This window comes from Littorina saxatilis, linkage group LG2 (genome assembly GCF_037325665.1).
Source record: "Littorina saxatilis isolate snail1 linkage group LG2, US_GU_Lsax_2.0, whole genome shotgun sequence".
NCBI classification, from domain to species: Eukaryota; Metazoa; Mollusca; class Gastropoda; order Littorinimorpha; family Littorinidae; genus Littorina; species Littorina saxatilis.
The window spans coordinates 10743114-10869320 of record NC_090246.1 but is presented as its reverse complement, the minus strand read 5'-3'; the positions used below and the strand labels follow the sequence as shown (position 1 = coordinate 10869320).

Sequence of the window (126207 nt, the reverse complement as noted above, 5' to 3'; positions counted from 1 at the left end):
ACAGATTTTGAAGTCCTTTTGTCCGCTGCTGTCAGCGCAGTCCTCGTGTGCCCACTGTGTGCACCTCTGGCACTGTATCATGTTCTCAGGGAAGTTGGTGCCACACATGAAGCAGTACCAAGTGCTTTCCCCAGGGATAGAACGCATCGTCGAGAATGTTCTCCTTTTTTCCCTCTGATCAGAAGATATTCCCCTCTTGTTTCTCTGAGCAGAAGATTTTATAGCTTCATTCTTTCCTCTTTTCTGTTGACCTGCACGCCTTTTTGCAAGTGAAATCTCCAGCTTTTTCTTGTAAGGAGAAGATTGTTTTGTTTTCGTGATGATCTCTTCGACGAGCTTGTGGTTGTGCGTTGCAGGACATCAGCAGCATGTAAGCTTACATTTGCTGCTGACACCAAGCAATCATAATGACCAGAATCTCCATGTACAGTGTTCAAAACAACGATGGGGGTGACGTTGGCAAATTTATTTCAGCTTCAAGAATGCTAATGATTAGTTCTTGTTCTATCTCTGGTGTTAACGTAGAAGGTCTTCATGTGAACTTTACTTCTTCTTTTGCAAATTTGTTTGTTTCCTTCTAAATGACTTTTAAGAGTTGTGACAGTAACACCATATGCTCTTGATGCGCAACGCAAACCCATATCTCCGTTTTTCACTGCCGACAAAGCGCAGCCACTTTCTTCTGGTAACCACCGCCGTTCGGGTCTCATAATACTGTAAAACAAATCGATCAATCATTCAATAAAACTTATAGAAAGGAAAAACACAACAAAACTGAAAAGAGAATTGAATACGTGAATAAAACAGCAGTGTTCTGTTTATTGTTTGATGAGGGTAAGATGGAACAGAATGCGGCAAAGCTGGAACACTGTTCCATGTTTGCCTCTCTTATGTACATGTGTTCCATCATTGCCGCATGGCACCTGCATGGATGTCGCGTTTTTCTGATGGATACACGTGACGTTTCAAATCTTTTTTTCCGTTCAAGTTATTGCAAATCTATGAAGGTTTATTACAGCAATCAACATTTTACGTGAACGTCTGTAGATAAAGAGTAATACGAATTGTAGACGGTAGAAATAAGAAGGAAAACAAGTTTAAAAAACGTACCATTTTTTTTGTTTTGCCGCGGTAGTCATTTCTTTTGCTGGAATAATATCAAGGAATGTCACTGGACATTTCTGCAAAACAATTGTTCATGAATTGTTCCCCGTTGATCGCATATTGAGGTGTTCCAAGTTGGCCGACTGTTCCGGGATTGGCGACTTTCCCTTACATAAGGGTTTTCCCTTTGTGTGTGCTGCTTCGGGATATTATTGCATCCCCCGTCCCTCACTCCAACCATGAGCAGTTAGCTAAATACTACTCAGTTCAGTTTGCAGGGGCGGAGCAGTTAAGCGCTAGCCAGAGAGGGGGGGGGGGGGGGGAGGGTTACAACCTGGGGTCGAGGGGTAGACCCTTTGTATCCTTGGCCCCCCAGAAGCTGAAGAGTTTTAGCTATGTTATGAACAATTTATGGCTTATCCTTGATTTTAAACATGATCAACTGGTGTCAGCAGCCACTCATTATTACACCCCCGGTATAGGGGTGTTTTCTTATAAAGTTAGTAGTTGTATTTTTTTTTTTTACAGAAAGGGGGGGGGGGGGGTCCGGAACCCCCGTAACCCCCCCCCCCCCCCCCCCCTAATCCGCCCATGGTTTGTACCGCCAGACTGAATGCACCTTTTTAAAACACTGCGGTTCACGGTTTAGACGTTATTACCCTTTTCAAGCAGCAAGGAACGGTAAAAGGTTTTGCCCTCCGGCTCTTTCTTCAGTCCCCCGCAGCTGATTATAACTCATCCTTTCAAAATCACTGATCCGTGACAGTCGTCAGCAGGTCAGTGAAAACCCTTTTCTCTCGCCGCTGTTCCCACGCTCTGGTATGCTGTCTGTAATAACATTTGGGACAGTCACTTCTTCTCGGCTGTGCTACAAACAGAGGATACCTACTGGTATCTTCACTGACTGCACTGAGACTGGAAACAAGCACTGTCAAGTCCCTGAGACTGATATGGGGTCCGTCGAGACGATATATATATATATATATATATATATATACTAGATGATTACCCGCTTCGCCGGGAAGAAGTAGAGCCGAATACCCGGCCGTCGCCGGGGACCCGGCTTTGCCGGGTGTACGCCGGCATCGCCGGCGCACGAAGGAAGGGAGATCTAAAAATAGTAACGTGCAGTGACCTTCTAAATATATTAACGTACAAACGGGAATATCGATTGACGCCGGCGCACGAAGGAAGGGAGATCTAAAAATAGTAACGTGCAGTGAAAAACGAAAATCGGTTCAGCGCTGCGCGCTGAGAGCACGTGTTGAAATATCTCATCGACCAGATTTTGTGCAGGGTGTATCTGAATATGGACACCAAATTTGAAGCAGATCCATCGAGAACTTTGGCCGTGCATGGCGATCAATCACACACACACACACACACACACACACACAAACACAGACACAAGTCGTATATATATATATATATTATATTATAACGGAAAGTATACGACCTACACCAGCTGTAAACGACGTGAGAAACCAAACGCCAGACACAGTAAAAGAAAGATGTGGTAGGTCTATCTGGCACATGTAGGCCTAAACTCAAAACATGTTTTTTGTTAAAGTTATATCTTTGTTTCAAAGCCCTCTGGGCCCAAAACAATAAAATACTTGACTTGACTCTTCACTGACGCGCACCCAGACATGATATGACTGGCACACAAACAAAAACAAGTCGCGTAAGGCGAAAATACAATATTTAGTCAAGTAGCTGTCGAACTCACAGAACACGTGGAATTGACAAGAAGAGCGGGGTATTCGTTGCGCTGAGAAGGATAGTGCTCACGCTTTTCTGTACCTCTCTTTGTTTTAACTTTCTGAGCGTGTTTTTAATCGAAACATATCATATCTATATATTTTTGGAATCAGGAACCGACAAGGAATAAGATGAAAGTGTTTTTAAATTGATTTCGAAAAAAAAATTTTGATAATAATTTTTATATATTTAATTTTCAGAGCTTGTTTTTAATCCGAATATAACATATTTATATGTTTTTGGAATCAGCAAATGATGGAGAATAAGATAAACGTAAATTTGGATCGTTTTATACATTTTTATTTTTTTTTACAATTTTCAGATTTTTAATGACCAAAGTCATTAATTAATTTTTAAGCCACCAAGCTGAAATGCAATACCGAACCCCGGGCTTCGTTGAAGAGTACTTGACCAAAATTTCAACCAATTTGGTTGAAAAATGAGGGCGTGACAGTGCCGCCTCAACTTTCACGAAAAGCCGGATATGACGTCATCAAAGACATTTATCAAAAAAATGAAAAAAACGTTCGGGGATTTCATACCCAGGAACTCTCATGTCAAATTTCATAAAGATCGGTCCAGTAGTTTAGTCTGAATCGCTCTACACACACACACACACACACACGCACGCACGCACGCACACACACTACGCACATACACCACGACCCTCGTTTCGATTCCCCCTCGATGTTAAAATATTTAGTCAAAACTTGACTAAATATAACAACAAAAGGGTAGGCTAACAACTTGAAACTCGACTGATTTCTAAAATCAATAATTTGAAATCAACTCGGTGAAACTGTGACTGACTCAGTGACTAAATCCGTCAGAAAAACACATTCATCAATGACAAATCAGAAATATGATACAACATGCATAAATTAAAGCGAGTTTGTGTCAAAACCGAAATAAGCACCCTGTAAACAAACTCAACACAAGTCAGTCGCACCTGTGCACCAAGACACATTACGACCGCAGACTGGGACACAGAGACTCCGGCTGACTCAGTGGCCGAGTGGTAACGCACTTGCGCTCGGAACTGCGGCGAGAGGTCACAGTGTGAGTTCGACCCTGGGTCAGGGCGTTAGCAATTTTCTCCCCCCTTTCCTAACCTAGGTGGTGGGTTCAAGTGCTAGTCTTTCGGACTGTGAGACGAAAAACCGAGGTCCCTTCGTGTACACTACATTGGGGTGTGCACGTTAAAGATCCCACGATTGACACTTGAAAAGGGTCTTTCCTGGCAAAACTGTATATAGGCATAGATAAAAATGTCCACCAAAATACCCGTGTGACTTGGAATAATAGGCCGTGAAAAGTAGGATATGCGCCGAAATGCCGGGCTGCAATCTGCTGGCCGATGTGAATGCGTGATGTATTGTGTAAAAAAAATTCCATCTCACACGGCATAAATAAATCCCTGCGCCTTGAATATGTGCGCGATATACATTGCATAAAAAAAAAATAAAAAAAATCCCTGCGCTTAGAACTGTACCCACGGAATACGCGCGATATAACTGAGCCTCATATTGATTGATTGAGTGATGGGTAACAGAAACAAAATTCGGTATTAGAATGGCTTAGCCCAACAGTGACCCCCGAGTGGCCGTGTCACAATCGTAACACCTACTCGAGTGCTGCAATGACCATTATGTGGGGGTAGTCCCCCGAAAACACGTCATTGCACCGGCATGCCTCGGTCTTACCCTCCTAACCACTCCCCCTGTCTACCTGCCTTCACTGGAGAGAGTCGAGAGAGTCACCAATCATGGGCCATTCCCCGTGTCACATGACATCGCTTTCGAACACAAAGCGTGTGTTGCGAGTACCTGTGTGACGGAAATCTATACTGTTGTGAGATTACTGCTTTCTTCTTTACCTGTGTGATAATACGAAGAGACCACGGAAGTGTGTAGATTAAGTTCCAACTATTAGTTCTGGTGTCCGTGTTGACGACGTGCTCGAAACGTTGTCATCTTTGAGTGGGACGAGCAGACACGCGAATCTATGATGGCGGCCCTGTAAACATCCGATAGGATCCCCGATTGATCTGTTTCTGATGTGTGAATATCAGTTTCACAAGTGTTTTATATCAATGGATTTCAGGTTTTGATCAGTTTGTGAGTAACAGTAAGTTCTGTTACAAATGACTGTGGGTTAATGTGCCAGACTTGTTCGAACCGGAGGATAACGTCTGCTCGCAGTGATGCCTGTCTGTGACGAGTGACACAGTGACGCCTGTACAGTGAGGTACGGTGTGGCCTTGTCCCTGCACTGGCATCGAACAGGTGTGATAAACAAACATGCACTTCTGCTGACGGCTCCTTCGACAAAACATTTACCGATGAGAGTAAACAACTAACAACAGCTTCAGTAGGACCAAGCGACGGGAAAGAAAAGATGTGCAGAAAGAAAAGATCGACCGCAGCATGCATGACATGGAGTTTACTGGTCATTGCACTGGCTCACCTGTCCTTGATTGGAGCCCAGGGTGAGAGATTTTGTCAGTTGTAATTATAGAATACAGCAGTTTTAAGCTGAAAATGTATGGTCACACAATAACAGCTCTTCCTTGTTGCCTAAAGCTTATAAATATTGAACAAATAATGTATACATTATGATACAAATGTGTTTCCAAAAAAGACACTTGCAATGTATAGAAAGGTGCACTGATGTTGTGTGTGTGTGCGTGTACGTACATGTTTACATAATTACATGTAAAACTTGAATAACACTGTTGAAAACGTCTGTTACTTTATCCCTGAAGGCATACAGGTATGTTCTTGCTGAAATATATGCCAAACTATGGTTACAATTGGAGGTTTCTCTCTCTCTTTCTCTCCCTAGGCTGTCAGTTTGACTCTCTCTCTTTCTGAATGTCTCATCTCTGACTGTCTCTCTCTCCCCCCTATTTAAGTGTCACTGTCAGAATGTATAATTTATAAACCTTTTAATTAGTAGTTAAAATTGTAATTTAATGTAATCACTAAAACAGTAATTCACTAATTGATATTAAATTGTTAAGTTAAAGTTCGAGACACTTTGAAACAATGTTGAGACTGAGAGTGGGAGTACTTTAGTTTAACTTAGTCAAGTTAGTACTGTGTTCTTTTACAAATTACATTATGAATCTGAGGATACATGTTGATGGTTTCAAACATTTCTCTTCTCAATTTCTGACCTTGATTTATTTTTTATTTTTTTGGCCTCACAGTCACACTCAATAGTGACTTTTTAGTGTTTTATAGAACAGAATTTGACATAGCACTATTTCAATTTTTGTTGTAATTTTAATTTTTTTCACTGTTGTTTATATTTGAATTTGATAAGTGATTTATAAAACTGAATTTGACGTTAATTTCTATATATATATAATACTATTTTTATTTTAAATCTTTTTTTGTCAAATTTGTTTATTTGAGTTTTCATTGACATTTCAGAGTACCCACCAGAAATCCTCAGCCAACCGGCAGCAGGCCAGACTCAAGTCGAAGGCCTGAGCAAAACGTTACAGTGCAGAGCAGTGGCAAACCCCAGTCCCAAGTACAACTGGTTGCACAACGGAGCCTTGGTGTCAATAAACCAGACCAATGGTTTCCACAGAATGCAGCAACTTAAGCAGGCCGACAGTGGCCAGTACCGATGTCTGGCGTCCAACGATCTTGGTGCTGAGCTCAGTGAAGCCGCTGACGTTAAAATTGCTGGTGGGTTTAATTCTTTAAAATTCAAGTTTTAGTACTTTTACATGTATACAATACATGTATGGCTTTCTGTTATTTATGTTATTTTCTTGCATGAAAATTGGAGAGGCAAGGAATAAATCATTGCTGTGGTTCTTGCGGTAAACACAAATTCAGTAATCTATCACTGTATCAGAGTTCAAGGGCGGTGAGTGGGGACATGACTGCAACTGCAAGTGCAAAGGCACTCTTTGATTCTGTCAGAGAAAGTCCCAAAACTGTTTGTTGAACAGTAAGAGTGCCAATGTTTTTTTGCTACAAATGGATTTCACTGGAGGAACCTGCCAAATTTGTTACTCTTGAGGGGACTCAAAAGTGCTGTAAGTACTAACTGAGGGGGCTCATATTGTCGAATTCTCAAAACACATTTGAAAATGCATGAGGGTACATTTTTCATGTGTAACTGTACACATGTTGGTGGTTAACACTGACAGACAATAATTTTGAAAAAAAGAAGACGAGCCCGGCAGTGCAGTGAAATTGGCAGCATTGCCTTGAGTTGGGTTCTTGACATAAACAATGCACCCATGTGCCATTTTGTGGCAAGTGCCTGCATTAAAGGTCACGCCGTTTGCTTATAGAGTACTCACTGCAAAGTGACACTGTCAGCCTATAGAAAAGGGCCACTATTCAGTGCAAATGGCATGGCATGAACAGGGAAGGTTTTTAGATACTATCCCCTCAGCCATAGAAAATATTCAACCAGGCTATTGAGACTGGTAGTGGTATGGGTGGGTGTGGGGGATTGAGGGTATTGCTGGGCTGCCGTTTAAGAGGTAGTGGATTTGTGGCATAATGCTAAATGGTCAATACTGACAATAGTCTGACAGTTAGTGTGACAGCTGGCAATGGAGCGGAACTTATATTTAGGGATCTATGCACTTATTCATTTTAATTGCAATCGTAATAGAATTACTATTGTAGCCAAATACTTTGAACCTTGCCTCTTCGCCTTTATGAAAACATCTTAAAAAATTTACCTTGTGGTCGTAGTGCACTACTGAGCATTTTTATTGTTGCGTCGGCATCTCCATTATGCATTTCATGCTTACACCATACTGTTTATAAATGGCAAATGCATTGCATACATACAGATGCTGTCCTCTTATGATTGTATAGATCTGAAAAACCTTTGCATCACATCCTAGTATTCATTTCATTTTTTGTGTAACCTTCACCGGATCCTGTTTTGGGGTTGGACAACACTGTCTGGATAATTCTACTTGTAGATCTATATGATTATTCAAGAAGGTCCTAATTTAAGGATTACATGAAGTCTCAATCAAAATCTCAGAATAGATTTTAATGTACTGACACTTTTGAGGCCCTGTGTTGTACAGTCGAGGGTTAAATTTAAGATGAAACGTCCTCACATGCCTTTGGACTGTTCGTATTATCTCCAGAGCGAGTCATTTATAAGCTGTTAATACACTAAAAGTAAAAATTGACTTTCTTTTTCTTTCAGCGCTACGCCCTTTCACACAGACGGGACCGCAGATTAAAAATGTAGACCAGGGCCAGTTTGTGATACTTCCTCTACCGGACATCGACAGACTGGCTCTTGAACTCTCGTGGGAGGAAAACAATGTTACCCTCGGTCTGGAGGATATCTACCATATTATCACCCTCAGCAAGGCACTGGTCCTTCTGTCCATCGACAACAACCAGAACAACAAGGAGTATCGTGTCAGGGCAGACTACTTCCCCACCTCATTTTTCAGTATTAGCTCCCCTTACGTTCTTCGAGTGAGAGGTATGTGTTTCACATAATTTCTGGCTGCTTTTTGTGTGTGTTTTGGTGTTGTGTAGTGTGGACAAGAGTCTCCGCTGATGCGTGGTGCAGGTATAGTTCATGAAATGTAATTTATATTGTACAGTCAGTGTGCGTATGTATACATATTTACGATCAGCAGTTAGCGTAACTGCATAGATGTCCTATATATTTGTTTTAGCATTTTTGTGTCAATTTTGTTGTTAAAGTTTTCTTTCCTGTTTTGAGCTTAGTGTATTTTCTTACATTTTGTTCCAAAATGTTGTGTAAATCATGAATGTTTGCCTGCCTTCTTCCCATGTGCACCATACTGTCATACAATAAAATGTACCTGAATCGATTCCCGGGGGGGCCCGGTAGCTCAGTTGGTAGAGCACTGGACTTGTGATCGGAAGGTCGCAGGTTCGAATTCGGGCCGGGACGGACACGGGTCAACTTTATGTGCAGACCCAGAGACGGAAGCCATGTCCCATCCCCGTGTCACCACAATGGCACGTAAAAGACCTTGGTCATTCTGCCATCAGTGCAGGTGGCTGAATACACCTAAACACACAGACACCTGGGTAGCGCGACTCCGTTGCTGCTAGCTTTCCACTGGGAGGAAGTGACCCGAATTTCCCAGCGATGGGACAATAAAGTAATGAAAATGAAATGAAAAATATTACATGCAGCGTTATTCTCAGACCTCGGTCTTCGGTCACTGACATACTTTTTTTATCCTTGACACATTAGTCAGACCCCTCTTCGGTTGTCTGTCTAGTTTTGACAATAAGGAAGTTTTCTGACCGAACAACGTTTTGGGGCCAGTAATTTGGAATTGGACCAATATTGGCTTCATTTTTTAAATCCTTGTCCAACTGACCTAGTATTGTTCCCTTTAAGTCTTGAATCAAGACTGTACAGCATGACTACAGTACCTGTGTACATGTGGTGAAAATGTTAACTTCAAATTTCTACTGTCTGTGTCATTGTCAAACGCCAACCTTAGTACCCTACTGTCTGTGTCATTGTCAAACGCCAACCTTAATAATAATACCCTACTGTCTGTGTCATTGTCAACAACTTAGAAATGATACCCTCCATAAACAGGTGTAGTAGAATTGAATTCTACTACACCTGTTTATGGAGGGTATCATTTCTAAGTTGTATTAACTTGTTAAAAGGTTTTTGGTTGACAATGACACAGACAGTAGGGTATTATTATTAAGGTTGGCAGTTGACAATGACACAGACAGTAGGGTATTAAGGTTGGCGTTTGACAATGACACAGACAGTAGGGTATTAAGGTTGGCAGTTGACAATGACACAGACAGTAGGGTATTAAGGTTGGTGGTTGTTGCCTCTGGTGGTCCCGAGATAAGGAAATCAGCAACTACCGACTTTAAGTTTTACTGATTACCAAAAGAAACACTCAAACAGTCAATAGTGTGTCAGGGATCGCGTTTACCGGTAATTTCCGGTATTTTACCGGTTAAGATTCGCCAATACCGGGAAAAAAAGTGGATGTCGGTCAGACGTACCGATTGTTATTTGGTTTGACCGGTAAAAAAAAAAGTAGTAATTACAAAAATCGTTTGTCAGTACGAGAGAGAGAGAGAGAGAGAGAGAGAGAGAGAGAGAGAGAGAGAGAGAGAGAGAGAGAGAGAGAGAGAGAGAGAGAGAGAGAGAGAGAGAGAGAGAGAGAGAGAGAGAGAGAGAGAGAGAGAGAGAGAGAGAGAGAGAGAGAGAGAGAGAGAGAGAGAGAGAGAGAGAGAGAGAGAGAGAGAGAGAGAGAGAGAGAGAGAGAGAGAGAGAGAGAGAGAGAGAGAGAGAGAGAGAGAGAGAGAGAGAGAGAGAGAGAGAGAGAGAGAGAGAGAGAGAGAGAGAGAGAGAGAGAGAGAGAGAGAGAGAGAGAGAGAGAGAGAGAGAGAGAGAGAGAGAGAGAGAGAGAGAGAGAGAGAGAGAGAGAGAGAGAGAGAGAGAGAGAGAGAGAGAGAGAGAGAGAGAGAGAGAGAGAGAGAGAGAGAGAGAGAGAGAGAGAGAGAGAGAGAGAGAGTGTGTGTCTCTAAACGTCCGCATATCACTGATATTGATTTAATGTATTGTAAGTCATTGTTTGTCTTTTACTGGTTGCCTTGGCAAGCTTACCGATATTCGTGAGACCCTTGTAGCCAGCTCATGACGTCATACCGGTTTGAAAAATACCTAGCGCGATCACTGGTGTGTACGTACTAACTGAAAGCTAAGCTTTTTGTCAGGGAACACAGTCAAATGATCATTGTTAGCTAGCTGCAAGTTGTTAATGGATGTCTATGAATTGAGTGATCGTGAGATTTGCAAGAACAGTGTACATGCAAATGCTTTTTGTGTGACTCAAAGTGTAAAACTGCTCATGTCAATTAATTTCATGCTGTATCAAATTGCTATTGATTTCATGCTAAATTATATAATGTCTGTTGTGCCTTGCTAGTATAAATTTGCAGCAGTGACAGTTTAATTGCTGAAGTAGGCTTGCAAAGCTCTGAATAAGCACAAAAATGCTTGCCAATGCCAACGATAGCATAACAAGGACTGAGAACAAAGTACAGCTCTGTCCCATACAGCATACTTCACTTGCAATGTTTAACTTTAAGTTCAGAAAGGCGCATTTTTGTCTTTTTTATGATGGAGTCATAATTACACACACATTCATTAAAGTCAGTCAGAAGAACTACATTAGTCATTTACTGATTCAGTAAGTTGTCTTACCCCTTAAAAATCAGTAAATCAACCGTTCAATCACCCCCAGTAAGAAAAAAGCAAGATTGCTCATATGTTTTGTGTATCAATTATGAATTAATGACAGTTCTACTTCTACTGAAAACATTGAAACTGAAAGAATGAATAAGTCACAGTGACAGTGATTGGTTAGGCAGTTCTAACATTTAATACAACAACCTATATTAAGATATATCATAATTCACGGTTTTATAAACTATTTTGTATACTCTAGAGCTGTGATCAAGAAGTTCATATTATTAAGGCCTGATCCAGCAAGGACAGATTGAATACTTCTCAGTTCTTAACATGTATTTTGACATGTTTGCAATGTGTTGCACAGTCATACAAGCCCTCAAACTCGTAGTAATGCTCACCTTAGGGGTTAACCTGTGAACATAAAATTTTTGCTGAGATATAAAATGAGGATTATGAGTCAACAGTGCTTAGGCCCAACAAAAAAAGTTGTATGTTTCTGGTCACCCAGATAGTTTTTTCCCGCCGACCCTAGACTTTTTATTATTGCATATTATTGTAAAAAAAAAGAAAGAAGAAAACAAGTCGCGTAAGGCGAAATTACTACATTTAGTCAAGCTGTGGAACTCACAGAATGAAACTGAACGCACTGCATTTTTTCACAATGACCGTAATCCGCCGCTCGTGCAAAAGACAGTGAAATTAACGAGCCTGTTTAGCGCGGGGGTGGTTGCGGTGTGCTGCATAGCACGCTTTTCTGTACCTCTCTTCATTTTAACTTTCTGAGCGTGTTTGTAATCCAAACATATATATCTATATCAGTATATGTTTTTGGAATCGGGAACCGACGAGGAATACGATGAAATTGTTTTTAAATCAATTTCGGAAATTTTATTTTAATCATAATTTTTATATTTTTAATTTTCAGAGCTTGTTTTAGTCTGAATATAACATATGTATATGTTTTTGGAATCAGAAAATGATAAAGAATAAGATGAACGTAATTTTGGATCGTTTTATAAAAAAATAATTTTGATTACAATTTTCAGATTTTTAATGACCAAAGTCATTAATTAATTTTTAAGCCTCCAAGCTGAAATGCAATACCAAAGTCCGGCCTTCGTCGAAGATTGCTTGGCCAAAATTTGAATCAATTTGATTGAAAAATGAGGGTGACACCCTACGTGACAGTGCTGCCTCAACTTTTACAAAAAGCCGGATATGACGTCATCAAAGACATTTATGGACAAAATGAAAAAACATCTGGGGATATCATACCCAGGAACTCTCATGTCAAATTTCATAAAGATCGGTCCAGTAGTTTACTCTGAATCGCTCTACACACACACACACACACACACACACACACACACACACACACACACACACACACACACACACACACACACACACACACACACTCACACACACACATACATACATACATACACACCATGACCCTCGTCTCGATTCCCCCTCTGTGTTAAAACATTGAGTCAAAACTTGACTAAATGTAAAACAAGTCGCGTAAGGCGAAAATACAATATTTAGTCAAGTAGCTGTCGAACTCACAGAATGAAACTGAACGCAATGCCATTTTTGACTCACATGCGAAGCAAAAGTGAGTCTATGTACTCACCCGAGTCGTCCGTCCGTCCGTCCGTCCGTCCGGAAAACTTTAACGTTGGATATTTCTTGGACACTATTCAGTCTATCAGTACCAAATTTGGCAAGATGGTGTATGATGACAAGGCCCCAAAAAACATACATAGCATCTTGACCTTGCTTCAAGGTCAAGGTCGCAGGGGCCATAAATGTTGCCTAAAAAACAGCTATTTTTCCCATTTTCTCTGAAGTTTTTGAGATTGAATACCTCACCTATATATGATATATAGGGCAAAGTAAGCCCCATCTTTTGATACCAGTTTGGTTTACCTTGCTTCAAGGTCAAGGTCACAGGAGCTCTTCAAAGTTGGATTGTATACATATTTTGAAGTGACCTTGACCCTGAACTATGGAAGATAACTGTTTCAAACTTAAAAATTATGTGGGGCACATGTTATGCTTTCATCATGAGACACATTTGGTCACATATGATCAAGGTCAAGGTCACTTTGACCCTTATGAAATGTGACCAAAATAAGGTAGTGAACCACTAAAAGTGACCATATCTCATGGTAGAAAGAGCCAATAAGCACCATTGTACTTCCTGTGTCTTGAATTAACAGCTTTGTGTTGCATGACCTTGGATGACCTTGACCTTGGGTCAAGGTCACATGTATTTTGGTAGGAAAAATGTGTAAAGCATGTGAGTCGTATGGGCTTTGCCCTTCTTGTTCAGCAAGACCGTATACTCGTAGCATCGTCAGTCCACCGCTCATGGCAAAGGCAGTGAAATTGACAAGAAGAGCGGGGTAGTAGTTGCGCTAAGAAGGATAGCACGCTTTTCTGTACCTCTCTTTGTTTTAACTTTCTGAGCGTGTTTTTAATCCAAACATATCATATCTATATGTTTTTGGAATCAGGAACCGACAAGGAATAAGATGAAAGTGTTCTTAAATTGATTTGGACAATTTAATTTTGATAATAATTTTTATATATTTAATTTTCAGAGCTTGTTTTTAATCCGAATATAACATATTTATATGTTTTTGGAATCAGCAAATGATGGAGAATAAGATAAACGTAAATTTGGATCGTTCTATAAATTTTTATTTTTTTTTACAATTTTCTGATTTTTAATGACCAAAGTCATTAATTAAGTTTTAAGCCACCAAGCTGAAATGCAATACCGAAGTCCGGGCTTCGTCGAAGATTACTTGACCAAAATTTCAACCAATTTGGTTGAAAAATGAGGGCGTGACAGTGCCGCCTCAACTTTCACGAAAAGCCGGATATGACGTCATCAAAGACATTTATCAAAAAAATGAAAAAAACGTTCGGGGATTTCATACCCAGGAACTCTCATGTAAAATTTCATAAAGATCGGTCCAGTAGTTTAGTCTGAATCGCTCTACACACACACACAGACACACAGACACACGCACATACACCACGACCCTCGTTTCGATTCCCCCTCGATGTTAAAATATTTAGTCAAAACTTGACTAAATATAAAAAAGAGTCAAAACGAAAGTGACAGACGACACAAGGGGGATAACCCCGCATCCCTTTTGTCTCATTCGTTTTGTAATGTGTTGTCTTTCTCTTTGTATAGTAAGTCCAGTCTCTTTGCATCACTGTATAGTTATTTTCTACCCTGACCAAAACAAAAAAAAACAAAAAAAATAATCCTACCTACCTACCCTATTTTTTGTAGCCATGTTACCAGAAACATACAAGTTTTTTTGGGGGGGCCTTAGTCAACCTACATTGTTTGTGCAAGTTTCACATGAATGAATCCTTCAAGCTACTTGTGTTTATTCATCACCTCCTGTGGTACGTGTATCCTTTAGCCACTGGGAGGTTAATACTGGAGGAAATGATACATCCATCATACATTCCACTCCAGACTAACACATTGAAATGATAATTTTCACCTTTGGTTAAAAAATAATTGGAACCGTTGGTGTGGGCTTAATTGTTACTTCATAATCATCACGTTCATTTTGTTGCTATTTTCAGAAGAAAATTCCACAGGTATGAGAGCATACATCATTCTGCATCAGACCCATCATAACCGTGCTAATGAATAATTATGCCATGCTCATTATACTGTAACAGTCAGTAGCAATTTAGTGTGTCTTTTTAACTGATTTCTTAGTGTCTGTTCTCACCCCCTTGTGTGCAACTGCAAGATAGACTTGTGTGTATGATAAGCTTGGAATGATTGATTGCTTGCGCTTGCTAAAAACCTTTTGCTTTTTAACATACTGATTATAATCAGTGATTCTGTTTACGCCGTGTATCTTGTGTAAGGTGGAAGGTATTAGAGACTATTACTGATGTGAAAGTCAGTCACTTGGTTGTGTCACTTGAGCCCATGAGTTGAAGAACTGGACAAAAATCATTTGTAGAACATTAATTGTGGCTAGTTTCTTGTATTTGTAATGTTAACCTACAGCCTGACATATATTCATCAAATGCTGAATTGAAATACCCAGCTACAAAAGAGTATTCTCAATCATATGTCATGCATTATATATGATATATGATAATGATGGGCAATGTGTATTGGGTAATATTTTATGAATGCATTTGCTCTTGCAGACATGCACATGTATACTATACTGTAAGGTGTATGATATATTATTTAATAAGTTCCTTTTTGGTAATACATATCATTCAATGCCACATATAATATCGCTCTATGATCCCTTAATGTTTTATTACAATTATGAATTAGCTAAAGTTGTGTTGTCCTTTAAATCAGTCCTACAGACGTTAATCAGTCAGAAAGTCTTTAAAATTTTTATGAGTTCTGCAGATGTCACATATTGTTCCTAGAAAATAAAAGGGGATAATACTTAATAGCTTGCATTTGGTGTTAAACTCATCTGATAGTGAAAACTATCATTGATTTGCTGTCTGGAACAAGTCTTAGTCTTGATAACTGCTAGTAATTGTTCTACATTCTCGTTAAAAAAAACCATCTTTATCTTTGAGCACTGTATAGAATCAGAATGCATACTGTTCAGTTCTCTTAAATTTTATTGCACCATGTTTACTTGTGTAGAATGTAATGGAATTACTAGAGTGTGCTTGATCATAACAATTAAAAGCACACTAGACGAAATCTGATGTCTCAGTAGTGACTCAGTACCAACTGTGATTTAGCTTCAAACACAGTTATTGCAGCTAACATTCAGAGTATATTTTGGATGCTTGATGAACGCATATTTTTTGCTGCTCAGTATTGTGCTGTAAATCGTGAAATAAGATTAAAAGATTTGCCGTAGAAAGTGCATTTTTGATTTGATAATTGCACGGAAAAGGTATACCGGGTAGCTTTTAATATGGATTCAGTTATCTTGCTGCACGTTGAACTAGCACTCTTTGTTCAGAAAATATTATAACAATTAACATACAGAATATATAGCCAGCATCCTGGAATTGTTGGCCTGAATCAATAAATAAATAATGAGGAAAATATGCAAAACAAAAAATGATGTTTATTTCTACCAGTATGCAGTCTAACATCATTTACATGTATATATATGAATTAATCTTGAACAGAGTAACTTCAGTAAGTTATTTTGGTATGAATTCAGACTATGACTATGAGTACGATCTTATTTCTTTAATGTAGAATATGTTATCATCAGTTTCCACGAAGAAATAATATATTTCTTTTGTCTTCCTGTTTTGAAGATCTATTTCTTTCTGCCTTATGTTTATTATGGAGTCAAAGATAGATCTATATGAAGAATTCAGTATCTTATTTTATAACAACTTTTTTTTACACTAGCAAGACATTCTTGAACCTGAACGCTGCAATTTTTTGTGTGACTGACAATTTCATAGTTTGATGAATTAAGCACATGGTGCTTTCTAGAGAAACTTGTTTACAATGTATGACACCTCCATGGTTTATACTAGAGAAAAGAGGTAGATATATATCATAATCATATAGATATGAAGAAAAGATGCCCCCCGCCAAAAGAAAGAAAAAATCCACCGCCACCAAACAACAAGGGAATTAACTTTAATTTGTGTTTGTTGCAGACAACAATAACCCTAACATTGTTGCTCCTGTGATGGTCGTGCCACCAGTCGACACCTTCACAAAGATAGGAGAGGACGCTACATTGGAGTGTGTTGTTAGCGCCAGGTGAGTTTTGAACAAAAAAGTTTTTTGATGCAATGTTGTTCTCAGGCCTCAATCTTTGGTCACTGACGCATATTTATTTTGATGTGAGGCATTGTTCTCTTCCCTTCTCTTCGTCTTCGTTCATGGGCTGAAACTCCCACCTTCACCCATGTTTTTTATAAGTGTATGACCGTTTTTACCCCGCCATTTAGGCAGCATACGCCAATTTCGGGGGAAGCATGCTGAGTGTTTTTGTGCCGGGATTCGAACTCACGGCCTTCTGATTAGGAGTCTGATGTCTTACCACTACGCCACTGAGCCCGTCTGCATTGTTCTGACCCCTGGTGGTCGACTATCCGATAGTTTTTACATATGTAGAAGCTAGGTCGTCTGCCTGAGGAACTTTGGACCTGTGCATATTTTCAATCCAGGTCCAACTGTTACACGGTCCTAATGTCCTCTGAGTACAGGAACAAGACTGGGACAGTCCTGTGAAGAGTTGACATATTTCTTTTTATGAGAAAATATCATTTAGGATTGGGATTTCAAATGGAATATTATAATTGAGTTCATTTAGATTTATTTTAAACTTACACTACATTACACTGATTCAGAAGCACGTCAGGATGTTGCTTGGAAGTTGGATTTATTTTTGTTTGCACATTTTCCACAATGGCCATAACAGACTGTGTCTGCAATTTTCCAAAAGTTTAGATCGTCCTTGCCATCACATTTTCTCTCATCGTGAATAAGTTTGGCATGTTGAAATGACAGTGCTGTTTTTGGCAATTTGAAATAAGTTTTGCTGGTTGAGGATGCCAAACAACATCCCTACATGTAATCATGGGCCTAAAACCAACGTTTGTTCAGAAACGTCTTTCCGAGATCAAAGCGTTGTTATATAGCAGTCTTACAGTGCTTCCTCACCCCACCTGCCTTACCTACGTTGCTTAATTTTTCACTTTTCAATTACGTGTAAAAAAAAGAAGAAGAAAAAGATCTTGTTTGTTGGTCTTCTACATGTTTCTAGTTCATAAACTTTCAGAAACATTTTTCTTGGATTATCATTGGTGGCGTTATTGGAGGCATTCGGTAGCTTTTTTCCCCTTTCACTAAACTTTCTTTTCCCCTTTCCATTTTTTTCCCTAAAACTGTGTAACAGTCTCTTTGTTTTGCTACATGTTCATGTTCATGTGCTTAACGGTTTGCCTTTTGTCTTTGTGTGGGCTGTACAAACACCTAGCCAGTATGTCATAACAAAGGGAGCGTGCACGCATGCTGTGCTTCTAGGGAAGGGCATACAACCTTCATATGGGAGCAGTAAAGAAAGCTATCAAGTCAGCTCATTGGGGAGGGGGGGGGGGGAGAAGATGAAGAGGGAAGGAGAAGAGGCATTGATGGGTGTTGAAAGGGAGGGAGGGAAGGGGCTATGGGGAAGCAGTTAGAGAAGTGGCATGGATGACTTGGGGCATGGGGGGGGGGGGGGGGGCAGCATATAGGAAGGGATTGGAGAAGACTCAGATGATCCTACTGGAAGTGGAACAGGCACACAACACTGGGGTGGGGGTGGGGGTGGGGGTTGGGATGAAATTGAAAACTCAGTGGTGGTCTCCTAAACATCACCAGATGTCTACCACCTAGGACTAGGAGACCCCAATCAGGGTGTGTGATCCTTCTGAAGTAGTCCCCTTCAAATTCGAGGGTGTGGAGCCACCAGGCTAGCTGTTTTAGACACTCAGTTCCAGGAGACCCTTAATCCCTCAGGTCAAGTCTGGTCTGGTAGCTCAGTTGGTACTAAAAACTAGACTATGATCCTCTGTTCAAATCCAGGCCAGGACGGCCATAGGTCTAGTTTTTGAGATGACCCGGAGGTCATATAATGATATCTATGTCCCACCCCATGCCACAAAGTAACATGTAAAAGACCCATGTCATTGTGCCAGAAGTGCAGGTGACTGATAACAGTGATTACACCTAAACTGATGCACACACCCGAGTAGCACACATTTTGTTGCTGCTAGTATAGACCTTTTCGGTATCTGAGCAGCTCTCGCGAGACACGCTCTTTGTTATGCTTTGATCATCGCGAGAACTCCGAACCTTCGCTTGTGCAGCTCGCACGAGATCGCTGTACCGCATGCTTTGCTATGCTCTGAAGCTTGCGAGAGATTACGAGAGCTTAGAATACCGATAGGGTCTATTCCAATAGGAGGAAGAGACTCAAATTTCCAAGTAATGGAAAAATCGTAACCAAATGTAGCAGAGCGCTAAAAATAAGATCTAAGAAAAAAAGAGACGTAAGCGCTCCAAATATAGACGACATAACTGTGCCACAAGAGTAAGTGACTCAGTGAGAGTTATGCAGACCCAATCTCCTAGCACCTGAGATATATATGGGAGCACAGTCAGCAATGGGATTATAAAATACTTGTGTTGTGTTGGATTTAAATATAAAAATTGCAGTCAAATAAAAATGAAATTCCCGGTAGTAAACCAGTGCCCTGTGCCTGTGGGGATGGGCGTGAGAGTGAGAGCAAACTGTCTCACTGGCCTCCTAACTGCAGCAGGCCAGCAAGTGGAGAGGGGGCAAGGAGGATGATTGCCGTTGACTGTCACACTCATAGGGCTGCGTCAGCCCTCTTTGCTTTGTGGCTCCTGTCAATGTTTGTCCCAGCAGTGGAGCCAAGGGATACTGCACCGCCTTAGGGGGCTGATGTTCACTTTTGTACAGGGGTTGCTCGGCTTCAAAGACACTGGCAGAGTTTTGACAGCTTCAAAGACACTGGCAGAGTTTTCCGTTCAACTCCCCTTGCTTTATTTTTTTCTCTGAAAATCGTCTTTTTTGAAGACACAGCTGAACTTGTCATAAAAATGCTAGCAGTAAGGCGGTACATGCGTTGCATGGTCTGTTTCAGATTCAGAGAGAAAGAGAGCGAGAGTGAGTGAGTGAATGTAATGCATGTATGTGTGAGAGATAGGAGGAATTAAGAGATCTGTTAGCAGGGTTCATGCAGGGTATCGGTCATTAGTCATTGACACATTAACATTTTAAATGACATCATTCTGACCTGCAGGATGTTGAATTGTAATAATTGTGTCTTATCCAATACAAAAGCCAGAAGACATCTGTGATGATGCACCTAATGGTAAACATGGGAGGGATGGTATCATAGTTAAGTATTCTTGGTAGGTTTTGAGTTGATGCTGAAAGTAAAAAAGATGCGCACATTTTTAGCTTATTTCCTAGACTCTCAAAATTAAAATGCCTTATTGCTTGTGAAGACCTTGGTTGTCAGTGTCAGTAAAGTTCCATTCATTATAAGTTAGATAGCTAGGTAGCTTTATTTGCAACTCAAGCTGCTTCACCTTTCATTAGCAAACACATGAGGTTAAACAGCAAAGAAAATGAAGTCACCGGTGTTCTTGCAAGTTTTGTGTTGGGTTAAGCTAGAGAAGGTGTTGGTAATTTTACAGTGCAGTAATGTTTGTTCTTCACTGTGCAAGGTTTTCATTTTCATTTACCAGCAAATGAGGTTAAACAGAAACGGAGTACATGTACTTTCTTACTTGGTGTTTGGTCTTCGCTATGCAGATCGTTGTTACCTGTAGAGCAATTTTGTCTTCACTTTGCAAGTCATTACAGCACAGATCTGTGTGTTCTTGGGTGTGCAATGTAATTTTCACGTCCACTCTGACTGCAGGTGGGAAGGCCAGGGTTTGGTTCTGTGCATGTACAAGCCTCGGTTGATGACTTTGCCAGGGCTGGCCACTTTAATCTGGGGAGGGTTGGGTTGGCTCTCAGGACCCAAACACCTTCACTCTTGTGCAAGTGTCGTGTTGACTCTTCCGCAAGCTTCTGTCTTAACAACTTTCACCAACTTACATGTTGCACGCAAGAAAAAAAGCACACCTTCGCTCTTGTGCAACAGCAAGTGTTGTGTTGACTCTACCGCAAGCTTCTGTCTTAAAAGCTTTCACCATCCTATATGGCAGAGCTGACGGAAGAAAAAAACGACTTCACTTAAAACACCTTCACTCTTGTGCAAGTGTCGTGTTGACTGCGACAAGCTTCTATCTTAAAAGCTCTCACCAACCCTTTATGGCAGAGCTGACGCAAGAAAAAAGTCGTTTGTGCAAGTGTGGTCTACCGCCAGCTCACGACTGTCTAAACAGCTTTCACTAACTTATATGGTGCCGATAACACACCCACACAAAAACACCTTCATTCTTATTCTTGTGTTGTGTTGTGTTACTTTAGTATTACCAAACCCCCCGCGGGTGAGGGGGAGTCCCATATTGGTTGGGACGAGAAAGAATTTACCCGATGCTCCCCAGCATGTCATAAGAGGCGACTAACGGATTCTGTTTCTCCTTTTAAGTGTTTCTTGTATAGAATATAGTCAATGTTTGTAAAGATTTTAGTCAAGCAGTATGTAAGAAATGTTAAGTCCTTTGTACTGGAAACTTGCATTCTCCCAGTAAGGTCATATATTGTACTACGTTGCAAACCCCTGGAGCAATTTTTTGATTAGTGCTTTTGTGAACAAGAAACAATTGACAAGTGGCTCTATCCCATCTCCCCTCTTTCCCCGTCGCGATATAACCTTCGTTTTAGCCAAGCAGTATGTAAGAAATGTTAAGTCCTTTGTACTGGAAACTTGCATTCTCCCAGTAAGGTCATATATTGTACTACGTTGCAAGCCCCTGGAGCAATTTTTTGATTAGTGCTTTTGTGAACAAGAAACAATTAACAAGTGGCTCTATCCCATCTCCCCCCCTTTCCCCGTCGCGATATAACCTTCGTGGTTGAAAACGACGTTAAACACCAAATAAAGAAAGAAAGAAAGAAAGATATAACCTTTGTGGTTGAAAACGACGTTAAACACCAAATACTGTAAAGAAAGAAGAAAGAAAGTATTACCAAGCAACAACCTCCCTCCTTAGATGTGCTGTTTGGTTGTTTATTCAGTGATTTGTATGCTTTTTGTGTTTTCTTGATTTTACGATTTTGCATTGGAAACAATGGAAAGTGCTTGGAGCTTTGCGTGTGACTCGGGCTGTACAGACATGGGACTGTTCCGAATTTTATCGGAATTCCGATATTTTCCTTTGCTCACAGACCATTCTTGAGATCGATGCAAATTCGTTGAGAAAAAAAAGGGGAGAGGGGGGGGGGGGGTGGTATGAACCTTTCAGCTGAAGCTGTCTGCGTTTGAAGTCAGTGCATTCGCACCCCAGCACTCGCGTGAACCCATAGCAGTATCATGGGTCGCGTTTGATTGGCTGTCGATCTCGACCGACGATTATCGCCTAGGCCTAATTATTCACCGATGGCGGTTTGCGGGTTGTTTTAATTGGCTGCCGATCTCCAAACGCCGAAGGTGAAAAAGGTAGCATCATGGCGTCTGGATTCCGTATTGTTTTGTCGGCTGTGGAAGCTCTTACGATCGACGACCAAAGTGTGAAAAACAAGTGGAAAGCCAACTGGCTGTCAGAAGAAGTGACTGTCATTATCAACAAGAAAGAAAGGCGCCAGCTCATTGGCGACAGTATCGCCAAGATATCCATTCCCGGTCAGGCCGTGTGCACGTGGTGCGACATTGGCCACTGCGTGGTGAAATACGGACTTGGTGGAAAAAATGTGTTGGTTCTGAAAGTTTTCAAGTAAGTTTTGTGTGTGTGTGATTGTTATAAATTACACTTTTGTTTAAAATGCTAAAACATATTGTAATTCAATCAAGTTTGCGTTTTAATGAAACAGATCCTGTGATTGGTCAGAATGCCCCAACTCATTAAAAATTACAGGTCATTAATTGTCGATAACCACTGCTAAAAAATCCATTAACAACCTGCTGGCGAGGCGCATTGATACAGCCTCAACTAGTCTCGGTTAGCTTTGAGGGTCATTTTACAAGTAGGTAATATGAAGTACCAACGAAAAGAGATCGTCGTCAGATTGAATTACAATAACATTAACATGCTTCCATTTGAAACTTCTCGGCCTTCATCGTGGATTGACGCCCTCCCAAAGTCTAATTGAAGCCCTCCGTCGCTTCACTCCGTCGGGCTTCAATTAGCTTTTGTCGGGCGTCAATCCCCGATGAAGACCTCGAAGTTTCAAATGGAAGCATGTTAATGTGTAATTATTCTTGTTGTTTTTATGGCTTTTTAAAAAGGCATGATCTAATTTTTTGCTTTCAGGAGAGGCCCCAAAATGGCCTTTATAATTCTAACATTCATTATCCGTCAACCCCATACCGGGGCGTTGCCCCTGAACCCCACCAGGAGCCTATACGGCCCCTGGACCCCGGCTTAGTTTCCTACTTTTGGAACATTTGCTGGTCTCATGTCGGGCTGTAGAAAAGCTATTATTATTATATTTATTATAAAATATTTCTTCTTCTATTTCTCCTCGACAGACCGATGTCTAATCTTGTCATCAAGTGGTACAAGGAGAATGGCGACGGCACAAAGACCGCCATTTCAAACGACGCCAAGTACCTGATGTCAGGACACAGACGGCACCTGTACATACGGCAGGTGTCGGAATTGGACTCAGGCACCTACACGTGTGAGGGAGAGCTCAACCCTCCAGGTGTGTCGGGCTCCATCCCCACCGTCTCCCAGTCAGCAAATCTCACAGTGCAAGGCAAGTTAAAGAATGACCACCTTTCTTCTTTTGAAGGAATTGTTTCTTTATAACAATAACAATAACAATAACAGCACTTTATTGTCCATTAAAATATTACATAAAAATGGAAATTTTTCTTCGGCACACCCTGTCTGCCTGTAAACGATTATAACAACAATTGTATAGGACGACACACATAAAACATAAAACATAAAAGGGATACAATCAAATATGATATTGCACTATGTAAATTTACCCTCTCATATCACAGGAGTTGGGTTTCACAGCCGAGTAATCACATTACAAATATTTCCCACACACCTTCACATGTACACATTGTTTGTTTTTTCCCAGCCGACCAGCCTCTACGTGATGCGAGAAGAATTTAAAATGGTGACTGCAGAAGGCAGGAATGACTTTTTAAACTGGTTTTTGCGTGCCAAAGGGACCTTATAACGTTTACCTGAAGGGAGAATTTCGAAACAGGGGTTGAGAGGATGGATCGGATCACGGACAATTTTGAGAGCTTTCCGCTTAATGGCAGCTTCGTAGAGACTGGTCAGCTGTCGTTGGGGTTGCCCAACAAGCTTGCTAGCCGTCGCAACAATGCGGTGGAGTTTAGCTTTGTTTTTAACATTTGTGGTACCATACCATGTCACAATGTTAAAAGTCAGTATGCTTTCAATCAAACTGCGATACACAAGTTCCATAACACTTTGATTGACATTAAAATATTTAAGCTTCCTGAGAAGAAAAAGTCGCTGCTGAGCTTTCTTATAAACAGCATGAACATGATCACTAAAAGTCAGCTTATTGTCAATTGAAACCCCAAGATATTTGAAGGTTTCCACAAGTTCAACTTCCTTGTCGCTTATTCTCACTTTTTGGGGACCACAATTATCACTCTTTCCTCCAAAAATCATTTCTTTTGTTTTGCCTACATTCAACTGCAAGAAACTGGACTTGAACCATTCATTCAGAAGATCAACTTGGGTAAAATACTTTGACAAAGTTTCGTCGTCCTTCAGACGCCCAACGAGGGCCATGTCGTCTGCATATTTAATGAGGGCTAGAACTGGATCATTTAAAAGCATGTTGTTTGTGTAAATGGAAAAAAGGACAGGAGAGAGAACACAACCTTGTGGGGCCCCGGTGTTTAAAACAACTTCGTCTGAAAGCACAGAATGACCAAACAAACGGTTGCTGAGGCTGACACGTTGTGGCCGATCGCATAGGAACTCCCTGATCCAGAAAATCAAATTATTGTTCACATCTAACTGGACTAACCTCTGGATAAGTATATGGGGCTGAATCGTATTAAAGGCTGATGAAAAATCCATAAAAAGAACTCTAACCGTGTTCCCTGCTGTATCTAAATGGCTGACAATCATGTTGATAAGCGTGAGTGTAGCATCTTCGACGCCTCTCTTTGCCCTATACAGACCTGTTTACCCTTACGATTTTGGCGTAATTTATTACGATTTTCTGAAAAAAATACGCCATTCCGCTATCCGTGTCAAGACTACGATTTTCATAAATAAAAAAAATGTAAAAAAAACAAACTTTTTTTTTCATTTTTTTTTCAATTCACATGTTATGTTTGGCATTGTTTTTTTCAATGGCAAAATGGGGTGAAAAAGCACAGGACTGACCAGAGATCATGTCTGTCTGATGAGACGCTGGAGAGCCTTATTCTAGTGGTGAAGTCTCGCCCTCACTCATTCGGCAAGCGCAAGTACAGTAGAGAAGCGCTTGACACACTGAAAAAGGCCTACTATGAGCAAAAGAAAAGAATCAGTGATGCATGTGCTTTTGATGTGATCTTCTTTGAAATTATGATGACTAGAAAAACTGACTGATGTGTTTTGTTTGTGAATGATGGATATATAATGTGCATGATTGCGTTTCGCAGACACAGTTGTCATGTGCGTTGTAATTGGCGACGAATGTGGATGATTACTATTTTTGTGCCAGGATTACTATTTTTGGGGCTGAGCATTACTCCAAAACACTTATGGGGGTAAACAGGTCTGCCTATATAGCTTTTTTATGACACTGACAGGGGTGTTGAAGTTGAAAAATACCAGGCTTGTAACTTTTCAATTTCACTAGCCCATGGAAATTTCCACTAGCCCAAAACTTTTACAATATTTTCCCCCCTGAGAAAGATAGTCTGTCTGTTAACACACTTTTAAGGCACATTAGGACGAACTGTCAGTCAAACTAATCCAATATGTAGTCAGATACATTTTGCAATAATGTTGAAGTGACCAACTGCGTAGTTGAAAACTAGAATTTACCACTTCAGAAGTTGACAAACTTTCTGCTCCACCAACTAAGAGTGATTCGCGATTGTTGATTTCCCAGTCAAATTTGTACTTGCCACGGACAAGCGAGTGAGTGTCATAATTTCCGTATCCTTGTTAGGAAATTGAACACATTTTTATTGATTTTGAAGCTGTACGCAACTCGCCTCATGTGTAAATCAGTTGCTCATTCTTCTTTGTATTCCTGACAAAGATAAAGTAAACACATTTTTGGCTGATTTTTGTTTTTTAATTGGTTGATTTGTTTTCTGGACTTGTCTAACAGTGCCACCAGCGATACCAAGTAACCTGCAAGGCAAGGTGCTAGAGCGTGATTTCAGCGAGTCAGCAACCCTTTTATGTCAAGCTGAAGGGGTGCCTGAACCCACACTTGAATGGTTCTTTAATGGAAGGGCCGTTTCTACACTCAGTACAGGAAGGTAAGATATCAGCCCGATACTGGTACACCGATACAATAGAGTGTCCCTTAAGTTAAAGTCACACGGGCGATTCAATCGTTAAGATTCAATCGCGCGATTCCATCTTGAGCCGATCACATTGTAAGCCATTGACCCGTCACACGATGAACGATTGATGAACGATTGACGAACGACAACTCCACGCGAGCGGGGCGGAAGTGACGTGTCACAGTGAACACGGCAAACGCGCTGTGCGAGAGCAGATGCTAATGTTCTAACATCGCTCTACCTTTCTGAAAAATACCTTTCAGCATTACGCCTTTGCAAAAAATTAAGTTCCCAGACAGTTGCAATTAATGGTTCCCGACCGCTGTACACGCCTAAAACGTCTCCTTTATATCTGAGTAAGCAACTGTTCTTCCAAAAAGTTTTGAATAGACGAAGAGACGCTGTCCGCCACTGTCCGCCATTTTTCAAGTCACGGCGTGAAGGCCACAACAACTCGTTCTGATTGGCTCTGCGCTGCGATTGCCCTACGACTGGCTCGCAGGAATAGAACAAGTTCTAAAGCTCAAACCTACGAGGGAATCTCATGAGACTGAGTCATAGCTTTGTCTTAGCTATGTTGGTGTTCCAATGTACCGAGTTAGAAAATGTACCTGTCTAATGGTCATTTCAGAATCCAAGACTCTATTAGGAATACAATAAGAAAATTCCAATGAATGAAACTGCTGCTGAGAGAACCTTTGCTGTTCTGTATTACGCCTGTATCAATGATCTTCAACTGTTCTATATATCTCTTTACTCGGTCTCTCTCTACCTCTCCCCCCCACCCCATCTCTCTCTTTTTCTCTCTCTCTTTTCTCTCTTTTCTCTCTCTTGTTTTCTTATACCATTACCCTCATTGATGAAAAATACAAAATCTTATCCTATCTCTTTCCCACTCAGACACACAGAGTACAGTAACGGCAGCCTGGAGATCACTGGCCTTGACCTTCCTGACGCAGGGAAGTACCAGTGTTTTGCCACCAATGACGCTGGAGAGAAGTACATCGCCGTTACCCTGAACGTCAATAGTAAGTATAGTGTCGCTTTAGCCGACCTTCATTTGCATTGAAATTTCATGCAAATGCTGTTTTATAAAGCTTGACAGAGTTGTCAGAATAAAACTAGAAATGTTAGTTTTTGGTAAGGCCAAGAAGAAAGAAACAAAGGCAAAACAACTCGGGGTTGAAGCAGCCTGCATGCAACAGGTCAAAAAAGAAAGGGAAACAAAAAAGTTGGTTTTTGGAAGCTTTAATTATAGAGAAAGCAAAACATTCATTTCTATGTCAATCTGGTCTTTGAAGAGGACAAAGAAGCAGATAATAATGCCAAAACCCTGGGCGGGGATGTAGCTCAGTCGGTAGCGCGCTGGATTTGTATCCAGTTGGCCGCTGTCAGCGTGAGTTCGTCCCCACGTTCGACGAGAGATTTATTTCTCAGAGTCAACTTTGTGTGCAGACTCTCCTCGGTGTCCGAACACCCCCGTGTGTACACGCAAGCACAAGACCAAGTGCGCATGAAAAAGATCCTGAAATCCATGTCAGAGTTCGGTGGGTTATAGAAACACGAAAATACCCAGCATGCTTCCTCCGAAAACGGCGTATGGCTGCCTAAATGGCGGGGTAAAAAACGGTCATACACGTAAAATTCCACTCGTGCAAAAAACACGAGTGTACGTGGGAGTTTCAGCCCACGAACGCAGAAGAAGAATGCCAAAACCCCACCCAAGATAAGTTTCCCTCTTTGCATCATTCAGGGGTGGGACTTTTCTGTGGATACAACTTTCCAAGTCTAATTTTCCGCGTCTAAGAATATTGAACGATTTATTCCCAAACTGCGTCAACTTCTCAATTTGTATGTAATGTATTTGGTGCAATCTTCACCTTTGCTCCTTCCAGTATCCGAACGAACATTGTCAAACGAATTGAATGCTTCAGACTGGATGAGATTGGATCACAAACATCTTGAATTTTGTTTGTCTGCTTTGAAATTCGGTTGATCAGGGTTCTTCTGGTGAATGTTTTGTTTTTCCAAGTAAACGCTCCATAAACTTACCATTCTCATTTTTCTATGTTTCAGGTGCTCCACCCCAGATCGTAGAGGCTCCAGAGAACCTGACGATCGTGGAACAGTCAGACGCTCGATTCTTGTGTAAGGTCACTGGGGCCCCAACCCCTACTATCACCTGGATGAAAGGTATGTGAAGTTTGCTCCCACCCCTACCATTACTTGGATGAAAGGTATGCGTAGTTTGCTCCCGAGAATTTTTGTTTCCAAATAAAATTGTGGTGATGAGGCAAGCAGAAAAGAGTAAATAACTGCGTTTATTTATTTGTTCATATTCCTCCTTGTACATATTTTTTGGTTTACCAACATGCAAAAACCCCACCCCCCTTCCTTCTTTTTGTATACCGCTATTTCAGACTCTCTCCCTTTTAAGACCTTGTTTTCTACTAATTACCTCTGTACATTGAAGACTTTTTCTTTTGAAGACAGGTCTGTGTTTCTCTGATATGCTGGAGAAGTAAAAGGGAGGGGGGAGGGGGTGTCAATGTAGCTCAAATAATAAAGCTTTTAATAAGATAGAATAGTGGAACCCTGCTTTTCAGACCCGGCCCCCGGCGTGAGCGGACACCTGACATGTACGGACACATTTGCTCGGCACGGAGTGTTTTCCTTCTATATTTGCCCCTCAACACACCGAATTTTGCCGAATTTTGACACATTTCCAAAAAATATCATTAAATATCTGATGCACTTACATTAAATTGGTTTGCTTTTGTGAAATATTTGATTCTTAAATGTTTCTAATTAACATAACATGTACGAGGGTAAATTTAACACATAATCCAAATATTTTCAAAGAAATTGGTATATTATTGGATTTCGGAAAAAGTTTTGCTCTTTGAGACACCAACACACTTTTGGGTGGGGTTGGAAACACACTTCCAGGTAGAAAACGGTTCATGGGAAACAACTCATCCTTTCTGGCCTATTTAGCAAACTGGCAGTGGAAACGATTGCCTCCCTTTACCGTCTCTGGTGTCTGTGAATTTTTTTTAATACATTTTTCTTCCTACCGCCAGTATACTGGTGCTATGTCGTGAAAAAGTTCGGTCGCCTGCAAAACGTGGACGCGGACACTAATTTTCAATCCTGTTGTTTGTGTGTCTCTGTGTGAGTGTATGGGGGAGGGGGTGGTGTGGTCACCCCTCCCGTGACCGGACACCTGCAATGTACGGACAGTTTTGCAATGGCCCAAGGGTGTCCGTTCATGAGAGGGACTGCTGTACCAGGAATGACAGTTTCGAAAATGTTCGAATCTCCTGTCTGTGTGTACTGATGGCATCATTGCAGTGTGTGTGTACTTTCAGTGGTGGACGGGGTGGAACAGGAGGTAGTGTTTGGCGGCCGATTGCAGAAGGTAAGACCCTACCTCCTCATCGCGTCGGTGGAGAAAGCAGATTCTGGCATCTACAAGTGTCACGCACAGAACCTCAAGGGAGAGCAGTCAGCACAGGCGCATCTCACAGTTATAAGTAAGTTGTCTATCACTTGTCTTTTCCCTTGTAAAGCAATATGTTTATTTTGTTTGTTTGTTTGTTTTTCCTCCAAATGGAGATTTTCATATTATGAATAAAGCGAGAAGATAAAAGGCTGATACATGTATTGCATTGTGGTACAGCTTTATTTCTCTAAGATGTATAGTAATTACTGAATAGACTTTTGGATGTTAAAGTTACCAGTGTCCTACAAGATTTTCCTTTATTGCAGTTAGTAAAGATATATGCATTGAACCAATACTCAAGGCTCAAAAGGTTACTGTCCTCATGAAAACAAGGAAAATTGCCATTACCATTTTTCTTTGCATACTGTTTTAGCAATGTGTTCTCTTAGCACAAGATGGTAGACTGGTGCACAGCTTTGGTGTTCATTGTGTAATGCGCTCTTTCTCAACAGCCAAGACACAGATCATCCGACCGCCACAGAACCAGACAGTGATTCTCAGCACACAGGTGCGCTTTGAGTGCGGCGTAACGCAGGACGACAACACAGTACCGGTGTGGGAGTGGTTCTTCTACAAGGGTGGTAGCATGAATAATGAAAAACAGCTCAGGAGCACAGGTCGTTACCAGATCCTGGATGATGGAACGCTGATCGTTAACGGTGTTGCGGCTCAGGATATTGGCGTCTACAAGTGCCATGTGATCTCCACTGGCGGGAATGACAGTCGTATCGCTTCACTGAATGTTATAGGTGAGTTTTAGGTGTGATAGGGGAGGTTTGGATCCTAAAGCGTTAGGGGCCGATAGGGTTGAGAATGTGATGTATACAGGTGACATGTGATCTCCACTGGGGGTAAACAAGTCATATTGCTTCACTGAATGTTATAGGTTATTTTTGGGTGTGATAGATGAGTTTCGGGTCATATAGAGTTTGAGGCCTATAGCTGTAACCAGGATCGAAAAGGAAGGAAACAAAATCATCTTTTTGGAACATGATCACAAATGTCTGATCAATAAAAATGGTGATTGTTGTGCTTTTGGGTTGAGAACTTAGTGTATACAGGTGTCATATGATCTCCACTGGGGACAAACAACAGAATGATAGCTTCACTGAATGTGACAGAGGTGACTGCAAATAACAAAAAACATGTTGTAAGCAATGCAAGATTAAATGAGGTTTGCTGTCTTTACTTTGCCTGAGATGAATTTTGATCCAGTTTTACAAGTGATATATTTTTACTCATTAACCTGATCCCTTCTGTAGGGCTAAGTAACGCCCAACGAAGAAACTTTACACATCACAACTCCCCATTGTGAAAACTGGATTATATGTTCCTTATCTCTTTCACTTCTATTTTCCCCCACTCTGCAATGCGGTGGTAATTATCAGTATGTATTCCTTGGGACGTGGACTCCATCCACGTTTGAATTTGGGCAGGAAGTAATGGATTAGTAACCATTTTCTTTTTGCATTTTGTGCAGAGCTGCCAAGACCGCCAACCATCCATAATGTGACGCTGAATGAGAACGAAAACAACAGTGTGGTCATGGTATGGACCAAAGCGTTTGACGGCAACAGCCCTCTCATCAAGTACATCATTACCTTCAGGCAGGAGAACCCCAGTAAGTGGTCCCTTTTGGGCTCTAGAATAAGAAACAAAGTTAGTTAATCTAATGTTCAATTTTTGACGAAAGAAAACATTCACAAGTACATCTACAGACATGAGAATCCTACTAAGTGGTCGCTTTATGCTCTGGAATTTAAAAAACCCAAAGTGGTTAGTTAATGGAACGTACAATTTTTCACAAAAAGAAAACATTCACAAGTACATGGACTCAATGGAACGTTTGCAGTCAATCTGTTTTTGGGTTTATGTTCTAGAACTTTCGCACTCAAAAGCATGATATGATGATCAGTGAAACGTTTGGTATATAGCAATGTAAAACATGTAGGATAAATTAAAGAACTTCTGAATTTTCTTGAAGTTCTGGCCTGTTTGAAATTGTCTGGAGTCAGCTGTAGGCTGTTTGCATGAATTGTGTACATGGGAGGTGTAAATGTGTGTGTGTGTGTGTGTGTGTGTGTGAGTGTGTGTGTGTGTGTTACTGTGTGTGCGTGTGTTTCTGTGTGCGCGTGCTGTGTTGGACAGTGATTTGAAAATAAGCTTGGTGACTTTTTTAAACAGTAGTCCGTCAAAATAGTGAAGGAATGCAGTAGGGTTTCACAGCTAGTTTACAGCCAGTCAAAACAAATATTACATAATCTCCCCTTGACTTCATATAAACAATTGTTTCTCCTGCAGATGGCAATAATGATGGGGTGGGATGGGAGGTGTACCCAGATGAGGTCCAGCCTTCAGCGACGAGGCACGTCGTGTCCAACCTTCAGCCGTCACGCTATTATCGCTTCCGCATCTCAGCCGTCAACTCTGTGGGCGAAGGCAACGCCAGTCAGCCCATGCCCAAAAACCCCCTCAAGATGCCCACGCAGCGTGAGTGAACTTTCATTTGACTGATATTTTGAGAAGATGGACTTCAATTTCAGAGAAATGTTTTTGTAATTTTCAACGTTACTGACCCTCCCCCCGTGTACACTACATTGGGTGTGCACGTTAAAGATCCCACGATTGACAAAAGAGTCTTTCCTGGCAAAATTGCTTAGGCACAGTTAATAATTGTCTACCTATACCCGTGTGACTTGGAATAATAGGCCGTGAAAGGTAAATATGCGCCGAAATGGCTGCAATCTACTGGCCGTATAAAATTTCATCTCACACGGCATCACTGCAGAGCGCCTAGAACTGTACCCACGGAATATGCGCGATATAAGCGTCATTGATTGATTGATTGATTTTGAAAAGGTCAACTTTCACGTCAGAGAAACTTTTGAGTCATGTTGAACTTGATTGACATTTTAAGAAGGTGAACTTTCATTTCAGAGAAACTTTTGAGTTATTTTTTAACTTGATTGACATTTTGAGAAGATGAACTTTCATTTCAGAGAAACTTTTGAGTCATTTTCAACTTGATTGACATTTTGAGAAGCATTTGTGGTGTTGTCTCTGATATCACTTGTTCTAAAAGCTATCAGATGAGTGTGGTAGTAAGCTGCATAAATCTTTGTTTTGTTTTTTACTTGTGCTTATTCAATTTCAAGGCTTGGCACTTTTACATTCTATGTAGGTGTCCACGAAAAAGTAAAGAAAAATATTCAGATTGACTTGCAGATGAAATATATATGTTGACGCATATTTGTGTTATGGCTTGGATTCGCTCCTCTGTTAATACCTCACTGTGGACTGCTTGGTTTTGACTGTCCATTTTCTGGACACCATATTATTTGTATTTGTTTGTTGGCCAATTCTAAGACTGATATGTTGATGTAGTACAGTGGAACCCCCCTTTTAAGACTTCCAACAATCTGAGAAAATCAGGTCTTAAAAAGGAGGGAGTCTTAAAATGGGAGTAAATTTACAGAGGCTATGAATACAAAATCTGAGAAAACAGGGTTTTAAAAAGGAGGGAGTGTTAAATTGGGGGTTCTTACAAGGGGGGTTCTACTGTAGGCACGTTTCATGATATTGAGGATTGCAGTTTCCCCCTCACACACAATATTCCAAAATAATAAATAGTCAAACAGGGACCAAAAAACAGTTTGCACCAAGAGTTCAACTTTTTATCTATCCAAAACAGTAAAAAAAATTATATGAACATTCGTATTTCCAAGATGATTGGCGTTCCAAGACGCTATATCCTAAAAACCCCAAAACATGCTTTTACAACTTTAGTGCATAATAACTGCCCAAAGGTGCAGTTTAAAGCAACCATTGATAATAATTTTTAACATACTCCTTGAACACATTAAGAAAAATGGTTAACTTGCAAATAAAGGGACAGCATTGATCAGAACAATGGTAAGATAAAGGACGCTACTTATATTTTGTACATTTTTTATCTTTATCGTTTCCTGTAGACCTCAGAAGTTATAGCCAGCTTAAGAAATCATTCTAAAATCGAAAAACAAACATATATACATTTTGTACGCAGAGTAGATTGATATTTGACACAGTCACACAGACATACGTGGGCTATAGGGCAACCCTACCCCCTAAATTTGAAAACGGGGTCAATTTCTTAACTGCATGTATTCAGCAAAACAATCCATAAAAATAAAAAAAATCACAAATAATGAACTTATGACTTTAGAAAAGCATTCAAAAATGCATATATACAACGCTTTTTCTTTGTTCCCAATTCAAGGGGGTGTGCTATTCTCAGGTAACACTGTGAACGCTCAAATGAGACTTGATCACATGTCAAAAAAAGTAATCCCCCCTGTTGTTCATGGTTGGTTGGTGGGATTTTTTTTATCTGAGCCATTGGCAAGCATGAAATGTCATTAACATTAGGAAAGACATAGTATCTCTCATTGTCTTTTGCGCGCAAACACTTCACACAGATCTCCTCTCGATCTGGCCCATCGGGGAAATGGGTTGACTTGGGGATGATCACCGCCCTGTATCTCTCCACCTTTCCATCCATGCTGACAAAGTCAGCGGTCACAAAGTCCCCAACTTGAATGTCTCTTTGTGGGACAAAGAACCTGGTTTTCACGACTGGCACCACATGGTTGGCTGACCACGCGGCATCCAGTGGCGTGTTAACATGTTGTGGGTAGACGTCCATTGGACATAAATTGGGAAGGACGTCGCTGGATCATCTGGTTTGCATACTTTGTTCATGTACAACATTTAGTCAAGCTGTCGAACTAACAGAATGAAACTGAACTCACTGCATTTTTACAGCAACAGCGTATACTCGTAGCATCGTCAGTTCACCGCTCGATGCAAAGGCAGTGACATTGACAAGAAGAGCGGGGTAGTAGTTGCGCTGAGAAGGATCGATAGCACGCTTTTCTATCTCTATTCTTTTTAACTTTCTGAGCGTGTTTTTAATCCAAACATATCACATCTATATGTTTTTGGAATCAGGAACCCACAAGGAATAAGATGAAATTGTTTTTAAATCGATTTCGGAAATTTTGTTTTAATAATAATTTTTATATTTTTAATTTTCAGAGCTTGTTTTTAATCCGAATATAACATATTTATATGTTTTTGGAATCAGAAAATGATGAAGAATAAGATGAATGTAAATTTGTATCGTTTTAAAAACAAATTTTTTTTTTTTACAATTTTCAGGTTTTCAATGACCAAAGTTATCAATTAATTTTTAAGCCACCAAATTGAAATGCAATACCGAAGTCCGACCTTCGTCAGAAATTGCTTGGCCAAAATTTCAATCAATTTGATTGAAAAATGAGGGTGTGACACTGCCGCCTCAACTTTTACAAAAAGCCGGATATGACGTCATCAAAGGTATTTATCGAAAAAAATAAAAAAAAATATCCGGGGATATCATTCCCAGGAACTCTCATGTCAAATGTCATAAAGATCGGTCCAGTAGTTTGGTCTGAATCGCTCTACACACACACACATACACACGCACAGACAGACACACACACATACACCACGACCCTCGTCTCGATTCCCCCTCTACGTTAAAACATTATTTTAGTCAAAACTTGACTAAATGTAAAAATAAAAAATAAAAAATAAAAAAATGGGATAGCGGCGAAACGGGATTGCGCCAAAATGGGATGCGATAGTAAGATGACGCTTGGCTTGTGAAATGTCGCCAAAATGGGACGGCGGCAAAACGGGATTGCACGTAAATGGGATATTGCGCGAATTAAAAACGAAGGAGTAGACCCTAAGTTTCTCGTACGAGATGTTTACTGGGAGTAAATATTTGGGGAGTAAAAATTTAGTTCCTTGTGGAGTTCTTTTTTCGTACAAGATTTTTACTGGAAGTTTACTCCGGAGTCAATTTTTCGTGGAGTAAAAATTTCGTGTTACACCGGTTCATGACCGTTGTGGTAACGAGCGCACATTGCTGTCTCCATATTGTGTTCCTACGAATCGAAAGTATGATCGCCAAGCCCTTCTGTCATTGAAGGCAACGTTCGATATTTGCGTCTGTCAGCGTCGCCAACGTTCGACAGATTGTACTACTGTTACTCACAAACTTTCAATTTACACAATGAAATGCCAATAACATGCAAACACAACAATGGGAGACGAAGGGAAAACCTACTAGCGATTGAAATTATGCAAACGAACTCACAAATCCCTCACTTTCCGAATGCAAATGCTGCAAATCCGTATGCGCGCGTCGCTGTGCCGAACGTTGGGTTGCCGAACGTTGCTGACAGACGCAACAAAACTTGATCAAAAGGCACTAAAAACGATTAAATGTTTTACTTACTGGGTATCGCATTCCTCTTTTTCTTCCTGCAGACGATATGAAGCGGTTGAAACGTCGTTTCCGATGAAAGGCTCGGTTATTTCCGTTAAAAACGAAGTTTGCCGAACGTGTGATTCCGTCTACAGACACCGGTCGGATCACAACAAAAATGTTCATTCTTTGCGATTTTGTGATACTGTTGATGATACACCTGCTTTCCAGTGAAGAACATCAATAAAATGATGTTCACAAGCAAGAATAACAGACAAAAGCACGCGATGTGTAAAATTAGGCTTTGCTTTGCAAACAAAGCACGTGTTTTTTTTACTGACAGACACTTTCGGTGGCGATTGAAAATTTTTCCAGAAACGGTTTTATGCTCCCATTTGATATTTTTTCCCTATTTTATCTAGTCAGAGACTAACCTTGTGTATTAATTGAATTAATAACCCCATTATCATATGTTTTGTGTGATATTTCGTGTCTGCTTGAATCACACTTTGAGATGGGGTCATGTGACAGAAGGAAATGGTGTCTGTCAGGATTCACACGTTCGCTTCGAAAAACGCGCTCAAATAATTGCTCAAACACAAACATTTTAGCTTTTATTTATTTTTTTGTATTGCAAATACCATACTTACTCATGCCAAGCAGAAAAAATGATGAAAATCAACACAGTAAGCAAGTAATTTGAAGGCAAAGTTTACACACATCAAAGAGTCTGATTACCGTGAAACCTGCCTGTGTGTATGTTTTGTTTTGTGACGGTTCAACATTCATATAACTAGCTTTACTTGTTGTTTAATTTTCATACCTGCTTGATTTCTGCAGCTCCTAGCAGCCCTCCCAGGAACTTTTTCTGCACGCAAGGAGGCGAGGGCGAGATCGTCGCTACGTGGGACCCGCCAGAGGAGAGCACGTGGAACGGAGATCTGCAGGGCTACATTCTACGCTACAAGGTGGCCAACCTGCCTGACCTCACCCTGCGAGACATGCGTGTTCCCGGAGCCCAGAAACGCTCGCACACCATCCCGTATCTCGTCGCCTACAAGCAGTATGCGGTCAGCCTCGCGGCGTACAACGAGGAAGGAATCGGCGCAATCAGTAACCCGTTCTATGTTTGGACTCGTGAGGCCAAACCTACAAGTTCTCCGCAAAATGTGGTTGCCACGGCAACCAACTCCACTACAGTTTTTCTCCAGTGGGATCCTCCGAATGCTGGGGAGATCAACGGTCGTAACCTTGGGTACATGATCGAGGTTCTGAAGAACGGGACTCAAGTGCGCAGTTTCTTCGTCAGCTCCGACCCTAACAACATGGAAGGGCGGCAGACGAGGGAGATCTATGACCTTGCGAAGTTCACGGAGTACACCTTGACAATAGCGTGTCAGACGTCACCTGGCCCTGGGCCTTTCAGTCAACCGGTCACCGTGAAAACACAGGAAGATGGTGAGATAAATGTCCCTCTTCAGTTTAGTGAAATACCTGTGCAGTTAAATACCTGTTCAGTGAAAGCATGAATGTTTGTGCTACCTTTAGAAGACCTTTTCTCATGAATCAGATAAATACCTGTTCACTTAAATCGTGAATGTTTGTGCTATGTTTAGAAAACGTTTTCTCAAGAATAAGATCAAAAGGAAGACTATGGGCATGGGGCATTCAGTGTGCTGTGATTAAAATGTATGTGCAATGATTTATTTGAAAATATAATTGTATTTAATTGAATGAGTATGAAAAGTGGCTTTACTTAAAAATGTAAGGTATTTAATTAAATGAATATGAACAGTGGCTTTACTTAAAAATGTATGGATTTAATTAAATGAATATGAACAGTGGCTTTACTTAAAAATGTATGGATTTAATTAAATGAATATGAACAATGGCTTTACTTAAAAATGTATGGTATTTAATTAAATGAATATGAACAGTGGCTAGCAAATACACTCAGCTGCATGTGAGTCTCTCTTCTACATCGTCACACCTTTATGGCAGGAAGACAATAGTTAAACTTTCGGAACTCTAAATTTTTGCACGGGTAACCCTTACAGCCCCAACAACATTTATCAGTCCGGATGTCACTTGACTTATTTTTCAAATTAAAATAATGGCTCTTTAGCTTATTTTAACCAAAAAAGCCCAAGTCAATTGGTCTGCTGGTTCAAAAGATATGATTAAGCAGTCGATGATCTCAAGTAAGATTGAGTGGGGCTGTTAGTAGTACAGAAGTCTGCCAGAAATCTGATTGAGGCCGAGAGGGTTTCTGTATTCCTGTGCGTGGAGCTTGCCACAATTAACCTGGGTGTGCAAAGTGAAAAGCCTGATTCCCATTCTGTTTGTGTACGTGCAGTTCCTGGCCCTGTTGGAGACCTGAAGTTTGATAACGTTCAGGACCGATCTCTGCGTGTCACCTGGTCTGCACCAAGTGAAAGCAATGGGATCTTGACAGGTATGCAAATAACGCTTAACCCCTTCACTGCCCAGCTCGTACTAGGTACGTGGTCATTTTCGGTTTGTCATACGCCCATATACGTACTAGGTACGTGGCATTTACATCAGCGACATTTCAGAAAACTAAATGGGAGGTAATCACTGTCCAACTACTTGTAGGAGTTCTAAACACAGTTCTTTCCCATCGACCGTTCCGATAAGTTAGTACCACCTGGCGAAAATTTTTTTAGAAGTGTTGAACCGATCTATGGGATTCAAAATGGTGGCCGAAAGTCGGACCTCAACTCGTAGACCTGTTTTCAAGCGATACAGTGTTCTGGAAGCTCTACAAGAAGTGATTTATGGATTACCACACAGAAGAATACTTTTATGGGCTGTAATGTGAGTACCTGATGTTTGACACCAGTTTTAGCAGTGTTTGTGTGGTTTTACGTGCTGCAATGTGTGTGTGTAAGTCCGGAAACTGTAATTTTTTGACAAAAATGGTCATTATGTCAATTTTTACTACAACAATCTCAAACAAAGTCCAATGATCATGTTATCACATAATAGCCAAGGGTATAAGCAAGACACATGCCAAAGATCTAAGAGATATCTCAATAAATGATCGAGCAGTGAACAGATTAGTGAACCTACCGAAGAAAGCGACATTTTGCCCTGGCTCATAGCAATACCAAAATGCTGTTATACTGTGGCAGTGAAGGGGTTAATAATCTAAGTTTCGTTACCTTTTTGTCTGTCATGAAAATGGACAGTCAAAACACAAGAAAGGTCAGTTTATGGAATGTTTCATTATAGACAAAATAGAACATTCACCAGAACTTTGGTCTAATGATGTTCAAAGAGGACAAACAAGATACATAACAGTCAAATTATTATTTCCTTTTTCACTCAGTTTATTAGTTATTTGTTTTGCCATAAGCAAGAAATTACATTTTTTAATTTTTTTTTTAAACATTCTGTGAGGAGTTTTTTTGTTTTGTTTTGTTTGGTCTCATGCTTATCCTGATCTGCATGTCATAGGAAGAAGTGGGCGTTCTTCCAGTCAGGTCTAAGGTTAATGATTTTTTTGTTTTGTTTGTTTCAACACGATGGAAGAATACCTTGTACGTTTTGACTGTAATCACAACCCCCCCCCCCCCCCCCCCATTTTTTTCTTACTTGTTCACAACTTATACTAAGTGAAATGTTACTGAACAGGCTATGTGCTGAAATTTGAGAAGAAGAACCTACCAGCTACGAGCCAAACTTTGCCTTTGCCGGATACAGTGACGTCGTACACCATACGCGACCTGGTGCCAATCACCAATTACACCATTTATGTCTCCGCCAAGACCACAGTGGGAGCTGGGCAGGTGGTGTCTGCTGACATACAGTCAGGTGTCCCTCCAGGTAAGGAGTTTTCAAATCAATATTGATCAGTGAAGATGATTTTTTGATTATGGAAGTGTATTCTGCCCACAATGAAATTCTTGGTACCTGCTTCCTTGTGTCACTGAACAATATGTCAGCCTAACTCCTTTTCCCGTTAGAGCGCCCAATATTTCCTGCTGTGGTGCCTGCTTGCAGATTCCTGAAGCATCCGCTGCGGACAATGCTATCTATGACACATTTTTGTTCTATTTGTACAGGCTTCCTGCGATGTTGGAGCATTTATGATTTCGGAAAACTCGCAGCAGTTATTTTGATACGATTTTTTTAAATTTGAAATTGCAGATGGAGTTACTTTCCATGGCACAGGAGGAAATGGGCTAAACTGCAAACAGAACAAAGTTTGTTTGTATTTGTGACATAATAAATGAAAAACAAAGATGAAAAGAGAATGCAAACACAGCTTTGTTGCTTATGACAGCAAGAGGAAGGCCATTCAAACAGCAGATGGTGATTTCAGTGGTGTTGACCATTTCCTGAATCTGTGCCTGGTTTATTTCCAGCTTTGCTTTACAGTAACTGACGAAGAAGATATTTTGCTTTTTCTTCCCAGAGTTGCCGCACCCTCCTTACAACCTCGGCTACTCCAACATCGGAGCTCGCACGGTGCTACTTCAGTTCTTCCCGGGTTTCGATGGCAAGACCTCCATCACTCAGTGGATCGTTCATGCTAGGGAGGTCAATAACGAAGAAAATGACGACTACCAGCAGATCTACACCATCTCAGACCCCAACGCTCGTGAAATATGGGTTCAGAATCTAAAGCCGTTTACCAAGTACCAGCTGAAGATCATAGCGGAGAACGTGGTGGGTCAGAGTGCACCCAGTGAGCCGACACGGCCGTTTGAAACGCTACAGGCGCCCCCTGGTGTCCCCCCTGGTAACGTCACGGTGCGGCCGCTCAATGCTACAGCTTTCAGGATCAGCTGGACTGTGAGTTCATAATCTCCGAGTCTTTTTTTCTTTTAATTTTTATTTTTTTTAAATGTAAGTCTTTATCACTGACTTTTATGTGGTGGCTTTGGTACCAGTTGTTATCGGTGTGGGTTTGAGGCTGAGGTACAGAGAGCTATATTTCTTTACTCCCTGCGTCAACAATCAGTGAAGACACTAAGCAGACGGAATAGTACCACCTTGTATGAAAATTCATGCAAAAAGACCTGTGCACATGTTATTGTTAAAGATGTGCTCATTCTCGAAGACAGCGTTATCCTGCCCCCGTAGTAGAGTAAAATTGTTGTGGCATGCCAAATTCTCACCAAAACAAAAACCTGAGAGTAAAACGCTCAGGAACACAGAAGAAGAAGATAACTGCTGTTCATATGATGTCTTGCATTCTTTCGATGAATAGTCTCTCTCTCTCTCTCCCTCTCTCTCTCTCTCATCTCTTTCTCTCCATCTCTCTCTCATCTCTCTTTCTCCATCTCTTTCTCCATCTCTCTCTCTCTCTGTCTCTCTCTGTCTCTCTCTCTCTGTCTCTCTCTCTGTCTCTCTGTCTCTCTGTCTCTCTCGCTCGCTCTCTCTCTCTTTCTCTCTCCATCTCTCATGTTCTGCTTCCTCAGTTTTCAACATGCTGCCTTATAACACTGCACAAAATCTGTCCACAGCCTATACCGCGTCACGAGTGGAACGGCGTTCCAAGAGGGTATCGCATTGACTACCGCATGTGGAGCACAGAGGCGGAAGACAAGGACGTGGTCGCCGTGCATGAAGCCACATGGACTACGCTGCAGCTGGAGAATGGAATGAACATAGACTCTTACATCCTGGTGAACCTACAGGAATGGATGGACTATCAGATCCGCATGATCTCCTACAACGATATCGGCGAATCTTCTTACTCATCTGTCACTACTGCCAAAACCAGAGAGTCCAGTGAGTGTTTATAGGCTCTGCCCTGAAGAATTGAATTAAAAAATCAGTTCTTCTTCTTCTTCTGCGTTCGATGTTAAAAAAAAAATCAGTAAAATATCATAACATACAAAGTAGAGCAAAACTGAGAAAAAGGTCTCCATGGGAGGCAATCACCTTGCTGTAAATTCAAAGGGCAATATACAGCTGTTGTTTCTCTTGTCAGAGTCTTAATTTTGTTGTCAGCAGATTAAAAGCACACAGGTTACGTGAAAAAGAAGCATGAACAATAAAAACGAAGTGAAAACTAAAGAAATATTTAACCGATTTTTGCAAAAGTGTACATGTTAGATTGCAGCTGTTCCTGTCAATGATCAAGATTATACATACTCTGCGGCTTACTTTCCATTGCACAACATTCATTGAATAAGTGATATTTTCAGCGCATTAATGTGTAGATGCTGACTTCTGTAAGAAGAAAAGACAAAAACCAAGCTTCAAAATCTTCAAGTTAAGATTATGCGTTCTAAGAATTGTAAAATCTTAGCACATTCATGTGCAGATTCTGACTTCAGCGAGAACAACAAAAACCAAGCTCCAAGATCATGCTTTCTAAAACTTGTGATAACTGTACTTGGATCATGCTTTTTAATTCTTCTAATGATTGCAAATATGACCCAAGTGCGTGTATGTCCACAGCACCGAGTGCCAGCCCCAGTTCCCTGCAGGGCAACTCTGTGGGGTCCACTCGGATCTTGGTCACGTGGGGCCCAGTACCCAGGCTGGAACAGAACGGACAGATTCTCGGATACAAGGTGGGTGTTTAGTATACAGTGGGAACCCCCCTCCTCTCCCCCCCCCCCTCTCCCCTCCTCCCACCCCCTCCTGTCAAGACCTAAACTAAATTGAGAAAATCAGGTTGCGAAAGAGAGGGAGTCTTGAAATGAATGGTGGTAGATTTGCAGACATGATTAAATGACCCCTCCGCCTGTTAGGACCTCCACACATTTGAGAAGAAAAAGGTTGTTAAAGACAGGGGGAGTCTTGAAAATGAGGAAGATTTACAGAAGTTATAGATGGACAAATTAGAGTCTTGAAAATGAGGAAGATTTACAGAAGTTATAGATGGACAAATTAGAGTCTTGAAAATGAGGAAGATTTACAGAAGTTATAGATGGTCAAATTAGAGTCTTGAAAATGAGGAAGATTTACAGAAGTTATAGATGGACAAATTAGAGTCTTGAAAATGAGGTAGATTTATAGAAGTTATAGATGGAAAAATTAGAGTCTTGAAAATGAGGTAGATTTACAGAAGTTATAGATGGACAAATTAGAGTCTTGAAAATGAGGTAGAGTTACAGAAGTTATAGATGGACAAATTAGAGTCTTGAAAATGAGGAAGATTTACAGAAGTTATAGATGGACAAATTAGAGTCTTGAAAATTAGGTATATTTATAGAAGTTATAGATGGACAAATTAGAGTCTTGAAAATGAGGTAGATTTATAGAAGTTATAGATGGACAAATTAGAGTCTTGAAAATGAGGAAGATTTACAGAAGTTATAGATGGACAAATTAGAGTCTTGAAAATGAGGTAGATTTACAGAAGTTATAGATGGACAAATTAGAGTCTTGAAAATGAGGTAGATTTATAGAAGTTATAGATGGACAAATTAGAGTCTTAAAAATGAGGAAGATTTACAGAAGTTATAGATGGACAAATTAGAGTCTTGAAAATGAGGTAGATTTATAGAAGTTATAGATGGACAAATTAGAGTCTTGAAAATGAGGTAGATTTATAGAAGTTATAGATGGAAAAATTAGAGTCTTGAAAATGAGGTAGATTTATAGAAGTTATAGATGGACAAATTAGAGTCTTGAAAATGAGGTAGATTTACAGAAGTTATAGATGGACAAATTAGAGTCTTGAAAATGAGGTAGATTTATAGAAGTTATAGATGGACAAATTAGAGTCTTGAAAATGAGGTAGATTTATAGAAGTTATAGATGGACAAATTAGAGTCTTGAAAATGAGGTAGATTTACAGAAGTTATAGATGGACAAATTAGAGTCTTGAAAATGAGGTAGATTTATAGAAGTTATAGATGGACAAATTAGAGTCTTGAAAATGAGGTAGATTTACAGAAGTTATAGATGGTCAAATTAGAGTCTTGAAAATGAGGAAGATTTACAGAAGTTATAGATGGACAAATTAGAGTCTTGAAAATGAGGAAGATTTACAGAAGTTATAGATGGACAAATTAGAGTCTTGAAAATGAGGAAGATTTACAGAAGTTATAGATGGACAAATTAGAGTCTTGAAAATGAGGTAGATTTATAGAAGTTATAGATGGACAAATTAGAGTCTTGAAAATGAGGTAGATTTATAGAAGTTATAGATGGACAAATTAGAGTCTTGAAAATCAGGTAGATTTACAGAAGTTATAGATGGACAAATTAGAGTCTTGAAAATCAGGTAGATTTACAGAAGTTATAGATGGACAAATTAGAGTCTTGAAAATGAGGTAGATTTACAGAAGTTATACATGGACAAATTAGAGTCTTGAAACAGGGGTTAATTGTATTTTTGAAGGGGAAAATGCTTTGAAAGCAGGTTGGTGATGAAGGAATGTTGTACTCTATTGTTTGTTTGTGGGAGTTTAAAGCAGTGGCTTGAGCTGGTAGGTGGGGGAAGATGATTCATTAATCGTGCACACTGATAGGATGTGTGTGTGGTGTATGTGTGTGCGTGTGTGTCTGTGTGTGTATGTATGTGTGTGTGGTGTATGTGTGTGCGTGTGTGTCTGTGTGTGTCTGTGTGTGTATGTATGTGATGTGAGTGTACATGTATGTTCAGCCTTACCATTTCTTTTCCATGAACTCCCAGTGTTGTTAATATCTTTCAGGTGCTGTACAAACCATCAGAAAGCATTAATACACAGATGTTTGAAAACGTGGAAGGGGTGAACACCCTGAATGTCACATTAGAAGGACTGCGCAAATTCGTGTCGTACAAGATGGAGATTCTGGCCTACACACGCATGGGGGATGGGCGACTTAGTGGGCACATCATCAGAAAAACGGATGAAGATGGTGAGAGTCATGTCTGTTTTTTCTGTTGTTTTTGTTTGGGTTCTTCCTGCATTTGGGGGTGTGTGTGTGGGAGTTATGCATGTGTTGTGTGTGTGGGGGGGAGGGGGGAGAGAGGGTATGTGTATGTATCTGATTGTCTGACCGTGTTTGTGTATCGCACTGGTTTATTTCTTGTGAAGTAGAGTCAAATACGATTTTTGACTCACATGCGAAGCAAAAGTGAGTCTATGTACTCACCCGTCCGTCCGTCCGTCCCCCCCGTCTGTCCGGCCGTCCGGCCGGAAAACTTTAACGTTGGATATTTCTTGGACACTATTCAGTCTATCAGTACCACATTTGGCAAGATGGTGTATGATGACAAGGCCCCAAAAAACATACATAGCATCTTGACCTTGCTTCAAGGTCAAGGTCGCAGGGGCCATAAATGTTGTCTAAAAAACAGCTATTTTTCACATTTTTCCCATTTTCTCTGAAGTTTTTGAGATTCAATACCTCACCTATATATGATATATAGGGCAAAGTAAGCCCCATCTTTTGATACCAGTTTGGTTTACCTTGCTTTAAGGTCAAGGTCACAGGAGCTCTTCAAAGTTGGATTGTATACATATTTTGAAGTGACCTTGACCCTGAACTATGGAAGATAACTGTTTCAAACTTAAAAATTATGTGGGGCACATGTTATGCTTTCATCATGAGACACATTTGGTCACATATGATCAAGGTCAAGGTCACTTTGACCCTTATGAAATGTGACCAAAATAAGGTAGTGAACCACTAAAAGTGACCATATCTCATGGTAGAAAGAGCCAATAAGCACCATTGTACTTCCTATGTCTTGAATTAACAGCTTTGTGTTGCATGACCTTGGATGACCTTGACCTTGGGTCAAGGTCACATGTATTTTGGTAGGAAAAATGTGTAAAGCAGTTCTTAGTGTATGATGTCATTGCTAGGTTTAGTTATTTGACCTTGACCCTGAAGGTCAAGGTCATGTAAAGGTCAAGGTCAAGCATGTGAGTCGTATGGGCTTTGCCCTTCTTTTTGTGTGCGTTTTTTTGTCATTAATTTTTTTTCCTTTTTTTGACAGTGCCTGGTCCACCAATCATCATCTACTTTCCCAACGTAACGTACACCTCAGCCATCATCGTGTGGAGCTCCCCTAGCGATCCTAACGGAATCATCACCGGTTACAAGGTGTCCTATCGCAAACATGATGAGACCAACTCAGAACTGGAGAGCGAGCTAGGTCCCAGAATTTTTGAGTACAGCGTTGACGCCCTGCAGAGAGAGACGCGGTATGTCTTCTCCGTGACGGCCAGGACTCGCCTGGGATGGGGCGAAACCGCCAGCTTGCCTGTCTTGACCATGCTCAACAGAGGTAATTTTTATTGTGTGAAAGGAGGATTACTGAAACCTGAACCAGAAATCAGGGCCTGGTAGATCAGTTGGTAGAGCACTGGACTTGTGATCAGCGGGTTAGGGTTTCGAATCCGGGCCAGGACGGACACGGGTCAATTTTATGTGCAGACTCAGACGGTATCCATGGTTCACGTAAAAGACCTCGGTCATTCTGCCATAAGTGCAGGTGGCTGATTACATCTAAACACGCACACACCTGGGTAGCGCAACTCTGTTGCTACTAGTTTTCCACTGGGATGAAGCGACCCAAAATTTCCTAGCGATAGGACAATAAAGTAATGAAAATGAAAAAAACAAAAAAAACAAATGAAAACACCTGTGGAAGGTGCAGTCATGGATTTCAATCACAATCTTGAAAAAAAAAATTCTGAGAAGGCAAAACTAAAGACCTGCAGATTATATCTGGACCACAAGTTTAAGATATACTGTTGGAAGCAAGATTTCACGCATAAGTTTTGTGGAATTGATGCCTGTTTTTCTGATTGAATAAATGATTGATTTATCTTTGCATTGGCTTTGAAAAAAACAATATGAGTGCTTTCCAATACAGTGGTCCCTTTACCTCCTCGACCCTCCTCCCCCACGGCCACATTTTAAGACCAAAAATCAGGTCTTAAAAAGGGAAAGTTTCACTCTTTAATTGATGTTAAGGGCAGGGATGTAGCTCAGTCGATAGCGCGCTGGATTTGTATCCAGTTGGCCGCTGTCAGTGTGAGTTCGTCCCCACGTTCGGCGAGAGATTTATTTCTCAGAGTCAACTTTGTGTGCAGACTCTCCTCGGTGTCCGAACACCCCTGTGTGTACACGCAAGCACAAGACCAAGTGCGCACGAAAAAGATCCTGTAATCCATGTCAGAGTTCAGTGGGTTTTATAGAAACACGAAAATACCCAGCATGCTTCCTCCGAAAACGGCGTATGGCTGCCTAAATGGCGGGGTAAAAAACTGTCATACACGTAAAATTCCACTCGTGCAAAAAACACGAGTGTACGTTGGAGTTTCAGCCCACGAACGCAGAAGAAGAAGAAGAATTGATAGTTTACATGCTTCATTGACAGAACATCTGATCCAGGAGAGTCTTTACAGTGGCAAGATCTTGAATTGGGGAGGTCTTGAATGCCTTATGAAGCATGTTTTAAAGACAATCTTCCTTGTACTGTCAGGTCGACCGGACCAGCCTAGGAAGCCGACAGTGAACAGCCTGCAGATCCACGCGCGGAACATCAGCATCACCTGGCAGCCAGGGGCAGACAACTACAGCCCCGTGCGCAACTTCACCATCCAGTACAAAAGGAGGGACCATGAGTGGGCCACATTTCCCAAGACCATACCCCCCTTGGCCAACTCCTACATTGTCACTGGGTCAGTGTGTGCATGTGTGGGAGTGTGTGTGTGTGTGTGTGTGTGTGTGTGTGTGTGTGTGTGTGTGTGTGTGTGTGAGGGGGGTAGTGTGTGTGTGAGGGGGGAAGTGTGTGTGAGGGGGGGTGGGGGGGGGAGTGTGTGTGTGGGAGAGTGATAGTGTGTGTGTTCGTGTTCGTGTGTGTGTGTGTGTGTGTGTGTGTGTGTGTGTGTGTGTGTGTGTGTGTGTGTGTGTGTGTCTGTGTTCGAGGACAGATTGTAGGAAAAGGCCTAGCCTTAAATCTATCCTCATTAAATAAAGTTCAGTTCAGCTCAGTTCATATTTTGCTAAGCTCATTGGCTGCAAGTGGTGAGAGTCATGAGCATTGTCCATTTTCAATCCTCTTGACTATCATTCTCACCAGACTGAGAACAGCAACGCTTTCTAATGTAAGCAAAGTTCATCATCTGTGCCATTCATGTTTGTTTGTCTGATCACTTTAAAGACCTGCAAACGTAAGGTTTTGCTTTGTCATAATTAAACGTTCCAATACCTTACTTTTCTTGTTTTTTCATTCTGAATTCTAGAATGTTAGGAGTCTATCTGTTTGTAGATTAATGGCATTCTTGATTTTGGAACGGTAGCAGTGTGTGTTTAGGGTGTTTGATTTGTTGGATTTACTCAAACTGAATGACACTTTAATCATCCACGCAGACTACGGCCCAACACTTTCTACCAATTTCGTGTTGCTGCTACCAACGACATCGGAATGAGCGATTACAGTCAGGAGTCTGCTTCGGCCATCACTGAGTCAGACAGTGAGTCACTTCCTTCATCTTGCTATATTGGTGCTGTTTTTTTTTTTTTTTTTTTTTTTTTTTTTGGGGGGGGGTCTATTTTTTGTATGAAATAGAAAAATCTGTCTTCTGTGTGTGTGTGTGTGTGTGTGTGTGTGTGTGTTTATGCATTGTGATAGAGAGAGGGGGGGGGGGGAGGGGGGGGGGTCTGTGAGTCTAAGGAGCATTGCTGTGTGTCATATCCCAGCATTTCAGAAGCTGTAACAATAATTGTTTTGCTTGAATTTTGTTTTTCTTCTATTCTCTTCTTTCCTTCCTTTTCATCTACTTGTTTGACATGTGCAGAACCAGACGGTGCGCCTCAAAACCTCAGAGTGGTTGCTCTTTCGAGGACTTCTATTCGAGCGTCATGGCAGGTAAGTTGTGTTTAGAGCCTGATACATATATAGCGAGTCTGTATGCGTACACAAGTGAAAGAGTAAGAACTAAACTCAATACGATTTTAGAATGATACAATTTCTTTTTCTTTTTTTTTAATATTTTTGTTGTAAATTTTTTAAGAAAAGCAACTAAGGGGCAGTTCTTCATTTTTGTGTTTAAAATTCTGGTCAAATTACTATTAAGTCACTGAGTTTTCTCGGTATGATTTTTTTCTGAACATTTGTTTTCTTCTGTCTGTGTGGTACAAGACTCTAACAATCTTTGAAGTTCTTTGTACATGTTTGTTTCTTTCCTGTTTTCCTGCTGCAAGCCCCCTCATTTTAGCTCGTGGAACAGTGAGAACATTGAAGGCTACCGTCTGCGCTTTGTAGTGGAGGGTCACGATAACTGGCGTTATGTAGCGGCCGACAGTGTGTATTCCAAAAATATCAATGACGGCCTGACGCCAAGGCAGACCTACGTCTTTAACGCGCAGGCCTATAATTTATTCGGAGGAGGGCCCTGGAGTCCGCCTGCCTTCGTCCATCTAGAAATGGGTACACTGGTTTGATTGAAGATACACATGCCTTCTGGTGTAGATCATTAGTAAATCAGCACAGATCTGTTGAGGATTTTACCTAGGGTAAGAGCACCCCTCCACTTGGTCACATACCCAAAAGCTACAGCTTGGCTGTTTTCTGTGCAAAATGAGATTTTTTTCAGATTTTTCTTATACTGAATGAATGTTAACCTGACACCCAGATGTCAATCTTCAAAATCCTTCAGCAAGATATTCTAGCTTTGCACAGGTATCAGCCTGGCTGTTGATATTTGGTATGTGTCCAAATGGAAGGATCCTTTTTTTCCTGTGTAAGAGCCCGGACAGATCTGTGATGGCAGTGCATGATTGTTTACCCCAGAAGGACGTTAACAAAATTGTATTGATCCTGGTCGGAGTTTGTGGTGAACATTTTGTGAAGGTGGACTGTGGCTTTGTGTGTGAGGTCTGCACATGCTGTCAGCTTTGTTGTATGCAGTCAAGAGTTGTTGTCAGTGTAGCTAAATTACTCAACGCTTGTATTTTCTTTTTCAACTGATGACAACATGAACAAGAATAAAAGCTTTCTTTCCAAGGACTTTAAAGAAGCAGTCGTGTTTAGCACCTTGGTAGGTTCTCTTTTTTTTAACTAAGAAGCCGATAAAGAAAATGAAACTGAAAGCTGTTTTTAAAGTATTGTAAAGAAGCAGCAGTTTGTGTATTTAACACTATCCTCGGCTGGTGAATATTTTGTTTAGCAATAGAAGTGGTCTCCCAAACCATTTTAGACAACAAATTATCAGTTCACAAGCACACAGCTTGGCAACAGTAGAAACTGGTAACAATATATTAGCAGCAAATCAAACCAAATAATGCAAGGCAATGCTTGAAAGAATTAAAAAGTCAAAAGAAACCTGAACCAAAAGCTGAGGAATTTCAAATCTGAATACGCTTGAGATTTCAGTTCGTAAAATATTGGAAACTATCGAGCATTTCTAAACTCACATTTTTAGATCATTTTTGCGTACAGTATTTTGGTGTCAAGTTGTGTGCCTTGCTTCAGAACATCTCAGTGTTACCACTTCTTTGATTCTGGTTTCACGCTGTTAGTCTGCAGGAATCAGTTGCAGCGTTTTTTTTTAAATCTGCATGTTTTTGTATGATTGTCACCCTGGTGATTGTGGCTGTATTCAGATGTTTTGTCCATGCTGAATTTTGTGAAGTTGGTTAATTGTGAACTAGCTTCTTCCCATTTTCTGTTGTGAATCATTATTTTGTCCTGACACAGTCCTGCTGCTTGTTGTGGCTTTCGGTGTGGTCTTGTCACATCTGTTCAGCTGATTGAGTTGTGGCCAATAATGAAACCTTTCTTATAAAAAGACGATTAACAGTTGTCACACCTGCTGCATTTCATCATCCTAAGACACGGTCACGTCAGATGGCATCCCTGGCGAATGGTTCCACACAGTGCACAAGTTATTCAGTGTGGAGAGATGAGTCCGAATACAAATTTAGACGAAAATGTCTCAATGAAACTTACAGTACAACACAGCTGGTTTGTTTGTTTGTTTGTTTGTTTGCTTAACGCCCAGCCGACTACGAAGAGCCATATCAGGGCGGTGCTGCTTTGACATATAACATGCGCCACACACAAGACAGAAGTCGCAGCACAGGCTTCATGTCTCACCCAGTCACATTATTCTGACACCAGACCAACCAGTCCTAGCACTAACCCCATAATGCCAGACGCCAGGCGGAGCAGCCACTAGATTGCCAATTTTAAAGTCTTAGGTATGACCCGGCCGGGGTTCGAACCCACGACCTCCCGATCACGGGGCGGACGCCTTACCACTAGGCCAACCGTGCCGGTACAACACAGCTGGTATCAATCAACAAAACTCGTGCTACCCCCCACAGATATGCACCGTAGATCCCAATAATTCTCAGTGCAGACCTGTGCACATCTACGGTTTCTCCGTAATTTCTCCGATTTTTATATGCAGAATACGGTGCTACGAATTTTTAATTAAAATTCCGAAATTCCGATGTTTTACTCACACACAAAAAATTGTACCTTTTTCTGTTTTAAGATGTTTTGACCAATTAGTTGGCCGTTGCGTTGAAAAGATGTTTTCCGATTTACCGGAAGCGCGCGTGTTCTCAGCATTGAGTCTTTGTTCTTAGACTTAGTTCGTCCAGCGTCCAAATGACGAGACCAAAGACATTTTCAGAACAAATGTTACAACAGTGTTGATGTTTCACCTTGGCTTGTTAATAAATAGTAATTCCCATTCTACTGCGTCATAGTGTTTCAGTTTGTGTGCTTTGTGAGCAAAATTATGTCTTGAACTGTTGTTACAGCTTACTACTGAAACATTTTAAAAACTACTGAAATTTGGTTTGATTACTACTGATGAGCGGTGTGAGTGTGCACAGGTCTGTCAGTGAAACAAACAGTACGAAACAGCTTATAACTAGTCACAAAACATACCAGAAAATCCTGCTACCCCCTCAGATGTGTAGACACAAACATTTCTCAATGAAACATAGAGTAAAACACAGCTTGTAGCTAACCACAAATCTCTGCTGCCCCCACAGATATTTAGACAATAAAATCTGAGAGAAACCAACAATAAAACACAGCGTGTAACAAGCTCTGCTACTCCTCACAGACGCCGGCGGAGGACACGTGGAACGGCCAGTTGCTAAGTTACGTGGTGCAGTTCCGGCAGGTGCAGCAGCAAGACTTTCAGGAGGAGCCGGTGGAGTTCGACACCAACTCTGTGCTCCTGCCAAACCTGGTTATCTCGCAGACCTACGAGGTTCAAGTCCTGGCCATGAACATCAAGGGAAGGGGGCCTCCCAGCACCCCTGCCACCATCTATGTAGGAGAGGCAGGTGAGAATCGGCGTGGGTTGCTGAAAAAATCAGGTCACGATGTAGGTTAGGAATAATGACTGGTTGAAAAAGCTTCTTCCTCACAGGTCACTCATGTAAGTGAGGAAGGTAAAACAATAATGATAGGTTGCTAATCTATAAATATATAAAGATATCAGTTTCCTGGGTCACTTGAACAATAGGAAAATAACATCCATCTTCTGTGCAGTTGAGTATCACGCATGTTTTACTAGCTTTTGGCTGTGAAGTGGAAATTGTTGCAAAATTGATGTTTTTATATACATGTATCATATACATCTATCCTGCAGAAAGACATCAATGTAAGATGTAATCATTTGGTGTTATTTGTGGTGGTGTTAAGATTGCTGAATTGTTTCACCCACTTGCTTCAAATTCACCCACTTAATTTTGTCTGAATGTGATGTGGTGTTTGTACCATTTGTTCAAATCGTATTTGTTGTATACAGTTCCTGTTGCAAATGTATTAACGTTTAAGCCATACTTTCTTTGTATTTAAGATAAGTAATTCAGAGAGTGTTTAGATTTCTTAACTGCATGTAGCAGAGTATTTCTAAAAATGAACAGAAAAGAAATAGCAGGGTCAGGACTATGAATTGAAATTGAAATTATTTACATTTCGAGTTTGCAGATTTATCTTTAAAAAATTCTACAAGTTTAAATGATTTTCAGCATGTCACAGTTTTGATAAATCCAGTTGTTGTTGTTTTTATTGGACTTTCTGCTGCATAGCTACCTTCAGTTTGATAAAAATATCAAAAACAAATTGCTGTATGTGACAAGTGCAAAGATTAATTTTCTTTGGTATGAGATTTCATGTAAACAGCTTTGCAGCTTTATGCACATAGTGATATGCATTGAATTAACTATTCACACTCTTACCTGGCCATAGTAGTCTGTACACGACAGGCTTGGTCCCAAGTTGAGGAGCAGAGGGAGGGGGGGGGGGGAGGTGTGGGGGGAGGGCATAAAAGAGAGAACAAGAACAATTCTTTATTTGACGAGGGTAATAGAGTAAGCAGTGATCTGCTTTTTTACATCCGGCCCTCACCCTAAAGAGGGACTTAGTCTAAAATGACTAAAAAATAAACAAGTAAAGGAAACAACAAGGAGAGAGAGAGATACACGGAGAGGGTGTGTTTGTGAGAGTGCGTGCATGCGTGTGTGTGCGGGCATGTGCATTTGTCTGCTCCCGCACATGCTCAAATGTACATGTGCGTGTACTATTACCCATTCTTGAATCACTTATATATCACACCATCGAATCAATATAACTACAAACCCTGTTGTTGCCAGCACCCACTGCCAGTCCCAGCAACGTACAGGCCGCCAACAAGAGCTCCTCCTCCATTGAAGTGACGTGGGTAGCTCCACCCCCGGAAACACAGAACGGTGGACTCTCTGGGTACAAGGTATATATGCTGTTTTCCTTATTATCTGCCTTGACTTACCCAAATGCAGTATACCTATTTTATACTGCAGGAGGTATAGATTTGGTATGTTTGAGGTACATTTGAGGTACGTACTGAAAATGTTCCAAATCCTCCTCCCTTTCAAATCCTGTGACCGGCGGAGGCGACCACGGTGCAAGGGAAGCTCTATGGCAGTCTGGACGACCTACAGCGCAACATTTGCGCGGAGATTCGGCGTTTCCATCTGAGTGATCGACAAGAAGAAATCCTGTGACCTACCTGTTCTCTTTTCTATACTACACATTTTTGTCAAAATGGGGAATATATATATATATGTCATTGCCTATCTGCCATGTTTGCCCCATATATGTAAAAGATAGATGTCGCGTATACAAATTTTAACATGCAAATTGAGATCTAGAATCTTTCCTGTTAGCTGAGCTAAGAGTTTGGCGTGCATGCTTAAAAAGATTTTTGCCAAGGGATAAAACAGTGTGAGAATAGTGCATCATTATGAAAGCAAAAGCGCTGTGACAAACGTATACACAAAATTAAGCATCATACATATATATGTAATACTGACGTGTGTGTGTGTATGTTCAGTTTTACCCCCCGCGGGTTAGGGGGAAGAATTTACCCGATGCTCCCCAGCATGTCGTAAGAGGCGACTAACGGATTCTGTTTCTCCTTTTACCCTTGTTAAGTGTTTCTTGTATAGAATATAGTCTATTTTTGTAAAGATTTTAGTCAAGCAGTATATGTAAGAAATGTTAAGTCCTTTGTACTGGAAACTTGCATTCTCTCAGTAAGGTAATATATTGTACTACGTTGCAAGCCCCTGGAGCAAATTTTTGATTAGTGCTTTTGTAAACAAGAAACAATTGACAAGTGGGTCTATCCCATCTCCCCCCTTTCCCCGTCGCGATATAACCTTGAATGGTTGAAAACGACGTTGAACACCAAATAAAGAAAAAGAAATGTTCAGTTTTACAAAAACACCAGCAACAATGAAACAAAACACCAGCAGAAATCATCATCACATAATTTGTAATCTATGCAAGAACATACAATAACGAATGACACATTTCTGTTTGTTCTGCATTCAGACAATAAACTTGTATTGAATACTGAGCTGTCCTTTGTCTGTGTGCAGGTTTTATTTTACAAAAACAACAGCGGCAACGAAGTGGAGGAGCAGCGGATATCAGCAGAGACGCACTTCCTGCTCGAGGGACTGGAGACCTTCACCTTCTATTTCATCTCCGTGCAAGCCTACAACCTGGCGGGCGAGGGACCCCGTAGCGGTCTCGTCATCGCAAGGACGTCTGAAGGGGGTCAGTTAGTTTTCAGCAGTTTTTAGTTCTTCATAAAAAGACAAAAAAAAACATACTGTACTTACATATTAACTAGGACAAAAAAGTTACCAAATTGTGACTTTGTTGTTTTTGTTAATAGGTGAGTACAGTATTTTTTTTCTTCTTTTTATTTCTCGCTTTAACGTGCAGTCACCGACCCCCACGGGTTAGGGGGAAGAATTCACCGACCCCCGCGGGTTAGGGGGAAGAATTTACCCGATGCGACTAACGGATTCTGTTTCTCCTTTTACCCTTGTTAAGTGTTTCTTGTATAGAATATAGTCAATGTTTGTAAAGGTTTTAGTCAAGCAGTATGTAAGAAATGTTAAGTCCTTTGTACTGGAAACTTGCATTCTCCCAGTAAGGTAATATATTGTACTACGTTGCAAGCCCCTGGAGCAATTTTTTGATTAGTGCTTTTGTGAACAAGAAACAATTAACAAGTGGCTCTATCCCATCTCTCCCCCTTTCCCCGTCGCGATATAACCTTTGTGGTTGAAAACGACGTCAAAAACCAAATAAAGAAAGAAAAGAAAGTGCAGTCACCATTGTTTTTCTGTTTTAGTTCTAGACAATGTGTTGTGTACACTAGTAAAGCATGCTTGTCACCAGCCCTGTAGGTTTGATCAGTTCGTTATTTGTATCATTAGTGTCTGTCTGTCTGTTTACTTAAAAGACCACCGCCACTGTTGGCCTAGTGGTAAGGCGTCCGCCCCGTGATCGGGAGGTCGTGGGTTCGAACCCCAGCCGGGTCATACCTGAGACTTTAAAATTGGCAATCTAGTGGCTGCTCCGCCTGGCGTCTGGCATTATGGGGTTAGTGCTAGGACTGGTTGGTCCGGTGTCAGAATAATGTGACTGGGTGAGACATGAAGCCTGTGCTGCGACTTCTGTCTTGTGTGTGGCGCACGTTATATGTCAAAGCAGCACCGCCCTGATATGGCCCTTCGTGGTCGGCTGGGCTTAAGCAAACAAACTAACAAACAAACAAACTTAAAATACCACTTGGTCAACGTACTAATACATTTAACGTTTTGTTTTGTCAATAATTAAAAGTCCCAATAATCTACAATTCTTGTTTTTTGATTAAGCTGAAAATAAACAGTTAACAACAATAGGTCAAGGCTCTTGTGAATGTGTTGTTTTGTGCTGAATTAAAAGTTTCAAAAATGTAATCTTCCGTTTCTGTGTATTTGATGGAAATGTTGAGAGCGTAAAATCTAATGAATCTAAATCTGATTTCCCACAGTGCCCACCGCTCCGGGCCCCCTGCAGTTCACCAATATCACGCTGCGACAAATCACCGTGACCTTCCTGCCGCCCGTACAGCCCAACGGCAAGATCCTGCTTTACGAGATGGAGTACTTCCCCATCAGGAATGGAAAGCAATGTGAGTAGTTGTTCTTTATGAACAATAAAAAAAAATCTCTACAGTAGTGTTGTTCCGAGGCATCGGTCTGTGGTCATTGGAATGGAAAGCAATGTTAGTGGTTGTTCTCTATGCACAATAAAACAAAATCTCTACACTTATCGTGTTGTTCCCAGGCCTCGGTCTGTGGTCATTGATGCAGACATTTTTAATCTGACGCCGTGATCTGACCCCCAGCTGGTCGCCTGCCCGATAGTTTTGACATGTAGGTCTTCTGGCCATCAGTTTTTCATCCATACAAAAATTATATATGTTTCAAAGTGTTTTATTATTTAATGTGTTCAGCTGTACGATGGGAAGATCTAAAAAAATCTTGTGGTCTGGGTGGCCGAGTGGTAAACGCACTTGCCTCGGAAGCGAGAGGTTGCGAGTTCGACCCTGGGTCAGGGCGTTAGCAATTTTCTCCCCCCTTTCCTAACCTAGGTGGTGGGTTCAAGTGCTAGTCTTTCGGATGAGACGAAAAACCGAGATCCCTTCGTGTACACTACATTGGGGTGTGCACGTTAAAGATCCCACGATTGACAAAATGGTCTTTCTGGCAAAATTGTATATATATAGGCATAGATAAAAATGTCCACCAAAATACCCGTGTGACTTGGAATAATGGGCCGTGAAAAGTAGGATATGCGCCGAAATGGCTGCGATCTGCTGGCCGATGTGAATGCGTGATGTGGGATTGTGTAAAAAAATTCCATCTCACACGGCATAAATAAATCCCTGCGCCTTGAATATGTGCGCGATATAAATTGCATTAAAAAAAAAATTAAAAAAAATAAAAAATCACTGCGCTTAGAACTGTACCCACGGAATACGCGCGATATAAGCCTCATATTGATTGAAGTGCATGTGGTTGATTACACCTTAAACAACGCACACACCTGGGTAGCGCTACTCTTGTTGCTAGCTTTCCACTGGGAGGAAGCGACCCGAATTTCCCAACATTGGGGCACTAGAGTAAATGAAATGAAAACCTCTCCTTTCCGTTCCAGTCGGCGTACTGCCCCCGAAGCGAGTGTTGCGTGAGAACGAGACGAGGGTGGTGGTGACCGGGCTGGAGGAGGAGGTGCGCTACAAGTTCCGCGTGTCCGCAAACACCTCCATAGGGCGCGGCGACGCCAGCGAGGATTTTGTCACCACTGGACCCCAGCCAGGTAAGAACAGCCGGGTTTCACTGGTACCAACTAGCATTTTCAGAGTGACAGGACCCTAGCGAGGTAAAAAAGCATATGTTTCATGTCACATCTAGCATCTCTATCATGACAGTACCCCATCTAGGTAAGAACAGCGGTTACGGGTAAAATCCATCCGACGCCTCCAGACTGACAGGACTCCAGATAGGTGTCACAAGTAAAAATCCAACATGTGTAGGAAGGGGGGGGGGGGAGGCCAGTGAGGATTTTGGTTTGGCAGGACCACAGCCAGGTAAGAACATAAGTTACAGGTGAAATTCAACACCTCCATAGGGCGGGGGGAGGGAGCAAGAGAGGATTTTGTCATCTCAGGACCACAGGACTAAGCAAGGGAAGAACAGGTGTTACAGGGAAGCCATTTCCAAGACAGAGGCAAATATCCTTTCAACATCAACATGGGGATGGAATTAGAACTAATCTGACTTGGGTTTTGTTGGAATCAAACAGATCCTTACGGTAATCTGTGTGGATGGGAAGGATAGAGTTGTGGCCAGATCAGGTAATGTAAGTTTCCACTGGCAAAAGGGTGGAAAGAGAATGCAGGGTGCATAGAAAGTTTGGGAGTGAAATATAGTCTCCCTTGCATTGTTTCCACCAGCATATTCACCATCTCTCAGTTCTTAGCCATTTTTATTCTGTGAAAAATGTGCAAAGTTTGACTGTGTGGTATTGCAGGCTCCCCAGCTGCCCCCAGTCGGCCGTCGGTCAACCAGCAGGACCGGTCACTGCTCCTCCAGTGGGTGGACGGCACCTCGGGGGACTCCCCCGTCTATGGATACTTCATCCAGAGCCAGAAGCAAGGTCAGTGTCGTGACTTTTGCAGTGGTACCTGCAATTTGAGGACACCTCCCAGTAAAGGGCATCTTCTGCTCTCCCTTTCTCTATCATGTTAACCAAAATATACCCGCCATGACAGGCCACCTGCAATGTAGCGATACTTTTTTCTGGTCCCAAGGGTGACATTTCATCGCAGTTGCCACTGTTCTTCCTATACAGATGAGATGCTTTCTCCTTCACCTACTGGTACTAAGTTTTGGTAAAGATTTGGTACTTTTGATTAATTGAAAGCCTTAATTAGTACTATCGCCATGTGTGAATCATTAGTTGTCTTTTTTCAGGGGTGAAAAAAAATCAATAAAAACCTTAACAATAGATGTTTAGTTGAAATAACTCTGTCGGGTTTGTGTGGGTAATGAAAGACTCAAAGAGTGATAAATACCCTTGCTTTTTCCTCTGACAAATAACTGTCGGGTTTGTGTGGGTAATGAAAGACTCAAAGAGTGATAAATACCCTTGCTTTTTCCTCTGACAAATAACTGTCGGGTTTGTGTGGGTAATGAAAGACTCAAAGAGTGATAAATACCCTTGCTTTTTCCTCTGACAAATAACTGTCGGGTTTGTGTGGGTAATGAAAGACTCAAAGAGTGATAAATACCCTTGCTTTTTCCTCTGACAAATAACTGTCGGGTTTGTGTGGGTAATGAAAGACTCAAAGAGTGAATAATACCCTTGCTTTTTCCTCTGACAAATAACTTCACACGTGCTCCTGTCCACATGTTACCAACACATCCCTTGCTTGTAATTGGCACCTCCAATGTTTGTCCAAGTAAAAAGCAAGGGCATTCACTCTTTCACAACCCATACAAACCCAACAAGAGTTATGTTATGAATTCGTCTATTGTACGTGTTTTTTCGATGAAATACTTGTTTGTAAAAGACCCAGTGCAATCATGGCCTTCACAGACAGTGTGTGAATGAAGAATGTGCAAGGTTTTGTTTAGGCAAAAAAAAAAAAAATAGTCTGTTTACGGTAACCCGACCGACCCTATTTTTTTTGCGCGACCCTAGACTTTTTCTTGGCATTTGGGGGGAAAAAAAAAGAAAAAAAAATTTTGGGTTTTTTTTGTGCAAAATAACGTAAAAATATGGTTTTTTGGGGGGGAAAAAAAGAAAAAGAAAAAAATACCGACCTACCGACCCTATTATTTGGGCCTATGTTACCGTAAACAGACCTATTTTTTTTTTTGGCTTTATCACTTGAATTTTGGTTATATAAGAATCATATTAGTCATAAGATTTATTTTAATGTTAACAATGTTGTAATGTTCTGTTTGTCTTCATGTTTATGCGCTGCCAATGTAATTGATCAGATTTGAGATTATAGAGTTAATTTGATTTTTGATTTGATTTTGATCACTGCGTGCAGATGAAGCGAGGTTTGTGACACTGCAGCAGGAGATCACCAGTCAGTCCAAAGCTCTGGTGACCCTCGACAACCTCAACCCTAACACCGAGTACCGCTTTCGCATCATCGCCATCAACAACCAAGGCATCAGTCAGCCAAGCGTATCGTCCGACAGATTTGTTACTCCAAGTTTGGGTCAGTTTTTTGTCTGCAGTTTTTTTTTCTAAGTCTGTGTGTCTGTGCCTTTCTCTCTCTCTGTCTCTGTCTATCTGTGTCTCTCTCTCTCTCTCTCTCTCTCTGTCTATCTGTGTCTCTCTCTCTCTCTTTCTCTCTCTCTCTCTTTCTCTCTCTCTCTCTCTGTTTTGCTAGATTCCCTCTATCGTCGCTAAACTCATCATAAAGGAAAATGCCTCAACAGTAATGAAGTTAAAAAAACTTTATTCCACTGGAGAAGCATCTTAAGTTAAAAAAAAAGCCATTTTCGTGCATAAACTGTACTACAGAAAAGTGCCAATTTACATTACATCATTATTTAAGAGAGCTACCGGCAGATATGGATCTGTCAACTTGAATGTTACTATATGCATGGTTGATTGATTGATTAATTGATTGATTTTACAGACACACAGTCAAGCTTGTAATTTCTCTTTTAAAGATGAATAAAGATTATTGTATTGTATTGTATTGTATTGTATTGATCCCACCAATTGCATGATCCCACCTTTATAAGACCAGTCTTGCATTTTCAGGCACATCAGTTTGGAACTCACTGCCATCAATCATCCTTCATTGTTCAAGCAGTTGAAGTCATTAAACTGTTTTTAGAAATGTGTTAAAACCCACTTCATATCTGGGTAATTTAATGCGCTTTGATTTTTCACAGTTGATATAACGACAAAGATATTGTGCATTTTATATTTTGTACCAAATATGTTTTGGTCATATTATGTTCCATTGTTACTTGCTTGAAGGCTCGCGCATTGGTGTTCATATTATGCATTTGATTTTGTAAATTACTACATTGATTATGTACGAGCTTAATGCATCATCTGCGTCATCATCATCATCATCATCATCATCTTATTTTTCTTCCTAGTTTGTATTTTTTTTTTATTGTGTGTTTATGCGCCTCAGGGACAGATTGTAAGAAAAGGCCTAACCTTAAATCTTAATACTTGTAAAATAAATTTCAGTTCAGTTCATTCCTCTCTGTCCCTCTCTCTCTCTCTCTCTTTGGATTTTCTGTTTGTCTGTTTGTCTGTTCCTCTCTCTCTCTCTCTCTCTCTCTCTCTCTCTCTCTCTCTCTCTCTCTCTCTCTCTCTCTCTCTCTCTCTCTCTCTCTCTCAGAGTCTGGTCTACTGTTAAATTCTGGTGGAAGAAGCAGACTAGTGGGGGGGGGGGGGGGGGGCATAGATGAATATTGAATATGCACAAGAGTTACCTTTTTGCAGTCGATGATGACTTTACACTAACGTATAACGTGATTGCCACCCGATCCATAGTAATAGTAATAATAGCACATTTATATAGCGTTGCCCTTACAGCATGAACTGGACAACGATGCAAAAGTATATACGGTAATAATATTGATCTACACACATTTTTTTTTTTTCGGCCGGGTTTCAACTAATATGTGACTGCTGAATCCCCTCTGTGTTATTTACCTTTTGAGAGAAATTCATGAATGTTTAATGTTGTTTTGCAGCTGTGGCACAGGTGGCCAAGCCATTCCACACAGAGTGGTGGTTCTTGGTGATCATCGCACTGACTGGAGTCATCGTCATCCTCGTCATCATCTCTCTTCTCTGTTTCTTCACACGCCTCAGGAATGCTGACAGTGAGTTATCACCCCTTGGTTAGCGTTTTGATAAAATGATCTTGGATTTGATGATAGAGTTTTTTAATAATGATTTTTGTTGAGGGAACTCAACATTTATCCTGTGCTGGAATTCTAATATACAGTGGAACCCCCTTTTTAAGACTTCCACAAATCTGAGAGAGAATCAGGTCTTAAAATGGGGATACATTTACAGAGGTTATGAACAGAAAGTCTGAAAAGGGAGGGAGTTAAATAGGGGGGGGGGGGGGGAGGGGGGGGGGGGGGGGGGGGGTTCCACAGTGTATCCGAATAAGTTCACTTTTTCTGTAAACATATAAAATGGCCCATTTTTGATGTTCAAATTATGGGAATTTTTTGGCTTCAGGGGTCCCCTTCCTGAACCCTCCCCTCAGTAAGCTGATACATTTCTACCCCAATTCCATCCCTCTGTATCATTTCTTGTCTGGAAGGCTGACAGTAAGTCCTTGCCATATTGCTTATGAGGTGTGTATCATTTCTTGTCTGGAAGGCTGACAGTAAGTCCTTGCCATATTGCTTATGAGGTGTGTATCATTTCTTGTCTGGAAGGCTGACAGTAAGTCCCTGCCATATTGCTTATGAGATGTGTATCATTTCTTGCCTGGAAGGCTGACAGTAAGTCCTTGCCATATTGCTTATGAGGTGTGTGTCATTTCTTGTCTGGAAGGCTGACAAATCTAAACATCGAAGTGACTGTGGTAAGTTGAACGAAGTTAAAAAACAAAGGATTACTGTACTCACCGATACAAAGACGACACAAGACGATAACGAATTTTCGCTTCTGGAAGCTTCATCAGGAAAAACAAGAACACAAAAGACAACAAAAAGCAGACGCGACACGTACGGAACGAACAAGGTTTGAAAGAAAATGGAGGGGAAACACGCAAAAAGGAGAAGGAACTCTAGGAACGGAAATGAATGAAAGGGGAGAGAAGTGGTTGGATGATGTCAAGGGCACAGGCATACAGACTAAAAGTAATACACATTCATATGGGGGGGGGGGGGGGGGGGGGGGGGAGGGGTGGGGGGGGGGGGGGGGGGGGGGGGGGAGAAAGGAGGGGAAAAAAGGGAGGGGGAACACACGCACGCACGCACACACACACTCACTCACACACACACGCCCACACACACACACACACAAAACCAAACACAGAAACACACACAGAAACAAAACCACACACACACACACACATGTGTTTCTGTGTGTGTTTATGTGTTTGGTTTTGTGTGTGTGTGTGTGTGTGTGTTTTCCCCCCCTTTTTGTTCCCCCTTTCTCCCCCCCCCCCCCCCCCCCCCCACCCCCCATTCTTCCAAGATGTTTAATAAACTTCACACTCAATGGTAGTAACAGTAAGTCTCTTTTTGAGTTCTTGCCATATTACTTATGAAGTTATGTGTTGACAACGTTGTCAATTGTGAGTGCAGTGTGATTCTGGAAGTATGTTATTTGTATGTAATTGTTACAGGTTGATATGGTTATTCACTGTGTTTTGCAGAAGAGATGAAGAGATCGCAGACCAACACCACCGTCATGTCGGAGCCCTCAGAGCCGGAGGATGGTGGCTTCCCCACCTACGAGATGAGACAATCACGTCGCAATATTCAGCCCAGGAACGGATCTATCAAAAATATTTATGCTAGGTACGGTGCATTGTAGAGCTTACCCGCCCTACTAATAGCTGAGACAGTCTTGTCGCAACATTCTGCCCAAGAACAGATCTATCAACAATATAAATGCTAGGAATTGTAAATTGCAGTGCTTACTTTTGACCATGGTTAAGGGCAGGTGGGCCAGTGCAAAATTGACCAAATCGTTCAAAACACTGTTTTGGGTATTTTAGCAGATTATGTTTCCATAACATACCTATCATCCATGTGTGTCGGTGTTTTTGTCAAAAGTGTCCTATTTATCTGTCAATAAAGACAAAATGTGAACATGTGTGGCATTGATTGTCTTCTGTAGTCGATATTCCCCCGCCAAAAAATGTCTCATTTCAAAGGCTAGTTACGGCTTTGTCCTCAGCAAAACAGTGCATTCACGACATACGAAACTGCGCAGCAGCTCTTGACCTATAACATGACATCAGTGTTTTGATGAATGTTCCATTCACTCAGCCACTTGTCCGTTGCAAAGGCAGCAATCGTAATCGAACGGAAATGTCCTTATTTGGAAGGTACTCGACATCCATTGGTTCGTTTCATAAACCGAAATCGGGAACCAGTTTACTTTGTGGGTGCGCATGCTCAGCTTACGAATTTTGCATACGGAAACTACCGAAGAGACTCTCGGCCATGACGGGAACACCCGAAGTTCACTCGGTTTTACAACATCCTGGTTACACATCAAACGATCGGTGACAACCGAAAGCGAATTTTTCCTTGAGAAACAACCTTTGATACGATAACAATGGCTCGAAATAAGAAAGAGGACAATGTGTTTATTAGCTCGGTTAGCAACAACAAGTAGTTCCGCTGGTACTAGGCCAAAGTTTGGATTCTGTCGGTGTTTCCGATACAGAGGAAAGCTTTGATCTCCACGCAGATCCACAAGTCGCCATTTCCGAACACGCCATGCAGCACACTTTTTACGTCTCGGCACTGGCTTGCTTTGCGCTGAATTTGAGTCAGTTTCTGTGCAGTATCTCCTCGACAAGCAAGTTGAGCATTTGCTACGCAAAAAAAACAAAAACAGGAGAAAGTATCCAACATCAGTCAGATTATCGGTAATGTTTCCTGGGCCTGCCATTTCCCGAACGAAACTGGATCAGCAACTGTTTGTATCAATCTGCACTTTCGTAAATTCCGTCACTGTCTTGACGAACTGTGTCATTTTCTTCACCGCGGTACACAGTTCATTGCGAAGAGCTTCCTCAGTAAATCGTTCAGATTCCACGTACGATTTGTTGTCAAAAAACAACTCAAACGAAAGTTTCAAACTCATCATCCTCCATCTTGCTTGTCGAAGCACCAAAGTACTGTATCGATGTAAAAACAAAAGCAGAAAACTTCGAGGAAACCAACAAATCGACGAGATAACGGAAGGAAATAAGTCTCGTTCTGGCTCAAGTAAGTTACCGTTAAAAATACCGTTATTCTCGCATGCAAATACAAACGAGAATCGGGTCATTGATACACGTTTAGCGCTGGGGCAGTATCCCCATGCTGGTTGACAGAGAGAAAGAAAGGATGGACGCATAAATTCTCTGCTGGCGTGCTAAAGGCTAAGTAGTTTGCAATTCAAATAAACTCAGCTGTTCATTCATAACACAGTTGTGTCCTTGTGTGTCTGTTTCAATAGTGTTTCTGTGGTGTTCAATCTTCAATGTCGTTTTTCTCAGTTCAGCCATTTTGCCTACGGTTGCGTCTTGGGTTACGCGATTTCTCTGGCTGTAATTTAGCTAGAGCAATATTTTCTTTTGTAGTTTGTGCAGAATATAACATTCTGGGGGATTACGAAGGGATTTTGCTGAAATTTTATTATAGTCATATCCAGATTATTTCAAAAAATAATTTTGCAAGCGTTACCCTAAAGTTTGACAGTTGTAACAAAGAAGTGTTCCTAACTCCAAATATAAATATAATAAACAAAATCTGCTTCGTAATCCCCTAGAGCATACCCAGAAGGATAAAATAAAAAAATAATTAGAAGTGTGACAATCACATCTGATGAAAATCCGTGTATCTCCTGTACTCCACTTTTGTCTGTATTTTGACTGTTTTTGTCGCGTAAAACAAAAACCAGCAACCGAAAATACAAAAAGTGACTATTCTTTGTCATCATTTGTTCATTTCTTTCATAAAATAACATTCAGACACAATAAAACATTCAAAATTGAAAAAAAGGTAGTGCACTGGCCCACCTCCCCTTAATATATTGCCAGATAATTTTCAGCATTTTTTAAACACCAGAGATCATTCTTTAGATGAGACGGTGAAGAACTAATTTGTAAACATTCTTCAAACAGAAGAAAGATTGTTGAAACAGAAGCCAAGTGGTTTGGAGAAAACAGGACAGTTTAATGTTGTACCTTTGTTTTTAACACCATGCTAATCAATGTTCTGTTATGCGTTATATTCGTCTGCCAAATCAGTTATTATATTGCTTTTAAGAGCAAGCTTATGAGCTTAGCTCTTTGTGCTACATTTATTTAATTGATTGTATGCAGTGTAATTGTTATTTATAATTATCTGTTGATGTTTGTCATCAGGGCCCCTCCTCGACCTAGCCCGGCCAGCGTAGCGTACTCTGATGACGAGGATGCCTTGTCCATGGCCAAGCCGCCCATACCTGACGACAGCTCCAGTTGTGTCACTGATAAACCTTCCGACCTTGATGATTCCACAGAGGTAACTGCATTTAACAATACCTTCCTTGCTGTGTAAAGGATAACATATCCATTGCTGGATACAGGGTTTGGTTTACTAACGCGCTATGTGCCATGGACTCTTTCGTAAAATCTAAAATGACCCATAAGAATTAAATTCAAAAGCATACGCAAGCAAAAGTCTATCAAACAGAGCACAAGCACACACACTCACATACATGCACTCATGCACGCATACACAATTTGATAACATGTTATGATGGCAAATACTAAGCTGATTTGGCTAAAAATTGCACCATGTACCTTTGTTGGATAAACGAAATGTCCAGGGGGACGGGGGTGGCCTTGGACCTTGCCAGTCTATTTAGTGTTTTGCACCTTGGATTATGTCCCATCAGAGTGGGATTGAGAGGGTCAAATCTTGTTCTCCCAGGCTGAACCCTGGGGGTGTGAGAAGTTGGGGTTTCAGTGTGTTAAGTGTCCGCTTAAACTCAAATCTTTTGTTCCAGCCGAGCGACGACGAAAGCGACGCAGAGAGCGAGAAAGTCCCAGCATCCCCCCCTCCCCCGGCGTTCAGTACGATCCACCCCAACAGCAACACGGCGCGGGAATCCTGGCGATTCCAGAACAACAACGCTTACGCTTACACAGACAGCGAGGCAGACAGCAGTCACTATGCCTTCAGTCTTAACAACGGTCAAGTGGTGGTCAACAATGTGGCCGGAGCCAGGACTCCCCTCACAGGTTTCTCCTCTTTCGTCTGACAGCTTGGACTGTCGTAGGTTTTGGACGCAATTTGTGTGATAGACAGACGTGCAGAGAGAGGCAGTGGTAGAGAGCCGACGGTCAAGTTGTGGTCAACAGTGTGGCCAGAGCCAGGAATGCTTTGTCTGCCCACTCAGTGTCATCAGACACTGATAGTGAAGTAATTTTCTCAATGACAACAGCTTGTGGTCAGATAACTAACACAGATTTGACACAGTCACTAACAGTTGATCTCAGCTCCACAACGGTCAGCTTGTGGTCAACAGTGTGGCCAGAGCTAGGACTGCTCTCACAGTACTCTCCTCCTTTGTCGAACCAACCACTTGGACTGCTGAAGCTTTGCGACACAATTTGTGAGACCGGCGGCAGTCACTGAGTGACAGATTATAAGCTGAAGCAGACAGTGCTCACTCAGCAAGTTTCAAGCTTGTGGTCAAGGGGGCAGCATGAATCAGTGTTCACCTTCCAACGCAACAGACTAATCTTCCCTACAGCTGTGATCATCTGGCATCAAATCCAAAGCTCGGGTGTTCTGTACCTTCACCACCTTCTAATGTAACTCGTGGCAGCATTGATAAGCTTGTGACAGTTCATCCCGCTGATGTACACTCTACACTGCCTTCCGTCTTTTTTTGCACCATCTCAGCTTGGCTTTTGGACCATTGAAGGAATAGAAGTTTCCTTCCTGTGATGAACTTGTACACCCAAGCTTACATCCAACCCAAGGAGCTTGGTGATTCTGTGTTTTTATTTATTTTTATTTTTTTTACGTTGCAAGCCTTTTCACAGTTAGCAAACGGCCTCTGAAGACCATGTGTATTACCCCACGATTGTTATGTCCATATTCTGTGCTTTTCTTGGATTGTGCAAGCAAACTGCACTAGGTGTTTACTGCCAAAGTAGAAGTGACTTGTGCATTACCTGGATTATATGGACAGGCTTGAGAGAACGTACAAGGTATTCACTACAACAGTACACAAGCAGCCTGGATTATGTGGACAAGCTTTCAGAAGACAATCTTGCAGACAAGCATTAAGCTTGAAACATGTGCAGTATACTCTTTGCTCCACAAGGAGACGCATTTTCCAGAATGAGAAATGCAGCAAACTTCAGCACTAGATTTTAACCATGGATTCCATTTTCTGTTCACATGTTCATCTGACTCGGTTGGATTGCTGCCTTGGTGGCACCCTTCACGGAGCCTCCATTGTGCAAACTGAGATAACTATTCGAAGCGCTGTGATCGTTTGGTGGTCAGTAAGAAGAGTCTCATGAGAAGGAAAGAGTGCACAAGAAAGAATGTGTATAAGTAAGAGGCAGTCTCTACAAGACAGAGTTTCTGAAGGTACGAGGGTACCAGAGACATGTATCTTGCTCGCCATCTGCTGCAAAATCTTATACTGCTACTTCGGAGGACAAGTTAAATCACACAGAATGTTCAAGGTTTGAGTGAAACAGCTGTTAATGACTTTACTCACTTATAAATGGAGAGAAGAGCATGTGATCAAAATGAAATGAAACATTGCTTCGGGAGCCTTCGAGCTTGTAAACAGTGTTGACTCAGTTGTTGCAGTTACAACACATTCTCATGACCTTAGTTACAGATACGGATTAGGCCATGCTCCCTTTCCCCATATTCTTTCAATGTTCAAGCATTAACTTCTGCTTCCATTACTCTTTGGAGAAGAGTTTAAAAACGAATTGTGTGAGAGAGGAATGGCAATCAGCATCTATAAAATAAAAAAATAACAGATGTTTCCAGAGATGACAGCAACGTATCTACTAATAATCTTCATGATCTCCCAGCTGCCTTTCGATGAATATTTTTACTGCAGCTTTTACCACCTGTGTGTGTGCATTTGTGTGTTTGTTGTGTGTGTGTCTGCCTGTATGTGTGAGTGTGCACGTGTGTGTGTTTGTGAGCTTGCTTCAACAAAGTGAAGTAATTTTGAGTTCATGATTGGCTTGCTAATTTGCTCTGATGCAAAGATAGAAAATGAGATACATGTTCTATCTTGGTTGTGAATCATTTTTCATTCCAGCTGAGGCTATACTTTGGTTCAGGACATATCAGACCTAAATGAAGTCTAGAGATGTTTTCATCATTCTGGTTTTTTCATGAATCATTACCTTTTTTGGAAAAGAGAATCATTGCATGTGACTTTGCTATCATTGCTGGTTCATTAAAAACAAAAAAACGGTCAGTTCAATCGAAGCTACGGAACAATCAGGTTCTTTAACTGAGATTTTAGTAAGAATTTTAGATTGCTCCCTTTTTGAAAGTATTTCACTGTTGGCCTACCGTAGGCAGCAAAGTGTTTCTTTGAAAAGTAAAATTTCATTTCAATAACTGTATTGACAAATTTACTAACCTCAGTAGATTATTTGATTTAATGCAGTTTTTAAACAGTCATACAATTATTTTAAACTGTGTTTGTTAGACCATTCAAGGCACACACAAAAAGGAAAATTGTTTTGACTGTTGTATTTTGCTAATGGACTTGTTTTGTGGGACTTGACAATTCATCTTCAGGGCTAGCTGTGCATTTTTTATTAGATACATTTTATAGAATTTTTTTTTAGGAAGTAATGCATCATGTTTTAAGTTTTTTGACAGATCACCTGCTTTGAAATCCCCGCCAAGGTGCTGATTATTTGAACTGTGATAGGTTTGGTCATCATGTTACTTCATGTGTGTAGCACCATTAAGATGCTCCGACACAATGACACTATTCCATTTCCTTGGTCCCTGACAACTCTTTCAGCATAAGCAAAGGTTAATTCCAAAATCCATTCAGAAACTAGGATTGTTTGCTAACTCAAAATAAAACTTTAAAAATATATTATTTAAATAAAATAATGCGCCAGTCTCTGTGTTTGTGAATGTCAGACGACATTCAATACTCCGGATTCTTTGTAATAGATAATGTTCAGGAATAACTTCATTGGGTATTACTATTATTATTACTAGCGGTCTTTCTCTTTTGGATTTTTAGTGGACACTCATTTGATTTAAGCAATGTCCATTGGAGGAGATGGTTTTTTCTTCGGGAAAACGAGCACATCAGAGCTTACTGCTCGCACACTGTTGCCATGTTAGCTTCCCTCAGCTTCAGGTGGCCACAATGATTTATATTCTTCCTTCAGCCCGTCAAAACCCCGGGTTATTTCTGAAGATCGTCTGTGCTGACTTTTGCTGAGTTGCTGTCTAGTGTTACGTACAATGTCATATTGCCCTAGAACAGCTTAAAACAGTGCAGATGAAATTCTGAAACCTTATAATTAGAATTTGAAAGAATTCTACTAGCTGAGTGGGAAGTTTGATTTAGAATCAGTTGGTTAACAATAGCACAAATTTGTTTTATTGTCAACTTGATATTTATGTTTAAGTTTAATGGGAGTATGCTACTTTTCCTTGAATTTTAAATGCAAATGAACGAAGACATTTTTTAGGTCAAGAGGGTGATAAATGAGCGCTTAAAATTATGAGTTGCAAAAAGTTTTCCTTTTGAATTTAGTAGTAAAATTAATATTAAAAGTCCTACGGTTTTTAGCCATTAAGGACTTGAGTGTTTGTCCGCTTTTATCTTTTGAATTTATTTCAAATCAATTGTTTTGTCCTCTTCTTCTTGAGAACAAAAACATTGTCTCTCTTCTGTTTTCTTGTATTAAACATTTGTACTTGCCAAACCAGTTCATTTGAGTTGAATAAGAATGATTTTGATATGTATTCTTGGGTCACCTGTTTCTTAAAGAAAAAGAAGATGGGGAAATAACTACGCAGTGTTGATAATGAGCTGCATGGTTCTATTCCCTGCGGCCTTGCTGTTTTGATTCAGCATTATTGTGATAAGATTAATAGATTGAAACACAGCTCAAGTAACACAACTGCTCATGTGTCATCATTGTTTGCGGATTACTCTCATGCATTGTTTGAAATAAGCTGGCACCTTCACTCTTCAGCATTTTGGCAATCGCCACTGTCTCACAAGTCTCAATATATGACCCCTATGATCTGTGTTTTACACCGCTATTGCTGCTGGAAGATAACAATTTCATCATGATCGTAAGCAAATTGTGCTATATCTCATTTTTTTAAGATTTGAGAAAAACAAGAATTTGAAAGAGGCTCAAGTAAAGGCAGTTAGGCAACACTACTCTGCAGTCAGAGTTGTTTTTTTAAAGCACAATGTAAACTAAAAGTCTGAAGCGCATGAAATATTTCTTGATGTCTCAGGTTTTACATTGTCATTGCCTGTATGACCATGCTAGGCCATGGGTGGTATTTCCTGCCAAATGAACTTTGATTCTGTGAAAAAAGTGGTATTGTGATCATTTTTTGTTTTCAAGACAAAGATCAGAGCAAACTACAATGAAACTCAAACCAGCACACTCGTGATCCATAGTTTTTGGTCTCAAAGCAAAACTGACTTGTTTTCAAACTCTTTGCACATGCAGGTCACGCAGGGACTGAATATAAAAGAGATGCTCTAACGATGCTCATAAACTTTGATAGTGTCTGTTCATTTTCATGGTCATGGTTCTCACTCTGAAAGTGAAAGGCCAAGACAAATGAATGTTGACCATCTTCATCTGGATCTCACTTTTTAACCAAATTGTACAGCTCCTAATTGTCTGCTAGAGGATGGATTAATTGCTAGAACCACATGTAGCCAGTTAAATTTTTACTACAACTTTTGACTTTGTGGTTTGTCTTGAATTTATGATTTTTTGTACAGTATGTGTCTACTTTTTTTGTTTCTCGTGAGTTTGTGCCTTGTTGTGTCTTAGAGAAGACAATAGAAGCTAGTTGTGGAAGTCAGAATGGATAGACCACACGCACGCTTTGTATTTGGTTTTGTAGGTGTTACTGTTAGGGTTTAACTTAAGAAGAGCAAACCATAACGCTAGGACTGTTACTGTTAGGATTTAAGAAGAGCAAACCATAACGCTAATCCTTCAGAATATATTACATAAAATGAATATATGCATGCGAGTGTACTGTACAGTGACAGCTAGTGTGAATCCCCTACTCCCCCTCCACCCCAGGTGTAAAGTTTTTGTATTACCATAATTATGTATCATTGGATTGTTTATGGGATAAGGAACATTTTGATGTTTGAATGTGAATTGAGCATGAAGAAATAAACTTGATGTATGTTTGTTGCATGAAAAGTGATGTCCATGGAAATATGTGTTTGGTTGATTCCTTACTGAAAAAAAATGAGTGGCATGGGTGATGTGTAACTGTGAGTTGTAACTAATGTCCACCAAAAAATTGGGACTATAATTCTAGTCACCTGTTCTGTAACTCCAATTGAACTTCATGTTAATCTTGTGATTGTTTACTTATACGAGGTTTTAACCAACAATACATATCAACTTATAACTCATTATGTTGTCATGCATTTCTTTTAAACATGACGTTAACCTTGAACTTAAAGGCAAACTCTTTTTCATGATGTTTGACTCACCATCTCAGATCTGGCTAGGATTTTACATGGTACAAGACCGTCCCTCCACTTGGTCACATGCCAACAATCAACAGCCTGCGTTTGATGAATTAATTTTGTAAAAGCCACTGGTGACTTTTTTTAGACATTAATTAATCAAAAATGTCCAACCCACCACAGCACCCCCTGCGGGTTAGGGGGAAGAATTTACCCGATGCTCCCCAGCATGTCGTAAGAGGCGACTAACGGATTCTGTTTCTCCTTTTACCCTTAAGTGTTTCTTGTATAGAATATAGTCAATTTTTGTAAAGATTTTAGTCAAGCAGTATGTAAGAAATGTTAAGTCCTTTGTACTGGAAACTTGCATTCGCCCAGTAAGGTAATAATTGTACTACGTTGCAAGCCCCTGGAGCACATTTTTGATTAGTTCTTTTGTGAACAAGAAACAATTGACAAGTGGCTCTATCCCATCTCCCCCTTTCCCCGTCGCGATATAACCTTCGTGGTTGAAAACGACGTTAAACACCAAATAAAGAAAGAAAGAAAGTCCAACCCACCACAGCACACAGTCAGGATGTTGATTTTTGGTATGTGACCAAGTGGAGGGATCGTCTTGTACCATGTAAAATCCTAGCCAGATCTGAGATGGGGAGCCGAACTGGGTTTTTTTAGAAGGACTTTGCCTTTACGTTTCATACTTGTACTTAATTGTAAGAGCAACATTAACAGAACTGTTAACAGTTTGTTTTTATCAGTGGTACTACAGCATACTTTCAGGGTTTTAGTTAAGTTGGTATTAATCACAGCGGTGAGTTTCCCGTGTGCCTTGCAGATCAAACAAGAGAAATGTGTTGGATACAAAAGCATCATCTTACTTGCAAAATTAGTCCTTCAATTATGAATATATATAATTTTTGAGATTATGTACACAGGTAATTTTGATGTATGTTCACAGTTTTCTACTGTGGGGTTTCTTTCATTTACTTGAGAAACTGTGATTGTTGACATTTTCACAAAATTGGCCTTTTGAAAGGAGGGGGTGTTTACTGTTGGGTGTCAACCTGATACATATCATGCAACAGTAAAGCTACTGCAAACACGGATGACTGCTTTCCTTCTGATAATGTGTGTTCCTTCTCTTGTCTTTTTCTGTATTCTTAGAAGTAGTGGCTTTGATTGTGATGTTGCCGCACAAGGTTAACAAATACGGGAACGAGTAATTAAGATGCTAGTAAATTTTAGTGATTGGTTGACATCAAGCTGTCACACGAATGTAAACAATAACATGAAAGTAAAACAGAAGTCAATGATTTGAAGAAGCGTTCTGGGTTTTGTTGTTTTATTCTTGTTTGTGAAAGTCTGATTTGCAAAAAAGTATGCAGAAATTGTTTGGCCAAAGTAGTCTCTTGCGGGTTAGGGGGAAGAATTTACCCGATGCTCCCCAGCATGTCGTAAGAGGCGACTAACGGATTCTGTTTCTCCTTTTACCCTTGTTAAGTGTTTCTTGTATAGAATATAGTCAATGTTTGTAAAGATTTTAGTCAAGCAGTATGTAAGAAATGTTAAGTCCTTTGTACTGGAAACTTGCATTCTCCCAGTAAGGTCATATATTGTACTACGTTGCAAGCCCCTGGAGCAATTTTTTGACTCACATGCGAAGCAAAAGTGAGTCTATGTACTCACCCGAGTCGTCCGTCCGTCCGTCCGTCCGTCCGTCCGGAAAACTTTAACGTTGGATATTTCTTGGACACTATTCAGTCTATCAGTACCAAATTTGGCAAGATGGTGTATGATGACAAGGCCCCAAAAAACATACATAGCATCTTGACCTTGCTTCAAGGTCAAGGTCGCAGGGGCCATAAATGTTGTCTAAAAAACAGCTATTTTTCACATTTTTCCCATTTTCTCTGAAGTTTTTGAGATTCAATACCTCACCTATATATGATATATAGGGCAAAGTAAGCCCCATCTTTTGATACCAGTTTGGTTTATCTTGCTTCAAGGTCAAGGTCACAGGAGCTCTTCAAAGTTGGATTGTATACATATTTTGAAGTGACCTTAACCCTGAACTATGGAAGATAACTGTTTCAAACTTAAAAATTATGTGGGGCACATGTTATGCTTTCATCATGAAACACATTTGGTCACATATGATCACGGTCAAGGTCACTTTGACCCTTATGAAATGTGACCAAAATAAGGTAGTGAACCACTAAAAGTGACCATATCTCATGGTAGAAAGAGCCAATAAGCACCATTGTACTTCCTATGTCTTGAATTAACAGCTTTGTGTTGCATGACCTTGGATGACCTTGACCTTGGGTCAAGGTCACATGTATCTTGGTAGGAAAAATGTGTAAAGCATGTGAGTCGTATGGGCTTTGCCCTTCTTGTTATTAGTGCTTTTGTGAACAAGAAACAATTGACAAGTGGCTCTATCCCATCTCCCCCCCTTTCCCCGTCGCGATATAACCTTGAACGGTTGAAAACGACGTTAAACACCAAATAAATAAAGAAAGAAAGTCTCTTGCATGTTAGCAACAGTGCTTCCTGTGTAAACAATTCGACTCTGGCCAGGCTTTTACATGGCAAGTGGTATTACAAAAACAGTCAAATACAAAAGCGGTCCCACAAAAGAACTGGTCATTTGATTGTGGCTACCTGTCAAACTATATAGCATTGTAACGGAACAAACCCTTTAAGAAACTACTGGAAGTTGAACGCAGTGAACACCAGCGGGTCTAACCAGTTGATGATTTCTGTCCTGGTGTATGTTTTACACGTGTAAAAACCGATTAAATACCGGCAATCTGTTATATATATCGACTGTATTCGGTTAACGTGGGCAGCGTCGTGTGCTGAAAGTCCTATCCTGTTGTTTACGACAGATTGTCTGGCGATGGTTGTTTTGGATTGCATGCGACAGTCACTTGACAGGCTAGTGTTTATGAACTTCCGAGGTAATTGAAGCACACACGCCTCGGCATATGAAGGACATTTTTTGGCCACTTGTTGTTACTAAATAACGAACGCACGCACATGCATGTACCCCCCCCCACACACACACAAACACACACACTAAGTGGGTGTTGATTTCATTTAAATCACAGAAGACCCATTTAATTTGTCTCTTTCTCTGAGTTCGATTGAGGACCAGGCTAGATTCAAGTTTGGGAACAGATAGTGTTTTTTGTATGAGCACAAACAATAAGACCTTTTACACACAAGGTACTAATGTAGCATGTCTGATAAATCGGTTGAATGTGGATTTTTGGGGGCACAGTTCACAATGGTGATGGAATCTTGCAGTGAATATAACACTAGACAGCTGAGGTGTACCTTTATTCTTTGGGAAAAATGGACACCCTTTTACCGTACCGTCCTTCCGGCGTACACGATCATGTTAACCAACACAGATGTGTCCAAGCTTTCACGTGGAATAAGAGCATCTTTCCATTTGCACACATACCCACAATCAACCAGGTTGCGGGTTTGATGCACAGGTTTTGTTGTTGTTTTTATAGTCAAGTTTTGACTAAATGTTTTAACATAGAGGGGGGAATCGAGACGAGGGTCGTGGTGTATGTGTGTGTGTGTGTATGTGCGTGTGTAAAGCGATTCAGACTAAACTACTGGGCCGATCTTTATGAAATTTGACATGAGAGTTCCTGGGTATGATATCCCCGGACGTTTTTTTCTTTTTTTCGATAAACACCTTTGATGACGTCATATCCGGCTTTTTGTAAAAGTTGAGGCGGCACTGTCACGACACACCCTCATTTTTCCATTAAATTGATTGAAATTTTGGCAAAGCAATCTTCGACGAAGGCCGGGGTTTGGTATTGCATTTCAGCTTGGTGGCTTAAAAACTAATGAGTGAGTTTGGTCATTAAAAATCGGAAACTTGTAATTAAAATTATTTTTTTATTAAACGATCCAAAAACAATTTCATCTTATTCTGCATCATTTTCTGATTTCAAAAACATATACATATGTCATATTTGGATTAAAAACAAGCTCTGAAAATTAAAAATATAAAAATTATGATCAAAATTAAATTTCCGAAATCGTTTTAAAAACTATTTCATCTTATTTCTTGTCGGTTCCTGATTCCAAAAACATATAAATATGATATGTTTGGATTAAAAACACGCTCAGAAAGTTAAAACGAAGAGAGGTACAGTAAAGCGTGCTATGAAGCACAGCGCAATCGCTACCGCGCCAAACAGGCTCGTCACTTTCACTGCCTTTTGCACTAGCGGCGGACTACGTTCAGTTTCATTCTGTGAGTTCCACAGCTTGACTAAATGTAGTAATTTCGCCTTACGCGACTTGTTTAAAACTTATTTTGCACACCAAGTTGAAATTGGTATCAGGTACGAAGTAAAGTTAACAAGAAATCCTACTCTGCACAGAAAGTAACCTGTCTGTTCCACTTTTTACCTTGTGTTTTAGATATACAATATCTAAGAACACACCAAAGTTATATTCAATACTTTACAACAGTCATGCTTCAAATCAATCTCGTAAAACACTGATGATTTAGATTAATGAATAAATTTATTGGTTGGTAATATTTCCGGATTCTTTAACAAACTATTTCTATTTTAGATCTAACGAATTTGCGTTCATAGTTAATTGTTCTTGCATTGACAGCTAGTTTAATGTCGAACTGGACTTATCTTAAATGGGCTGGTTAGTTACAAAGTCCGAATGTCCTGATGGAAGCCTGGATTCACATGATGACCGTAGCAGTGACGAACTTGATGAAGATTACTGGATGATGATGATAATTAGTAGACAAACTCCTTTTGCTCCTCGCTGGTGGATCACACTGGTGGCGTAGCTTGATTAGTTCACCCTTATCCCAGCGGATCCTAGACGCTCGAACCCCTGGATCAAAGGTAATACTTGTTATTAACAACGGTATCCTAGGATCAAGGTTAATTTTGATTTCTTGCCCTATCTTCATGTCGGGCAGTTCGCAGACAAACCAAGCATGGTTACTGAATAAAATACTAGATCTATATGCCGAACTAACTTGCAGCATGTACGTTTATGATTAACTTCATTAAACATTCTAAAACAAATATCATATGCGAATAGATGTGAGTGTATAATAGCTGTTCCTTCATTGATGGACGCTCGATATTACAACGACACCTTACCTCTTGATGCTCCTTTCCGGACACTACTCTACGAGTCTGTGCGGCTGCGGGTTACATCTCAGGCCTTGGGATGGTAGGTTACGTGCCGGCGGCTTTTCATCGGTGGTTACACAGGATTCTTGTTCCCCACTTGTAGCCTCTCAGTACCCGGCAAATAGAGTGACCGTAATGGTTAGCGGTTCACGTTTCCTTCCTCCAAATAACTGTTTTCATCCCACGATGCAATTCCATGAGTTACGTAAATTCGCATATTAATGACGCAGTAATGACGTTGATCCAACATGTAGATTCTCATACTAGTGACGTCATTACTTCGTCTCCAAGGTCTCGTAGACTCTTACCCTAATGGTGCAACAAAATATTTCAGTCTCGGCTAAACAAGAGTTGTTTGGAGTTGAGTCGTAACATAACCCCGGGGGGTGGACAAGCGAAATCTTATTTCGTTTCCGTTTATACGACTCAATATACAATACAATACAATACAATATACAATATGCATATACAATTGTTTCCACATTTTGGAGTAGATCCGCATGAGCCTGTCGCGGCCAGTTTGGCCTCACTACTCCAACGGGGTGGACAAATTTTCCTTCTGGACTCTGAAACTCAGTTGATGCGACTCAAATAGTCGGCACCTAGGTTGTCCTTTCCTGGCATCTTCACCCATCGAAACTGGCCTCGTGACGTCACAAACGCGGTTTTGTCTCTGTCTTCCTCGACAATGGGTATTCCCCAGTAGCCACGCGTGAGACCTAGCTTGGAGAAGTACTTGGCTTTTCCTAAGCTTTGGAATAAATGTTGAACGTCGGTGATGGGTTCCCCATCGAACACCGTGACATCATTCAACCCACGGAGGTCCGCGCAAAAGCGGTACTTTCCTTCTTCTTTCTTTTTGACGAGAACAATGGGTGAATTGTAAGCTGAGTTGGCGGGTTCGATGACTCCTAGCTTCAACATCTCTTCGACTTCATTCTCCACCATCTTCACATACGCATGTGGAATGGGGCGTGGTCTTATATAGACCGGTTTCTTGTCTGTGACCTCGATTCGACACGTAGTCAGATTCGTGGTGAGTGGTACGTCGGTCAGATTATCTAGTCTGTCCGCGCAGATCTGTCTCGCTTCAGTTCGCTGTGACTGAGTGAGTTTCTCTGAAAAGTGCACGTGGTCTAAACCTTCTGTGCGCTTTGTCTCAAATGTTGGGATAGTCCTCTGACTGTCCAACCTGAAGATGTCGTCGTTAGTGGTTTCGTCCTCCTCTACCACTACTGAGACGATCACTTCTTCCTCTTCTTCTTCTACTACTGCAACCGGAATTGTTCCATCGGTGACAGGTTGCTCACGTTCGACGTAAGACTTGAGGAGGTTGACATGGAATACTTTTTCCTTCCTCCTTACTTGGACTTTGTAGTCGAAATCATTCAACTTCTCTAACACTTCAAATGGACCTTGCCAAGTGAGTTCCAGTTTGTTTGTTTTCAATGGCTTGAGAATCAGGACTTTCTCTCCTGGTTTTAGCGACCTTGGTTTGGCTTTACGATCGTAATATTGAGCAGATCGCACTGAGGCTTTTTTCAGGTTCTCTCGAGCAAGCAAACAGGTCTCTTCGATCCTCTCACGAAGGTTCACTACATATTCCGCAGTGGTTTTGACCTCATCTGGGACGCTCTCATCTGTCCAAATTTGTCTCAAGAGTTGCATTGGTCCTCTGACAGTACGCCCGAACAACAGTTCGAATGGCGAGAAACCTAAACTCTCTTGAGGAGTCTCGCGGTATGCGAACAGTAATGCAGAGATGAACGTATCCCATGCTTTGGGCTGTTCTATGCACATCTTTTTGAGCATGTTCTTTAACGTGCCATTCATTCTCTCGCACAAACCATTCCCAGCTGGATGAAATACCGCAGAGGTTTTCCTTTTGATGCGGAGGAGTTCAGTGACTTCCTGCATCAGAGTGCCTGTGAACTGGCTCCCGTTATCAGTCAATATTTCACTTGGGATACCGAGTCTAGTCCAAAAATCCCACAAAGCATCGGCTACTGTCTCGGCGTGGATGTCCTTCAACGCGACAGCTTCAGGGTAGCGGGTGGCAAAGTCAACCATGACGAGGATGTACCGTTTTTTGTTCTCGGACATAGGAAGAATAGGCCCGATGATATCGACTGCTACTCTTCTGAAAGCAGTATCGAACACTGGCATCTTGCCCAATGGGACCTTCTTCGTAAGGTGTTTTGGCGCGGATCGCTGGCAAGCGTCACATGACAAGCAGTAGCGGCGGATCTCAACACCACAGCATGGCCACCAAAATTCGCGTCTAATCCTTTCGGCGGTACGACGCTGACCTTGGTGTCCTGCCATTGGATGATCATGGCCGAATGCGAGCACCTTACTACGGAACGATTTGGGAAGAATAACCTTCAAAGACTCCTCTCCTTTCCGATTGAACGTCGACTGGTATAAGATACCATTCTTTTCCACGACTTTCATGTGGCCTCTCTCTTCTCCGGTAGCAGCTTGTTTCCTGATGCTGTCTAACGAAGGATCTGTCTTCTGAGCCTCGCGTAAGTCCTTTGGAGTAAACATATCCGATGTTGGCTCCCGGCTACTTGGCTTACTCGCAGATTTGTCTCTATCATTGTCCAATTTGGACTGTGCTCTGGTATCAACGGCCCCAGCGACTGTCTCAGCGCTGTCGTGATACCAGGCAGGTTCTCTGACAGGGAAAATCGGTGTTTTCCTCCTGTCGTTCTGAGTTCCATGGAACTCCCCTATGAGCACCGGCATTATGGGATCCGCCATGACCACGACTTCTGTCTCTCCGCAGAAGAAGGGCGAATCCACATGAATGATCGCGGTCTCGCAGTACCGGACTTTACTTTTGTCCGCTAACGTGGTCCTCTTTCTCTGACCAGTCATTTTGTCGGCCGGCACAAGATGTGCGGCCACCACAATCGAGCTACAGCCTGAGTCTCTCAGGGCGTTCACTCGTTTGCCGTTGACTTTGACGTCAACTAGATCCGAAAACTTTTTTGTGGTGCAGTCTTGACACAATTTATCTAACGGGGATTTTCTTCCCTGTGTTTCGCGTCGGACATCTTCAACCGTCACAGCTCCGGCGGTGTTGCCTTTTTTCCGTAAGGGACAATCGCTCGAACGGTGTAGACCCACGCGACAATAGAAGCATAGTCCTGCTTCTCGGAGTTTTTCGCGTTCCGCCGGTGTCAAAGAAGATCTTTTACCTTGTTGAGGTGATGGTTTATGATCCTTCTCAAAACGTTTCGTTCCGTCCTGAGGAGTTCGCGTTGGTGTCGGTCTCAATTTATTTTGGCTTCTGTTCAGCTCATAATCGGACGCGAGTTTTCCCATCTCCTTGGCATTGATCGGGTTCCGGTCTTTGACATGCACGGCGAGATCGGAAGGCATTGACTGCAAGGACTGCTCTCGCAGGATCAAATCGGTTAATCCTTTGACAGTTTTCTCGCACGGATCAAGCTCGATCCACTTGGTTAGGTACCGATCGAGTCTAGTGATGTGTTCTTTGTAAGTTTCCGCGGGATTACGTCTAGTATTGCGGAATTTCATGCGATATTGCTCAGCGGTGAGCTGGAATCCTTCAAATAACGCGCTCTTCACCTTTTCATAGTCGTCAACATCCTCATCGTCCATTTTGGACACGATGGTACGGGCCTTACCTTTCAAGAAGTATATCAGCCGGGAGGCTTTCTTTGATTCGTCCAAATTCATATCTCTGGCATAGTGTTCAAACTGTTTGAGCCAGGATTCAACGTCATCCTTGTCATCAAGGTAAGGGATTTTGGGAATGAAACGGGGATCATGGTCATGTGAGGATTGGGAAGGATGAGCTGCGTTTTCATTCGTGTTCATCTGAACCTCGCTCTGAATGCGCAGCTCTTCTATCCTAAAGAGTCTGTCTCTCTCATTCTCTTTGAATTGGCGCTCATCTTTACGCTCTTGAGCTTCTCGCTCATGTTCACGCTCTTGAGCTGCTCGTTCTTTATCCCTCTCCCCTTGGACGAATGACTGTAGTTCCTTTCCCTCCAAACCCAACTCTTTCCCCATGGTGATCAATTCCTTGATCGAACTGACGCTGGGACTTGATGGAACGGTCTGCTCGACCTGTCCGTTCACAGGCTGAGCGGCGTGGCCGTCATCACCTAGATCGGTGATATCAATCAGATTTGCTCCTTCTGTATATTCTGGGTCTATGCCCACGGTTGACGAGAATCTGGTGTAGTGCTGATGATGTCTGGTATCAGCCATTTTAGGTAATCCCTCAAAATACAAAACTTTGGTACATCCACTCTTGGTGGTACTCTAATATGGAAGACTCTTACCCGCAGGTATTGTTCAACCTTTCAACACTGGTACAAACAATGTTACACGCGCACGTGATTTTTCCTACACCTGTCCTTCGTCTCTATCTTGAACCGAAACGACTAACTAGGACTTAGCGGTGTGTCGCTGAGTAAGTTGCCTTACAAAGCCTTATGTGATGACGACCTTCAGTCTGTCAAACACACCCACAGAAGTTTTCCCCACTATTAACTATCAACCCGCGGGTTATAGATAACTAATAATGTGAAGCACAACTTAGATAAGCAACACGTTTTAAATGTTACTCCGACTAGAGTTATAATTTAATCTGAACTTAAACTAAGGTCCTAGTACTATCGAGCGTCCATCCTGGTTGGAATTATAACACACTCACCGTTTTGATCAGAACTTGAGAGTATAATTCGAACCGACAGTTCGTTAGTAAACTGCCAATTTCCCGTGAAGTTGTCGAACATCAATTCTATGTCTTACCTTATGACTATGATACTGTTCGACGAACTAGATGGAAATCCTTCCACGAATTAATTTAGCAAAAACGCTGTTCGTGAACAACAGCGATCGCGAAGATTCTTTGGGCAGAATGTACCCAAATCAAACACGGAGTTATTTAAAATTTCTTCTTACAGAAATAATTTAAATATTCTACTTACCAATACCACCGTCTGGTCTGTATATGAGTGAATCCGACATGAAGCAGGAAATGATTTTGAATTTTGAAGAAAGAAAAAAATGAAGAAAGATTTTCCAGAAAATATTCTAAATTCCGTCGCTTCACGGATAAATTTGACTAACTAATTTATGGGGTAAACCAGTTGTCAATGCAAGTTTTTCTTAGGTACGAACACGAGTTCAGTATAGATCCCCGGACAGAGCCCCCATTGTTGCAGTTCCACTTTTTACCTTGTGTTTTAGATATACAATATCTAAGAACACACCAAAGTTATATTCAATACTTTACAACAGTCATGCTTCAAATCAATCTCGTAAAACACTGATGATTTAGATTAATGAATAAATTTATTGGTTGGTAATATTTCCGGATTCTTTAACAAACTATTTCTATTTTAGATCTAACGAATTTGCGTTCATAGTTAATTGTTCTTGCATTGACAGCTAGTTTAATGTCGAACTGGACTTATCTTAAATGGGCTGGTTAGTTACAAAGTCCGAATGTCCTGATGGAAGCCTGGATTCACATGATGACCGTAGCAGTGACGAACTTGATGAAGATTACTGGATGATGATGATAATTAGTAGACAAACTCCTTTTGCTCCTCGCTGGTGGATCACACTGGTGGCGTAGCTTGATTAGTTCACCCTTATCCCAGCGGATCCTAGACGCTCGAACCCCTGGATCAAAGGTAATACTTGTTATTAACAACGGTATCCTAGGATCAAGGTTAATTTTGATTTCTTGCCCTATCTTCATGTCGGGCAGTTCGCAGACAAACCAAGCATGGTTACTGAATAAAATACTAGATCTATATGCCGAACTAACTTGCAGCATGTACGTTTATGATTAACTTCATTAAACATTCTAAAACAAATATCATATGCGAATAGATGTGAGTGTATAATAGCTGTTCCTTCATTGATGGACGCTCGATATTACAACGACACCTTACCTCTTGATGCTCCTTTCCGGACACTACTCTACGAGTCTGTGCGGCTGCGGGTTACATCTCAGGCCTTGGGATGGTAGGTTACGTGCCGGCGGCTTTTCATCGGTGGTTACACAGGATTCTTGTTCCCCACTTGTAGCCTCTCAGTACCCGGCAAATAGAGTGACCGTAATGGTTAGCGGTTCACGTTTCCTTCCTCCAAATAACTGTTTTCATCCCACGATGCAATTCCATGAGTTACGTAAATTCGCATATTAATGACGCAGTAATGACGTTGATCCAACATGTAGATTCTCATACTAGTGACGTCATTACTTCGTCTCCAAGGTCTCGTAGACTCTTACCCTAATGGTGCAACAAAATATTTCAGTCTCGGCTAAACAAGAGTTGTTTGGAGTTGAGTCGTAACATCAATCAATGAGTCTTATATCGCGCATATTCCGTGGGTACAGTTCTAGGCGCTCTGCAGTGATGCCGTGTGAGATGAAATTTTATACGGCCAGTAGATTGCAGCCATTTCGGCGCATATTTACCTTTCACGGCCTATTATTCCAAGTCACACGGGTATAGGTAGACAATTATTAACTGTGCCTAAGCAATTTTGCCAGGAAAGACCCTTTTGTCAATCGTGGGATCTTTAACGTGCACACCCAATGTAGTGTACACGGGGGGAGGGTTCGGACACCGAAGTATGTGTTCCAAGTTGAAGGATTCTCGTATCTCTTCCCAAAGCCTAGATAGATCTATGATGGCTGATAATGATGGGATGCTTGAGAAGGAATGTGTGTTTAAATGTATGATCACTTGTTTGTTTGCATGTGATTTTGGTTTGTTGTTTTTGTGTGTGTATGGGTATATCATATTTTTGTTGGTCAATCTGGACTGTTGCGGCTTTCATCCTCTCAAAAAAAAACCAGTGCTGTCAATTTTTATACTAGGCTAACTATACTAGATTGTAATGTTGACTCGATGCAAAGCAAGTGTGTATGAGGTTTGTATGGTTTGATTGTAATTCTATCAGTGTGTGTGTGTGTACGCATGAATGCAAAAAGAACACTGTACATTGTCACACCGAATAAAATTATGATAGATAGGCATTGTTGACTAAATGCAAGAAAGTGTGTACAAGGTGGTATGGTTTACTTGCGATTCCTACAGTGTATGTCATGATTGTGCTGTTGTGTGCAGTCTCGAAAGAATGTATATGCTTGTCTGGCAATAAAAAACGCGAAATGAAAATGCTACTGAGTCGAGTGTATGGGAGAGTGGGTGGTTTACCTCGTACTCGATTTCTTACCTTGTAATCGATTCAGTTTATTGCCTTGTGGTCGATTTTTGACTGTGCCGGTGATAACAGAGACATGACGACAACGCCAAATACATACATCTCAGGAATGAGAGCAAAACGTCAGATACTTGGCTGACGTGACCTTTTCATCAATCAAAAGATCTTTAGACTATTTCTCGAGGCACGACAACGTTGGCAAAAAGAGCTCGTCTCTCTCTCTCTCTCTCTCTCGTCTCTCTCTCTCTCTCTCTCTCTCTCTCTCTCTCTCTCTCTCTCTCGTCTCTCTCTCTCTCCTCTCTCTCTCTCTCTCTCTCTCTCTCTCTCTCTCTCTCACACAACACACACACACCCTCTCTTTCCTTTTCTCTCTCACACATACACACTCTAACACTAACACATACACAGAGCGTGTGTGTGTGTCTCTGTCTCGTATACATGTGCACACTGCCCCCACCCGACACACACTCACACACACACACACACATATATATACAGTCACTTTGTTTATTATGCGGGTAGACAGACTGCCCTGGGACATATACACAGACATACATAGAGACAAACAACCAGAGCTGTATCCACGATGTACGAATCAATGGATTGTTATTACATTCAGTCAAGTTTTGTTTCCCTCTCTTATCGCGCGGATGCAATGGGCCGACGATTCAGACACGAGCAACTTCCTTACGCATGTGTTATGTTTTCTTTGTTTGCATGTCAGCCCTTTGCGGAGAAGACACAAGCGAGGCAATGATTATATTATGACGAAATGAAGCAATTATAAATGATTATATATCATTTTGTCATATAATCATTGCCTCGCTTGTGTCTTCTCTGCAAGCGGCTGAACTTTTTGCCAGATAAGTCTTTTCTGGTTTCCTTAGTGTTTGTCTGTCTGTGCACTTAAAAGACCGCTGGGTCGAAATATCTGTAAATGTAAACGTATTCTTTTGTCAATATCAAACGTTTCAACAACTTACCTTTCTTGTTTTTATATTTAGTCAAGTTTTGACTAAATATTTTAACATCGAGGGGGAATCGAAACGAGGGTCGTGGTGTATGTGCGTGTGTGTGTGTGTGTGTGTGTGTGTGTGTGTGTGTCTGTGTGTGTGTGCGTGTGTGTGTGTAGAGCGATTCAGACTAAACTACTGGACCGATCTTTATGAAATTTGACATGAGAGTTCCTGGGTATGAAATCCCCGAACGTTTTTTTCATTTTTTTGATAAATGTCTTTGATGACGTCATATCCGGCTTTTCGTGAAAGTTGAGGCGGCACTGTCACGCCCTCATTTTGTAACCAAATTGGTTGAAATTTTGGTCAAGTAATCTTCGACGAAGCCCGGGGTTCGGTATTGCATTTCAGCTTGGTGGCTTAAAAATTAATTAATGACTTTGGTCATTAAAAATCGGAAAATTGTAAAAAAAAATAAAAATGTCTAAAACGATCCAAATTTACGTTTATCTTATTCTCCATCATTTGCTGATTCCAAAAACATATAAATATGTTATATTCGGATTAAAAACAAGCTCTGAAAATTAAATATATAAAAATTATTATCAAAATTAAATTGTCCAAATCAATTTAAAAACACTTTCATCTTATTCCTTGTCGGTTCCTGATTCCAAAAACATATAGATATGATATGTTTGGATTAAAAACACGCTCAGAAAGTTAAAACAAAGAGAGGTACAGAAAAGCGTGCTATCCTTCTTAGCGCAACTACTACCCCGCTCTTCTTGTCAATTTCACTGCCTTTGCCATGAGCGGTGGACTGACGATGCTACGAGTATACGGTCTTGCTGAAAAATGGCAGCTACTTGACTAAATATTGTATTTTCGCCTTACGCGACTTGTTACATTTAGTCAAGTGTGTGTGTGTGTGTGTGTGTGTGTGTGTGTGTGTGTGTGTTGAGCGATTCAGAGTAAACTTCTGGACCGATCGTTATGAAATTTGTCATGAGAGTTCCTGGGTATGATATCCCCAGACTTTGTTTTCATTTTTTTGATAAATGTCTTTGATGACGTCATATCCGGCATTTTGTAAAAGTTGAGGCGGCACTGTCACACCCTCATTTTTCAATCAAATTGATTGAAATTTTGGCCAAGCAATCTTCGACGAAGGCCGGACTTTGGTATTGCATTTCAGCTTGGAGGCTTAAAAATTAATTAATGACTTTGGTCATTAAAAATCTGAAAATTGTAATTAAAATACCTTTTTTAATAAAACGATCCAAAATTATGTTTATCGTATTCTTCACAATTTTCTGATTCAAAAAACATATAAATATGTTATATGGGGATTAAAAACAAGCTCTGAAAATTAAAAATATAAACATTATGATTTAAATAAAATTTACGAAATCGATTTAAAAACAATTTCGTCTTAATCCTTGTCGGTTCCTGATTCTAAAAACATATAGATATGATATGTTTGGATTAAAAACACGTTCAGAGAGTTAAAAAAAAAATAGAGATATAGAAAAGCGTGCTATCCTCCTCAGCGCAACCGCTACCGCGCTTTTCTGGATTGTTAATTTCACTGCCTTTCCCCACGAGCGGTGGACAGACGATGCTACGAGTGTATCGGTCTTGCGGAAAAAAATGCAATGCGTTCAGTTTCATTCTGTGTGTTCGACTGAGCTTGACTAAATGTTGTATTTTTGCCTTAAACTCGTAGTCGCAAAATCAAAAATACAAGAAGGATAAAGGAGTTGATCGGCGTTTTGATACAAGCTCGGGGCGGGGTGTTGCTCAGTCGGTAGCGCGCAGGATTTGTATTCAGTTGGCCGCTGTCAGCGTGAGTTCGTCCCCACGTTCGGCGAGAGATTTATTTCTCAGAGTCAACTTTGTGTGCAGACTCTCCTCGGTGTCCGAACACCCCCGTGAGTACACGCAAGCACAAGACCAAGTGCGCACGAAAAAGATCATGTAATCCATGTCAGAGTTCGGTGGGTTATAGAAACACGAAAATACCCAGCATGCTTCCTCCGAAAGCGGCGTATGGCTGCCTAAATGGCGGGGTAAAAACGGTCATACACGTACAATTCCACTCGTGCAAAACACGAGTGTACGTGGGAGTTTCAGCCCACGAACGCAGAAGAAGAAGGAGAAGATACAAGCTCCTGTGGCTTTCATAAAAAAGAACTACTCAAACGCTGTTGAAATTGTGACATGGCAGTTTTTGAATGCGCGACAGTGTCGTTTAAAGTTAAAGAGGATGTTTACGAATTGTGCAATGAACTGCAACCGTGACACAGTGTAACTTGAGTGCGCTTGACTGAGAGTGTGAAAGCGCTTTCAAGTTCAATACATTCGCACTGAGAGGACCACAGAACACTAACGCATAATGGCGGTCTCCATCAAGAAAGCCGGGAAAGAAAACGCACAACAAATAAGACAGGTAACAACACACGCTGACGTTACGAAGGTGAGTCTCTTGGTGTGCCGTTTTTATTCATTTAAAAAAATGTTTGGGGGGGGGGGGGGGAGGTGAACGTACATTTTACACAGATTTCGACAGTCATTGTTCACCTCGACCGCCAGCGCGGTCGCGAAGAAACACTGACTGTCTCGATCTGTGTAAAATGTCATATTTTGGTCAAAAATAAAATACAAATAACGTATAATATTGCCTTTGTTTGTTTGTCTGTCTGTCTGTCTGTTTGTTTGTTTTGAAGAACTGAGTCCCACATTAGGTCTCTCTCTCCGTCAATAGTTTGCATGAACTTACGTCCCTTAAACATCATGAAAATAAGGAATGAATCGAATTTCAAGTGTCAAACTTCTCAATTTTCTCCACATAATTGACTCACATCACACTGCCGTGACTATCTCAGTCGGCAAAAAAGTTTGATACCTTCAAACAGTTGTCTTGAATTTAGGACAATATTCTTGAATACTATACTCCCTCTTCACCGAACGAGGTCAACTCGAGGTGTTCAGAGTACGTTTATGAATTTGTTAGCTAAGTTTAGGGTTAGTTTTGTTCTGTTTATAGCCCCTCTCGACCGCACAGGGTCAGCTAGTTCAACACAGCAACACGACATTCTGTATCTCAACATTACCGTTCATTATTGTGGCCGTGCACACATTCATCATAATAATCTGATTGCTATGTGAGAAAAGTCAAGTTAAAGGGATACCCTCCATAAAAAAAACTCTCAAATCGCCCGAAAAATCTAGACAGTTTGGATGACGGTTGGAATGATGAAACCACATAGCAAGAATAACTCAAAGGTAATGTTTGAACACTCAGTTATATACATTTATTCTAAAGGCTGTGTTAAGGTAAGCTTTGCATACAGCATTCTCCATGTACTCTGTCTTTGTTCCTGATTCGTCCCACTTTTTCGCCACTGACAATAATAATAATGCAAACTTTTATAGCGCTATTCTAGAAAATTGTCTACTCTTAGCGCTTTACAATACATACATCGACCAAGCATACTATACACGCACAGGCAAAGGAACCGACCAAACATAACCAACAAACTATACATGCAGTGAAAGTTGCACGCATTTGCTAGATCACATAGTTGAATTCCTAACTCCCCCAGGCGTTTGTTTGCTGGGGGCATGGGTCGCCGTCGGCACTGAAAACCAAATATGACGATGAATTAAATCGGGACCTCAACACACAAAAGGAAGCCGCTCCATTATTTACATTGATTTAATCAGTTACGATGCATTTTCAATTATCATTGCAGGTGTGTGTAAAGGAAAGTGAAGAGAATGTCCCTTGAACTTCTTAGGGTCAAATTCGTTTGAAAATTTCAATAGATTCAATCAATCAATTAATATGAGGCTTATATCGCGCGTAATCCGTGGGTACAGTTCTAAGCGCAGGAATTTATTTTTGATTTTTTTAAAATTATTTTTTATTTTATGCAATTTATATCGCGCACATATTCAAGGCGCAGGGATTTATTTATGCCGTGTGAGATGGAATTTTGTTTACACAATACATCACGCATTCACATCGGCCAGCAGATCGCAGCCATTTCGGCGCATATCATACTTTTCACGGCCTATTATTCCAAGTCACACGGGTATTTTGGTGGACATTTTTAATCTATGCCTATACAATTTTGCCAGGAAAGACCCTTTTGTCAATCGTGGGATCTTTAACGTGCACACCCCAATGTAGTGTACACGAAGGGACCTCGGTTTTTCGTCTCATCCGAAAGACTAGCTAGCACTTGAACCCACCACCTAGGTTAGGAAAGGGGGGAGAAAATTGCTAACGCCCTGACCCAGGGTCGAACTCGCAACCTCTCGCTTCCGAGCGCAAGTGCGTTACCACTCGGCCACCCAGTCCAAAGATTGGCGTCTTAGATACTATATCTTTAACTCCAATGCTTATTACCAGGGACAGAAACTTCATCAGTTGTGTATGCAACGAGTAACATATTGGCAACCGTTTCTGTTTCTAAAAAACAAGGTGACTTTAGTTTCAGACACTTTTTTTTTATTCTCATGTAGTTCTTGAATCCCAAAATGGATACATGATATGGTGTGTTTGAATTGAAATGTGCCCAGAGATAAAAGAACATCCGTTTTGTGCAAAGTATGTTCACTCAGTGACCAGGGCCAATGAGTCAGCGGTGTCTCGGTCGAAGGTTTCGGTTAGCCCAGAATAATTCAGTTTCGGTGAAAGAGTGACACAACGCGTCACCGCATACACATTACGTCACAAGAAATACGTGATACTCACCCTATTGTGTGGTTTCTGGCCACAGGGGAGAAAAACTGAATGAAGCACGGATATTGTACTCCTTTTCGTGACTTTTTCAGAAATCTATAACAAGAAACTCTGCTCAAATGTGGCGCTTTAGACCAAACTCTCGTTTCAATAATTTCTGTCAGAAGTTGCCTTTCGTTTTATTCATAAAATGCGTATTGAGGCGACAACCAGATTTTTGAGAATTCTTCCAAAATAGGCTCACATTTTGTTTTCGAAAAACAAAATCTTAAAAAATCTCTCAATCTCAATCTCGGCACTGTTCATTTTTGTAATCTCACCATTCAAAAGTACCCCGTAATGTGAAATTTCTTTGTTATTTTTGAAAAAATAAAAATTGTTGACCCTAACCCTAACCCTAACCCTAACCCGAAGGGGGAGTAACGAGCCGGGGGAGTAACGAGCTGATCCCGTGACAAAGAGACTGCAACGATTCCGATTGAGCTTTAGCTTCTTCCGTTTGGACCGGAACAAGAAATTAGCTGACAGGAAGGTGACTCTTATTGTCCATTAGGAATCACTGGCAGATATATCCTTGATATCGCTGTAAAGATACCGTTGTATGTGTGTGTGTGTGTGTGTGTGTGTGTGTGTGTGTGTGTGTGTGTGTGTGTGTGTGTGTGTGTGTGTGTGTGTGTGTGTGTGTTTGCATATATCTAAGGCGTGGGAAAAGGATATTTCACAGGAAGAAAATCTTTGCTAATCTATATAAATCTCAACTCCCTTCTGTAAAGGCGTAACAATTGACATAGGGGAATATCAGAGATATATATAGGTTATGACCAAATAACCTATTTCTTTCCTTAGAGCCCTCCCGGTCGCTTGCGTGTTAAATCCAAAGCCAAAATATCCAGATTCAATTTGCTCAGGCTTAAAAGTATAGAAAGCGAGACCCAATAGGCATAGAGGTATATTGAATTAATATATTCTATTCTATTCTATTCTATTCTATTCTATAATGTTATATTATATTATATTATATTATTTTATATTATATTATATTATATTATATTAACAGCTATTGTGTTTTCAGCGTAGCAATAGGGTCCAATATTTAGACTGACGAGACAAGTATAATGCCGACGAGTCGAAGACGAGTCGCATTATACTTGTTCGAGTCTAAATATCGGACCCTATTGCTACGCTGAAAACACAATAGCGATTATATAGCTGTTATGACCTTGATTTGTTGTTCCAAACTTACAAAATGACAGTTTTTGCGTCGATGCGTTGATCTCAGGTTTTGATAGCGGACAATCTTCTTATGCGCATCATGTTCGCGCAGACATGCACACCGCTACACGCTTTCTGACTTTGTAAGAAAAACTGACTCCAAGTGCATTCGACTTCACAACACAGTTGTTGAAACAGCCTTTTAAGTTGTCAGTGTATGCTGTTGTCGATAGAAACATCGCGGTGGTACAGATGGGTGAACCGGAATCATGCGTCGGCCATTTTTCTCAATATGCTTTTGGATATTGAGTAAAATGGCCGACTTCCGCCGCATTATGCTTTGATGATCGGAAGAGACCATCCAATCACAGCCCCCGAATTCCCCCACGTGTTCATCAGAATAGCTATATTATATTATATTATATAATATTATACTTATTATATAAGTTTACATAACATTGCATTATTTTACATTATTTTGTTTTCTGCTAAATCATATTGCATTGTGTTGTCTTGTCTTGTATCATATCGTATCGTATCGTATCGTATCGTATCGTATCGTATTGTATCGTATTGATTGCACTGTACTATACTGCACTGCACTGCATTGTATTGTATTGTATTGTATTCCATTGCATTGCTTTGAATTGCATTGTATTCATTGCACTGCACTCCACTGCACTGCACTGCACTGCCTTTGCAAAGCGTTATACTCAAAAAGCCGTGTGGCGCAAAAACCAACAGTAATACACATCTGGTCATATGGGACAATATTATCGTCTATTAAGATATCATGTACAAAATTCACATCAGCTTTAATCCAATTTTCACAACACATTCTTTTTAAAAACAATACCTGCATTACTCGTAAAACGTTCTTTTTGAACACAAAACAAATGTCTATTCTCAATAGTTTTTTTTAAAAACTTGCCAAAATTTCGATTTTATTCTAATCAGGCCTACACACTGTCTCGTTGTGGCAGTTGATTTAAAACAACACAGACGGCTTCCAAGGGCCTCATAATAATGTCTTGGGAATAATTTCCAATCTTGAAAATCTGCTTGTTGTAGCCTGGCCGCCCAACATAGCAAAAAGGTTGTCTGCATATCATATCATACATATTTATCATGTTAATACCGCTCATTTTTAATGTATTACACAAAACTGTTCGTTTAACCTTTTCAAATGCTTTTGTGTTTGAATACTTACGTTTCCACACAAATTTAAAGAGGATAGTGTTCAGTCTGTCAAGCACTTTTATCGAAGCAGAGAGTGTCTGGAAAACGTATACAAACTGAGATATCAAAAATGTTTCAATTATACACAATTAACCGCTAATACTTAAATTTCTTCTTGACAACATTCCAACTATTCTTTCAATTCTATCAAAGCGTTTTGACCAATTTTCTTCAATGTTAGAAGCACCAATATCATTCCTAAATATAATACCCAAACTGTGTAACTATTTTTGTCATGTTATATTACAATATTGTTCTGGGCTGTTCTTCATGGATCTCAACCACATTGCTTCAGTTTTATTTTGATTCAAATATAAATGAAATATGAAATATATAAAAACTGTTTTACTATAAATAACACATGTTGCAAGGTCGTGTTTGTCTTTGAGAAACAGTGTCACATCGTCTGCATACATTGCCAGTTTTAACTCATTCGGAATTTTTCTCTCGATCAATTAGTTAGTTAGTTAGGTAGTTAGTTAGCTGTTGCTTTTCGGGTCCAGCGGACCATAATAGGCCAAATCAGGACCCCTCTCGATCAATTAGTGGAAAATTCAGTTCTTTTATGATCCGATCACTGCGGATTTTAATGGTTAGGAGTTCAAGGCCAAGGACGAAGACCAGCGGCGAAAAATTACACCTCTGACGGATCCCGGTTAATACGTCGAATTCCTCGGAAATCCATCCTACGTAGTTAATACAACTTGTGGTGTTGTTCATTAATACTTTTACCCAATTTAAAAAATGTCCACCAAAATCAAATTTTTGAAATGTCCAAAAAATATATTCCTTTGACATCTATTTGCTGTTCTAACAATTCATTCATTCTTTCAACAAATTCACAATCACTCAACAAACTATCATAACACTTTCAGTACGATGGGCCTCTATGTTAAATTCAAATGCATATTAATTACCATCCTGTGATAGATCTGCGCTACTGACTGTATCTTACAATCACGTGTCCGATTCAAAACATCACCACAGGATAATATATAATCAAGTCTCCTGGCAAAAATTGGTGTTGTTCGTGACGATGTGAATTCTTTATCATTATGTGACAGGAAAGGCTACCGCTACTTTCACAGCAGACTCTGCACCCGAGTTGTTGGCCTTTAAGTCAACACCGGTTGATTGTGGAATTCTGTTTGTGATGGGGTCTGGTGGTTTCCGATTATGATAAATAAATCATTATCTAAAACACAATGAAAATCACCACAAATAATGTTCCGATAATCCGCTTTTTTCTTCAAACATTTCTCAAGAAAAGCAAGACAATTTCTTCTTTCAGTCGTGTTGTTCGGACCGTAAACGTTAAACAATACAATTTTTCTTCGTTAACCATGACTTCGACATCAAGTATCCTTCTCGACTTCACGTCACATTGCATTTCAAATTGAAATTTTTTTCGAACAAGTATTAATTGGCCAAGACTATGATTCGTTGCCGTTGAATAAAAAATCTTCCCTCCCCATTATCTTTCCCATTGCTCAACGTCAAGTTAATTCGTCGTCCGTCAGAAACCGTCAAGTCAATCGTGGTGCGGGACTTCACAGGGCGAGCACCATCGCGTGCATTTCGGACTGTCGACATTTCATTTTGCGTTTTTGCGTGGATCTGTGGTTGGTTAAGGACCGCCTGTTGGCCCAGATCCTCCGACTTCAGCCCTTAGGTTTCTTTCGGGGTTACCCCGCCCTTAGTTCCTGGCTCAAGAACCTAACCCTGGGAACACATGGGGGATTTCTTACCGGGGGTCCCACCCCGGGGCTAGAGCTTCTAGACCCTGAAGACACTGTGTGAAGGCACGATGAGACCCCAACTTGAATACGGAGCCCCAGCCTGGTCAAGCGCTTGCAAATCCAACCTGCAAGCCCTGGACAAAGTCCAGAGTCAAGCACTCCGTATCCTGACAGGAGCAATGAGGTCAACTCCAATCAAGACCATGGAGTCCCTGACAGGAGTACAACTGTTGATCACTCGAAGAGACACAAAGACACTCATTCAAGCAGAGAAATACAAAAGCCTACCAAAGCACCCAATGAACAGCAGAATGGAAAAACCTATCAGGAACAGGCTGAAACGCTCAAGCTTTGTGCACCAAAGCAGAAGCCTCAAGCGACAGTACCTACCCCACCTGCCGGAAAGCACTCTGCCGCTCGATGCCACAGGAACATGCCCAACACCTTGGGAAGCCAACCAGAGGGTCCTCGAGATCAACACAACTGTGAAAGGCGTGACATCACGGGACATGAGTGACACCAGTAAGAAGGCGCTTACCCTGGCCATGATTGCAGACCACTACCATGAAGAAGCGTGGATCCACGCCTACACTGATGGGTCAGCAACTGATGCTGGCGTTCTAGTTCGGTACCCAGAGGGAGAGGCACAAACAGCGAGCATTCCCACAGGTTTGCACTGCACCAACTATAGTGCAGAAGTACAGGCCTTGAAGACAGCAGCCACAATAGTTGACGGATCAGACCATGAATGTCCTCAGGTCGTCTTTCTGACAGACGCAATGTCAGCACTCCAAGCTCTGTCTGCCAACAAAGAAACTGAGCTCAACAACGCCCTCCAACAGGTTGCTCAGAACCGAAGGGTCGTGCTTCAGTGGGTGCCAGCTCATTGTGACATAGCAGGAAACGAGGCTGCAGACAAACTTGCCAAGGAAGGTGCCTCAAAGGAACAGTTCACGTCCCAGCTGCAGTACAAGGAAAACAAGAGGCGAAGCCTTCAAGGCCTCGTAAGAAATCAACAAACAGTAACACAAACTCACACACACACACACACACACACACACACACACACACACACACACACACACACACACACACACACACACACACACACACACACACACACACACACACACACAGAGTTAAAACTAACGCATCATATCAACTCCATGTATAATTTTCAAAAGAAGGCAAACAGATAAAATGACTGTATTTGTTGTTGGTGCAGTTGTCCTTGAATGAGATCTTGTGCAATCCTCACACACACACACACACACACACACACACACACACACACACACACACACACACACACACACACATTCACTCATTCACTCACACACACACACGCACACACACACACACACACACACACACACACACACACACACACACACACATGCCGTGACAAAACCGCACAAGCACGCACGTACACACAGGCACACATTTAAACTGCATCAGCATAATTGTTGCTTGTCCGTCGTAAATCAGCAGTATAGAGGGCACTGTGTTCATTTGCAACTGCAGACACTCAGTAAAGCAATAGGTACCTGCCATGTGGCCACTTATTCCACTGCTGTCCTCAGTCCTAAACTTTTCATCAAGACTTGTCACCATGCCGAGTGGATCTAAATTCGGAAGTCTTCATGTGGCTGAGGCATATCTGACATAGCGTCGATCTTGTAGGTTAACCTCCTTTCTGAAACAAATGGCAAAACGCGATTAGTTATGATGACTACAACCTACACAAATACAAACAGTGTTTTGAAACAGAATAATCAGGTTATACAAGCCACTTTACCTATGCAGCATGGTAACCCTACAATATTTGCGAAACATGTCAACTGACTGCAGCAGCCTGGTTCTTAAAATAATTCTGACGCCGGGTCAACACAGCCAACACACTATTCACAGTCCATTTTAAGGAGCAACGGAGGTACTCTCTGAGGGTCTTGTTTAAATGATAACGATCAACTCAGGAGGAAAAAAACAAGAGAGGAAAAAAGAAACCACATCAACCGCAGAAAAATACAGAATCACATGTACCATTATTTACAAACAAATGCCACAGCAAGCTTTCTTTGGACGACTGTCGTTGTCTCAAAACTCGCATTCTACCTTCTGTCCGAAAGAATCTTATCTTACGTTGTACTGCCTTGAAAGAAAATGCCTACAAAGACAAGAAAGCTGTTGCAAGGTAAGCTTACCAAACGTTACATAGCGAATCATGATAGTGCGTAAACAGCAAATCAACAGTCAAGGCGTGTCAGTGTATGTATTGTATTGTATTGTGTTGTTGCCAGAAATGGAGGAAGGATGTGGTGAAGTGGTACCCTAAACTGCACCAGCGGACCTATTTCGTGCCTCCAGTTCTGATGAAGAGACTCAACCTGGACTCGGACCAAGTGGCTGACCGATCAGTGGCAATACCCAAACCCCCTGTCACCATCAGCCACAAAGGTTCTCATTTTCATCGATATTTTTCTGCCAACTTGACTTTGTTTTTGTCTAAACTAAACATTCCAATTACTTATATTTCTTGACTTAAGAAACCAGAAAAAGCGAGATGATGGAACGTTTGAATCTAAACATTCACAGGAACTTCGACCTAATGGATGAGACATGCAAAGTAACTTTAGTTTGTTGGCGTTGGCCTCTTCACGTGCAGATGAAAGGAGCCAAAATACTGTCTCTCTCTCTGTCCTCTCTGTGGGTTTGTGCCTCTCTGTCTCTTTCTCTGTCCATCTCTCTTTCTCCATCTCTCTGTCTGTCAGTCTGCCGTGTCTCTGTCTCTGTCTCTGTCTGTCTGTCTGTCTGTCTGTCTGTCTGTCTGTATCTCTCTCTCTCTCTCTCTCTCTCTCTCTCTCTCTCTCTCTCTCTCTCTCTCTCTCTCTCTGTTGTTTATTTAATTGCATTTCCCCAAACATCGTGTCTTTTTGTTCCGTCTCAACTTCGTTCACCTTAAATCGGAAGTTCAGTTCTTTTTCTTGCCTTTGTTGATGCCCAAAGGATGCGGTCAGGTGGACACGAGTTTAGAACTGGACAGCCTGGCTCAGCAGCACATCATGCATTGCCTCAAGGTCTTCGCCGAGAAGACGAACGAGGTCATGTTCGTCCTGTCGCAGCTCCTGTTCTCCAGCTACCTGGCTGAGCCGTGTTTTGCTGCAGCCACCAAACGCCTCCCACGTCCAGTCGACCTGAAGAAACGGAACCAGAACAGGGGAGACTTTGACTTTCTCTTCATCCACCGTCACTACGGCCTCCTCGCTGCCGAGGTAGAGTAGAGTAGAGTAGAGTAGAGTAGAGTAGAGTAGAGTAGAGTAGAATAGAGTAGAGTAGAGTAGAGTAGAATAGAATAGATTGCAAAAGAATAAAATACAGTAGAATAGAATACAATAGAATAGAATGTAATATAATACAATATAGTACAGTACAATACAATACTATAAGAAGCGTTTATGTGTCTGGTTGGTACCTTTGCACAGTTATCTTATTAACTCTTACCAATTCACAATATTAATTTCATGCTGAAAAGAATGAAATTAGAGTATGGCCTGAACATCTAAGTTTCATGCTCATTTCTTCAGGTAATTATGGCTTGTATATCAAATTGAAGCTCTTGAAATTATCTTGCTAACAGTTATACGGAATTAAAAGCAATAATCACTTCAGTGAACTGGTAAGAGTAAATGTTCTTCTCACCTGCAGTCTCACGTCTCAACATTAAATCTCAAAGGTGAAGTCTGTTGGGACCTTGTTTACTGGTGAGCCTAGCCTGCAGACACAAGAAGATGCAGTGCTGGCCAAGAAGGTCCAACAGGCGGTCAAGCAGCTGAACAAATCTGATGACGTCTTGAAGCACCTGACAGGGGACTTGCCTCAGCGGCCGAGAGTGACCAAAACCTTGATGCTACCCAACGTCACTTCCGCCCAGCTGCAGCGAGTACTGAACAGCAAGCCCGCGATCAAACAGGTCAGTTTGTTTGTATTTTCTAATGTCATGATTTGTATATCTTATGTGTGTGTGTGTGTGTGTGTGTGTGTGTGTGTGTGTGTGTGTGTGTGTGTGTGTATGTGTGTGTGTTTATTGGAATTGTAAAGCACCTGGAGCTGTGAATCGGGACTTGCGCTATTGAACAGTGATTTATTATAATCATTATCATTATTATCATTCTTATTAGTTTCCTCGCTATCGCTATCTTGTTTGATATCCAGTCAGCTGCAATTCCAAAAGATCGGTTTATTACATCACTCTGACAGAACACGATGGCCTTTATCATCATGGCAATTGCTATTTATCAGGGTAAAAGCAATAAGAAACTTGATCAGGGTGATGCTACAATATTCTTTATTGCTGTTCAGTTTGAATGCTTAAGTTTCAACACTTATTGAAATAGAAAACGTAATAAATGATATTTCAAAGACTTCTTTTGAATCTTTTTATTTTGAAAGTATTTTGTTTTCAAAATGTTAACAGGACCTTTGCAAATGCTTGGGAATAGCATCTTCTGAGGACCCTTCAAAGCTTTGCATTACGTCAGATCAGGTGTCAGACAGGCGACACTTTTGGGAAGTGTCTGATGACGTCATGAAGAAAATGACGCAATGGTGGGAAGAGTTGATGGCCAAGAAGGGAAAGGATCCCAACATGTCAAAGAATCTGTATGAGGAGCTGGTAGCAAGGTAGAAATAATACACATTTCTTTATTGTTGAAGGGCAATCAGGAGCTTATTCGAAGCAAACAATTCGATCGTCAATGGCACTTAATATGGCCATGGAGAGCATGACTAATGCTTATTCAAAAACGACAAAACACGAAATCTTGTATTTATGATAGGACATTACTGTTAGAAAATTATCAGAATGTATGAAACTAAACCTGACATCAATATGTGATTCAGAAGGGAACGTGTACCTGTCTTACCTAATTCAAATTCTTGTGCTTATTTGTTTTCTTTCTTTATGTCTACAAAAAAATAACATAAAATAGAATGATCGTATGAGGGCACATCCTGAACTCAGGTCAAAAATGAGTTACTTCCCTTCGGGTCTCATTCTATCCCTGACAGGATGCCTTGGTTTTCCTTCTCTGGAGAGGAAATCGATATTTTACATATTTAGATCTTTTCGTAATGTGTTATGGATGTAAGCAGATTCGCGATCGTCGATAATGATTTTTCATGGTGTTGTGTAATTTTTAAATTACAAAGGAATTGATATGTAAGACAGTTTCAAGCGAGCTATCTTTCGCGGATGTATATACTGTGCAAACAACTCTAAAGTGTCACGTGATAATCAACCTTGGTTTCGGCGCGCGCCGGTGCAGACGATTTTTTTTAAACCAGTTGAGAGTGATGCAACCATATATCACGGTCTCCTTCCGACAGCAGTCTCAAAATGTCGACTTGTTTTGACCTTAGAACGATAGTTAGTTAGTTAGCTGTTGCTTTTTGGGCCCAGCGGACCATTTAGGCCAAATCAGGACCCCCCTTAGAACGATGTCTTTATCATAACTGTGAAGAACAGAACGGAGATCACTGTCGAAGTCGGCCAATCTGCAATCATTTTCGTCTCGCGAACACTGATCTCAAATTTAGATCAGTGCTCACAAAAAACATATATATGGGAGATAACTCTGTATTCTTGTTTTGATAGATTCGCGCAATAATTCAGCATGCTGTCAGAGAGAAACTGGCGATAGCCGTGGAGCGATGATAATCAGAATGATGAGGGCAAGCATTTAGCAAAACTTCCATATGATACACTTAACAACAAAGTTTAAACTCCTATTTCTTACATTATCTTCTTTTAGTTTTTGTTTGTTGTTCTTGTTAATTATTTTTCTCGATACTGTTATAGTGATCAAGCTTCATGTCCAATTCGTTTGAAGGAAAAATAAAATATTGTCTTGTCCATCAGGTTTGCTGGTCCTGCCACCACAGTGGAGGTGTTCTGTCCGTCATTGATGTCATCAGCCTCCAAAGTTGTTCGTTCTGAGGGGGAAGGCGTATCGGAAACAGCAGAAAGATTCATGGAATTTGTTCTCTATGAAGGCCAGCTGGTGATTCTCAGCTCCGACGAAGCTCTTGTTTACTTGTCAGGTTTGGTGCATTTTCCGTCTGCAGAAGTGCTAATTTTAGCCTAAAGAATAGAAATTTGTTGTGGAAAAGTCAAATGGAAATGATTTCCTTGTGCAGAAATATTTCTTTAGCCTAAACACTAATGAAATGTTGCGGATAACCCAATCAAATGGATATTTATTTTAGCCTGAACACCAATAAAACATTTTGGAGTAGGCAAATGGATTATTTTCCTCTTGCAGAAGAATTTCTTTTAGCCAAAAATGTTGTGGAAAAGTCCAACTTTCACTCTGTAATGTTGGAAGGCTTTTGGGTTTAAGACGTTTGAACTATACGCTTTTTCGCGTATATTCACACAATGTAGTTTGCAGGTCCGCCTGGCACAGGGAAGTCAGTCGTGCTGCTGCTGCAGGCAGAGAAGTGGCTCAAAGCCGGGAAGGATGTGCATATTTTCAGCATGTTCAGCGAAAGCACAGGGGCTTCGCTCTTCCTGAAGCACAGTCTGCTCGCCAAATATCCAGAGAAGGTAGCGGGGTCGTTCTACAGAGCAGGGTTCTAATTTGTAAAAAGAAATTTCAGTCTTAGTTTTTATTGCTTATAAAAAGCACGCGTGCGCACGATACATATCCATAATTCACAACATAAGTCTCAGAGTTTGGTAACATGAACACAAGAATGTAGAAAAGAAAAGGAATCCCCTTTCTGTATACCAGCTGGCTTTCCCCAGGGAGAAAGCAACCCTAGTTTCCATGAGGACAGCCTTAGAAAACAATATAACTTACTTACTTACCTACTTACTTGCTTGCTTGCTTCCTTGCTTGCTTGATTGCTTACGCATTAAGAACAATTACAAATATTGTGGCGCATATAATATATTCTCTTGACTTCTGTCATTTATCATAATCATCATTATCATCATCATTATCATCATCATCATCATCACCATCATCATCATCATCATCATCATCATCATCATCATCATCATCATCATCATCATCATCATCATCATCATCATTCACATCAATAATGAATAGTTGATATTTCTTTTATAGCAGTTTTAATTTACAGCGGAGTATAGGACTTTTGGTGGTCAGTGCCTATGGAAATGTAATTATACTACATACTACATTTAGTGGTGTGTGTGTGTGTGTGTGTGTGTGTGTGTGTGTGTGTGTGTGTGTGTGTGTCATGTGTGTGTGTGTGTGTGTGTGTGTGTGTGTGTGTGTGTGTGTGTGTGTGTGTGTGTGTGTGTCATGTGTGTGTGTGTGTGTGTGTCATGTGTGTGTGTGTGTGTGTGTATGTGTGTGTGTGTGTCAACAGACGAAAAAGGTCCATTACCACTGCTGTCATTACTGGAGCCCAGAAGATAAGGATATGATCAAGACTTTGGCCGCGAGTGCTCAAGATAGCGAACTGTACATCATCTGTGATGAGGCCAAAGGAACGTCAGTGAATGTGTTTGCAAAATACTTTAATATATGCTTACATCGTGTTGTTTTTCCTTTCATAGTCACCACAAGGACAATCAGGATAGCGTTTTTGAAGACCCCCCGCAGAAGTCTAAGGTTTATGGTGGCATTTTAAAATATGTAGATACAAGCAGCGATGAATATGAGAATGTAAATGACTTTAAAGTCCAAAGCGAACTGTCAGGTTATCATATTACATCGAGAAACAATTTGTCAAGTTTCACACAGCAATGTGATTGCAATTGGATACATTGGGGGGGGGGGGGGGGGGGCACGTTAGATGAAAATACTTTAATAGAATTTGCATCATAATTTGATGACAAAAAGATATGAGAACTTCGTAAAGAAATAAACAAGTCGCGTAAGGCGAAAATACAATATTTAGTCAAGCTGTGGAACTCACAGAATGAAACTGAACGCACTGCATTTTGTCACAATGACCGTAGTCCGCCGCTCGTGCTAAAGGCAGTAAAATTGAAGAGCCTGTTTAGCGCGGTAGTGGTTGCGCTGAGCTGCATAGCACGCTTTTCTGTACCTCTCTTCGTTTTAACTTTCTGAGCGTGTTTTTAATCCAAACATATCACATCTATATGTTTTTGGAATCAGGAATCGACAAGGAATAAGGTGAAATTGTTTTTAAATCGATTTCGAAAATGTACTTTTAATCATGATCTTTATATTTTTTATTTTCAGAGCTTGTTTTTAATCCAAATATAACATATTTATATGTTTTTGGAATCAGAAAATGATGAAGAATAAGCTGAACGTAATTTTAGATCGTTTTATAAAATAATTATTTTAATTACAATTTTCAGATTTTTAATGACCAAAGTCATGAATTAATTTTTAAGCCTCCAAGCTGAAATGCAATACCAAAGTCCGGGCTTCGTCGAAGATTGCTTGGCCAAACTTTCAATCAATTATATTGAAAATTGAGAGTGTGACAGTGCCGCCTCAACTTTCACAAAAAGCCGGATATGACGTCATCAAAGATATTTATCAAAAAAATGAAAAACAGTCTGGGGATATCATACCCAGGAACTCTCATGTAAAATTTCATAAAGATCGGTCCAGTAGTTTACTCTGAATCACTCTACACACACACACACACACACACACACACACACACACACACACACACACACACACACACACACACACACACACACACACACACGCACACCACGACCCTCGTCTCGATTCCCCCTCTATGTTAAAAGATAGATTTCAAAAATTGGAGACTTGCATCCCTGACGAGCACAGAAAATAAGATCATTCAAAGTGTTTCGCAAAACGCCTTTGCATGGTAACTAGTGATACTATCCATGAAAATCAAATTGTTTTTATGGAAGGTTGAACAATCAATACAGTGATTAGACTCATTGGTGATACCATAGATATTATGAATGAATAGGATAAACCTGGAATGTTATTATTTTGGTGGTTGATTTTCGGCGTGCATTTGAAAACATATCCTGATTTTATTTTATTTGCTTTTGAAATCAAAACGTTTCGTTGACCATTTTAAGCGATGAGTTTCTGGTCTCATGAATAGCAACCAGGCCGGTGTAATTTATAAAGGATAGATATCAGAGCATTTCCGGGTAAAAACGGGTATTTGTCAAGAGTTCCATTCTCGCCTATCCATTTTGTTATTGCCCTTGAACTTTTGACTCTCAGGATTCGTTCGGAAGATATAAATTCCTCAGTTTGTATATTTAAAAAAAATAGTTTTAGGCAAGTAACTTACCATCTTCTACATGACAAGAATAACAATTCATTTAACTTGATTTGAAAGAAAACAATCTATTACACGAGCATTTGAAAAGGTAAAACTGTGTGTGTGTGTGTGTGTGTGTGTGTGTGTGTCTTTGTCTGTGTGTCTGTCTGTCTGTGCGTGTGCGTGTATATGTGTGTGTGAGAGAGCAAGAGAGAGAAAGAGAAGGGGGAGAGAGACAGAGACAGAGAGACAGGCAAAGAGTTCAACAACTTTCTCCAATCTTCTGTTAAGGTTATCGACTTTCTCTTAGTGTATCTCTTTGTAGCTTCGAATTACTGATATTTTTTTCAAATCACAATTGAAAACACCGCCCTTTTTTCATTTCCTGTTTAGGGAGTTCCTGGGTTTCGTAGAGGAGCTGCAGAGTCACGTGACCAAGCTGCACCTGTGGGCTGCCAGGATCTTCCATAACTTTATCCCTCCAGGCTTCCTGCACTTCGCTCTCAACATGCCCCTCAGATCTCCTGGGGCTGTCACTAGAGAGGTGAACGATTAACTCGTAGTATTAAATACTAGCGCGTAAGTTACAACTCATAGTACTTCATGCAACCTCGTAACTACCAACCGATCGTATTTTATAGCGCAACGTAACTTCCAACTCGGAAAGTTCATACTTCCACGTAATTACTAGCTCGTGGAATTTGATACTACCACTTTACTACCAACTAGTAGTATTTCATACCACAGATGTCGATCGAATTAGCTGTCGAAAACGAGAGTTTTTTTTGTGTCAATTGTGAGGGTAAAGAACACAAAAAGCTCTGTATTTCAGGAATGAACTGGTGGATTACTTTGAAACTTTTTAGGGCATTATGCCTCCATTATGCCTCCTTACACAAGATAATTCAATTAACGTTTCTAATCATTACAGGTATTTTTGCAGATGCTATGCAATCTTCCAGAAAAAAAGTTGTAAAACCCGTAAACAGGTTTTTGAATTTTAAATTCCCAAAAATTATTGATTTTGCGTGTAAACAGACTGTTACAAGTACAATGCACTACGAATGTTTCATTTGAATATGGTCACCGGTTTAAATTTCGTATCTGATTTCAAAATCAATCGTTTTGTGCCTTGCTTTATACTCTATACCGCTTTCAGACAAGGAGACCATTCACATAATTATTTCAAATCAAGTAATTTTAGGTGAGAGCTTATTAGTTAGGTATTCATATTAACTACCACATGTCAAGGTGCTAGCATGTCACCAGGTAAGCATGTGCAGTTCGTGTTTCTCGTGCGGCATGAACTATGTACCAGCGTTATGAAGCCATCATGAACACAAAGGCCTCAAAAAGTATTTAATCTTAATAATTATTATGTTCCAATTCCCTCCATTTTACGAAAACCAGCGAGCATATCATGGTGATGGTGGCTCCAGGAAAAAAACATAGGCAAAGTGTTTCATGATTCCATTTTTACCTCGCCGGCATTTTGCAAACGATCCATACGACCTTGAGATAATCTCTTTATCTTTTTCACAAGTGTTTGTGTGTTTGTTTACTTCAAAGACCTCTTGGTCGACGCACTAGTAAATGGAACGTTTTGTATTGTCAATAATAAACGTTCCAATTGCCTACCATTCTTGTTTTTTTAATTCTGAATGTTGGAACGTTAGCAGTTTATTTGTTTTTGGAACCGTGCTTTCTTTTAAATGACATTACACGGTTATTTCGTAAACACGATACATATCTATTATGCTCTACTTGAAGATCGAAAAGTGCCGGTATATGACAGAACTGGGCCAGGTGAAAACCTACCAGGTGGAACTGCCTCTGCACACTGATGGTCCTCTTCCGCGTGAATTACGTCATCAAGGCACGGGTCATGACAATGACGTCATTCCTCTCGACTGCCAAACCTGCGGACTGAACCTGGCTTCTGTATTGAAAGAACTTCATGTCGGCGGTAGTATTTCGTGGTTTTACTCTAAAATAAAGTGTCCATTATCAGATGCCTAGTTGAAGGAAATCGGCAATATATGCTTTTGGTTATATGCATTTACGAGAAATCAATGTGGGCACAAAAGCCCTGCTTGGTACTTTTAACCAAATAGCCTCAAAGAGTACGCAAAATATTTGTTTTTTGAAGAACTTTTATAACTATTAAACAGGCATAATGTATTTGCCAAGGCGGCGTGCTTATCTCCTATTAATTTATGTGTATAACTATTACTTTACTTGTCGCGTGCATGCACGTTTGCATGTTTAGTTTTTCACATAAAAACTTTGGCCACACAACACAGCACTCACAGAACACCGATGTAAATAAATGTAAGTATTTAATAGTTCCCAGTTGGGTGAAATATGGGGGTGACGATGGATGGAACAATGAAAGGGTTAACACGAATACATGAGGATGAACATAATGAACATGAGAAAGTACACAACAGTCAAAATAACGACAACAAACGACATACGAGACAATCAGGATAGTCAAACACAAAGCACGTACGTCATAAAGGCCCTCCTCATTCCATAAATGATATCTATCGTAAGAAAGTACTTATCTACACGTTCGACGAATTCAGGGGGGGGGGGTGCGCCCTCGGGTCGACACCTGCGTCTCTGTCGCGGGGGTGAGAGAATCAGCCCAGTTAAGAGCTGTCACACGGCACACACTCTGCAGCGACGGCGCCGGTTCGATGTTGCTGCCCAACAGCAGCGTGGTTGCGCCGCTGTGACGTTACAAGATAGCTGCTCAAAACAGCGTAATGAAGCCTCGGAGAAGATCCAGAGGGGCTGCTCACACAGCAGCGTGGGGGTGACGATGCGAGAGTCCAAACTGGCTGCTCAAGCAGCAGCGTGGTGGAGCCTCCTCCATGCTGTGAAGCTAGGGTTCGCACCTTCCCGTCCGGTCTGTCTTCGACAGTAAACACTGAAAGCCTAGAAGGCCAAAGTCAATATTCTCCCCAAAAATATAAGACACGTGACTTCCTCCCCCAATAGACATCATTATTAGGGATGAGGAGGAAGCACAATGACTAAACTTTGGTTTCCTTCTACGATATAATTTACCATTATAATGATTTCCTTTTAAACCCTATGATGAACACTATTTACAACAACACAAAGACGAGACAAAACAGTACAACTGGTAACTAATGTAGGTTCCCTGTCCCCTGCCACCGGCCGCTAATTCACCTTCAGCAAAAACTGACAAAAGTCTATCCAATTAGACCAAGAAATTTGACTTACCTCACACAGGCTAATGAAAAACATCGCGCACTTTACGCAACCGACTTTAACAAAGTCCACAGTAGACGTACATTACTACTGAAAATAACTTCGAACTCAAACGACAATTCACACACGAATTTCGAAGCCGTTCGAACAAACATCTGGTCTCGGCCGAGACAGAAAAAAGAATGCCTATGAATTTCTCAGTCAGCAACCAGGTAAACGGTGAACCCTACAAATAGCGCGCAGCTTACCGTGAACGTCCCGTGCAATGCGTGCAAAGCGTGAATCACTGAGCTAAGCCCAGCTACCGGTCTTCCCACCTTGACACAGGTACCTGTCAGCAACGCCCGACCAAGGAACCTTATAACTACATACAACTGTCCGCGACAATGCCCCCCAAGTTAAGCATAGACATCTGTCTACACTGCAAAAGATCCCTATTCAACGCATGCCCGACTGAGGTAGTCGGCTCCCACGTTGCGACTACCGGGAATCACCCGCACATGACAAAACAAGCAAACAAAAAGATATGCATTATTCCTGTAGCATGCACGTCAAAAATGTACAAAATACTTTCTTAACCACCGAAGGTGTAGATCTTAACAGTTATGCCTGAGTTCTTGAAGACTTCCTTGATCATCTCACGGACGACGCTCCAGTTCAGCTCGTCCAATCCACATCCGATCTGCGGCATGGCCAGGGAAGCGACATTGTTCTGCTTGCAGTGGTCCCTCATAGCTTCCATGGAGGACCGCAGCGTTTTGTAGGAGGGTTTGTGAAAGTAGCGTTTCTTGGTGATCATGTAGTAAACGTAGGAAGCACCTACCTGTAGTACAGCTACCTCTCCCACCTTCTTGTTTTGTGCTCTAAGTTGATCAACTTTTCCAAACGATTGCTTGAAGCGAACGGCAATGCCTTTTCCCATCTCAAGATCTTCACTGACGCAGTGGGCCATAGCATCATCAGGTTCACAGCTGAAAAGGTCGCCTCTGATCTCTGTTAGCTCAAACCCCACAACAGGTTGACCCTGTCGCCCTTGTCTGTCTCTGTACAACTTGAGAAGATTGGCGTGGTACAGCTTCTCACGCCCGTAGATCCGAATCCTGTAGTCTGACTCGCCTTTCTTCTCCAAAACGTCGAACGGTCCCTGCCAACACAACTGCAGTTTGTTCTTCTTCTGCGGCAGCAGCAACAAAACCTTGTCTCCAGGCTGGAACTGTCTTCGCACTGTCTTCCGTTTGAACACCTTCGCGTGTTTCTGTGCAGCAGCTGACAGATTCTGACGCGCCAGTTTGCAGGTTTCCTCAATCCGGTTCCTCAAGTCAACCACATACTCAGAAGTCGTACGAACTTGTTCATCGACTTGCTCCTCCGTCCATAGGTTGCGAAGAACAGACATGGGTCCTCGCACTGTCCTGCCGTATAGAAGCTCAAAGGGAGAGAATCCCAGACTCTCCTGTGGAACTTCACGATAAGCGAAGAGGAGTGCAGGAATGTAGCGATCCCACTGCTTCGGTTTCTCTTGAGCAAGCTTGCGTAGCATGGTCTTGAGTGTTCCGTTGTATCGTTCCACCAATCCGTTTCCTTGCGCATGATACGGAGTAGTCGCTAAACCCTTGATGGCCAGCAAACGCTCCACCTCTTTCATCACCTCGGACATGAACTGAGTACCACGGTCTGTCAAAATCTCTGAGGGAATTCCTACTCGAGTCCAGACTGCCCACATCGCTTCTGCAACCTTCACAGCCTCAATCGACTTCAAGGGAATGGCTTCCGGGTACCGAGTAGCGTAGTCCACAAACACTAAGATGTACCGGTTACCAGACTCAGAAGCAGGGATGATGGGACCCACCAGATCGATCGCCACACGCTCGAACGGCGTATCGATGAGAGGCATCTTACCTAACGGTACCTTCTGTGGCTTATGAGAAACCTTCTGACACTGATCACAAGACAACACAAAGCGACGTATGTCTGCGCACATACCTGGCCAAAAGAACTGCTGCCAAACTCGATCACGTGTCCTCTGAACACCCATGTGACCTCCCATAGGCGGTTCATGAGCCAACTTGATAACACCTAACCTCAACTGCTGGGGAACAACAACCTGAGTATAGACGCTACCACCACCGCGATACTCACGGTACAGAATCTTCTTCTTCCAAACAAACCCAACTTCACCGGAGTGACCAGACGTTCTGACGTCTCGGCGATCTGCCGCCTCACGACAACTCTTCAAAGTCGAATCATTCCGCTGAAGGTCATACAACTGCTCAGGGGTGACTGTTTCTAGCCCTGGAGCAGCAACATGTAACAAAGTCGACTTCTTCCCTTCAGCGGCAGCCTGAGCACGAGTGACAACTGACACAACCTTGGACACAGCGTACACTGGAAGAACAATCGAGTCACCCAGCCGGGCGTGATTACCTACAATGAAATCAGCAACAGGTGTATCCATGACGATAGCCTCAACCTCACCAGTGTAGAAAGGACAATCAACCTGAACCTTAATCACTGGATAGCGCCTCTTGATGTCTTTCTCAGCCATAGAAACCTCAAGATCCTGTCCTGTGAACTGAGACCTGGAAACTAATGAACTCTTCACGACACAAACCTGAGATCCAGTATCACGCAACCCCTCCACTGCAACACCATCCACTACAACCAGGCATCTCGGGTCGTAGTCTTGCTGGCTACAGGGAGTACACAAAGTGGGTACACTGACGGGCGGTAAGGACTTCTCAGGACCCCTATTCACCGCTCCAGTCGACTTGCTCTTCTTGGGGCAATCTCTAGCCAAATGTTTGGGGGATTCACAGATGAAACACTTCCTACCGGATGTACCAACTGAGTTATCTCCACTTTTCTGCTTTTCACCAACGCCAGCCTTTCCCCCCTGATCACGATCATGCTGAAAAAACTTCTTACTGTCACGGTGTGCTTCAAAATGAATCTCAGCGGATTTAACTGCTTCGGCTAACGTCTGAGGTTTTTTCTCCTTAACGTACGCGGCCATGTCCGCGCTCAGGGTCTGCAAGAACTGTTCCAGCAAAACCAACTGTTTCAGTTCTGTGATCTCGGAAAGCTCATGCCACTTAGTCAAATTCTCTTCAATGCGAGCACCGAACTGTCTGAACGTTTCATGTTCTTTTCTCTTGCAGGTTCTGAGACGACGGCGGTAGGTTTCGGCTGTGAGCTGATAGCGGCCTAACAACGCGACCTTCAAACCGTCATAGTCGTCTGCGCTATCATCATCCAGAGTGTTGTACACTTCTACAGCCCTACCCGACAACCTAGTCGAGACCCTAGTTGCCCACGTATTTCTCTTCCACTTGTACAAGGTAGCGACTCTCTCAAACCTTTTCAACCAAGTAGCTATGTTTTCTTTGCTCTCATCAAACATCGGTATGGAAGGCCGAAAACCACGAAGGTCACTAGACTCTTCTTCGCCTGAGGAATCTCCCTCATTATCAGCTCCATCCCTACTTCCTTTCTTCACCCTCTTACTTTCAGACTCTCTCTGCAGGAGTTGCATGCGAAGGTCATGCTCTTCTCCTTCCTGCTTTTGCTTACGGTCATGGTCCTCTCTCTCTTGCCTTTGTTTTTCTTCAAACATCTGAGTACGTTCATATGCGGCTTTCTCATCAGTCTCTCGCTGAGCTTGAACATACTTAACTCTCTCATCAGTCTCTCGACGCGCTACTTCTAGCTTGTCCTGATAAGCTTTCCTTTCTAGTTCAAGTTTCTCCTTCTCTAGCTCTAGTCTAGCCTGTTCCGCATCTTCACGGGTCATTCGCTCGGCAATAAACTCAGGAATACTGGTAGATTTAACACCTAGCTCCTCAGCAAGTGAACGCCACCTAGCAATCCTATCCGAACTACTTTCCGTCCTAGACGCCATGATAGCACTATCATCAAGAACACGACCAGAACGAAGTTCCATAAACAAGAACAAACTAGCAAACGGTTAGCCAAAACATGAAAAATCAAAACAAGGCACAGCTGACTGGTAACAAGGACAGGAAACCCACAAGGTTACCAGACAACAACAACAAAAGCCAATTAACTACAGTACATCAGTGTCCAGTGTATGGGAAGTGTGGCCAACGACAAAAATGAAGTGAATTCCTTGAATTCAAAGAGAATTTATCCTGGCAAGCTCGCCATTGTCGCGTGCATGCACGTTTGCATGTTTAGTTTTTCACATAAAAACTTTGGCCACACAACACAGCACTCACAGAACACCAATGTAAATAAATGAAAGTATTTAATAGTTCCCAGTTGGGTGAAATATGGGGGTGACGATGGATGGAACAATGAAAGGGTTAACACGAATACATGAGGATGAACATAATGAACATGAGAAAGTACACAACAGTCAAAATAACGACAACAAACGACATACGAGACAATCAGGATAGTCAAACACAAAGCACGTACGTCATAAAGGCCCTCCTCATTCCATAAATGATATCTATCGTAAGAAAGTACTTATCTACACGTTCGACGAATTCAGGGGGGGGGGGTGCGCCCTCGGGTCGACACCTGCGTCTCTGTCGCGGGGGTGAGAGAATCAGCCCAGTTAAGAGCTGTCACACGGCACACACTCTGCAGCGACGGCGCCGGTTCGATGTTGCTGCCCAACAGCAGCGTGGTTGCGCCGCTGTGACGTTACAAGATAGCTGCTCAAAACAGCGTAATGAAGCCTCGGAGAAGATCCAGAGGGGCTGCTCACACAGCAGCGTGGGGGTGACGATGCGAGAGTCCAAACTGGCTGCTCAAGCAGCAGCGTGGTGGAGCCTCCTCCATGCTGTGAAGCTAGGGTTCGCACCTTCCCGTCCGGTCTGTCTTCGACAGTAAACACTGAAAGCCTAGAAGGCCAAAGTCAATATTCTCCCCAAAAATATAAGACACGTGACTTCCTCCCCCAATAGACATCATTATTAGGGATGAGGAGGAAGCACAATGACTAAACTTTGGTTTCCTTCTACGATATAATTTACCATTATAATGATTTCCTTTTAAACCCTATGATGAACACTATTTACAACAACACAAAGACGAGACAAAACAGTACAACTGGTAACTAATGTAGGTTCCCTGTCCCCTGCCACCGGCCGCTAATTCACCTTCAGCAAAAACTGACAAAAGTCTATCCAATTAGACCAAGAAATTTGACTTACCTCACACAGGCTAATGAAAAACATCGCGCACTTTACGCAACCGACTTTAACAAAGTCCACAGTAGACGTACATTACTACTGAAAATAACTTCGAACTCAAACGACAATTCACACACGAATTTCGAAGCCGTTCGAACAAACATCTGGTCTCGGCCGAGACAGAAAAAAGAATGCCTATGAATTTCTCAGTCAGCAACCAGGTAAACGGTGAACCCTACAAATAGCGCGCAGCTTACCGTGAACGTCCCGTGCAATGCGTGCAAAGCGTGAATCACTGAGCTAAGCCCAGCTACCGGTCTTCCCACCTTGACACAGGTACCTGTCAGCAACGCCCGACCAAGGAACCTTATAACTACATACAACTGTCCGCGACACTACTTTACTTGTTAACTTATCTTGCATTTTGTGTATTTGAATTGTATTTCTTGATAACGTCTTTTCTGTAAAGTGCTGTCTGCCCCATAGCTGTTGGCTTCAGAGGCTAGGTTTCGATTGCAGCTTTCCATTCAAGTATTATCTTCACAATAGCTTTTGTTTTGAAAGACTATTATTTGCAGGTGCCAGATTACAGCTAACCGCACACACACACACCTGGGCAGTACTCCTCTTTTTGCTGCTAGCTTTCCACTAGAAGGAAGATACCCGAATTTCCTAGCGATGGAATGATTAGGCCAAAAAAAAAATAGGTCTGTTTACGGTAACATAGGCCCAAAAAATAGGGTCGGTAGGTCGGGATTTTTTTTTTTTTTCCCCAAAAACCATATTTTTACGTTATTTTGCCCAAAAACAAGATTTTTTTTTCCCAAATGCCAAAAAAAAGTCTAGGGTCGCGCGAAAAAACTAGGGTCGGTCGGGTTACCGTAAACAGACCTATTTTTTTTTTGGCCTTAAGTAATGCACACGAAAATTCAAACTATTTCCATCATGTCATACTTTTCAAATAGCGCCTTCATAGCTTGTTATTTTCGTTTTCCTCACCAGAAGCTTCAGCCGGTACGTGTAAGGCTGGCGGTCCCAGACCTCTGCAGTTCCGTGACGTGTTCGTGCTTACCCTGGCCACCCTATCAGATAGCAGTGGACTCGTCCAAGGTCTTCGTCAGGCTGGCGTGCCTGTCACATATATGGCGTACGTGAGCACGTTTAACAATTTTATTTTAGATGTAAGTGTATTATCTTACACTACAAAAAAGTGTAATGATCATAACGGCCACTGGCTGCTGTTTAAAAAAAATGTAACATCTACCCTTGTACACTCTCATTACAGCTTCCATCTGATCATAATGCAGTCAGCGGATTTCCATCTCGAACTAAGCCACTGATGCATGTAAATTCCATGTGACTCCATATGCAGACATGAAATTATATACCGTGGAAATGTTGAATTCTTTATGAAAATGATTATTCCTCCAACCTGCCATCAGGAAACATGAAAGAGGTGACGTTTTTGTGTTAAAAGAGAGTATGACGTGGCTACGATGACGCAAGTGGTGACCATGACAGGGCCGGACGCTGTGCTGGCCACAGACTGTCGCAACGTCAGCGGGCTAGAGAGGAAGGTCAGTATGGTACTTACGATTTGACCACCACCCTTCCCTCTCTCTCTAAAGAATAAAAAACATGATGATGTCAAAAGTTATAGCTGCTATAGCATAATTTACCATATACATGTCATACGAGCATCTTTCAACTTTTATGATTACCTAACTTGGGATTTCGCGGTCTCGTAGGACAATGGCTGTTTCGATCGGTGTAAAATGTAATATTTTGGTTAACGATAAAAATAACGACAGTGTCGTCCCATGGGGAAAGTCCTGTTATCGAAAGGGCCAGACATCGCAGGTACCACTGTAGTATTAAGACACACCTCTAGAATTCTTTCCTTGACTTTTCAGATCGTGGTGTGGATTCAGTCAGATAAAACAGACTCTCTGACAGAACACACAGGCAAGCTTCAAGGGTATTCACGGACCAGTGCACAGCTCATTACTGTTTCAATGGTAAAAGAAGAAGTACCTCTAGCGGTGAGCACATTTTCTCCACTTTTTTCAATAAACAAAAATTACTGTTATGACCCTAAACATCAAAATAGATTTGATAAGCAAAAAAGCTTTTTGGTTTTTACATAACAGCTAAGAAATACACACAGGTGAACATCAAGCAAACAGACAAACAAACTACCAAACAAATAAGCAAACACTATATCTGAATTACTGTATGTAAATTTATATTTGCTCTCTCTTTTCTTTTGGAACGTTTCAGTCAAATTCTGTTTTGGTAGTGACTGATCTGTCCCCTTACTTTACTATCACTATTCGCTAAAAGATGTTATTGTTTTCATTTCAGGACGCTTTCCCAGAAGCGGTTCAAGCAACAGGTTAATAATAATAATGATAATAATAATAATAACTGGACATTTTTAAGTGCCTAACCTATGGCTCTAGGCCCTTTACAAAAGAACATATATATACAGAATAGAACAATTAAAAGTACAACCTACATAAAACAAATTAATCATACAGACACAAATCACCACATGTACTGTTCACAGGTTAGCCTCCTGCTTTTACTCTTACCAAGATCGTCAGGGTGTAAACAAGTAGCTTCAAATTGCGTTTCTTCTGACAAGAATCAAAAGACAAGAATCTAATGTTTAAACATTGACATGCAAAAAGAAATGTACATTAGACTGATGATTAGTCCTGGTGAATGTTCCTTTCTGTTAATGATTAATCTATCCATTAAGTATTCATTCTCGGTTTTTGATTCTTGAAATTGAAACTTTAGCAGTCTGTGCTTCGGATTTCTTTTGACAAGTATTCCAAAAAAATAAACTTGTCATTTACTTAAATTCTCTAGCTCGTGACCTTAACGACTGGTTGATCTGCTGATTGTAAACTTACCTTAGACATCTGTTCTTTTTTCTCTGATTGGAATGTATGCAAAGCAACGCCAACCATCTTGTCCACAAACAGTCACAAACAGACATTATAAGATGTTTGATGGGTTGTTGACAGACCAGCTTTTTTGTCGGTCCGAGGGGGAGCATATCGTCTTTTGTTTTATTGACCGCGGCCTTCGAAACAAAAGTCGATATGCCCCCCGAGGACCGACAAAAAAGCTGGTCTGACAACAAACATCCAAACGTCGTTTTTGTCATCATTTTGGAGGTGACAAAATAAGTGCACAATCAACACAGGGAGTCATGCTTTGAAACACGAGTATCGTAGTGTTGATAATCACTGGCAATCAAAGCTGGCGTGTGAAAGCAACTTTCTGTGTTTTTGAGTTCATAAAATGTTGGGATGAATATGTCAGGTTTGAGGATGCACAGTTCTGTAGGTTCATCTCGGTATTCCACCCCCTCGGCTTTCAGTTGTAAATATTAAGCTTAGTGATCGAATGTGGAAGCTACGTTGGGTCAAAGGTCACAGAAGATTTGCGTCGTGCAGCGAAGGAAAGAATCGCGATCTTGTTTCCGACTCAGTGCCTCTTTGTTTTTCATTAGACCTGTCATTCTGCTTGCTCGGCTTTGTTAGATGTTTGCATGTCTTGTTGCTATTTTCTTTGCTTTTATTATTATTTCTTATTTGCGCTTCGTTTATCGATACAACGTGCACGGGTCAAAATGTGTGTGTCAGGGGTCAATTGGTTTGACTTGAACTTGACGTTCGTGTTTCTCCGAACGTCTGTGTATCGAAACACAGATACACGCACTCCATGACTTTGTAAGAAGACAAAACATATCGGTAGGTTTCATTTGTTTATGATGAATTTATGACCTTTCATGAAGTAGTTTTGTCTTTTGTTTACTTTTGCCAGTTTGCCAGTTCGTTTGTGGAACTTTGCAAAGCAGTGTCGTGTCGTCTGTTTAGGTCTGGGGAAACGCCAATGAAAAGAGCCGAAGAATCCCCGAGCGTTTCTATTGGGTTTGCTTTTGATTATCCATGTATAACCTGCTTCATGCAACTATGGTTGGGAAGGAAATCACGAATAACACTGTAACAGGCAGAGTTTGACAGTGATATCCTCCACACTTTTAGAACGCTAACCAGAGATATAGCGTGACATAGCAAAGTGTGTTGCACGCACTGTGAATGAAGCTCACTGACCGGGGATAGTTGACGTTGTACATCGCAACTAGGGTATGGTTACACTTTACCACTGTCCTTGGACATTGAGGGGTTGTCGCAGTAATCGGCCGGGAGGAAGGAAGCCCGGGGAGATGCGACAGTAAAGCACTTAACAGTGCGTCGTATAACCAGTCTGAGAGGGAGATAGCGAACAGATGACAAGTGTGACGGATCTGAGAATCCGCCGAATTATTATAACTCTAGACCCGCATAGCTGAAATTCGACGGGATTTCGCGAAGTTATTGCAAGGTTATGTTTGTCCGTATAGTTGGACCATAGAGGTCACAGGACGAAAGGAACTGAGTAGACCGAGGTCGCCAGAGGAAGGAATTAGTATCCTGATACATTTCCTAGTGAACGGCCATAGACGCTGTGTAAGTTTGTGTATTAACAGAGTTAAAATATGTCTATAAGATCCTAATTACGTAAGATATAATGAGTGTTTAGTAGGCAGAGCAGACGGTGATTTGAGTCTGCCGGAATATGAACTGTAACTGTTTTTTCTGACTACACCCGAGCCGTGATTTGATACCAGTAAAGTAGATATCGTGTACCTGTGAGTTCACGGACTGTTTGTGTATCTATATATATACGACTTGTGTGTGTGTGTGTGTGTGTGTGTGTGTGTGTGTGTGTGTGTGTGTGTGTGTGTGTGTGTGTGTGTGTGTGTGTGTGTGTGGTGTGTGTGTGTGTGTGTGTGTGTGTGTGTGTGTGTGTGTGTCCGCGATGCACGACCAAAGTTCTCGATGGATCTCTTTCAAATTTGGTGGCCATATTCGGCTACACCCCGGACACAACCTGGTTGATGAGATATTTCAACACGTGCTCTCAGCGCGCAGCGCTGAACCGATTTTGGTTTTTCTCTGGATCCATTCCCAGTAACTCTTCCTTATCTTCTCCAGTATTTTCCGCGTTTATCTCCCTTCCTTCGTGTGGCGTCAATCCATATTCCCGTTTCTATTTTTAGAAGGTCACTGTCGACAACGCTCAATCCATATTCCCGTTATACTATTTTTAGAAGGTCACTGTCCCGGCGAAGCCGGGTATTACTCTTCTCCAGTGTTTTGCGCGTTTATCTCCCTTCCTTCGTGCGGTGCGCCGGCAAAGCCGGCGTACACCCGGCTTCCCGGCAAAGCCGGCGTACACCCGGCTTCCCGGCAAAGCCGGCGTACACCCGGCTTCCCGGCAAAGCCGGGTCCCCGGCGCAGCCGGGTATTCGGCTCGACTTCTTCCCGGCGAAGCCGTACCCGGCGAAGCGGGTATTCATCTAGTTCCTCTATATAAGTGAAGGGGAGAGGGTTTTGTTAGTGAAATTGTGCACGGGATTGTAATCTCGATCTGTTTTACATCCAAACCTGTGAGTACCTAATATTTGAATACCTAACATTTATGTTCATGATTGTGTATATTTGTGTGTATGTTTATCGTAACTGTATAATACAGTGAAATAATACAGTGGAGGGAACCTATATTTGGAGTTGTGTTTGTTCCTGTATGATAGCGTACTAGCGCATTTGCATTCATTCACAATGGTAACCGGGGATTTATTGCCTGGGGAACATGATATTTATTTCGCAGGTGCTTGTGAATGAAAACTCGTGAAAATGATGACAATAACCGATGTTATCCAATTTGAATCACACTCAAAATCACAGCAGTACACAAATTGACCTAAGTGCTAAGAAATGGTCGACGAGTTACAACATCTAATGTATTGCACATACTCTTAATTAATCTATAATATAATAGTTTCTTGACAAATGCTACCTAAGTTAGACATAGCTTAATTCTTGTCGAGACTAGACAACAGACAGGAAAAACAATACATCTGGATTCGGGGTAAAAAATTTAAAAAAAAGGCCGAGTGGAGAAACTCAACTTGATTTTTGACTTACCATTCTCTGAAGATTATTCAGCTGAGCATAAATAGCTTAAAGATATATGTTTCCTCTTTTATAAGCAAGCATCAAGGCTCAGGAAACTCTTGATTCTGAAGACTCTGCCCCATCAGTTCGCTTTGACCTGGACAGACTTCTGGACATTGCCAATGGCTGCATTACCCAGGACACCGTGCACGAAGCAAACTGTCTCTTAGACGTCAAGATCATCAGCAGCAATGGCGAAGAAATGCACACCTTTTTCTTGAACTTCAAGTATAGTAAGCATGGACTTTTGTTCTTTTTCGACATTGCGATATCTATTTCAGAGTGGTTGTGATGTACAGCAAGTTTAAGCCTCAAAATTTTGAGATCATATTAATGCAGCAAGAATTCTCAAATATTCAAATGAATGCAAAGGAGAGGTACTTGCCAGTTTGAACATCATGGACAGATAGTTTTGCTTAGTGCTTGGGATCTTGGTGTTATGTCTCAGTTAAATGTATGCTTTGTATGCTTGTTGATTTGTGCTAGTTTATTCTATAATGAATTTGTAAAGCGCCTGGAGCCAATTGATGGGACTCGCGCTATAGAAAAGTTATTTATTATTATTATTATTATTATTATTTGAGAGTAGAATGCATTATTTCTGGTGTTCTTGAACACACCGAGGACAATATCACCTTAACTAGAAGTTTGCCATAGTTTTATCTGACCGCATAATTCCAAGGGAAGTTAACCCATGCAGATTTAGCAAGATTCTTACCAGATTACCAAAGTTATACCTGACCATTTCAGAGAATTGAAGTCATGCTGATCTAACAAGATGTTTTTTTTAGTTCAAGTTCTAGCTTCACAGAACTAGAGTCATGCATATTTAAGAAAGATTTAATTTTATTGATTTATATGTTGATTTATTGATTGACTTATTGTAGATTTATTTATTAATTGATTAATTGATTATTTATTTATTTATTCATTCATTTATTTATTTATTTATTTATTTATTTATGTCTTTTTGCAGATGGAGGGAGCACAGGCAGAGGCCAATGGAGCAACCCAAAAGAGGTGCAAGGCACAGTCACCATGCAACACGGTCTTTTGCACAAGGTCATGCTGAGACAGGTTGGTCTGGCGGAGATCTCACAAGCCATCAGCCTGGGGCAGTTGAGGTTCGATACCCGGGACTCTGCCGCCATATACCGACTGGAACCGGTTATGACGAAGATCATCTCCCTCTACCAAGAACAATGTGAGGGAGACAAGGCGAGTGACACGTAGATCACTTGCTGCTACACCCTTACTAGAAGTGTTCCACTTTTGAACACATTTTTGTAACAAGTGTTTTACAATTTGTGTCATAATGCATAGTTCTACTGGCAAACACGGCACACATAATAATGTCATAGTTTACAAAAGTGTTAATTTGAACAATAGTGAACTGTATGTGTGCTACGTTTTGCCAGTACAACTATGTACTATGTCACAAAGTGTTTAAAACTTGTAACAGAAATGTGTTCAAAAGTAGAATATTTCTGTTGAAAGGGTATGTGTCAGCAGGTGTCAGCTTTGTCACTATACTTATGCCTGTCACAAATCAGAATCGACACACAAACCTCTGTCTCCATCGATCGCTTGGAACCCGTCATGGGAAAGATGTTCTCCCTCTATCAAGCGAAGTCGACCGGAAAAAACCCGAGTAGTGTGTATAGATCACGTGCCACTGTGTAACCCCTTAGTGACAGCTGCGTCACTTGTTGAATAGCCTTCCCCGGAGTGCATGGGTTCAAGGGCACCCGAGCTTTCATATAAACGACTGAACAATACCTGTGCATTTTGTCAAATGTGGTAGCACAATGTCATTCCAGTTTGAAGGCAATGCCTCAAGATGTTACTGAAATTAACTGGTTTTTGTTTCATAAGCCACCAACAAGTCGCCAACAAGCCACCAACAAGCCACCAACAAGTCACCAACAAGTCACCAACAAATATCAGTAATCACCGATACGAGTGAGGCTTGGCTAGCCAAAACCCAAGGACCGAGACGGATCGCGCTCCTCTCCGTAAAGCCCGCTACTAACTACAGCTGAAGAAAGCCGAACTAGGTTCGGCGAACGTTCGGCGAATGTTAAGCCCGCTACTAACTACAACCGAACCAAGCCGAACAATGTCGCCGAACGTTCGGCGAACGTTACACCGTGCCTGGTTGGTTGTACTAACTTGCGGCGAAATGTATCGGCGATACCGGTCATATGATCAAGAAATATCACGTGAGAAGATTCGTGATCGGTTGACAGCGTTATAGCCGTCAGTATTGTCACTCTTCAAGGATGAAGATACGCACATATTAAACCAATGAGAAGTCAGTTCGTCTAAGGTTACAGTGACGCGCTGCAAGGTTTGCAGGAGTGAATCGGCTGATCAAGAGACTGTTTTCAAGACTCTTGGTCCATAAAATGTAGTTAAACTGTCAAATGTGCCCTCTTCAAATTTTCCTCTGTAATATTACTATTTTGGTCACGTACCTCGTTCCTTCAGTGTCAAGGCCACATTTGACTGTTCGTGCGTTCAAGTTGCCCTGTTGGTCGTCTCAAAGGTCATCAGTCCTCCGCTCTGGTGGTCATTTTCGACGGTTGGCCGCGACGTTTCTTTTGACCTTCCTTTGTTCTTCTTCCCTTGAGGTATCCATCGTAAGGCTGTTTTGGGAAGGGAGCTAGGCCATCAGCGCAGGATGTTTACGGTTTTGTTTATGTCTCTTTCCATGTTATTGTTTTTGTTGTGTTTTTGTGTGGTTTTTTTTGTTTCAGTTCAGTACTCGTCGCGTCTGTGACTTCTAGTAACTGTCTGTTTGATGTCGGCACTTCAAAAAGAAATGAAAACGAGACAAACAAATCAAAACAGAAACAAAACAAAACAAACCAAATCAAAACAAAACAAAAGGATACAAAACCAAACCAGTCAACAGCAACAACAAAACATGATAAAACACTTTAATGGGATCTACCGCTGTTTACGGTTATTTTCAACAGTTTACGGTCTTTTTTTTATTTTTATTTTTATTTCGCTGTTTTTGTGTTTATCTTAGTTTGAAAAAAATCGTTGAAGGTCTGCTTCAGCAACAACAGTCAATGATACACAAAATAAAGTCAAACAAAACAAAACGATACTGGTATGGTATGTACTGGTGTCTGCCAATCGCTTTTGCTTGACTAAAACTTTTCCCTAGTGATTTCGTTAGTTTATTATCACTCATTTTGTGTGGGTTTGTTTGTGCTTTTTACATTTAGTCAAGTTTTGACTAAATGTTTTAACGTAGAGGGGGGAATCGAGACGAGGGTGTGGTGTATGTGTGTGTGTGTGTGTGTGTGTGTAGAGCGATTTAGAGAAAACTACTAGACCGATCTTCATGAAATTTTACATGGGAGTTCCTGGGTATGATATCCCCAGACGTGTTTTTCATTTTTTGATAAATGTCTTTGATGACGTCATATCCGGCTTTTCGTGAAAGTTGAGGCGGCACTGTCACGCTCTCATTTTTAAACCAAATTGGTTGAAATTTTGGTCAAGTAATCTTCGACGACGCCCGGACTTTGGTATTGCATTTCAGCTTGGAGGCTTACAAATTAATTTATGAGTTTGCTCATTAAAGTTGTCATTAAAATCGATTTTTCGCAAACAGATTTAAATTTGATTGCATCGTATTCTTCATGACATTCTGAATCTAAAAATATATACATATGTCATGTTTACTCTTGAAATGTGATCACAATTAACAAAAGTAGATTAATTAGTCTTACGATTAAAATTTAAGAAATCGATCCAAAAATGATTTCATCTTATTCTTTATCGTTTCCTGATTCCAAAAACATATAGATATGATAGGTTGTGCTCAAAGCAAGCTCAGAAAGTTAACACGAATACAGAAAAGCGCGCTTTCCTGCTTAGCACAATACGCTACCGCGCTATTCTGGCGTGTGCATATCACTGCGTTTTGCACGTGGGAGGAGAGCGATTTCCTTCTCGCGGGGATTGACGAAGCTGTACTGTCTTGGTGAAAAAAAATACAGTGCGTTCAGTTTCATTCCGTGAGTTCGACAGCTCGACTCAAATGTAGAAATTTCGCCTTACGCGACTTGTTTAGTTTAGAAAAATACTAACATCGAGGAAAAACACATTTCGTTTTGTATTCCAGAATTGAAAAGAGATTACAGACAGAAGTGAAATTTGATTCGTTATATGTATTTTGTATGAATCAAAATACTTCTCTGTGTGTTTGTGTATGTATATGTGTGTGTGTGTGTGTTCATGTGCGTATGTGCGCACTTATAAATTATGTTATTGTGCGTCTGTCTGTCCGACGTTGTGCGTTTGTCTGTCTGACGCACGGTTTGTAAATCAGTCTGTCCGCACGTGCATTCTCGTAGGCATGCGCGGCCAACCACAACATAATTCAACTGTAGATATTTTTGCACTCTCCAGGTGTACAACTATATTTGGCAAACAACAGAGCATTCGGTTTCTAAAACTTGACTCTGGTTACCCAAACTTTAATAGGTAAAAGAATCGCGGCTTTTATTGTTGGCTGCCCGCAACACATCTGTTCCCAATGGCTTGATCATTATGCCTCTGCCCTTCTCTGATGCAATTACGTTTTTTTCCCAACTTCCTCTTTCTCCCGATTAGGCGACAGTTGGTTGGCCCATTCCTTTTTAATCGTCTCTGGAGCCTGGTGTGTGTGTGTGTGTGTGTGTGTGTGTGTGTGTGTGTGTGTGTGTGTGTGTGTTTGAGAGAGAGAGAGAGAGAGAGAGAGAGAGAGAGAGAGAGAGAGAGAGAGAGAGAGAGAGAGAGGAAAAGGATAAGAGGATAAAATAAGAATAATATTTCATATAGTCCTGTGAGGTTGCCTTCGTGGAAATTCGGGCTGCTTTCTGACAGGGGAAAGCGAGCTGCCATACATTATACGGCGCTACCCATACCCAGAGAGAGAGAGAGAGAGAGAGAGAGAGAGAGAGAGAGAGAGAGAGAGAGAGAGAGAGAGAGAGAGAGAGAGAGAGAGAGAGTTTAAGTCCAGACTCTCTTACTTTTCTAGAACACTAAATTTCTCACAAGACGGACCAAGGGGTAAGGCGGCGAGGAAGGTGTCAAAGATTTTGAAGCCAAAGGAAAGTAGTCCCGTAACCTTTGGTCGTTTGGGAAGCAATAGGTTAGAGACCTCAACCTTTCAGTCTTGGGCCAACCTTGGGAGGTGGCTAGGTGCCTATCTCCTCTCCCTCGCTGGTTGCCCCTTCTTTTACCTTGGATAGGATCAGGTATTTGTTTTAATCACTGCACAGCATTTAACTTTTTTTTTTAAATCGGGTAATTGCCACTCTTACTCGAGATCTCAGTAAATCATGGTGTCACACACACACACACACACACACACACACACACACACACACACACACACACACACACACACACACACACACACACACACACACACACACACACACACACACACACACACACACACACACACACACGAAATATACACAACACGAACACACTCGTATTACTAAAACATACTTTTAATCACCAAGAAGACAGCACTGACGACACATCACACCACAGAGAACAATACAAAGCACCAGACAGTGACAGTATACACACAACGACACGGCACGTGCACAAAATCAACACAAGTACAACACAACAGTGAGTCATTTAGATCAGGGTCAAAGCGCTGCGAGAGTAGCTGAAAGAGCTAGCGAGGCCAGTGCAATAGCAAGCAAGATGGCGGCAGGAAGTGACGTCACTGTCATGGCCGGGTTGCATCCGTCGGTGTAACAGGTGTGAAAGCAGACGTGCATCGTGATCCCCGGGACCACCTCTCTTCGCTCGCACTGCTTCTTTTCGATTTCGCTGCACGCTCGAAACACGAAGTTATCTGGCGGACAGAGAAAAACAGAAATGACATGTTAATGATATTTATCCCCCCCTCTGCTTCTTTCTCTCTGTAAACTTGTAGGGCTAGTTATTTTTCGGTAACTTACCCAACAACCAAAATCACTTACCCAACAACGGGCCTGAATCCTCGATCGCTCATGGGTAGAGACTGTACACATTGTGGATCTACTTTTTGCGACTCAAAAGTTCAGAACACTCTAATGTACAAAATATACATTTCTGGAGCAAACAATACAACCATACCGCATTTAAACCAGCAACTACAGGCTTGAACACATGAATCTCAATATAAAATCCATGAGTTTGGTTGTTTTCTGAATTCAGATCTGCCGTGCACAATCGTTTATCGCTAGCAAGATTCAAAGGAAAAGTAACTCTCATACTTTGTCTAGCGACACGAGTAGTTCCCCTTCCAGATTTCGGCTGCATCTACAAGACTGCAATCCGACGGTCAGTTTTCAACAATATTTCATTTTATAAACAGATCACACGCAATCAATTACAAACATTTAATCAACTTGAAGAACATGCAGCGGTTTCATACACTATTTTGCCCCAGAAAACTAAACTTCATACAGTTTTTAGCGTTGGAACACGGGTGTAAAACTTCGTCTGCTAGTCACATTCGAGGAAAGAACATTTCCTGAGCGATACCAAAACATGAACAGAACACACACTATCTGCCTTTACCGCCACAGCAGAATGACAACATAACTGTGTACTTGATTTTAGTTCAAAACATGGAAACTGACAAGAAGTGTTAACAAAATTGAATGATTTGCACGGAACTATTCAACCGCGCATTAATCGATCGCCTGCGCAGGTAGACTGGTTGGGTGAATATGATTCGATCAAACTTTCGCACAAAAACTCCTCTTTTCTTTGAATAACTGAAGAAAGGAGGGATAAAGAGGTTACATGCCTCGTCTCAGTGATTATCAAAAATAATGGTCTCAGTTCGCGGTCATGAAAAAGCTCGCTGAAGCTCGCATTTTTCATGATCCGCTAACTTCGACCATTATTTTTGATAATCACTGAGACTCGGCATGTAACCTCTACATACGATACCGATGCATGCACAGCCTGGCGGTGACCTTACGATTGATTTTCTGCTGATAATATATGTTGAGGTCACCAAGACAAACTTCGTTTTTAGAAATTCTATGCCACGTCATCGGGAGACATCCAGAAGAAGATACGTAGAGGTTACATGCCGAGTCTCAGTGATTATTAAAAATAATGGTCGAAGTTAGCGGATCATGAAAAATGCGAGCTTCAGCGAGCTTTTTCATGACCGCGAACTGAGACCATTATTTTTAATAATCACTGAGACGAGGTATGTAACCTCTTTATTCCTCCTTTCTTCAGTTATTCAAAGAAAAGAGGAATTTTTGTGCGAAAGTTTGATCGAATCCAAATCACTCAACCAGTCTACCTGCGCTGGCGATTGAATAATGCGCGGTTGTATAGTTCAGGGAAAATCAATCAAATCTGTTAACACTTCTTGTCAGTTTTCCTGTTTTGGACTAAAATCAAGTACACAGTTATGTTGTTATTCTGCTGTGCCGGTAAAGGCAGATAGTGTGTGTTCTGGTCATGTTTTGGTATCGCTTAGGAAATGTTCTTTCTTCGAATGGGACAAGCAGACGAACTTTTGCACCCGTGTTCCAACGTTAAAAACTGTATGAAGTTCCGTTTTCTGGGGCAAAATAGTGTATGAAACCGCTGTATGTTCTTTAAATTGATGCGATGTGTGCATTTGGTTGCGTGTGATCTGTTTATAAAATGAAATATTGTCGAAAACTAACCGTCGGATTGCAGTCTCTTGTCCAAGCAACTCAGTTCAGAAAATTTGGAAGGGGAACTACTCTTGTCGTACGAGAGTTACTTGCCTTGGGAGTTTGCGTGCACTCATAAGAGATCTAAAGCGAGTTTCTCTGCACTGATCGTTAGATTTGGATTT

The 126207-nt window shown here is 41.3% G+C and overlaps 3 protein-coding genes and 2 long non-coding RNA genes across 5 annotated transcripts in view; 2 read left to right on the top strand and 3 right to left on the bottom strand.

The window, feature by feature from the left end:
* The first annotated feature begins 4666 nt into the window (after positions 1–4666).
* LOC138958179 (protein sidekick-like) lies at positions 4667–73589 on the top strand. The gene is made up of 35 exons (XM_070329262.1): positions 4667–5353; positions 6303–6566; positions 8068–8355; positions 14710–14724; positions 16750–16855; positions 23254–23483; positions 26058–26211; positions 27139–27266; positions 28315–28431; positions 29610–29774; positions 30196–30492; positions 31224–31364; positions 32045–32233; positions 36879–37496; positions 38395–38493; positions 39696–39887; positions 40480–40859; positions 41534–41801; positions 42477–42592; positions 44684–44870; positions 45958–46248; positions 47452–47650; positions 48342–48445; positions 48770–48840; positions 52055–52280; positions 53595–53710; positions 54864–55044; positions 56315–56455; positions 57484–57645; positions 58360–58485; positions 59891–60064; positions 61575–61706; positions 63224–63368; positions 65936–66074; positions 66562–73589. Exons 1-35 carry the CDS (start codon positions 5263–5265, stop codon positions 66814–66816), a joined length of 6507 nt encoding a protein of 2168 aa, XP_070185363.1. The 5' UTR covers positions 4667–5262; the 3' UTR covers positions 66817–73589.
* A 3222-nt stretch (positions 73590–76811) lies between these two features.
* On the bottom strand, positions 76812–77656 carry LOC138958180 (uncharacterized). Its single transcript, XR_011453329.1, has 2 exons — positions 77439–77656; positions 76812–77163 (listed from the first exon to the last, which is right to left on the bottom strand). It is a non-coding gene; the product is annotated as an uncharacterized lncRNA (long non-coding RNA).
* Positions 77657–82792: 5136 nt separating this feature from the next.
* On the bottom strand, positions 82793–83637 carry LOC138958177 (uncharacterized). Its single transcript, XR_011453328.1, has 2 exons — positions 83420–83637; positions 82793–83144 (listed from the first exon to the last, which is right to left on the bottom strand). It is a non-coding gene; the product is annotated as an uncharacterized lncRNA (long non-coding RNA).
* Positions 83638–87871: 4234 nt separating this feature from the next.
* LOC138958169 (uncharacterized) lies at positions 87872–122518 on the top strand. The gene is made up of 16 exons (XM_070329248.1): positions 87872–88133; positions 96898–97054; positions 97604–97869; positions 98331–98567; positions 99072–99277; positions 100515–100696; positions 101047–101201; positions 101996–102120; positions 104258–104408; positions 105635–105830; positions 113269–113413; positions 113744–113843; positions 114180–114308; positions 114631–114661; positions 118379–118576; positions 119320–122518. The coding sequence occupies exons 1-16, from the start codon at positions 88053–88055 to the stop codon at positions 119574–119576; spliced, it is 2616 nt and encodes an 871-aa protein (XP_070185349.1). The 5' UTR covers positions 87872–88052; the 3' UTR covers positions 119577–122518.
* A 1329-nt stretch (positions 122519–123847) lies between these two features.
* LOC138958176 (U-scoloptoxin(05)-Er3a-like) overlaps positions 123848–126207 on the bottom strand; it is a 195238-nt gene continuing 192878 nt past the window's right edge. The window contains exon 4 of the mRNA XM_070329261.1: positions 123848–124224. Within this exon, the coding sequence (XP_070185362.1) occupies positions 124013–124224 (212 nt within the window). The 3' untranslated portion in view covers positions 123848–124012. The remainder of the gene's footprint in view (positions 124225–126207) is intronic.

What these genes read in the sequence shown, in the direction of transcription:
- LOC138958169 (XM_070329248.1), top strand. Translation starts at nt 88,053, where the DNA reads ATGGCGGTCTCCATCAAGAAAGCCGGGAAAGAAAACGCACAACAAATA. An exon ending in GAAAGAACTTCATGTCGGCG is followed by an intron (nt 105,831 to 113,268) that starts GTAGTATTTCGT and finishes TTTCCTCACCAG; the next exon opens with AAGCTTCAGCCGGTACGTGT. An exon ending in TTTCTTGAACTTCAAGTATA is followed by an intron (nt 118,577 to 119,319) that starts GTAAGCATGGAC and finishes GTCTTTTTGCAG; the next exon opens with ATGGAGGGAGCACAGGCAGA.
- LOC138958179 (XM_070329262.1), top strand. Translation starts at nt 5,263, where the DNA reads ATGTGCAGAAAGAAAAGATCGACCGCAGCATGCATGACATGGAGTTTA. An exon ending in GGCCATCACTGAGTCAGACA is followed by an intron (nt 48,446 to 48,769) that starts GTGAGTCACTTC and finishes TGACATGTGCAG; the next exon opens with AACCAGACGGTGCGCCTCAA. An exon ending in CTATTCGAGCGTCATGGCAG is followed by an intron (nt 48,841 to 52,054) that starts GTAAGTTGTGTT and finishes TACTCCTCACAG; the next exon opens with ACGCCGGCGGAGGACACGTG.